Source organism: Stigmatopora nigra, chromosome 5 (assembly GCF_051989575.1).
Source record: "Stigmatopora nigra isolate UIUO_SnigA chromosome 5, RoL_Snig_1.1, whole genome shotgun sequence".
NCBI classification, from domain to species: Eukaryota; Metazoa; Chordata; class Actinopteri; order Syngnathiformes; family Syngnathidae; genus Stigmatopora; species Stigmatopora nigra.
Window position 1 is genome coordinate 10,778,543 of NC_135512.1, and position 121,896 is coordinate 10,900,438.

The 121,896-nt window shown below is 37.5% G+C and overlaps 9 protein-coding genes and 1 long non-coding RNA gene across 12 annotated transcripts in view; 3 read left to right on the forward strand and 7 right to left on the reverse strand.

Annotated features, from left to right (window-relative positions):
- Positions 1-15,940, reverse strand: part of kank3 (KN motif and ankyrin repeat domains 3) — a 21,231-nt gene extending 5,291 nt beyond the window's left edge. The window contains exons 1-9 of the mRNA XM_077717508.1: positions 15,798-15,940; positions 14,059-14,113; positions 4,501-4,557; positions 3,908-3,993; positions 1,225-3,009; positions 1,041-1,143; positions 689-934; positions 525-615; positions 1-132 (exon numbers count right to left, since the gene is read on the reverse strand). The exon at positions 1-132 is cut by the window's left edge and continues 88 nt beyond it. Coding sequence (XP_077573634.1) covers positions 1-132; positions 525-615; positions 689-934; positions 1,041-1,143; positions 1,225-3,009; positions 3,908-3,944 — 2,394 coding nt within the window. The 5' untranslated portion in view covers positions 3,945-3,993; positions 4,501-4,557; positions 14,059-14,113; positions 15,798-15,940. The remainder of the gene's footprint in view (positions 133-524; positions 616-688; positions 935-1,040; positions 1,144-1,224; positions 3,010-3,907; positions 3,994-4,500; positions 4,558-14,058; positions 14,114-15,797) is intronic.
- Positions 15,941-24,672: 8,732 nt separating this feature from the next.
- On the forward strand, positions 24,673-27,494 carry LOC144197188 (angiopoietin-related protein 4-like). The gene is made up of 7 exons (XM_077717839.1): positions 24,673-25,114; positions 25,205-25,315; positions 25,399-25,486; positions 25,851-25,964; positions 26,046-26,141; positions 26,232-26,513; positions 26,595-27,494. The coding sequence occupies exons 1-7, from the start codon at positions 24,719-24,721 to the stop codon at positions 26,765-26,767; spliced, it is 1,260 nt and encodes a 419-aa protein (XP_077573965.1). The 5' UTR covers positions 24,673-24,718; the 3' UTR covers positions 26,768-27,494.
- A 607-nt stretch (positions 27,495-28,101) lies between these two features.
- Positions 28,102-37,941, reverse strand: LOC144196644 (dipeptidyl peptidase 9-like). Its single transcript, XM_077717002.1, has 22 exons — positions 37,371-37,941; positions 36,698-36,810; positions 36,467-36,557; positions 35,912-36,153; positions 35,104-35,216; positions 34,599-34,766; positions 33,908-34,076; positions 33,724-33,834; positions 33,536-33,664; positions 32,784-32,845; positions 32,600-32,700; positions 32,335-32,512; positions 32,106-32,265; positions 31,950-32,021; positions 31,178-31,338; positions 30,866-31,001; positions 30,444-30,589; positions 29,627-29,773; positions 29,356-29,508; positions 29,152-29,294; positions 28,541-28,652; positions 28,102-28,263 (listed from the first exon to the last, which is right to left on the reverse strand). Exons 2-22 carry the CDS (start codon positions 36,741-36,743, stop codon positions 28,171-28,173), a joined length of 2,733 nt encoding a protein of 910 aa, XP_077573128.1. The 5' UTR covers positions 36,744-36,810; positions 37,371-37,941; the 3' UTR covers positions 28,102-28,170.
- A 39-nt stretch (positions 37,942-37,980) lies between these two features.
- dazap1 (DAZ associated protein 1) lies at positions 37,981-53,326 on the reverse strand. Of its 2 annotated transcripts, none has more exons than XM_077717732.1 (12): positions 53,153-53,326; positions 51,689-51,729; positions 50,236-50,402; positions 49,816-49,881; positions 48,453-48,557; positions 48,231-48,279; positions 44,249-44,331; positions 40,849-40,996; positions 40,667-40,699; positions 40,151-40,300; positions 39,440-39,604; positions 37,981-38,192 (listed from the first exon to the last, which is right to left on the reverse strand). In XM_077717732.1, the coding sequence occupies exons 1-12, from the start codon at positions 53,182-53,184 to the stop codon at positions 38,026-38,028; spliced, it is 1,206 nt and encodes a 401-aa protein (XP_077573858.1). In that variant the 5' UTR covers positions 53,185-53,326; the 3' UTR covers positions 37,981-38,025. The 2 variants fall into 2 exon arrangements, with proteins under 2 accessions (XP_077573858.1, XP_077573857.1); XM_077717731.1 differs by having other exon boundaries at positions 48,453-48,560; positions 53,153-53,325.
- Positions 53,327-57,315: 3,989 nt separating this feature from the next.
- gamt (guanidinoacetate N-methyltransferase) lies at positions 57,316-60,778 on the forward strand. The gene is made up of 7 exons (XM_077717134.1): positions 57,316-57,449; positions 57,575-57,941; positions 59,107-59,252; positions 59,369-59,432; positions 59,505-59,572; positions 59,801-59,911; positions 60,540-60,778. The coding sequence occupies exons 2-7, from the start codon at positions 57,755-57,757 to the stop codon at positions 60,678-60,680; spliced, it is 717 nt and encodes a 238-aa protein (XP_077573260.1). The 5' UTR covers positions 57,316-57,449; positions 57,575-57,754; the 3' UTR covers positions 60,681-60,778.
- An 822-nt stretch (positions 60,779-61,600) lies between these two features.
- On the reverse strand, positions 61,601-64,832 carry ndufs7 (NADH:ubiquinone oxidoreductase core subunit S7). Its single transcript, XM_077717138.1, has 8 exons — positions 64,750-64,832; positions 64,430-64,466; positions 63,871-63,942; positions 63,454-63,574; positions 63,036-63,215; positions 62,602-62,648; positions 62,339-62,427; positions 61,601-61,834 (listed from the first exon to the last, which is right to left on the reverse strand). The coding sequence occupies exons 1-8, from the start codon at positions 64,763-64,765 to the stop codon at positions 61,737-61,739; spliced, it is 660 nt and encodes a 219-aa protein (XP_077573264.1). The 5' UTR covers positions 64,766-64,832; the 3' UTR covers positions 61,601-61,736.
- Positions 64,833-65,259: 427 nt separating this feature from the next.
- Positions 65,260-71,661, reverse strand: LOC144196920 (uncharacterized). Its single transcript, XM_077717430.1, has 5 exons — positions 71,382-71,661; positions 69,814-70,097; positions 68,603-69,148; positions 67,354-67,567; positions 65,260-66,278 (listed from the first exon to the last, which is right to left on the reverse strand). The coding sequence occupies exons 2-5, from the start codon at positions 70,073-70,075 to the stop codon at positions 66,080-66,082; spliced, it is 1,221 nt and encodes a 406-aa protein (XP_077573556.1). The 5' UTR covers positions 70,076-70,097; positions 71,382-71,661; the 3' UTR covers positions 65,260-66,079.
- Positions 71,662-72,557: 896 nt separating this feature from the next.
- On the reverse strand, positions 72,558-76,600 carry ctdspl3 (CTD (carboxy-terminal domain, RNA polymerase II, polypeptide A) small phosphatase like 3). Its single transcript, XM_077717128.1, has 11 exons — positions 76,278-76,600; positions 75,592-75,682; positions 75,369-75,509; positions 75,153-75,261; positions 74,779-74,890; positions 74,554-74,640; positions 74,333-74,395; positions 73,556-73,635; positions 73,335-73,461; positions 73,160-73,255; positions 72,558-72,970 (listed from the first exon to the last, which is right to left on the reverse strand). The coding sequence occupies exons 1-11, from the start codon at positions 76,413-76,415 to the stop codon at positions 72,905-72,907; spliced, it is 1,110 nt and encodes a 369-aa protein (XP_077573254.1). The 5' UTR covers positions 76,416-76,600; the 3' UTR covers positions 72,558-72,904.
- An 81-nt stretch (positions 76,601-76,681) lies between these two features.
- LOC144196723 (uncharacterized) lies at positions 76,682-79,050 on the forward strand. Its single transcript, XR_013326371.1, has 3 exons — positions 76,682-77,018; positions 77,656-77,712; positions 78,966-79,050. It is a non-coding gene; the product is annotated as an uncharacterized LOC144196723 (long non-coding RNA).
- Positions 79,051-79,772: 722 nt separating this feature from the next.
- arid3a (AT-rich interactive domain 3A) lies at positions 79,773-121,206 on the reverse strand. Of its 2 annotated transcripts, none has more exons than XM_077717352.1 (13): positions 120,811-121,206; positions 107,377-108,043; positions 106,497-106,776; positions 93,535-93,607; positions 92,246-92,429; positions 90,949-91,196; positions 89,750-90,034; positions 88,518-88,607; positions 81,485-87,413; positions 81,192-81,292; positions 80,481-80,571; positions 79,972-80,395; positions 79,773-79,902 (listed from the first exon to the last, which is right to left on the reverse strand). In XM_077717352.1, the coding sequence occupies exons 2-9, from the start codon at positions 107,712-107,714 to the stop codon at positions 87,271-87,273; spliced, it is 1,641 nt and encodes a 546-aa protein (XP_077573478.1). In that variant the 5' UTR covers positions 107,715-108,043; positions 120,811-121,206; the 3' UTR covers positions 79,773-79,902; positions 79,972-80,395; positions 80,481-80,571; positions 81,192-81,292; positions 81,485-87,270. The 2 variants fall into 2 exon arrangements, with proteins under 2 accessions (XP_077573478.1, XP_077573477.1); XM_077717351.1 differs by having other exon boundaries at positions 89,750-90,037; positions 120,811-121,204.
- Between the last annotated feature and the right edge of the window lie 690 nt (positions 121,207-121,896).

Here is a 121,896-nt window from a genome sequence, read left to right on the forward strand (position 1 = left end):
GACCACGTGCTCCAACAGCAACGCAGACACCTCAGAGAAGGCCATCAGGTAGTCGGACACCCGTGGAGGCTGAGCCGTTTTGGCGCTGGAAACGCGGAACCACTCGAGCTGGACTAAGTGAGTGCTGGTAAGCTACAAGTACATTTGTAAACACAACTTCCATCAGGATGTTATTTCACAGTGTGGAATGTTTTTTCTTCCATCCAACCAAACCGGTTGTTTGGTAGGATGGAAGAAAAGAGAACTGGGTGTGAAGAAAGTTCTTCAGTGTTACTGCCTAGCTCATTTCCATGGGTGGATTTATTATCAAAAAATTATGGGATGCAAAGAGAAGCCCTCAATTTTAGCATCTCCTCAGTTAATTTCCCCTTCTTCAAAAATGTAATGAAATAATTAAAATTATTCCTACTACAGCACCTCAGATTGTCTCAATTCTATCAATACAAAAAATCAGTAAAGACAGAAAGATATTACATTTTTCAGGTTGTTCATGTAAATGTTTTAGGAAGCATGCAGGGACGCACCACATCCTTACTCTTCACTGATTGGATGCCATCATTGAGGTGATTCTTGAGAATGAGGCAAGCTTCGCGCATTTTGGAGCTCAGTTCAAACCTGCAACGAAAAGAGAATTTTTGAATTTGGAAGCTCTATGTGCGATGCATGAATCCAGATAGAAACAACATACTTCTCTTTGACACCATCAGATGAAACATTTTCTGCTCTCAGAATTTCCTCATCAGTGTCGCTGTCATCTATGTTGATATTTCTTTCCTCCTCTGATGTCTCTTCCTCCAGGTCCACCTCATCATCTTCCGTGCTGTCCAAGCAGTCACCCTCTCCGCTTTCTTCGGAGGAGCTTTCCTCTTCTTCCTTTTCCTCCTCCTCCTCTTCTTCATCTTCTTCTTCATCATCACTGGACGTTGATTCGTACCTAATGAATGAAAATATCATACAATCGCTTAAGTTACATTTTTCATTCTTTACATAATGGTATCAGATAGAAATGTATTAAGTCCGCCTGAAACTGGGATACCCACCCGCCATTTAAAATGCCAACAAACTGCAGGCTCTTCTTGCCTGTTGTGCGATTTTCACCTGCGCCATTGCCATCCTTCCTCTTCATAATGGATTTCAGCATACCTGTTGGAATTGACATCAATATTAAAGTTTTCAACTTATTTAGATGTAAGAGCAAAATTATTCTAATAATGTTAAAGTTACCTGTCTTTACGTTGTTTGGTGTTGTTGTTTCTTCTTGGTCTTCATCTTTCTCCTCTGAAATACTCACTGATTCCTCTGGAAAGATCTTATAATCATTCACTGTCAACTGTCTCTTCTTTAACACAGTTACTTTCTGTTCCTCAGTCTTTTTGTCATCCATATTTTCGTATTGGCAACCAATAGTGGCCATTACGACAATTTCTGGTTCTTCTGCTGTTGCAATAGAATCCGTTTGGGTATTTTGCTCAATCGTGTCCATTTGAAAACGGTTACCTACACATACATCCATCACAGCTGGAGAGCACAAAACAGCAACATCCTTTAGTGTAGCGGATGTAGTCTGGATCTGGGCTTGCTTAGAATCAGGCTTGGCAAGAATTCCTTTGTCAAACGTGACTTTCAAAGTCATCTCCTCAATCTGTGCTCGAAGACTTCCAAGATCTTTGTCTGCCTTGCTCAACTGGCCCTCTAAACTCATAATGGAGTCTTGCTGGAATTTAATGGTGCCCTGTAATGTGTCCATTTCACGCTGTGCCTCAGATGTCAGGCCTAGCAGTGACTCCATAACCCCAACTCCAGCCTCCTCTGTCTCTGGTCTTACCTGTGTCCCTTCTTCAAGGAGCACAGGGTTTTCCGTTCCCGTCCCCCTCTCACAAACGTTGAGCTCGGTACCCACAGCTACATCTTCCACACTGTGGTTATAGTAGACAACAATTGAGTCCATGGGCTGATCATCTCCCACAGCGACTGATTTCTTGTCAACAGACAGCTTGCCTGGAACCTTAACTACAAGCTTTGATGAAAGTTCAGCAGCACGTTCGTCTTTCCCCTCAAACTTCTCAGCGAGCTTTTTCAGTTCCTCAGATTTTCTGTGGCTTTGGTGACCTGGAGAGGCTGGGGAACTTGATTGATTCTGAACGCTAGGACTGTTTTGGGAGGTCTCTGTAGTCTGGGTAGAAGACTCTACTGATCGACTCTGGGCCGCAGACATCACATCCATGGTTGCTTTCTTCTCCTGAAGCGCTAACAACAACATATCTTTTTCAGCACGAAGCTCCGCCACCTCTTTTTCAAGAGCAGGGACACCTTTTACACGTTCTTCCATCTCCTTCAGTTGTTTCAAGGCTGTTGCCATCTGCTCTCGAACGGTCTGCAGTTGGCTTGGAGGAACTGGAGTCACCGTGGCGCCGGTGGCAGGAGTATTGAGTCCAGAGGTTTGAGGACTAGCTTTAGTCCAGCTGCTCTGCAACGGCTGAGTCGATGCGGAGCTGGACAACTGCTTGGGGGGATCTGCAAGCTGGAATCGCCCGCCATTGTGGCGGCTTTGTTCCTGCTGTAGTCGCCGACTTGTTTCCAGAAGAGTTCGCTCAACTCTAGGGTTGCGTTGTGGTGGAGGGGGTGGTACTTTGGCACCGGCAGACAGTGGGGGAACACTGAGGATAGTCACAGGGGAAAGAGAAAGCACTTCACAGGGTGCAGAGCCAAGGCGGTTTCTTGGCGGCGGTAGGGGTGGCACCCTGCCATCCTCACTACCAGGAGAGGCAAGAGACTCTGTGGATGTCCAACCACTTGTGCGACCCCCGGCACATCTTTGTGAGATTTTAAGGCCTCGTCCAGAACGGCGAGATGCCACCGCTGCCCTGCGGATGTTATGCCCACTTTCTATCTCTTCCACATATTTGAGGAAATCCAGGTCAAGCTGGAAACCATATGGCGTTTGGACAGAGTAAGATGCCGTCTGGTCAACTGCCTCCTGACTAGAATAGAGAAATGGAGAGCCTAAATCTGTAAGGAAGAGAGCACATGACTGAAAAAAAATACCAGACACTTATATACAAAATTGACAGTTAAACAAATTGCAGGGCACAAGGAGAGGGTTATGCTCGCACTCACACCTAAGGGCAATTTACAGTGTCCAATCAGCTTACCATTGCATGTCTTTGGAATGTGGGAGGAAACCGGGGTACCCCACTCGGCCACCAAGCGCAGTATCAAATGTATGTATCTCTGCTACGTACACACGCAATAAGCATAAAGTACAACAAAGCCTCCAAGTAATAATGTTGAGGCAATTCATTTCATTGTGCATTTATGTTTACCTTTTCAGGCAACAACTTTGTAGAACAATTCCCAATATAAAAGTGTGCCCATTTCACAATGTGTCCATTGTGTCCTCATCTAATTCTTTATGCAACATTCACACCATTTTACATCATTCTTCTCATTGACTCAACTATTTACCCTCCTCATCTCACATGACTGTTGTTAAACTTCACACATACAATTCACCCCTGTCTGATTTGATAAGAGGCAGCAAATTACAGAGTATATGTGGAAGCTGCATTCCTTTCCTTGTCAGCCCAAGCTGTGGGTAGTTGAAAACCACACATAGACATATAGAAGTGTATACCACATTTTCTCAACAGCTCAAATTAAGTCAACAAATTTACCCCACAATGTGATCCCCAAAATTGGGTATCAAAACCAATATCGCTAAGGAAAACGGCATTAGTTACTTGATGTTCCTTCTCTGTGTCTTTGTACTAATCCATTAATCTATGTTCCCAATTGCATGGTTTTCACTCAAGAAACCATTGTTCATATTTATATAGTAAATATATATCATAAAGTATATTCTGACTGGAAAGGGTTTTTATTTCAACTTTTATTTCAAATTACTTACCAGGTAGCTTTGGATTGACTTGCACTGACTGAGTCATCTTTCAGGTGCAGGACCTTTCAGCACACACTGCCTCAATAAACGCCTGGCTAAAAAAAACATACAGCGACATGATCCACACATTTGTCATCATTGACAAGGAAGCAAAACTGATGTCATGTTCAAAGCACTCCCCTTACTTAGCTTGATTTATATAGGAAAAAAAGGCAGCCTCTTTTTACTGACTAAACAATCTTATGCGTCTTAACATTATCATGAGGAGAAAATGTTGACTCTTTTATCCACCTGTTTGCCTAAATAGAAACTTGAAAGAAAAATGAGACCAAAATGTAAAGCAAAGCCCATAAAGGTTTGTTTACATAAAGCTCCTTTGTCATACGTTGTGAGACTGCCTGACATTGTACTTTGTTAACTTAAATACCAGCAAATAACATTTCAACAGTATGACATCACTTAAGAGTCTGTCAATATAGTAACCTCTTGGTTTCTACTGTAGGCCGCAATTGTATTCAGAATATAGCAGATTCTTGCCATCGGCAAGTTTGCACATTGCAACTATCAAATCGTGAGTGAAATCTAGTCAGTTTTATACTTACCACGCTCAGACTAAATGTTGGATTCATGCAGCAAGATTCCAGTTTAGTTTCCTCTCCCTAGGAAAGAAGGCAAAGACATTCAGAAAGTTGAAGAACATTTCTGAAACAAAAATCCTAATCTTCTGTAACAAACATCCTCGTAAGGGATTACCGGGGCATATCCCATCTGAGAGAAGACGAGACTAGACCCTAGACTGGTTTCCAGTCAGCAATAGGATACCCAGAGAGACAAACGACCACAGGTACACAGAATTCATATCCCCATCAACCTCTACAGTCTACATCATGAGGCCACTACAAAAACAATATGTATGCGGTCATACGTTTTGAGACACATTGTCATCCGACAGAATGATGACATGTCTCGAAACCTTTGACCTAGGGTGTACATCCAGTCAGTCATTCACCCTGAAACACACACATACACCGAAACACAAAGATGTGTGTCCTCACAGCCTCAGGGAAATTCCTACAACATGCTGTTGAAACATGCCAGTCGTCCTTGTATCTGACTGACTAGAGATAACACGCACGCACACCTGTCGACTCACACCGTTTGCTGTCAAATTTAACAAAACCACAAAGCCCACAACAGGCAAGATAATTAGAAAGGGATTTCGGACAATTACCAACAGTGGACTCATTCATGAGCAATCCCGAGTGGGCAGGGAAAAGAAGAATACATGAAAGGCCTGGAAGTCTGTGCCGTGTCCTCTTATCAGCTACCGAGTGTTTGCAGTCACTGTGTTGGTCTGTTTCTCCTCTTAGTTCAGAGGGAAATGAACAAGACTCGCGTAAACAGATACAAGCACGCACACGTTTCTGGGGTGAAACATGTCGCCAGAGTTTTCTAGTCCAAGCAGACAGAATCAATTGATTGTTCTTTTCCACCATCCAACTATTGCTTTTGCTCAGTTTGCTTGTGCTTTTCCACAAATGTGACAAATATTGCAAAAGCTTAAATACCAAACCTGATTAAAGACTTCAATGTATTCTTGCTTCAGTAATGTGTGAAACTAGATCCAATTGAGGTGAGTGGTTAGTTTATTGGTGTCATGGGATCCTGAGACTCAACAAACAGACTTTTTGTACTTGAAGCAAAACTTCTTCCTAGGGGAGAAGGTAACAAAATACTCATTGAGAAGTGAGGGGGAGAATTGAAGTGAAGGGAGTATTCATATCATTTTAGCCTAATATTCTTCTATTATTTCTGCACTGCTCATCCTCACAAGGGTCATGGGACTTGCTGGAGCCAATCCCAGCCAACTATGGCCACCAGGCCCTGAATTGGTGGTCAGCCAATCACAGGGCACAAGGAGACGGAGAACCATTCACGCACTTAGCTGACATGTTTGCCAAGTGGCTTGATTTACAACAGCCGAAAAGCACCCTGGTACTGAAAACACGACTACTTAATCAGATATGATCTAGAACCACATATAAACAGGAAAAACACTTTTACTTAAAAAAAAGACACTCAGGTACACCAACCCACCCTTTTATTCCCCTACAGGAGACCTGCTATTGTCTCTTAGTAAGATTCAGGGTGGAAGTTGTGGAGGGTTTGGGAGGTGGAAGAGTGAACAGGAAGCCCATCAGGCTGTCCTGAAAGCTGCTTCCTGAAGGCAGCAGGGAAAGACTGCCGAAAAGACAAGCAAAAGAGTCAGTACTGAACAAATAGAGCCAGCATGGCCAAGACACACACACACACTGTTGTGAAAAAAAAGTCAAACAAAGCTCTTTGTCACGTACGGTATTTTAACTCCACTATGTTCATTCCACAGTACGTATACATGCTTACCTCTGTCCATTTCTAGTACGCATTTAAAGATGACAAAGAGATACTTCCTTTTCTGCATACATGCGATTTACTTGTGCGGTCCAACATTCAGGCTGACTTGAAACATCATGCAAGCTCTGCTTTTTCCTTCCAGATTGCCCAGCAAGCACAATTGAGCACATTGTGGCTGGACAAGGAAGCATTATGCCGCTTTGCTGGGGACACTCTCACAGTGTTTTGTGAAGAGTCGTTGTTTCCCCTCATAGCAGAAAGCCTGTTCTTTCTCTCACTACAGGTTCATAATGTCGCAGAGTCAATCTAATCAAGCTGAGCAGTGTTCAGTAAGGGTGTTTGGGCAATTTGACACAAGTCCTATTATCCTATAGGTGTTTCTCATGCAAAGCTCAGCAAACAGGTTGATTATACTGAAGAAATTAGAATAAAGGGAGCATGTTTTTCTTCTGTTTCTCTTGTTTTAATGAACTGTTAAGAAAAGTAATGGGTGGGGCAACCTTAACAACCTGTTTATCATTTGATAGTATCACAATATTCAACAACGCTCAAAAATACAAATAATTTTTGGAAGAAAACTAATTCAGTGACAGATTTAAATGTAAGTATAAATGACGACATAAAGATAAAGTTCTAGTTGCAGTACTGCGTGTGGGCAAAGCATTGTGGTTTTTGATTTAATCTTTTAAAACAAAAATGTATTACCACAGGAACCGAAGTTGACAAGACATGAATTATTCCCCAGGATAGCAACATTTTGTCTGTTATTTTAAAAACAATGGCATTTCCTGGCATTCTTTTTCATTTAAAACAAGCTCAAAGTTTGCATCTCAGTAGCAACATTGGCTAAAGATGTCCCCTTGCTTAAAGCCACTGATTCTCAGTGAAGGAAAAAAGACATTATAAAATCAGGTTTATCCCCATTTACAACATCAGTGATGTCACAGTGCATTGTGGAAGACACTGACCCGTGTCCCCCTACTTTATACTCACAGGCTTGATCTAAAATGTAATCTTTTTAACAGCTGAACGTGAAATACAAATACGCACACCTTGCTGGTGGTTGTTGTCTCTGATTTCCATTTTCCCTCCTCATCTTAGCTCTATGCATTTTTTAGTGAGCGTACATTAAAAGTCAAACATCTTTGTGTTGACTTGAGTATGTGCTTAACAGAGTTGTCTTCAGAAGACTTAAATCTTCTTCGCAACAGTAGCAGCTGTGACTTCCAGATGTTTTGCATCTTACATCTACGGAAACAAACCAGATGGGAGCAGTTTTTTTCTATTAAGAAACAACAGAGGTACAGTATGTTATTTCCGGAACTTCTGACAATTACAGCACTGCTCTCCATCTTTGATTAAGGGGCTGAAGTAATGACTAGCTAGATGTACAGTGACAAAAAGTATACTCTTTTGTCACATTTTTGTCAAAAAGTATACATTTTTGTCACTGGAGAGACTCAGTAAGAAAAAATAAATATATCAAGCAAAGGATGTGCAGTAAAAAAATAAATTAAATTAAAAAAAAATAAAACAAGGGATGCGCAGTAAAAAATAATAATAATTTTAAAAAAAATCAAGCAAGGGATGTGCTTTGTAATTTAGTTTCTCTGTTAATGTTTAACTGGAATTCTTTGTCACTCTAACGTCAGATAGTAAGAGATTTACTTTTATCTCTATTTGGTTGTCAAACACATCTTTCGCCTGTTTTATCCTGTCAAACAGTTTACAATCTGGAAGTGATTTCTCTCGAATGTGTTGACCCCCGACAGTTTTCTGCAAACATCAAGGTTTGTGTGCAGACTAAACAAAAGCAACTAGACAGAAAACAAAGAGAAATGTTACCTTTTCTCATTTTGTCGCAGAGACTTGGTAGAAACAGTAAGTTTTAAGTCAGTTTTACATGACGTTTCATTTACTTTATGAAAATATGGTGTGTGGGAGCGGTGGTTATAATAAAACATTTTACGGGGTCTTGCTTCAGATAAAACATGTTCAAGTTTCTTAAACATATATTTAAACATTGTATTGTAAATATTGTACCACGTTTGGGGAGCTGCTGGATTTATTTTATTTTGAAATGGTAGAGTAATGGGAAAAGATCAGATTAAATGATTTAGAAAAAAAAGTAATAATGTCACTATGAGTTGGCACTAGTTTTATTGCTGTAGCAGTGTCGACATCAACTTCAGCCTTCTGTAATGACTTCATAGGGCAGATACGCTTTTCCATAAACGAGAATTTTCCACGAGAAGCTAATGAATTGAAGAATTTCAAACTAAATCTTGTAAACTACACTCCTATTGCCCGTATGGACTTTTATTAAGGTTAATGTTTCATTGGGAATATTTTCAATGGGTGTTATCCCTACATTCCATATCTGCCAAATGACAAGCATTTCCCTCGAGAGCTTCTTCAAATCCAAAGTAGTAATTCCTCTTCCACCAAGAGTGTTTTTTTGTCTTCAATTGTGTTTACAATGATCTCCCTAACTGCAGTTCAAAACCAAACAGAAAACAATATGAAAAAGCAGACCAAAAACCAGCAGTATTGTTAAAAAAAAGAAGAAATATGTGTTTGTGGTATTGACCAAGTTCTAAAAACAGTCATGGTTTCATTCATTCTTCCAACAAGCAAAGTTTAGATTTGACCCTTTTTAGTGTCACAACCACAATCTTTTGTTCAGTGATATGTACTCCTCAAAAATCTTTTCCACTCAAAAATTACAACCGGTAAATGCGCCAGTCATGGTTTTTCATTCATTCTCTGAAGGAAGCGGTTTAGATTTGACCCTTTCTGGTGTCAAACCTGCAATCCTTTGGTGTACTGACAATGATATACTCCGCAAAAACCCTTTTGCCCTCAAAAATTACAACGAGCAGATGCGTAAAAAGTGCATAGGTCACTCAATGGTGAGTGTAAATCTTTAGTCAGACACTCAGTTAGACAGTGAGCAGTAGGCTTAATGTCTCATGCCCAAATTCTTGCCAGTACTTAAAAGAACAAGTATTTTTAGCATGTCACGGTCACAGCAGCAGACAAGTTTTATTGGAGCACCCAAAACAAACAAAACCATGAATAAAATATTGCTGTCATTAGAAGCCAAAAGAACAGCATCACCGAATGACTGAGCTGACTATAATTCACTCCTGTAAATAGTTACAATAGCTCCAACCCACACCTGAACTTGAGTCAAGAACTACTACACACATCAGTAAGTCTTGCATATCAACCAACATGATCCAGCAGTCCCTTCAACATGAGCGCTGCTGTTTATTTTCATACTCACCAATACACTTAACTGCACACAGTACTTGGAAAGCACACCTCAAAATAAATTACTGTTTCCCAAACATAAGAACATCACTTCCTTTTAACTATGCACTTTAAAACCATAGCAGTCCCAAGTTAGTTTTTAAGATATCGTTGTCACTATTAACAACGCAAGACCAAATTTGAGAATTTTAATGCTTATTTGACAAATGTATACTGTTTATGTAGTCGTCTAAAGTGCAGCAAGTCTAAAATGTGTCTGTATTTGCAATCAACGCACCTGGTTTGTGGAAAATTTTAAAGTAAAAATAAAATGAGAGCTTGTGGAAGGCAGTTGTTATTGTGTAGCCTTTGAAGTTGTGCACTGAACTTGACTTTGAGCTTAATGTAAACTAAATTCTGTTTTTTATAACTGTCTTATGGCTTGCATATAAATGAATTACTATCAAGCCAAGCAGACATTCTACAATTTCCCTTTGTATAAACCCTAAAAGATTAAATTGGTAAAATGAAGATCACAACCATGTAATAAAATCTAAGTAACCCTCTTATGACAATTTCAAATAGCAATAACAGATCCTTTGATGATATTTTTTTCCTCAAATAAAAGTTGTCTGGGTGGCAAACACGATTCTGTGTAAAAGAGAGAACTAAACCTGAGGCTATGAGGTTATTGAAAGTGGATTCCACAAAACTCCAGACCAATATAATTTACTCAAATTGTAACCGAATCGGGAATACCACACAAAGAGTACAACATTAACTGCATTTTCTTTGTGATGGTTGAGGAAAAACTATTAGCACATCTGAAATTGCTATTAAAATCGAATTCAAAACATGATCTGCTTGAACATTTAGTGACATCAGACTGAACATTCGTGAATAATGGGGCGTAATCTACATATTTAGACCACCACATCATCTACTGCTGCTCCAGTTCAACAGTTGCATTATTATGCCTCACCAGTTCATCCCACCTGGGCGGATACTCCTATACCATATGTACTGTGCTCTTGCTGTAGCCATTGTTTTAAGAAAAACTTGTAATTCTTTTATATTTAATTTAACTTCATCTGCCAAATAAAAAAAAATACTTTCTCGGCATATTAAGAAAAAATGTCTAATTTAAAACATGGGATGGTTTAAAAAGGGAGAAGGAAAAGAAGGAAAGGGGAGCAAAGACTCATAAACTGGTAAAACTGCTTTCCAAACGGCATATCAGAGTGGCAGCAAAAAAAATGAATTATAAAAATTATCAGTCTCTTCCTTAGACTCATTAAAAGACATTTAAAAGTTCTCCTCATCTATGGCATTGAACATTTCTATTCTAATTCACAAATTCTCTACAAAATAACAGGCTAACTAAATAATATAGATAAGGAAACACAAACACTGCATTCCACATATTGGTATAATCTTGCAAAAGATTTGCAGGCATTCCAAGTTCTAAACAAGGTAAAAAAAATGTTGCTTACTTTGTGACAGCTTTGTACAGTACAGTTGATAACATTAACCCATAATAGAGCTAAAAATAGTAATGAGCTTAATTTCATCAGAAAATGCCATAAACACAGAGCTAAATTTAATAGCATTTGATTAAATGAACTTTGTCCACAAGAGGAATGTTCATGTGGCCTTGTGTTTGTCTTTGCAGAAGTAGAGTTCCTCTGGCCTCTTGACATGTCTGACTAAACTTACAGAACGTCTATTTGGGGCACCAAGCAGTAAGTTGAAGCTCAAGCCAAGGTACAGTTGCATAACCTGTAAAACGTTGTTACACTGTACAACTACAGCACGTTTCTCCTCAAGTCCTGTCCCAAATATAGCACAAAGTACAGTAATCCCTCGAATATCGCGGTTAATGTAAACCAAACATGGCCGCAACAATCGAAAAATCGTAAAGAAGGGTCATCCCTATTATAACTTTTTCCCCTTCAGTGCTGAGTCTTAGTAGCAAGAGTGGCTTCCGCTTACGAGTTTCAGCGTAGATTTTCAAAACTAGTGCCAAAATTAATGGAATAATAAATTGACAGCTTTATCGATTGTGCTAATCGATAGATCATTTTTGGACATTCAAATTAGTACAAATTGTTTGCAATTATTGATTTAAAATGAGGAAACACAGGAAAAGATCTACAATCTTCATTTGAATTTCATCATAAAACAGAAAGTTGGCACTCATCATGTACTTTCTTGGGCCACACAAAATAAGACTACATACATACAATGTCGCGGTGGGCCAGATTTGGCCCGCGGGCCGCCACTTTGACACATGTGTATTAAAATATATTTGTGGCATAATTAGTGTAAAGTGTTTTACCTTTCCTAAAATGTGTCTCCTGCATGAAGGACCACACACAGAGACATATTCATGTATTTAATTTGTTCTATTAAATAAAACATGCAGACTTTGAATATCAAAATAAAAGGAAACTTGCAAGCACAGCAAGAACATGCAAATTCCACACAAAAAAAGACAATCCAAAAACCTCAGAAATGTGAAGTACTTGGCCAGCATCCATAAGAGATTTTGTTTATACTGACAGCTTAAACAGTATAGCTCATAGTCATGTTATTTCCTCACGCCAACTGACTGCAAGTTCAAGGATTACAGATAAAAGACTGACAACAGAAGATTACCCACTTGAGGAGGCAAAAACTTCAAAAAGAAAACAAGAAATTTAATTTCCTCTGTATAAATATCACTCAGTAAACTCACATTAACTCATCAAGCCACACATGACTTCTAAGTATGGCATTATGGTGCCTCAATCTCACATTGTTTGTACTGATGGCCTGATAAAACCAGCACACAATTGTGAGGTCACCAAAACGGACAGACTTCAATGGTGTTTTTTCTTTCATTTAGAGTCACACCCGCTCCACCTCATACTGTGTAAACAATCAATCAATCAACATAAATAATGATGACATTGTACCATGGAATACTCAGAAAATATAGTTTGAATATACTTTTCTGAGGGACGCATTATCGGCTGTCGCAGCAGGTGATGTTACATATGAACAACCAGTTATATGTTGAAAAAAAATCATACACATATATATGAATATAAATAAATAAATAAATAAATACATATGTATATATATATATTCCAAAATGCTACTTTCTATGATTGTTTTCAAGTGCGATAGTTATTCACTTACGTTTTTTAATGTTAAATAATATAGGCGGTAAAGAGTGATACACAGACAAACTCAACTTTTAAAATGTTTTTATAGTATCCAATTTTATAGGCTTTTACAGTAGATTGTAGCACCTTGACTTTATTTCCTCAATAACCACGCTCGTAACTCATTTTAGTCATAAATCATATTATTTATGTGCTTAGCTATCTATCCTCTTAACTAGAAAGAACCCTTTTATTTTGAATTTGAACCACGCTCGTAACTCATTTTAGTCATAAATCATATTATTTATGTGCTTAGCTATCTATCCTCTTAACTAGAAAGAACCCTTTTATTTTGAAGAAAAATTTATTTTTGAGAAATTCATTATCGTTATCTTTTTATATATATATGTATATATATATATATATATATATATATATATATATATATATATATATATATATATATATATATATATATATATATATATATATATATATATATATATATATGTATATATATATATATATATATATATATATATATATATATATACATATACATATATATATATATATATATATATATATATATATATATATATATATATATATATATATATATATATATATATATATATATGTATATGTATATGTATATATATATATATATATATATATATATATATATATGTATGTATGTATGTATGTATGTATGTATGTATGTATGTATGTATGTATGTATGTATGTATGTATGTATGTATGTATGTATGTATGTATGTATGTATGTATGTATGTATGTATGTATGTATGTATGTATGTATGTATGTATGTATGTATGTATGTATGTATGTATGTATGTATGTATGTATGTATGTATGTATGTATGTATGTATGTATGTATGTATGTATGTATGTATGTATGTATGTATGTATGTATGTATGTATGTATGTATGTATGTATGTATGTATGTATGTATGTATGTATGTATGTATGTATGTATGTATGTATGTATGTATGTATGTATGTATGTATGTATGTATGTATGTATGTATGTATGTATGTATGTATGTATGTATGTATGTATGTATGTATGTATGTATGTATGTATGTATGTATATATATATATATATATATATATATATATATATATATATATATATATATATATATATATATATATATATATATATATATATATTTATATATATATATATATATATATATACATATATATATAAAAAGATAACGATAATGAATTTCTCAGCAGAAATCGACACACTGTTTTAATTTTGCATTAGTTGAAGGAACAAGGATGTCCCAATCACACAAATTTCTTTATTCCGATTCCAGTTCAAGTCACCTGATTTTGAAGATCTGACGATACCAAGTCCCGATTGGAAATCCTTGGAAATGTTCTAAGGGAGGAAAAAGCACATGCAAATGTCTTTTTTTCCACAATTTGAACAAGACTATCTTAAACTTATATTTATAGAAAATGTTTCTAAGAAGAGCAGTAGATTAAATGGAAATGAGAAAAAAAAACAAATTCCCTTTCTATATTGCAAACAAAATACAGGATTTTCTTGACATGAACAAACTAGTAATAGTTGTTTAAATTGAACTATTTTGGTAGTTTGTTACATGAGTGTAAATTGCTTATAATCATCTACTCATTCACACCATTGACAGTGAGAGACATCAAATTCAGTTCACATGTGATGGCAGAAAGTGAGTTATCATATTTCCCTGCCATTGACGGTGACAGGCGTCTAATTCAATGATTTTACCTGAGTTCACCAGCTCTTCCAGTCAAAATTTATTGGATGTAAGTGAGATAGTAATTATAAATAAATGCATACATTTTGAATAGACTTTTAACATCGCTATAAGAAATGGCAAATAACAAGGTATAGAAGTTTGTCAGACTTTAGGTAAAAGAGTAGTTATGCTGAACATAAAAGTATAAACTTATAAGACTATAAGGAATAAAATATTGCTATAGCAATACTATCAAATCCCTATTAAGCATCATAAAACAGGATTTGAGCTATTGAATGATAACAGTAATGAATTTCTCAGCACAAATCAACACTCCTTACATTTCCTGCTATTCTCTACCAAATAAATGCACATAAAATTGTTGAATTTTGTGAATGTTGTAGGATTGTAGTCTTTAACTATTTATACGCTGGACAAATTTGGATTGTTTGGCCCATAGGGCGAAAAAGGAAGAAAAACTACTTTGTGTATACATGTGCATCCTGATAACTTTGCCCTTGAGCTTGGCACTGAATCGGAATGTTGTGTTTAATTCCATGTCAACATTTTTGCAAGAATAACAGCATGTGTGGGAAACATTTTTATAATTAATCTTCCAAAATGGGGGGAAAATGTTGATGCTTTGAGAATATATTAGCTGTTATTGGTTGAAATTTGGGGGCGAGGTAAACAAAACAATTATGTGCTCTCTTTGGAAAAGATGATGTTCGGGCAGTAAAATGCTCTCAGTTGTTTGATTGTTAACATTAAAACATTGGCTTTTTTTTCAAACTCAAGGAAAATTGTGTTTAGTATATTTCTAAGGTGGGCTGGTAGTGGAGTGGTTAACGCGTCTGCCTCACAGTAGAGGACCTGGGTTCAAATCCAGGGCGGTCCACCTGTGTGAAGTTTGCGTATTCTCACCGGGCCTGCGTGGGTTTTCTCCGGGTCCTCCGGCTTCCTCCCACATTCCAAAGAGATGCGTGGTAGGCTGATTGGACACTCTAAATTGCCCTTTGCTACGAGTGTGAGCGTGAATGGTAATTTGTCTCCTTGTGCCCTGCGATTGGATGGCCACCAATTCAGGGTCTCCCCTGCCTCTGGCCCAAAGTCAGCTGGGATATGCTCCAGCACCCCCCGCGACCCTAGTGAGGATATAGCGGATCAGAACATGTGAGGAGTCTATTGATAATTCACCATAACACGTACAATAAATCAACTTCTAAATCCGGCATGGAGCGTACAAAGCAACAACAGTCAAGCAATGAATCAACTTGGCGTATCGATTTGTTTGTTTGTTTTTTGTTTGTTGATTTGTGTGTGGGTGTGTATGTGGTTTACCTTCTGACTTGTCTTCGGGGCCGTGTCTTCACACTGGATCTGCTCATGCTTCTCGTGAGAGGAAAGCGAGGAATGTTTTGGGAGGGGAAAAGAAAGAAAATTCACAGCCCCCTTAAAAAGTTCAGCACAAGTGACGATTGAAAGGAGAAGGGGCTGCGTTTCCGTTTTGGACTGTCAAAATAAAAAACACAGTGGTCTGATAAAAACTTTTTATTTAAAAAATAATTATAACGAAAGAAAGATAGACAGAAAAATAAGACCAGGTTGCCCTTTTTGAGGGTTCATCCTATTCATATTGATTTTTATTTTTGTGAGTTCAAAGGATTGTGATTCACAAACTACTGAATGCTTAGTTTATTTATCTGCATATGTAGGAATAGAACTATAATAACATGTTTTCATTATCATTTCAAAGGGATTCATGGAAAAAATTGTTGTGATCTTGTATTTGCTATCATATTATGTTGAAAACTTAAAGTACATACATAAACTATCAAGACTAGACTAAAACACATGTACATACTGCATAAAGAGACTTAATCAGGATCATACACTTTTATTGAAGAGTTCAGAGTTTATAGTGACCAAAAATGAATACAATTAAGTTCATGAGGGCATCATGCTTATTCAAAAGTTTAATTAATGTGAGTTAAAGCAGTTAACAGGCGCAAAAGCACTGATTTGAGGGTCAATAGTCACTATTAACTGTCAGGGTAGGCAAATGCCCCAGACTCTTTCTGCCCTCCAGTGGAATTTAATTTCACTGCAAGTGAATTTTTTTAATAACTTTTTTAATCCAATAATTTCATCATTAAAACACCAGAATGCTCATATTTTACGTTCAAATGTATAGGGTGTGCAGCTACAACAGTTATATTATAGCCATCTTTATTTTTATTTATTAACCATTCCATCTTTTATTTATTTACATTTGACTGGAAACAGGACTACCCAGATAAATGTATTTTATCTTACATTTTATTTTAATTTAAGAGGCACGTACCCCTCAATCCAAGCAAGCTGTGATTATTCTATAAATGCAAATGATTGAACCATATAACATATTTCAAAACAACATTTTTTTTAATTTAGGGTCAGACTGAAATATTTGTGAATTTTCTTCTATTTGGGATCATAATTTTATTTCAATAGCTCAATTGTGATGTTCAGTTGTATTTGTGAAATTTCTACAGTAGAGGGAGCTGCTGCTTTTTTATTTTTTTGACCTTTAAAACCCTTTATGCTGCAATTATTCGATTATAATAATATTTTAACCAATATGCACACTCACACCCATACCTAGGGGCAATTTAGAGTGTCCAATCAGTCTACCATGCATGTTTTTGGAATGTGGGTAGAAACCGGAGTACCGGGAGGGAACCCACGCAGACCCGGGGGAGAACATGCACAGTAAATTCAATCCGATTTGGATTTCAAACCGGTGGGTTAAATGGAAGTGTTGGGATCTCCTCTGGCCTTTAAGAGGAACAATAGCGATTTTGGCAGGGTCGCTGCGACCTATCAGAAGGAAGAGGAACTGAGACATTATTTAGTAACTATCACACCCTCAAAACAACAGTGTAATCCCTCAAGAAATCCTCTGACCTGTAGAGCAACAATGTAGAGTTTGGCAGGGTCACGGTGACCTAGTAGAAGCTAGAAGGCATCTGACACATTAATTAGTAACTATACCATCGTCAAAACAACAATGTAATCTCATAAGAGAATATATAAAACATGCATAACAAAAATGGTTGACATAGTACTTTATTTGTTGCTTTTGTCAATTATATTAACTGTTCAAGTTAATAATTTATCATCAATTAATGCACTTTAATTACTATGTCCATGATGCATATCTGAACTGTAAAAGCAAAAAATAAAAGCGGTAATCGTGACACACAAGTGCAGACAATTTTAAGAACTTGAGCTAAGATGGTGCAGAGTACAAAATGATTACAACTTGTGTGTATATCTTAACAATAGAAGTAAAACAATGATATACTCATCAATGGTTTGTCAGTACTACAACATGTAAAGTGCTTTTTAACATCCAACACAAATACATCATGTTCATCATATCCTTGTCCACACTGTTTACCAAAAATATTTACATTACACTTACTTTGAATGGTTTGTTGACACATCTTGGGTCCACTTCAAGTTGTCCTCAAGCCACTTAAATACTGACTATGTCCTTTTTGTAGTTGTTTTGCTGATTGGTCAATAATAGACCATAAAAGACATGAGTTTCATTATTCTGCTAGATTTATTTATGCAATGTTTGAGTTGGTAAAACTTTACAAATGCATTTACTGTAATTGACGTTAAAAACTGAGGCCTACCATGAAAAAAGGGAAGAAAAAAATGACCTGGCTAGCAAAAACCTCAATTTTTTTACTATATCAGTCTTATGGTTGCACCTGCAATGTTTGCATGGAACGATTTTTAATGGGTCGCACAGATGGAGGAAGTTTTCATCACCTTCCTTTTTTTCGGTCAAAATGACCTCCCGCCCAGATGTTGGAACTGCCATTGGCCCTAAGTATCCAAAACACACAAACAGTTACGGCCAGCCAAATTCAATTGCTGTTCTAAGGTCGCTGGCCTAGAGTTACTTTTGTTTTGTTTACTATCCGATTGGTAAAATATAGTTCTGTAAAGTTCCCACATATTATTATTATTTTTATTTTTTACCAATTCTCTCTCTTCCAACTTGGAAATGATGCCAAATTTCATGCAATTATTTTGATTTTGTCTCCGAATATTTACAGTTGTGGCAAAAAATGGCAAAAAAAAACCATTAGAATCTCAAAAAGTCTCATAATTTTTATCCGATTCACATACTATGTGTATGTCCGTCTGTGTATCCGCCGCGTCTAATTTTATAGATCTATTAAAGACATTTAAGTACTATTAAACCACTCCATATTTGTTACTTTGTCAATATATGGTGAACTAGAAAAAAAATAAACATGTTCTTCCAATCCAATTTCCTGTGTTTGGTGTTTTTTCAGAGGGTTGGAACAAATTAATTTGTTTTTAGTTAATTTCAATGGGAAAAGTTTGCTCGAGTTATGAGAAGCTCGACATACAAGCTCAGTCCCTGAACGGATTAAGATCATATGTTGAGGGACCACTGTAATTTGTTTTTTTTTGTGGTAATTCATCTGTCAATTATCACTTTTTGAGTGTAGTCAAAACTAAACATACAAAAGATTCCTGGAATTTTAAGATGTGGATTAATGAACTGTTTGTGTTTCCAATCAGCAATGAGAGGTTGATGACAGAGTAATTGACTCCTTCAATTGGTTGTTTTCATTCAAACTGTTTTCGAGTTGTGCAAACTGCACCGTCTGACCTTCCACGTTTGAGGCCAAAACACAAGCAAGTTCTTTATCAGAACAATAAAACGGTTCCCACCCACCCGAGCGACACCACTGCTGTGCTAATAGGCGGCGAATAGCACAATGGCAACTGTAAACTCGTGCGTGCATCAAAGTCCATGAAAGCTGCCAGAAAAACATGTTTCAACCTTCCTTTGATTTTTTTTAGGAGTCCCACTGGTAAACAAGGAAGAGGTTATGAATACCTTTGTATTGGTTTCAAAGTCTTTCTTCAATTAAAATAAAAAGGTTTACGTGCAACTAGAAGGTAAAACTTTAAATCGTTGGATAAAAAACAAACACAAATCACATTAAAATATTATTTTGCATGTAGCTTTAGTTTGTACTGTGATGATGTTTTTTACCTTTTTTTATAAATGAATTTTATATATAGAAATATGGAAATAATGGCTTTGTTATCTAATTACTAGATGTTTGGTGAATGATCTGGTGAGGTTTATTGTCGAGATATTCTCAGAAGTGTTTTGATCAATAGCAGTTTTTGGTTATTACTATTTACTTTTTCACGTGTACTACAAGTACAGTAAAAAATAAGTACAGTAAAAGTGTGTGCATCAGGGCTAGAGTCGTTATTAGAAAGTCAAAGATTTTTCCAAAGTACATTATTGATGATGCTGAAAATGAATGCCAAAATAGCCCAAAAAGATCTAAGTATGATACCAAGGATGATCCTTAAAAAGTTGACGTCGACGTGTATTGTTCATTTAACCAGAAGTGGTTGACTTATTTTTTAAAATGCCACAAATATGCAACTAATAGTCAGAGATCAACATGTCTCTTCACATCCCTTGGCTTGGTGCTTTCTAGGTAAAAGGTGAAAGAAATTGTGTGAGGGAAGGATTGGGCCTGTCTCACAGCTGAGGTCGTGGCTTAAACAGTGCGTCAATGAATGAGGAGGAGGAGGGCGAGGGGCGTCCATGTCTTTAGCTAAAGAACAAGAAGAACTCTGATTTGAAATGCACACGCATTCCACTTATTACTTGGTGTATCATCTATGCATGCTGTTTACGGAATTGGACTTTGCAGGATTCCTACAGTAAAATAAAACAGAAAGTTCAAAATATATTGACTTATACTGAATACTGTAATAAATGTGAAGTTTTTATATATATCTATATATGTATATATATATATATATATATATATATATATATATATATATATATATATATATATATATATATATATATATATATATATATATATATATATATATATATATATATATATATATATATATATATATATATATATATATATATATATATATATATATATATATATATATATATATATATATATATACAACATATGAGTATTTAAGAATATCAGAATACGGCTTAATATGATATGATGATAAGAGAAATAAGAATATCTTCAAGTATTTGGATGCAGGTTAAAGGACAGACAAAAATAGAACTTATCAAAGGTCACCAAAAGCACACAAATATATAGAGTATATATCAGAATAGTTGATCGGGCCTTGTTGTTAAACAAATAGAGATGTGACTGCTAATGATAAAACATACAATTTTGCCATCCAAACCGCCAAAGCAACAATATAACATGTCATTTGTCGTGGAAAACAGATGTGCGAAATGATATAACATGCCATTTGTGATGCATTTGGTATGAAAGTCATCTCAACGTAAGTCAAGATACAACTTGCCAACTTATTAGTAGGTGAAAGGTCTTATTTACGTGGCATCGTATCTGGGTTTCTCCGTTTTTTTTAATTCAGTTTCCGATTCAGTTTAAAAAAAATACGTACTAGCGGAAAGTACGGGATTTGAGAATCAATGTATTTTGGCGATAAATTATGAGAATGATCAGAAATGGATTTCAACATCTACACAATGCTAAACTATGAAGCTGTCATTTGATGGGAGTTTTAATGAAGGCAGTGTGAATACATATTTGTACAGTGATTTGTAAAATCCTAACCGTACACAACAACAACAAACATGTGGTGTCATGCAGAAACCTTAGGAAGACAGCATTGTTTTCTGGGTTAAAGTGCATACTGGAGAATGGGACTGTAAAAAAAAAAAGAACAAGCTGGGACACAAGGATACAGACTCAGTGGGTGGAAACTGGGTAAAAGGTCGTTACGATGTAAGTGAATGAATGAAGACGACTCCAGCATTGGAGTGCAAATAGCAGCTGTTTTGGGTTCCAAGAGGAAATCAACTCCTCATGGTAACAACATAAAAATATACAGGGTGGATTTTCCGGCCTATAAGTCACACTTTTTTGCTACTTATGTATGTTTTATATCTCTTGCTCTGACCCCGGCAGCCTGTTATGATTTATTTTTTAGGTTATACTAGTTATCAGAAAAACTGTTATGTTAACACAGTCCTATTTAGCCCTTTGACTTCATTTTACCTTTGTTATCGTAATGTTTGTTCTTGGTTTCCGATAAAATAAAAAATGTGTTCCCAAAATTGCGATTAATATTCCAGTGTGACTTAAATATATATTTTCCTATTCATTGTGTATTTTTTTTTGTCTGGTGCGAATTATAGTTCGAAAAATACGGCACTTATTTCTGAGGTGGTGGGGGCAAAAAATATGTATGTATATATAGCTCTTTCCGAATTCAGTAACAAGTTAATACTGGGCATCTAATTCTTGATGCCATTTAATTAAGGTCTGAATTTGGATGGGTAACTACTTTCATTGATTAAAGAAATTGTATTTTTGAACACTGGGAGGTAATGGGGTCCACTTATGGATTTCTGTAGGACGCGACTAGTTAAAACTTAACTAAAACTAAATAATTAAAAATTCATAAGAAGTTGCTTAATTCCATTATACGCAACTTTTAGTGGTTTGCCCGCATGTTTACGATTGTACAAAGTTGTTTTTTCCCATGGTTATTAAACCATGACTGTGGTAACATTTTGGAGGCATCTTGTATTAAAGTGCATTATATTGTCCTTGGCTGAGATCTGTGTTCCAGGGGCTGCATTTCATAGAGTCTGATGCAATAGACTAGGCACGTGACGACAGGCTCACCTTTCACACACTAACCCACTGGTGTCTCAAATCCCATTCTACCCAGTGGAAGGCAACTCGTGTAAAGTGCACGTGCAGAGAGGATGTTGCTGTTGTTGTCAGAGATGGAGCATGTAGCATTGAAGGGGGGTTTAAAAAAAAGACATTTTGTCACATGTTAAAATGTTTGGCAGTCTGATGCACAATTGTAAGGTAAATAGGAAATTGTGCTATTTTAAAAGGGGGCGAGCGTGTTAATTTGAGACTAAAATTGCATGTATAATTGCATGTATTCCTCTTAGACGAACGATGTCTCATTATATGGATTCCATACTTGGAAGGAACTATTTCCGGATGTAATAGAAAGCTTAGAAATTCACAATGTAAGATCACCTGAAAGTAATTTTTAAAATAGAAATCAGGTAGCAATTGATATTGGGTAAAAAATGGGCTGGGGTGTTTGCTTAATTAGTCCATATAATATTGTATTGCATATGACTCAGATTAATTGAAGAATATGATGTGGTGATATTATATAAGGAATGACATTATATAATGAAGCATATGGTCATCAAATGATCTTGTGAATACTAGAATAAACTAGAATAATAAACTGCCTGCCCTGGAACTTCTGCCATTTAAAGCAACTGGTGTTCCCCCAACAGAAAACATTGTTCTAGGGAGGATTAACCTCATGTGCAAATGGAACACTGTGGTCTATTGCCGGAGCATCCCGCTGATCAGCTACTGGTGATGTTCTCTGCCGCACGTCCGCTGAGCGAGAGAATACGTGCAGTAGAAAAACGTGCTTTTGACGAGCTCTGAGGGCTGGCGTGTTCTTTACATCGCACAGATTTTTTCACTGGATCAAAGGACATTTGAAGAAAAAAAAACAGACCTCAACATTTTCCAAAATGTTTTAAAGTGTAGGTTTTAATTTAAAAATGTTCGCATCGATAATCAACTCATCTAGAATTAACTTATGTATTTTATAATGATGAACACTCTTCATTAAATATGTCAGTTTTAATGAGGCTTTGTGTAATATATAAAATAGCAAATTTTAGAACTTTAGTTTGGCTGGGCCTGCCTACTCAAGTGCAACTTTTATGTTAACAGATGCCAAATTTTTTATTATATTTTATTGCATTTATCAAAGGGTTGTTAGTAAATAGAACGCTTGCCACATTTCATCATCTTTAAAAATTGACGACAATCTGCAATTTGGTATTTTAACGAGAAACATGAAGTGGGAACGAACATTTACTTTTGGGGGGGGGCACAAAGAATAATGTGGTGTAATGGCTCAAGCCATTCAAAATTGAAAAAAGATTTATTGACAACGCTGACAAAATCAAGAAACATCTTTGGCCATATTGCTTTGTAGCAATCACCATGTTGTTGAAAACAAACAAACAAAAAGAACTAAATACATTACCCAGAGGGTAACCTTGTGGCTATTCTAGATGTGTTTGTTTCATTGACTGAAGTGCACGTAACCCACGTGACTTGTGTCTGTGTGTGCGTGTTTTCCGTGCGTGCCATTGTTGAGAATTTGGATTGTCAGGAGTGAAGTTGTAAAAAGCCCTGCAGGGTGAACTTTCCCCTACTTCTCACAAAGTTCGCTCCGGCATTCCTGATTCACGCTGGAAAAAGAGCAACTCCTGGCCTTATAAACAATAATTTACTAGCTGGGATTGCTTAATATTGGCTGTATATGAGATGAGGATTGCATTATGTTCCGTGATTTTAATAGGAATCTGGAAAATGACATGAAGCATTCAAGGACATGACTCCATCATTGTAATTATACCCATGATTAATGATGACAAGCATTATGGTAAAGAGATTTATCATAAATGGATGTACTATAGGTATTATTTTATAATTTGTTAGGAGAAATGAAGGTCAAGTTGTAACTATAACTCATTGCCCACCTTTGATGGGGACAGGCGTCCAATAAACTGGTCAGCCTCTCCCAGTTTAAATGGAATGGACATCTATCATCATCAAGGATAGTGAATGAGTTTTTCAAAATTGCGTTTAATGTTTGTTTACCTGCCTTATCATTTTTATGTTTGTTTGAGATCTGTCTCGGTCATAAGACAGCCAATAAGTTAAGTTTAATATTTAATTTTGTTAAGTTCCGTCAAAAACTAAACAAATACATCATCTTAAAATAAAAAAACACAATAATGACACATATTGACAAAGATGCTTCCGTGACAGCAAACTAATGATAACACATTAAGTACTACAATATTCGAAGGAAACAATAAACCTTATAATATTCAATGATGTCAGCCAGAAATGTCAGGCTTTCATTGCATCATTTTAACTAGTGGTGTTCTCTAAAAGTGTTTCCACGCCTTCAACCGTACTCTACGCCCCCTTCCAAAGCTTTCCGTCCAATCATCACAGTCCTCATCTGCAGCACACAGCTATAAAAACGGTCCAATTTGGTCTACGGCACACAACAACAAGATCAGCAATCCGAACAAAAAAGAACCAAAGATGAAGACGCTTCAGATAGTCGTCCTCGCCCCCGCGCTGCTCCTGAACCTGACAGCGGGTTTTGCCGTTAACCGAGGGGACCAGATTGCCTCTTGGGATGAGGTCAACGTGGTGGCCCACGGCCTGCTGCAGCTGGGTCAGGGTCTCAAAGAGCACGTCGACAAAACCAAAGCTCAGATGAGAGATGTCAACGGCCGACTGAAAGCCTTCAACGCCACCATCGCCGCACTGGAGAAGAAACAGCGCGAGCAAGATGAAGCCCTGAAGGCCAGAAGGGAAGAAGAGTCCGATGACATCCATTCCCGCATCAACACGCTCCAGGAGAAAGTAGACGAAGTGCTTACAGGGACACCCCGAGTTGAGTCCAGGGACAATTCAACAATGTCATTCATCCAGGTGAGCAGAAAAAAGAAAAAAAAGCAGAAGGCCTCCGCTCGGAGCCCAAAAGAAATCATGCTCATGTTGAAAGTTTCTTCTCATTTCCAGAGAGTCATGTCAGCGCAGAATAGACGCATTGACCAGCTGTCGGACAAGATCAGGCAGCAACAAGACAAACTTGACAAGCAGAGTTTATACCTGCAGATGCTACAGAACAAAGTGAGTGTCTGCAAATGCCCGGTGCTGAAACACAACGGGGCGCTCTCGTTCATTTCCGCTGACGGACTGTATCATAATTCCAGGTTGCGCATCGGGCAGTAAAATTCCTCAGGCGCAGGGATGAGGAGATGATACTGAGGGGAGACGCGGCGTCCACTGATGACAAAACAGGTAATTGCTACCAGGCTGAAAAAGTCTATTTACTACCATACAAACCAATTTCGGCATACTTTACTTCGCCCTATGCAATCGGACAAAAACAACCTAACTTTGAACTTTGACAGTTGTGGTTAAAGGTTGTCATGACCAGCGGTTTTAAAGCACCACCTTTTTAAAAGAAAAGTAAACCTTTGCTCCTAAAAGTACAAAGTCTGATTTGTTGGAAGGTCTGTTTGCAGACGGTCCAAAGTTCGGGAAAATCAGGGCCTTCCGCTCAACAGTCTTATCTTTCTTTCTACTTAGCACCAAATTTGGAGAAAATAGTAACAGCTGAAGAGTTTTGCAACCAACTGACGTGTCTGTTGTGTTTGTTCAGGTTTGGCTCGAGACTGCCACGATCTGTTTGTTCAAGGACAACGAGAAAGTGGCATCTACACAATCCATGCACAGAACTTGCCGCCATTCCAGGTCTATTGTGATATGAACTTAGGTGAGTCCAAAACCAGAAATCTCTCTTGATCTTGATTGCTAACTTTCAACCTGAGAACTCAAATTGTCTTAATCTTCACAGAAGGTGGATGGACTGTCATCCAGAGAAGAACTGACGGCTCCCAAAACTTTAATCAGAATTGGGAAGGCTACAAAAAAGGCTTTGGCAGTCTGAATGGTAAGACCACACCCAACAAGTATATGTGAAATCATTCACACATGACCGAACACCATTAAGAGAAATACTAACTGTTTCCTTCCCCCTCAGGTGAATTTTGGCTCGGCTTAGAGAACATTCACATCATTTCCACACAAGGCCAGTACCTGCTGCAGGTTGAGGTCACCGATTGGGCAGGACAAACTCAATCAACACGCTATCGTGTAAATCTTGATGGTGAGGAGAAAAACTACGCTCTCCACATCGTGGAGGATTCTTCTTCAGGAGTGGAAGGGGAAAGCTTTCTGTTAGGAACCTCAGGTCTTCCATTTTCCACTGCCGACCGAGACAATGATCTAAATGCGGACGTCAACTGTTCTGAGGTTCACTCAGGTAAGATTTTCAGTTAACATGTTGACTCCACATACGATAGATTGACAGCCTGAATTTCTAACTGTGTATTATGTATTATAGGAGGCTGGTGGTTCAACAGCTGCGGCTCCTCAAATCTGAACGGAAAATACCCCAAAAGGTCCAACCCGCTGAGGTGGCAACCCAAGAAGATGTTTTGGACCAATTCAAAGGGACAAAGACAATCTTTGAGAAAAACTCTTATGAAGCTTGCCCCCATTTCAATAAACCAATAGTAGTCTTACGTAAAATGCAGCAAGGGACAAAAGAAAGCTGGAAAACAACTAAAGACTGAACCTAAGAAAGAAAAAAAAAAGCACATTTCTCTTTTTTTTTGTTATTGCACTGAATCATTTCTATGCTATGCTGTAAGATTCCTCTTTGTCACATTGACAGTTGTATTCCCTTTGTAAGGGCTTAAAAAACACAAACGTATAAGCTATTTGTTTTTCTATCCAATATTCTTTGTTTCACATATATTTCAAAGGATTGAATAAAAATCATGCTTTTTTTCTAAAGCTTTGTGTATTATATAGTTGTACTAAAATATTATACCCTGTTCTGATCACTGGTCTATCACAAGTACGCAAAGAGAAGTATTAATACTTCAATTAGCCTCTACACAAGGAGTGGTCTTGTTCCTTATAAATGCTCTTTATCTGTCAATTTTTTCTTGCTTATCTTGTTCAGACAGCAACACAGAGAGTGAAGACAGACTGTATGCAAAGAGTTCTGTCATGGTGCCTTGCACTCTTTTTTTTCCTTGTGCAAATGTTTGATTTGCTTGTAATGCTTTATTGCTGTACAAACATCTCTCTGTGGATAGTGTTAAGAGTGTTATTTTTGTAAGATTATAACACATGGGGATTTTCTATAGAAATGCATAAATGTCTACACTGTAAGGGAGCTATGTTAACTTCATTTGTGGAACTTTGCCAAATAAATTTGAAAAGAAAAACATGGCGGCTGGGAGTAGAGTTTGGCATTTGTTCACTGCATAGCAAAACGTTGAAGTGCATCCTTATATTAGGGTCGTTTGACGGAGTTCTCAGTGAAATGTTTTTTTTATATATATTTTAGTTTAACCTTACATGTGTAAGTAATAAGGTGATGTGACTGGATAGGCTTGAAAAATGTCATTTATCTTTATATGAGTTTATATTTGAAGATTCCCACTGTTTCAAGACACTCCCAGTCATTCAAATGTATTTGCTTTCAGCTAAAATACGAGCAAAAAAAACTTTTTAATAACTGAGAAATAAGGAATAAAACAAAACAGAAAAAAATATGTTGTATCTTTTATCATATTGGTTTACCACCACAATGAAAAATAAATAGTAAGTTCACCATTTGCAAATCAATTACATTTTACGAAATGTTACTGCACTTAAAGTAAGAAAGGACCAAACCAAGTTTCTTTTTGTAAAATAATGTGTGTTCGAAAAGAGGAACATATCAGTTTTTTTTATCAAATCAATAAATAGCATGAAATTCCTTAAAACTTCCCAGGAAAAATTGTTAAAGCCAGAGGAAAGCTGACTTTGATTTGCTATTTTTGCCCTTCATAAAAACAAGAAAATGCAATAGGAAAATAAAAACAGCACCTCGATCTGATGAATTAAACTCCACATCAGTGTTATCAGAGGTTCTCCTGGAGGAAGTGCAAAAGCGTAATTGCATAATGTTCTGCAGACTTTGAACACTTGATGTTATGGCGTTCGTTGGGATAAACCTAAAGACAAGGAACCATAATATTTAAACAAAAGCTGGATTGCAAAAGTCTTCACTTCTTACCCCGTCAAGACATTTTGGGACCGCATCGTTCACATAACTATCTTATCATGAAAAGAACAGCTAGAGTTAATCACTAATGCGTAGCTGTGTCTGTCACTGATGTTTTAAATACTATTTCACTCTGTAATGTTTGTTCAGTTAACAGAAGGAAATGAACACACATTCATTGATAATGATTCTTATAATGACAAACCTCATTGAGGAAATGCTTTTACCTGAAGGTTGTATGGTTTCCCTATGCGTATGAGTTGGGATACAAGAAAGTTGGTATGGAAAAAATGGACATTCTTGTCAAGAAATCCATGCAGGATCAGAAGTCTGTTTGGTCTGTGGGGTGTCACAGCGAAAGGGTTTGAGATTCTATGCAGTGGTCAATGTACATACACATAAACAATCTCTAGATATCCTAGTTAGTATAACGGTATAACCTCTAGAAATCCTATTTAATCTACAACAAAAAACATGGGTCTGTTTTAAATCATTTTGTTGGGAACTAGAAAACAACATATACTATAGGTTACTAAATGTGATTTAAAATTCGGATAATTGTGACTATTGAAAAATTATTTCATAAATGTGATGAAACCTATCATCAATGTTGTTTCTGACTAAAATCTTACCCTTCTTTACAAAAGAAATTATTTCATTAGCAAATTTGCAGATTTTTTTTAACAAATAATTTATAGTGCTGTTAAAAATTACTTTAAGCCAAGATGACAAAAGATGAGATGTAGAAGAAATCCAGTATTTTTGACATGTTTTGTACTACTATCCTAATTCGGCATTGTGAACCAAAGTTGCTGAATTTGGAAATGAAGAGACTTACTCATTAGGGAACTTGTTGACATTAAGTGCAACAGAGCAAGCGTCGTAACCTTCCTGGTTGTTTTCAGGGGTATCCAAGTACCGCTCAGTAAAAGCAGTGTCATAGGCCGTCCACAATGTCACTGGTGCCCCTGCAACAGCAACCTAGACAAACCAGATGCCTTTCAAGAATTTATGTTGAGTCTAAAACATCTATTTGTTTTACCTTGAAAATGTCAGGTCTGTGAATAAGAGCCATGAGAGAAACAAAGCCTCCGTATGACCAACCATGGATGGCAACGCGATTCAAGTCCACAAACTTGTATTGGTCTGCTATATAGTGCAAACCTTCCACTTGGTCTTCAACCTCCACTTGACCCTGTTAAACAAATACAGGGTATAGAATATAAAGGATGAACACCTGTAACAAATTCTACATAAAAGGAAGAAAATACAATTGAGAGGCTATGCCTTCTGATGAATTCACAATTAAATACCATATTTTTCTTCAAAGCTCCTTGAAACTTGAGTCCTCGCTGGCAGGAACCCCGACCGTCAATGACAAGCACAACGTAACCACGAGACGCCAACTTGGTCAGAAGGTGATATTTTATGCCTTGATATGAGTTATTCACCAACTGGACCTGATAAAGAATATATATAGTATATATAAATATATCCCTAAAGTAGGTCCTCAATACAAAATTGTTTTGTTCATCTAAAATTGTTTTATATACATATCTTAAGTGCATTTATTTTAAATTCCACTCCCAATTGTCAGTATATATATTTTTTTCCCTTTCAACAGAGTTGATGGTATCTAGCGTCCCCTAGTGACTAGCCTTCAATGCATTTAGAGCAGGGGTTGGGAACCTTTTTGACAGAGAGAGCCATAAACAATTCATATTTTCGAACGTTATTTCTTGAGAACCATTCTCAGAATTGAAAAGTAAAAATATATGAAAAGTGTGTTTTTTTTTCTTATTTCACCACCTTTAAAGTACAAAAAGTCGGAATTATTTTGAGAACATTGTTATGCTGTTGGTAATAAATCAGTCTCAATGATATTGCTCGCATGCAGTACAAAATTATGATTAAAGTGGTCGTAGAGGTAGTGTCAATTCCACAGTGTCGACATGACGCTCCTATTGGTGTGTTTGGGACTCAGCTCTCTCACCATTGATTTCCATATCTGACCTTACAGGTTAGTGGAGAGCCATATGCGCCTATGGAAAGAGCCACATATGGCTCCCGAGTCATAGGTTCCCTGATCTAGAGTAGTAATTGTTTACAGTTAGGGTGAGGATTCGAAACCTTGGGATTGCCGTTGGCAAAGACGACAGTGGGATGTTTCCTCCCTTGGACCAAACTGTGAGGTTTGTACAAGAGTCCATAAAGCTGAAAGCCAGACTTCCCCATGAAGCTAAAGATTTCAGGATGCGTGGGATCAGGTGAATAACCTGAAAGTGAATATATACATCTGATAATCCATTACGAAGAAGAATAAAAAGAACCAAAACAAAGACATGTTTTTTTTGTTATTCCTACAATTTTCCTAATTATTTCATAATATATGCTATCGTCATTCATTCATTTTTCGTAGCACTTATTCTCACAACCGTCACGGGGGTGCTGGAGTCTATCCCAGTCAAGTATGGGCACCAGGCGGGGGAGACCCTGAATTGGTGGCCAGCCAATCGCAGGGCGCAAGGAGACAGACAATCATTCACGCTCACCAGTAGGCTTCATCAGATTTCCCCAGAACTCCGGCTTTTTGCGCAGTGGGTCGCCATATGTGTTGTTCAGCTTGTAGATGCTCACACGAGGGATGCTGGTCAGGCTGCTGTAGCGGCTCACAAACATGTCAAATGTCTGCGCATATGAACAAACACAGGGGGTTTCAGCACATTGGAGATCTTCCAACACCATTGCACATTTGATCAAATAACTGGATCTGCATGTCTATACAGAAAACTGCCTCAGCAGCAAAGATATGCATTTGCTTGTTGTGTTGTATTGTGTTATTTGTTTGTGTTATGTATACGTACAGGGCTCACAGTGCAGCTGTGAGAAAAACCAGGTTTAGTAAGACGCATGATTCCTCCAGGTGAATCGTAGTTCACAACATACAAGTGATGTTCCAAGGGGGAGTCTTTTGTTCCGTGGAAGTACACCAGCTTTTCTGTCTCATCTATCCAAATATGAGGTCTGGAAAGCCGCTGCATCAAACACAACAAACCCAAGATTTGAAAATGGAAGGGAAATCTTCATTATGTTTGACTGTAAAAAAACATTTCTTGCAAAGATCTACACATTAAATATAAATCTTTTTCATATGATTTAGAGTACATTTTTGATATGCAAAAAACCAAAAAAAACTATTTGCAGGTATATGTTGGTCCAGTTAAACCACCCTAACGATTAAAGATTACAGTGCAGAGTACACTTTGGCTTCATAAACTTGTTATATTCAGCCTTTTTTTACTGGGATTGTCATTAATGATATAAAAAAAACTAAACAAAAACAAAAAAAACTGTTTTCAAGACCCCCCCCCCCCCCTTTGGAGAGTACAGTGAGTGAGAAACACATCTAAGAAAGCAATTTTCCATCCATTCTTGACTGACACGCATAAACACTAACCATTGTCATTATTATCAATACAACCTTTTTGATTGAGAAACCTAGTGATCCTATGAATCTGTTTTTCTGAATCTGTTATTTTGAGCAGGGTTATTTCTGTGTTTTTCTTGAATCCTTGACTCAACATACAGGTGCAAGAGAGACACAGTCAATTAAGTTAGGAGGAACAACCCTTACCGCATGATTGGTCAACACTTCCCATTTCCCACTCGTCAGTGCCACCTTCTGCTTGATTGGACATTTGAAATGATCTGCGGTTGATAGAAAATAGCACAAAAGGAAATATTAAATAAGGAATTTTAGGATTAGATACTGTCGACTTAGCACAACAGTACCTTGAGAGTATGTGTAACCACTGGCCCAACTGTAACAGCCACGCTCCAATAATGTTGTGATTTTGTAGAGATGGCAGAAACCTGTTTCAGACTCATTTGCAGTGATGAATGTAATCTCGTTGTCACTGCTTTGGCTGAATGGGTAGAAAATATTGTGGACCTATATGAAACAAATTGCAGTTCGTCATAAGTCCATATATGCATATGTAATAGGGGTCTGTGTACATACATTGATCCATATGTCGTTGAAAACTTGGTAAATGATGAGCGGGTGAGTTGTGTTCTCAACAGCCAGAAGACTCCTCAGTCTAGTAGTCACGTCCTGGTCCACGGGAATGAAGAGTGACAAAGGGAATAGGACCAATTGGAGATGCTGCTGCCGTCGGTTCATCAAAGCTGCCCATACACTATCAAGTGATAAAGAGTCATTATCTGAACTTCAGTAATCAAGGAATTTAATACAAAATAACAGTGCTTACTGGAACAGAACTTACTATCGACCATCTTTAGTCCATCCAGCTTGGGTGATGTATTCAACCATGGGGAACAAGCTTGTGAAGGGCAAAAGTAACTCTTTATCTTGTGTGCTGACAATCTAGAGGTGGGCAAATATGGAAGTGATTAAAAAAAATGATGCAAACAAAACCTGTGCACTCTTAAAAACAAGTGTAAACTTACATTGCCAAGACTATTTATCTTGATTTCAACTAATTTTAGAGTAACAGCTGGATTCTTGCGGCCTGAAAATAAGCATGGTTACATACCGGCATACTGTATCTTGTGACAGAATTAACCACAAATTAAGACTTGTTTAGGTCATAAGAATCAGTGTTTGTAATATCTATAATCTATGGATCAATTATGCCAAAATTAAAATCTCAAAATAATGAAGATTCATAGTGGGGTTCAAGAAAGTTATGTTTATTGAATTGATAATTTTAAGTTGTTATGTTATGTGTTTACATGCATGTGTTTGTATGTTTTTCTTACCTATGCACTTGTCCTTGAATAACAATAGAATTTTTTGTGTGTTATTCTTTTTAATGGTGTAATAAATGTGTTTCTGATATGTTTTCTCTTTCTATGTGTTTCTCTTAAATACTACATACTATATATATTTGTAAATCCTTGTAGATTTTAATGTGTTTAGTTGGTAGTATCAGGAACTTTGAACAGGATTAAAGCTTTTACATGTATAAATGTGTCTCAATTTATGAAAAATACATGTTAGAAAACCACTTCTGCAACCAATTCATTTTGTAAGTATATAGAAGTATACCACTGTACATGCAATGCACAAAATCTATTATAAAAAGTGGTAGTGCCCTCTTGTGAGGGAACATTAACTTACAGCTTCTTAAAACCAATGAATGGAAACACAATTTCTAATGGGATACAAGAAAATAAAGCCAAAAGTGACTAAGCAGTACCTGCACGTGGGTATCGGTAAACATCACTGGTACTTTCTTCCTGAGCTGGAGATGGCACGTGGATGATGTCAACTTCAGACTCATCCACTTCTTCATAGAAAATCATCAGTGTTTTTCCACCTTCTGATTCTAAAAATAAAAAGACCTGATTTGTAAACTACGGCAACGTTTTTAAAATGATTGCTCACCATTTTGTGCAGCTGGACACCACCAGTGTCCGGTGAAACGGTGGAATTCTTTTTGAGTGACAATAGGAGCAACACCAGCAGTTTTGCAATCCTCATTTGGTTTGCCAGTGCCTGAAATTATGTTGCTCAGTCATTCGGTTCACCAAAGAAAAGCTGATATCATGAGACTGTTTGATAGTTTCACCTTGATGGCTGAAGGTCAGTCTCTTTTCTTCACTTGTCTCAATGTTGGTAAGCCAAATGTCATTTTTGTGAACAAAACTGATCAAGTTCGATTCGGTGGGACAGATTTTGGCATCTGTGTGTGCCCCTGTACATTGAGTCCTAATCTCATGCGGGGTTATTGGAATTTGCTGCATGCAAAAAGAGAAACAGGTAAGTATCACTGTGTACACCCTTGTCTTAATCCTGGTTGTCATTGGCTGTACACACAATCCGGACGTCCAATCCATTTGACCAGCTAACTAAATGTATATTATTGTATATTGATAAGAATGATCAAATTATGACTATGTAGTATTAAGAACCATTGATAAAAGCTTTCAATTCAACTCAATATATCAAAAATGCAGTTTATCAAAAATGTATACAGTCTTGAAATACAATTTTCAAAAGCAAAATGAAAAAATACCATACAATTCAGTGTAGTGGCAAAGAGCTGGGATCGGTTGTTTACATATTAACCATAACATGTCATTACTGCACTTTTAATCAAATTATCAGGTGCTGTTAACTTATACTTTTTATACTTTCATTTACATGTTTCCGCGTGGCGGATAGGGTGGGACCATCTGCAGCCAGGTGGCCCGCAAGGCTTATAAAGAATTTGGTGGCTTTACATAGTGTTAAAAACATGTTAAAATTTTGTTACTCACTTTAAAATCATTGTCTGAGTTGTCATTGCAGTAGTATAGCTTTCTGTTGGCCTGGAAGAGAACCAGTCCTGTTGTTTGGTGACAGAGATAGGACGTGATGCCAGACACATCTAAGTACATCTTCTCTGACAGTAGCTCCTTCTTACGGGAAAAAATGTGAGACTTTGCCTAAAATCATAGAATCAGAGAAACATATTATATTGGGGCTATTTGAACATTTTTACAGATTATATTTTTTTCTGTTTGGTTCTGCTCCCCTGACTTGCTGCATCTCAGGCCATAGACAGACTTAACAAAACAATTGCCCACACTTGCCAATAAATCAAATCCCACTTTGTATTTGTCAGACCAAATCCAAGTTAATACCAAGGTAACTTAACAGGAATTGTGGTTCAGTGTTGAAGCAATGAAACCTGTTGAAACCTTGAAATATGAGGCCAATCTGTATTCAGTATCACTAAATCACTAACATTTACTATGTGTATCACAATACAAATATGCATACCTGAAAGGGATCGAGTAGATGCTTGCTTGGTAAAATGAGGAGTGGTTCTTTTTGTATGTTCCCGGGAATACCTGAGTAGAATAAATAATTTTCCCTATAGGGGTACTGCATACCTGAGGGCAAGGGGAAAAGGTGACTCAGAGATCATAAACTAGACTCTAGTTTAGAGGATACCTTTTGCATGTGTAATCAGTTGCTTAAAGTCAGGTGCTACTTATTTTACAAGAAACATCAATATGTATGGGAGTGAGAGGTAACAGGGGTAAAAATCCACTCCCCATTCATGCATTAGCTTACTGCAGAAAGTATACCAAACATATAATAATATTGCTAAGGGAATCAACAAACTGACAATTCTTATTGCCATGCGATCTACTGGTAGATCGCGATCTACGTATTGAACACCCCTGGTCAAGAGCATCGAAAACAACCCATTTCAAAGACTCAAAAATTTCCCCCAATGTCTGCTCCATGTCAAAATTGCATTAGCTTAATAGAGATCATATTTGGCTATTTTAGTGGGATACAGAGCAGTGAACCATCACAGCACAGTTCTAACACTATAATATATCGACAATATTTACCTGTGATTTTCTCATTTGGTTGGGTTTAGTCTGTTAACTGTGAATGAATCCCATTGCAGTCTACTTTTTTTGTGTGTGTCAAAAATTTTGACTAATTGTAATTGAACCACTTCACTTTTTTGTCTTATTGAAACATGTTTTCTCAACCCTGTTGAATGAAGACAGTCTACATCTATCATTTAAGCAATCACCTTAAATTACAGTTTTTGGTCTTTGCCTCTTACCTAGATAATAGAGCCGAGGAGAACGTGAACTGTCCTGAACAAATTGGAAGTCATGTGGCTCTTGTGGCATATTAATCAGGAAACCTGTCTTCTTGGGGGTGTCATGAATTATTTTTTGCAGACCAGCCCATGTGTGCTTTTGCACTCGAAAATTGTTAGAAATCACATCCTCCATCTCCACAACTTCTATGCTGTCCGAGAGCTCGTCAAATACCGGAATGGTTGACAACACCTCGTTAATGCTGTGGGCAGACATTCAGAAAACAATCAGAGCTGGATAAAAAAATAGATTTTCCAAGATACAGTGGGAGGTCCAAAAAAGGGCTACTACACACACAATTCCTTTAACCGTCCATACCCATGAAGTAAATTAAAAGCACAAAATGTTTTGTCATGTTTCAATCACAGCAACATTTTCCTGGGTTTTAGCCACCTTGTATTAGTGAATATTACATTTTATTTTTTAATATGAAGGGGTGGTTAAATTCTTCTAAAATTGTAGTTACACCAGAGAAAGTCATGCAAATAAGTGATCAATTGAAAAATTATCCAGACCTGCCCCGATTGCCTTCTTTTTTGTCTTCAGTTTTCAGCCTCTTCACAATATGCATGAACCGCTCAATGGCCCTGAACCAATTTTGATTCCCTAAAAAAACAGACAGGGCTAAAATCAAATAAAGTCAACAAGTTAAAATACAAAGCATGACCAACAACCAGCTCTAACTAAAACATTACACAGAAAATGTCTAAACTCATTTGCTATCAACAGGTTAAATTTTCCATTACTATATTGGTGGGTCCATTGTGAGAATTTGTCCGGGTCCTGCTTCATCGTGGAGCTGTGACTCTTCAGCCTTTGGCCCAAATGTCCAGCTAGATGATCATGCTTTGGAGTCTGCCTGTGTGTGAGATCAATTCTGCTACGTCTGTGACAGTACTTTGACAAATGTAACACACTCACTATACTTTTGACAAAGCACTGTATACTGCAAACTGCTCTGTTGCTTGGGGCTGCATGAATATACATGAAATATACAAATGCTCAACCAGCCTAGTGGTCAACCCATAAGACACAGGCAAAAATAAGTCTGCTTTGTCCACAGATAACAGAGAAATGCCCACAAAAAAAAGTGCATACACCCCAAATAACATCACGAGCGGCGATTTTTCTGGAACTAGGCCGGTAAATTATCATGACAAACCAATGCTCTCACCTTTAATGTAGCTGTAAAGGCAAATCTGGGTAATCTGGGCATAAGTAGAAATAATCAGAACCATATAAACATGTGTATGCTCACTGTCTTAACTGTTATTTTGATAATAATGTTCTGTAATATTTTTATGGTATTATATTGAGACTAACGTTAGAAAAATCTATTTTGTTCAATAATAATAAAAAATATAATTAAATAGAATATATTTTAAAAAATAAACAAATGAGGGCACCACACATGCTTACCACTTGTTTTAATTTGTCCTTTTTGCATAAGTGCAAAACGCACCCACAACAGCCACCTGAGGGAAGTCTACACCTTTAAATAAAAAAAAAAACAAGCAAAGTGTACATTTTAGTACAAAATTCCATTTTAAAAAATTGCACAGTTTGTGTATAATATATATCTATAATCTCAATTTCAAATAAACTTGAAAGGCTCCAAGTAAACAATACTGACCAAATAAAAACAATTTCCCCAGAATTTAAAGCTGGAGAAATGAGAAACCCTGTTTTCATTTGTGTCAACCATAAATATACATATTTATATGCAAGTTTCTTTCCATATATTCTATGTGCTAGTGTTTCAAGAGACAATCAAAATTATTGCAAAGTTGTTTCAGTTCTACTATAAAACATTGTCGAAGTATCGGACATAAAAGCCTCTTTCTCAAGAATTTTCCTTAAATTAGGTAAAGAAAAATATTTGTACAACTCTTTTGACAAAACTGGAAGACCTACTTTTGTGGAGGTTCCCATTTGAGAATGTGCATTCAAAACAATCCATCCAATGATTCAACACACACTTCCCTGACTCATCCCCACCCAAATGCCCCCCCCCCCCACCCCGAGATTATTTTTGTTGAGAATTTGACATAATATCCCTCTCCCAAAGTGACAGTCAACGTCGATACGGGTGGAAGCCTTGTACGTTGTGGTTCTGCCCTCTTCCAAATGTGCTGGCGACAGTCTGTGGGACAGTGGCGGCCTGCACTGGGCCATATGAGGGTGTCGTCTGATTAGGGTCTGCAAAGGTGTGGCTGAATGCAGTCAGGTCCTGAGCATAGGCTGTAGTGGATGAGAATATTTCCGGGTGATTAAGATTAATTTAATACTGACAAGTGCAGAGAGCCATTAAAAAAAAATCATACCTTTTGTATATTCTTACTATTATTGCCATAATCCTTAATGATTAATGAGCTTCAATTATTTATGCATATTCAAGGGGAGGAAAAAAATACTGAAAAGGGCATTAATCATCCTGGCTATTCAGTGTAACATTCCACTACTGGGACACTTGGTGGCACAGTCACATTGAAAAGAGGGCTAGACTCACCGACAGAAACCCCAGTAAACAAAGGACTAAGCAGCCTGTAAAGAAACTAAATCTTGCTGATTATATATGACAACATTTTCTAGGTCATAAACACAAATACATGAAACCAAACACTATGTAGTGAAAGTACAGTAAATTAATACAAGAGAAAAAAAAATACACTTTGACCGAGTGTACTGTAATTGTGTACATTTTACAGAATGCCTTATATATATATATATATATATATATATATATATATATATATATATATATATATATATATATATATATATATATATATATATATATATATATATATATATATATATATATATATATATATATATATATATATATATATATATATATATATATATATATATATATATATATATATATATATATATATATATATATATATATATATATATATATATATATATATATATATATATATATATATATATATATATATATATATAATTACTGATCAATATTAGTATTTAAAAAGAAATACACATAGGTGATACAAAACACAATGAGTAATGGGAAACTTGAGACAGAGTGAGGTAGGCAGGTCAGTGGAAAGACCATACGTATCGATTATCCAGCAAAGATTATGTAACTGAACTGCATAACATGAAACTTCTACCTTGGGTACTGTTGAAAGAAAATGTTTGAATAGACTATTGCTCTTTGCTAAATCCACAGTGTTTATGAAGAATCCTACTGTAGAGAAGGCTTTGTCACATTTTAGGGCTGCTTTGCTATATCTGAGAAAGGGTATTTTGACTTTGTGCAGGGTACAATGAAATCGCAACACTATCACCATATTACAAGGAGAAACATATCTATTATGGCTGACATAGCAGCAAATGATTGTACACATGCATTCCCAGCGAAAATAGATTTATCAACAGCTGTCAATAGCAAAAAAAATGGGTTTAAATAACTTAATTTGAGACTAAAAATATCCACAATGCTGTAGGTTTCTTACCATACTGGCTATATGGAAAGTCAGGCTGTCCAGTGGAAGTTTTGCTCAAGTCCTGAGTTGGTGTACTGGTGGGGGCAAAGCCCAGTGTTGCCGTTCCTGGAGTAGTAGGTGGAGGAGGAACTGTCTGAACATACTGTTCTGGTTGAGGAGTGCCAAAAGTGTAACCTGTTCCAAAAATAAAATGATATTCTTAATAACCTTTTTCTAATGATTTTGATTTGAGCATCAGTCCCCTCATTAATTGTCAATGGCAGCTTAGTGTGCATTGTCAAAACCAAACTTTCAAGTTCAGCACTGCTCTTGCATTGTGTTAATCTGGTTCTTTCCACTTTGTGACCTACCTTTGACAACTGTTGTCATTTACAAGACACGACTGAACTCTTGCAAAATGTGCCAGAGTGGACAACTGCTTCCATAAATTTCTAATTGCTCGGCAATCGGTTTTGCCAGCAGTCGAAACTTCAATCGCAACTGCTCGAAGAAACCACACAATCAAAAAAAAAAAACTCTTAAAACTCTAAAACAACTAAAAAGTAATTTCCTGGTAACCAGCAAGCTGTCGATCCACCAACCTAGACATAAATAGAATATGCACAGTGCTCATATAGTATACTTCAACCTCCATTCCACAAGTTGTTCTTCCTCTATTGTATATTGTTATTTCAAATACTCATCCAACTAAATGATGATAATGATGTTAGAATCACTCACCAAATTGAGGTCCTGTGCTGAAGCCCTGTGAAGTGTAGGCCTGAGGTGTAGCAAAGCTGCCTGCTGGGGTGGTAACTAGGAATGCACTAAAAGGTGAAGGAGGCTGGACGGGGGTTCCCCGACCAGCTGTTAACGTAGGTCCATAACCACCTGATCAATTAGAAAACAACATTTCAAAAGGCACGTTCCTTATTAAGTCCAACCAAGCAATTGTGCTGTCAGTTAACAATTACTGGCATAACAATAACACTGAGAATTACATATGTATATGTTATAGTATCCTTTCTAAGATGGTTCATCCATTGCAATGTGCCCAAAAAGTAACAGAACATTTAGCTTTATCCCGTTTTAATAGGAACTACCATTAATTTCTCAGAATTGCCAAAGAAGTAACTGCTTGTAAATTAAAAATGTACAATTACCAATGAGCCTGTGGTATTCACACATTTGAATTAATTAGTATACCATTATGTAGTAAAACTGTCCTTATGTAAAAGTCAGATGTTGCGGTCCTACCTATTGGTTGGCCAGTGGTGGAAACCCAAATGCCTTTAGGGAAAAAATATATTTAAGAAAAAGTGGTTTAGAAAAAGGAGAAAATTGTCATTTGAAAATCAAAATCCAGTTGAGCCTGTAAAGTGACACTCAAACTACAATGTTTTTAAAGAAAGTAGTTGTAACTCCACTAAGGTACTCACCTTGTGGCCCATATGGCTGCTGCCAACCCTGGACAGGTGCTGCTGGCCACCCATTGGTTGCACTCAAGATGCTTCTGGGTGCCCATTGGCCTGGGCCAAGCTGGCCAGGAGCTTTATTGTCTCGGGGTTCTGCCTTTTTTACTTCAACCTGGACAAAAGGACAAGGAGGGCACATTTGGTAATGCCTGCAAAGGGCCCATATTCTCCCCCACCTAGTCATATCCATCCTAATTGAAAATTTTAAGACTTTTATCACATTGTTTGTTGCCAATTTAAATGGTTTCACTTTAGGACGATAGCAAGGATTGAAGTCTTCAATCAATATTATTGTGTAACCAGGAGACAAGTAGTGCTATGTGTATCAGGTACTAGAAAATAAATGAAAAAAAGTGCCAATTTGATGTATCTTGGAATGAAAATGCCACATTGTGCAAAAACTGTGTAACTTAAAAAATGTCTAACATTTAAGAATAATGTACCTGAGAAACATAGATTATTTTACAATGAACTGCCTTCTATCAAAATGATTATACACTAGTATAAAGTTCCAACTTACCTTTTTCCATCTAATGCATATGAGGAATCTCAATTTATTCTCTTTAGAATACATTTAACTGGGGATGGATGTAGAGATATAATTGTATCTCAATTGCAACATAATAACAAAGTAAACATGCAGAAAGAATAAAATATACATTTGAAGTATAAAACTGAATCTTCATACTGTGTCAATAAAGTAAAAATATTCAAAAGGAAAATCGACGCCAATAAATGTTTTAATTTCTGAGTTGTACAAAAAAACAACCTGACTCTGCTGAGATTAAGATTTATTTAATGCCCTCGACATCTGATTGGTTGTTTGCTAGTCATTTTGTTCATTACATAGTGACATTATTTGAGTAATGTAAATTCATTCACTGTGTAGTCGTGAATACTTATGTATTACTCGATTGTACAGGGGTAAGGGGGTGAATTTACAACATAGCATGCTTGCTGATTGTCAAAGCTAGTAAATGTCTTTTATGGTTTCCCCTTCCTCCTTAAAATGAGAAACATTGTGGCATTCTTGTGGGACAAGAGTGCTTGTCTACCCATCAGAAATTGCTACTTTGCAGTTCTCTGAATGCATGTATACGTTATGTGTGTTACACCCTCCATTTTTTGCTCCCTTTGTCCAGAAACTCTCAAACATCAATGAGTGGAGCAATCATCACGATTTATCTGACAGGGTCCTATGGAACCACCAAAATACATCGCTGCAGAAAAGCAACGATTAAAAACGCATCAAAGTAGCTGCGATTACGGTCACAGGGGACACAGTGCTATTGAGGGGAATGTCATCAATCTCTTACATGTATTGAGTACTAATAGACGTTTTTGATAGGTGAATTGCAACTATCAAAATGTGCATCTCCATAAACAAGCAAGACATTTATTCAGTTACTAATGTTATTGTGTTAACATGATTACAACTATAACTCACTTAAATATAGGAAAACAGTGGCATCAATGAGTAGCAAAAAAATTGATATAGACACAGATCTATCTGAAAAAGCTTCAGTAGCAAACTCTGACAAGGGAGCAAAACCTGACAAAGCGCCAGTCCAACTTTCTGGAGGCAGTATGTCAGAATGATAGAGTTCCGACATCTTGTATTGGTCCCGGACTAGTTTACCGTTACCCATAGTGTGTAAAAATCTTAAGAACTCCGGCACACTATAGCTCGGGTACATCCGACAATCAAATTTTGAAAGTTTCTGTATAGCTAGCTATCAATATCACTCCAAAACCAACAATGAATCTTTTTCTCGTTTTGTACATTTGTGGAATTCTATAAAAGATGAAAAGGTCCATTCAAATCGGCATTTCACTTTCAACTCATAAAATATTCTGTCCCTTTCCACTCATTAACATTCATTATTTGTATATTATGTGTTTTGTTTTAAGAGCCTGTACAATAGATTCCGTGCCTTTAGCCACAGGCCATTTTTGAATTATAAAACCTGCATGACAAGACAGCAGCAACCAGTTAAACAGCTCAAGGAAACGGGCAAAGACTAAGGGGGACCAACCAGAAATAGACTGAGGGTTTGAGTTATTGGGGTCACCTTGCAGGAGGAAAATGAATCACAAATTCAACCCAGCTTTAAAGGTGTTGCTGGCAACCCCACCCTCTTTTCTTTTTTCTCTCTGTCGACCTAATTACGTGCATGTCTGGTAGTGGCCCCCGCTGCCGCCGGCAGCTACCACAGTGCTTTATCCCATGGGCATCACAGCTTCGTGTGATGGATACCATGACTTGAGCTAAGTCCCCAACAGCAGAATTGGGATTTGTACCTCAGTTTGATGTGCTCCATTTTCTAATTTTGGAATGCATACCTCCCAAACTCCCTCAAGTTCCAGTGGAAGGTAATGTCAAGTCAAGAACAATGGATTAAGTGGAGCCTTGATGCCAGCCTGGAAAATCAGGGCAAAGTCAAGAGGGTTGTCTAACTGGAGAATTTACTGGTTTGGCTATCAATTAGATTAGACTCAGCATGGATAGAATGAGAATGTGATGTTTTAATGAAGACAATGTGAGTGTCCACTGTGAGTTGGTCATTCATAATATATGTAAAAAGATTGAGTCAATTTAAAAGGAATCTGAGGATATAATAACTATTGTACTACTGCTTTACCCTAATCTTAACTACACATTTAAGATAGATTTGTTCATTAATTTATCAAAACTGAACACATTCTATTTGGCACCAATGTGACGTTAAATTGTATTTTATTTTTTACTGTCGGCTTTCTCGACAATGACTTCAAAGAAATGAACACATTTTATATTTGGGAGGTAAATGGACACAGTATGGAGATTCTTTGATTGAGGTCACTGTTTTATATATATATAAATATTTTTATATAAAAATAAGAGAATATGTTGACGTGATAGTGACCTGCCAACCAAATACCAACAAAATCCAAATAAACAGAAGTGATTGGACCAATCCTTTAGGTGAATTACTCATTAGAATTCAGTGAGTTGTGGATGAATTTGGTTGAATTTTTTTCAAAACAATCATGTATGCTCAAAAATACAAAAATGTAGATTTTGGGGGGTAAAATCAAATACTTTTGGGAATGAAATTGCTGGATAAACTTAGTAATTGCATCCTACAGGAGTGGTCACTTTTAAACAGAGCCTTGGGTGAAAAGATCTGAAATAAAAAAATATATATTGGCATTAATAAGGATATAGAGAAAATGCTTGTGTTGAGCATCAAACTAATCACTGTGTGTGTGTAAAAAGCCAAAGATGAGTCAAACATCCTACAGCTTATTGAAATGTTTTGTAAAGTCAATCGCCCAAGCCTCTGTTTTATCTGAAGGTTAAAATAAAACTACATCTACACACTTTTTTGCCCATGATGTCGTGAAAATGCATGTTGACAGCCTGGTCCACTGATTGTTCAGCCTCGAAAGTAATAAATCCAAAACCTAGCCAACGACCAAGAGTGAATCAAGGTAGCAGGAGGGGGAGGAGGGGTTGTGACAACACAAGATGAAGAACAGTATTGGGCTTCGGCAGAGTAAGGATGTGTCAAGATTGAGCAAGTGTTACTGGGGTTTGGATGATGTCGCACAAACCCAAAGCAACACAACCTCCAAGGCTCCTGTATACTATATAGCCTGGTGGTTTGGAGGAAACATTACTATGTGTCATTAGAATAATTCTTCACATAATGAATTATGAAAATAATCAGTGAATTCACAATGCTTTAGATTTTATACTAGCATAAGACAACACATACATATATTTGGTGCAGTTTCATCCAAACACCAACTTAAATTGTCCTAGTTATATGGCTTTGGAGCACATGTGTGGCAGCCATTGTTAAAGCATTACAAAGATGTGAAGAACATAAACTGTAGAATGACGAATGTTCTCTCCAAGCTTTAACAAATTAATAATATGACTTTTGAGTCAGGCAGGAAAAGCCGAAAATTGAACAATAAAACACTGCATATGGCAACACAAAGATCTTAGGCCATAATTGGTCTCCCCAAAAATGACATGTTTTCTTAGGTTTTTGTGGGGCATATACAAAGACAACCAGGAACATACAAAACTAAGTTAAGGAAATGCTAGAGAAACTTAACTTTATTTTAAACGCATTAGGGTCACCAATTACGCCAAATAAAAAGGGTGAGAGATATTTGAGAAATTGCTAAAATAGCTTTCAAAGTGCGACATTGATCTACTTTCAATTTGAATAAATTTCCACTATGGCAGAAGTAGGTTGAGTACACATCTCTACTAGGGGACCTAACCTAATCCAATTAACGTCCTAGGAGACATCAATTTTTAGAGACCTACAGCCAAGCATCCCCAAGATGTGTGACCTATTGATATTAATAGCATCTGTCAACGTCCTGTCCTAAATATGAATTTAGAACCATGCTATGAATATTTTAAAAAAAATAACACTTGGTAATGACGTTACACTAATAAATTGGACATTTTTTGTTGTAACATTATGAAATTTCCCAAATACGGAATGAATAAAGTTATCCAATTCTGTTACAAGAGTCAAATATACAGTATGTTTAAAGATATTTTCTATTTATATAACTGCTTTAAACAGAATGAAATAATATTTGTGTTTTTGCTCGCTATTTATTGATTAGATGCAGTAGCTAACATATCAGAATAGAAGACCCTCACCCCAGTTCACAAAGGACACGACTTTGTGTACACCCCAAAAACCAATTGAGCATTTGGGCAGTTTTAAAGATATTGGCCTGTACCTCTGTGGTACCAGTCAATGTACAGTAACCTAAAGGAGAAAAGACAAATCTTAAAAAGACACAGTTAATCACATTCAAACAATTCACAAGAAGAAGGGGGGACAGAGGAAAGAAAAATAGAGAGGGCTCACTTACAAACAATACTTGCATTCTAGATATGGGAAAACATACTATGCCATTTAAGGGAGCATTTTATCATTCATATGCAAAATCAAGGGGAAGGAAACTTATTGCAAGACTAGACATCTTATGATTTGAATGTTGTAAAGTTACGCTAATAGATTGTGCAATGATGTTAATTGTTACATTCCTCATATTAAATTCCAATGACAAACTATTCTGTGTTTTTCCCAACAGAGAGCAAACGGAATGAAGGAGGAGCAACATGGGACACATTGTGGGTCACTGGTCACAACATCGTTGCTATATAGGACAAATGTAGACAAAACAGATGTGACTAGAGCGCAGTGGGCAGAGACTGACACCAACATTGCCGGTGGCAGGTTGGATTCCCAGTTAGGCATTCTTACTAAAAGAGTCACTCGGATAATATTGGATTTACCAGTAATCATAAATATTTTACCTTGATTTCATTAATTACTACATTGAGCTTATCAAATAATAAAATATAGGCATTATTGAGGTGATGTCTGCTCATCACATGATATAAAACCAAAATTCATTAATTAGGTATTATTGGCATAATCATATAATTATTATAGTACGGGTTCACAATATTTGATTCGATATTGGTTATTGGCGTCACTGAGTTAGTAAGGTTGCTTGTTTGCATAGCAAATCAATACACCCTTATTCTTGTGGAATATACATTATCACCTTCATTATTAAGGACCCTGTGAAGGACATATTGCCCAGAACTCAAATTGTTGTCATTGCCTTTTGCACTGTAACCATCTGGCCGCCTTGTATGACTCATTTTTTTTTGTTGCTTTGCCTCCCAAAGCAGCTGGTAAGGACTTGTATGAATTTTGGGCATCTTTTTTTCCCCTAGAATTGATCTAAATTAGAAAATGAGTCACTGACTACTTAAGATATCTCCTAAATTGTCTCATTAGAGTGATCCAAACTCTGGAATGTTTTCTTTTATGTGAACTATATGTGGTTCTCATTACGATTTTCCTTTCAACACGTCAAAACAGAGTTGAAACAGTAAATCCTTCAGTGTTCAGAGATTGTAAAATAGTGTATAACACAGTTTAAAAAAAACAGTGATTGGCAAGTCATGTTTAAACTATATTTAATTGAATACTCTACAGAGATATTTTAATGTTCAAACTGCTAAACTTTTTTTGCAAAAAAATATAAATCAACTTGGAATTTTAGAACTAAAACAGCTTAATTGGTAGCAGGTGGATGCCATGATTTGCATACCTGTCAACTGGTACGTTCTCGCCGTAATTGGTACAACTGAAAGCCCATTTTTATATTGGTACGCTGTACACATGAAAATGGTACGCTAAACGGTGATTTTGAGAAAAAAAAATAAATTAAGGCACTTTCTAGCCATTTTTCACCATCCGCCATTGTTTCTTCCCGGAAACGCATGTCTGCCAAGTGATATATGTACCGGCGCCTCTGATTGGCTAAAAAAAAAAGATCATGATAAACATTTCGTTTTGTAACACTTTCACCATGTGATTTCCGTTTCCTGTTCCCTTGTTTATGTTTACTTTCATTTGATCAGCTGTTTCTGGCATTTTCTACTTGTTGTTCGTGATTTTTTACAAAAAAGTAAAGTGGTAAGATTTTCCATGTATTTATACATATATGTAAGGGCGAAAACAAAATTTGGTAAGATCACAAATGGTTCGAGGTTGACAGGTATGGATTTGCTATGAAAGAAGTTTCCCTGAATTGCTCAATCAAGCAAAAATGGGACATGGTTACCCTTTTTGTGAAAAAGTGCATGAGTAAATAGTCAAAAATGTTAAGTACAATGTTCCTAAATATACAATTGCAAATAATTTTGCAATTTTGTCATCTGCGGTGCACAATTTTCCCCAAAAGTTTCAGAGAATGTATACAAATTACTGCATGCAGTTAATTTGTTTGAACATCAAGTATCTTGTCTTTGCAGTGCATTCAATTGAATATAGAATAAACAATCAATGTATTTTATTTTTAAGGATTTAACGCAACATCCTAAATTCATTGGAATTGGAGTTGTATAAAGAAGTTTGTGATTATGATTTTTTGAGGAATATTGAGATGGTTTTTAATCAAAATGTTCAAATTCGCATTTTTTTGGCATGTGTAGAATAATTGAATAAAAAAATAGTAATCAAACAAATCGGTCCAAGAAAGGCATAAAATTATTTTGGAAATACATTTTAATGTCTTTTGAATTCAATGCCAAATTGTATACTTTCTGTTTTGTGTACATGATAACAACATGGGATGACTAGATTGGAGTGCAAGAAAACAAATCATGAGCTGCAGTGGTTAAAATGACTGTCAATTCGACAGCCAAATGGTTTTGTTTCTCTTTGGGCCAGAATAATTTGTCTTTAGATTTAATATGGCAAGGTATGAATGGAAGGAGGGTTGAAAACAAGATCAGCTTTTACCTCGGGGCCTCTGCTTCTCTGCATCATAGATCATTACCACCTCTGTGACCTTGAATTGGGGAAAAAAAGGAAACAGGACCATTTAGAAATGCAGACAACTAATCAAATTATATAATTTTTATGATATGTTGTTTTATTATAACTAAAGTATCAATCAGTGGGCTCAAATACTATTCCCGACATCAAACATGAATAGATGATGACATCATTAACAATACTCACCACTCCGAACCTATTGAAATAGTCCCTGAGTTCAGGCTCGCCACAGTTATGGGGGATTCCACCTACAAATATCTTCTTTGATTTATTGCTATCAGCTTTGCTGCCCTTCTGAAAGAAAACAAGGAGTGTATGGATTACAGTGCCTGTTAAAGGATCCCTCTGGGAAGGGCCGCTTAGCCGTCATCTATTCAGGCAGTGCAGAGGAAATTAGGTTCTCCTCTTGCCCTGGGGTATAATTCTTAACGTGTCATGTCAATGCAAACACTAGTCTGCACAGATCAGGGAACATGGTTTCCTCCACTCACTCCCTTCACAATCGCACTGCGCTGCACTCTAACTGTAAAGGCTGGAGGCGGCTTCTACAACAAAGAGTTTAATCAAATGCATCTATTGCTTAGCCAGTAAAACGGTGACGACCTCGAGGGCCTCGTTCACAATGGCCTCTGACATTCAAAGCCCGTGCTTGAAGACAGATACAGTATGTGACAAAAGACAATTAATTATCTGCTATTCAATGGGATAACATGTCAATGTTTCATGAATAGGGGAACAACTGAACATTTTTTTATGTCAATGATGACACAGCATTGCACTTATCTTCACTACTACAGGGGAGTTATAATATAATTGTAAATTCAGGTATATGAAGCTTTCCAATCGAGAAAATAATTTTCATGTTGCAGTCATAGGCCAGTTTCTTCTTTGAACTTAATGATAATGTTGGACTATTTCCGTCGCATACTACCAGTAGATAAAGGGGGAAACTTTTAACAAATATTGAACATGACTGAATTTGATTCTAATATCTAAAAGATTTGCTATCTAAGTGCACTGAAATATATTAATGCCGTATTTCAAATGTGACCAATTTTATTTAATTGACCTGAGTATTCAAAACAAACTGCAGTCTACCGCAAATTACAAATACAATCATAAAGTTAATGTAAAAAAAACATTATGATGCCAATCAATTCTAATCCCTGAGCTTCCGAGAGTCACATATGAAAGAAAGACATCTAAATTGCAAGTACATAGTACAAGTCCTATTTTTAGTTAGTTTCACTTCAAACCTCAACTGGGTGTGTCATGAATCGGTTGATTAGATGAATTCCAAGCACATATAAGGTGTTCTAGTATCTGATTATTTATTCAAGACCAAGTACGAGAATGAGCACAAATGCACCGGTGACCATTGACAAACAAATGCAATGGTCTGGACAAATTTTGTGAAATACATTTCAGCTGCAGAATGTGTGATTTACTATAATCAGTACTATGTAATATTCATTATGAGTCTTTCCGTATTCCAGACTAAATACCTAATATTGAAAAACAAGATGAAAAAAAAACAGATTTTCCTTACCCATCCTTCCTTAGTTCGAGATTTTTCAGGTTGCATTCCTCGAGGAGTACATGGCTTTGGGTCAATCTAAGAGCATAAAGAGTAAAGTTTTAACCATCAACAGAGCAGGTCAAAGGCCTTTCACATTTGTTTGAAAGGGCCTGCATTCAGAGTACATGAAAATAACGGTGTTTATACACAGTCAGAATTATAATGTGAACCGACAATTTGATTAATTTGACTTTGAACAGGTAAGTCTTGTAAGGCAAGCCAATATGTATATGTTTTCAGTATCATGTATACTCCAGAACACCCATAAGTATTCATACTTAGTCATTTAGCTACTGTGAATAATCAAATACAATTTAACTGGTTGCAACATACTTAATATTTCTTATTAGATGCACTCATTTTAGGAGTACTTTTGGATGTAATACTTACATTTCTGCCATCTAAATTATGTGGCTTTGTCTCCAGCACTGTCCGTACACAATTGGGGTCTTTGAATTTGACAAAACCAAAGCCTCGCGACTGATTAGTTGTTTTGTCCTTCATTATAACACAATCCACCACTTCCCCATATTGTGAAAAGTAGTTTCTCAGGGTTTCTGTGGGGATAAAAAAGATAAAAAGATGAAAATAATGATAAAGCACAACACCAAAACAATGCAAGCATGCAATGAGACATGAATCATCCCTGTTTCCCTCCTGCAGGAGCTGAAGATATAAATGTGTACGGCTGCTTTTTACATCATAAACAAAGTTCAGGGAACTACCTTGAGGAAAATTAGAAGTAAATTATTATTTATTTATTCATTCAATTAAGTATCGTCAATGCAAACAAAACAGAAGTACAACAAAATATGAAAAATGAGACGCTATGTATACAAAATTCCTAAAAGCCTGATCTATTAAAATTTCCCTTATCACCTAGCACAACAGACGCCACAGCCCTGAGATGCCAGCACACACCTATTCTGACTAAGTGAGCAAGTTTCAACAAATGAAGAGTCTGTAATTGCTCTTCTCTTTGCTTTGGAAGCCCTGGGGGATATGCTAAGGGAACAAGTCGAGTTCCACGGTGCCGTCCGAGTTTGTGATCTTTATCGTACAGTGCCGAAAAAGACACACACGTACATAAATATACAGTGGTCAAAAAAAGAAAGCACCAAGGAAAAGCTAGGCACAGACTAGACTAGACTAACTTCTCTCTAAGGATGTTGTGTAACAAGACCAAAGGAGCTAACCTTTACAAAATGACATGTAAATTAGCCCGAAACTAAACATTCGAATTTCTCTTATGCACATAAAAGTTCTGGTGTGACACGGACCAAAATTTTGTCTGCTTCTTTTTTCATTGATAATGAACAAAGCTTCTGCAATGCAACATTACTAACACAGCAGTCCGGTTTTGGATTGTATTAAACAAAACACTTTTTCAAAAAGCACCATTTTTTTCAACAAGCCATTCTTTCTTTTCAGTTTCCTAGAAAAATATTCCAATTCTCTCTATGTTTGCTTAACCTGCAAAAAAATAGATGCCAGAATCTCTTTCGTGTGCCACTTATCCACCTAATAGTGTAGTGGATCCCTCACCTGACTTGGTGTGGGCAGGCTTGGACTCAATTCCCACTGGTGGCAGTATGATTGTGAGTGCGAATGGTCATCTGTTTCTCTGCGGCTGACTGGCGACCAGTCTAAGGTGCCGTCTGCCTTTCCCCAAAAGTCAGCTGGGATAAGCTCCAGCAACCCCCGCAACCCTTACAAGGATGCGCAGTATGGAAGATGAATGAATGAAAGTGTGCCACTTTGTCCTGGAGACAAATTGCTATGTAATCACAAAGTGTTGCATACTATTGGCCCTTTAAAAGAGAATGACATTCATGACACATACCTTGTGTTGTGCTCCAGTCCAGCCCACCAACAAATAATTTTCTACAAAAAAGAGCACACAAAACACTATAAATGCCAAAGTAATGTCAGGAAAAACTGTGTAAATTTTCAAATACTTAAATGTATGTGGGTCAGGTGCACAGTGTAAAATACAGGTGTATTACACAGTCAATGTGACAAGAAAGGTCCACAAGTGTAGCGTGCGCAAGTGTAAAAAAAGTCACTTTTTGGTAGAATATTTAATAGCTAATAGTTAAATAGATCTCTCAAAACAGTAAGCCACAACAGGGGTAAATGGTACAGCTACATACAGTTAGGCAAACAATTGTAAACGGTCAACTGTGTGCGATAGTATAGCCACAAAACGGGTCGGGAATCTTTATGATGGAGAGCCATAAACAATTCATATTTTAAAATATTATTCCTTCAGAGTCAAACCCAGAATTCAGACGTCAAAATACATGAAAATGTCTGCCTTATTTAGTCATTTCACCTCTTTTAAAGTAAAAAAAACTTCATTCCTTTGAAAACATTTTTACACTGTTTCTAATCTATGCAAATCAATGAGAGCATGCAGGTAGAAGAATTTAATGGAAAATAATATGATTAAAACGGTGCTAGTGCTGGCATGACACTCCTATTGGTGTGTTTGGGACTCAGCTCTTCCCAGCAGTTTCCACATTTGACCTCACAGGTAACCAAAGAGCCATATACACCCATCAATGGAGCCACATGTGGCTTCCGAGCATTAAATTCCCTACTCCTGTTATAAAATGTGCATTACAGTCGGAGATAGAAGTTCAGTAAATGCACTGAAGTGCAGATGAGTGTACAATGTGTATGTGTGTCATATTACATTTCGAATAATAGTGTTCCTAGTACAGTTTATCCAAAAAGATATAGAAATGACACAGGCTGGAGCCGGCTGCATCCAGTCGGAGCGGTCCCAGTTAGAGAGATGCTGCCGGGGTTCAGAGCGCTTTCCGCGGATGCTGCAACTTCACGGACACCTCATCACGTAAGCTATATAGCGTCGAAAACACACTTGACGACCGTGGCATCCGTGGAGGACGACCGGGAAAAAAACGATGCGATGCCCGCTAAGTGTCCTCTTATGTCCAAGTCAGTCCGGCCGGTCATAATTGGTCTACGCTGGCAAACGTCAGCTAGGCTAGCCCCAAAGCAGAGAACCGGCATAAGTGGATACCGTGCCACTTTTGCACCTTGTCATAACAAACAATTTGACAAAAGCCAACGCCGAGGTGGAGCCTTTCCGCTTGGGTTGTCCCCCGCAAGACTTCCAGCGTAAAATGGCACTTTTTTTGCCTTTATTGGCGTGCGTTAGCGTTCTCGCTAACGTAGCTCGTTTGAGAACGCTAGCTGTCAAACGAGCCCGGTAGCAGAGTTCGAGACTTGGGCTCTCAGGTTCCCGTGTAATAACACTTCCGCGTGGGACGGATCTTACCCGATTTCATCGCCGACTAAATGGTTGTTCATTTCGGAGGATGCGGGCGGCGGGGCTGCGTGAGCAGTGGTCGGCTTCTCGCTTGAGTGCTGCCCCTCTCAAGACTGAGAGCGAAGGAAGGTCACTCCGCTTTTTGGTTCAAAACTGCTCTGCGCAATGACGACACTGCAGAATGCACCGCCTTTAAAGGAACACTCATCCACCACCACCGCAATTCCATCGCTTTACTGCTCTCCTAATGATTCGAAGGATACTAATAATCCAAATTCCCAAGAAATTCACTTTACGCATCTTGAGCCTCATCACTTACAATGAGCAAGATCGCTTATTCTCGAGTGTCAAACTGGCATTCAATGGCAAATTAACTTCTTAGTTACATTTTACGGTGATAGACGTCCAATCTGTTTGGACTGGGAGGTTTGGCAGCGATTATTCACTATGGTGAAAACAACACCCAGTGATTTACAGGCATACTGTCGGAATGAATAAGGGGAAATAATCCAAATTATTTTGGCACTGAAATAATGCCCATAGTTGGCTGGGATAGCCTCTAGCACCCCCGTTCCTACAAAATAAATGTTCAATACAACTGAACTCTATTTTCTAGGTGTAATTCGTTTATGTATCACTAGAGGGGGCCCACAAACCAATGGATTGGTGGCTATAATGTACATAGAATACATAGGACTCTGATCTCATTTTCTGAACCGCTTTATCCTCACTTTGGAATGTGGGAGGAAACTGGAGTACCCAAAGAAAACCCACACCGGGCCAGAGTGAACATGCAAACTCCACACAGGTGGACCGACCTGGATTTGTAACCAATCCTGAGGAAAGCTATTTGTCCCCCATTCTGGAAGGCTGCAAGTAATAGAATATAAACACACACAAAGAGGCCCTGCAGGAAAATGTCACTATTGATTGGAAGGGTCATAGGAGCAAACATTGTCATTTGTTAAAACGTATCTTTTGTGATTGGTGTTTGGGTCATTGTTAATTAGCAAATGGATTATTGGCACTTTTGCAAATATATCTTCATCTATCTATGTCAGGCCACCAAGGATAGGCAATTTGGGTATTGTGTTAGTCAAAATACAGATGTAATTATACAAACAAATATTGTGACAAGCACAAGAATTAAAGGGACAGCATTGATAAATTAATTCATTGGAATAGGGATCAAACCATACAAATCTGGATGCAAAAAAATGCAAAATTAGTTTAATGAAGTCTCAAAATGGGGAAAAATAAGATCCACAATGAGGTCTTAAATTCTGTAGATGTGTCTGCTGAAGTGTCCCTTTAAATGACCCCCAATTGTGTTAGAAAGATTAATAATCTATTTAAATCAGCTTTATGTTAAATTAAACCAGCACAGAATGACTCTAGTGTGTATAAGGAAATTCCGTTAAGGTGGTCTTTCTTTCATAAATGATACTTTTTTAGAGTTTTCCTTTTTTCTTTTGTAATTTGGTGGTTTGCCATAACATTTTTCTCAGGTAAAATAAGTCCCCTGGGCCAACAAAGGTTGTCCCTGATTTGCTGCCTCAATAAACTCAGCCACATTCTTTGGGGGTGCCCTTGAAGTCACAGTCACACTGGCAGAATTCCGAGGGGTGTCTTTATTTTCAGGAATTTGGAAGACTGAATAGGAAGAATCATTTACATTCGCTGCATGTTAGAAGACCGAGCAACCGTAAAATCAAAAATTCTCAGTTAAGACTAACTTTTTTACATGAGTAGCCATAGAGTACATTATTAATATATTATAATCAATGCTAACTTCATTTAGTTTTGACATTTTTTTACTCAATTAGCTGTGTATGTAAAGTCGAATGGTAAAAACTGCAATGGGGTTTTGCACCTACGTCAATAGAAAAGCATGATTTTGAGCTCTTCCATTATTATACAAAAGCTGTGTGGTAAGCGAGGTAGGTGGAAGTAAAACCTTGTCTGCATGAGGACCCTCAGTGAGGAGTAAACCCTACTCAGCCTTGCCTAATGTAATTGAAGTGCATGATAGGTAACGGTAGTAGAGGTCACGTTAAGAGGACGATATGATCTCTTTAGTCCATTATACTCCTATTGTGTTGCGCGTAATATTGCACAAGGGAAAGGCTTAAATGTTTATGTTAAATAGGACCTTCACTCATTTTGACATTCAGATTTTGTGGCGGTTTGAAAAGAAAAATCTAAGCAATACTTTTCCTTCTATGGTGGCTCATTTTGGTACATAAATCTAAACATTTATAGAGTTGTGTTTTTGTTCAGCAAGCTATATAATTATTTGTTACCGGATCAATACCTGCAATGTTTATGTTCTCAAATCAAGCCATGTTCATTATTTTTGCATACTGAGGGTTGGAATTCAAACAGTCTATCCTCAAAATATGTACATGATATAGATATATAATGTAGAGCAGTTCACTAATATCATCTATGTTCTTCTTCTTGAGACCCCAACCATAATTATGTTAATATGCACACTGTAAAGTATAAGAATTAACAGAGACATACATATTCATTACCATTCTGCTTCGCATAGTTAAATCATGCCAAAGTAGATCGCTAAGCCTCTGAAAGAGGTGAACGTTAAAAGTCATTGTTGGATGATATCAGATGATCAGATACAACTGAGATTTCAATGGTTCTTTTTTCAATGTGTCTGTGGCTTGCAAGACAAGGTCATTTTGGGAACGGGGGTGCGATTGGAAATACTATATTTGAACAATGTTATGGGCAAAAAATACAACGAGTTTCCCTATAACCCAATAATAAAACCTAATATCATAACATGATTTCACAACTTATCTATGCACGCAAAATTGGATCTTACACGCTTCATTCAACACCACACAGACAAACTTTGTCATTTTGAAGTCCATCAAATAGCGATGAAGAATAATGAACCAAGAGATATGTTGGAATTATTATAAGAGCATTTTCCATGCATTTACTAAACAGTGTTATCCTAGCCTCGGACATTTTCATCAGAAACATGATGATGCGCAAATCCTCCATGCTCATATGAACATGACAAAGACTATGTACCACACACACATCACGAAGACAACCGCATCACAGTCACGCATGTCACACTCACTTACAAAGCAAATGATATATGACATAATACGACGCAATTCCAAAAAGTGGTCTGGATCACTTGAACCTTTTCCAAATAAAAACAACTATCCAGCTTCTGTACCGCTTATCCTTAACGAGGGTGCTAGAGGCTAAGCCGGGTAACTATGGGCAAGAGGCTGGGTAAAATCTGACAAAGCATGACCACGTAAACACGCAGCTAAACAACTTGAAATTCTGAATTCAAAACAATTTAGCAGTTAATTATGCATGAATAATATTCATTTATTTCATTCCCACCTGTAATTAAAAAAAGAACAAAGTTGCTTTAACTACACTCAAAAAATTAATGAAATTAAAATAATGACAAGGTCAGCGGAGTGTAGGGAGATTGTCAAGGAGGGTGCAATGGTACTGCCACAATTTCAAAATAAAACAATACAGGATTTTAAAGGAAATATAGTGATGTTTTGGGGGATTTTGTAACTTGGATCTTATCTTCGTAGCTTGGAAGAGTAATTTGCAACTTGCATTTTTTTTGTAACAGATATTTCATATGTAGAAACATTCCTAAGTTGTAGTACTACTGTATAGACTGTATAAATCCCAGGAGAACACCCACTCAGGAACAAGTACTACATACAAACTCCAAACATGTGAAGAAAACCCGATCCCAGGATTGAACCCTAGATCTCAGAACTGCAGATATAATATCAGTATTATCTGACTCGACAACAGTAATTAATTGCAACTTTTTATGCAAATCTTCTTTGTTAAAACACACACTTTGCAAGAATCTGAGAACTAAAAACTTCTGTCTTCCATTCCACAAGAGTTCCTTGAAAATCAGTCAATGCAGTTCCCATGGGTCTTTAGCAGTTGTTGCCAGGCCCTAGTGCTTGAATATTAAATTAAAACGCACTAAACACCTAATCATATCCATTTGTTGTCTAAAGTAGTTCACAATCGTAAGTACTTGAAAATAGGGAGTGACCGTTTTAGTCATCGATTGGACAGAAGATTATGCATATGCAGTCGTATAGCAATTTGCACTGTTTTTCTCAAAATCTTCATTGTGTTCTAGGGAGAACCCAGTCAAGCACAAGGAACAAATGCAAACTCTTAAGAGGCTCACCAGTCGAAACTTCCACTGCCTTCATTGCAATAGTGAAGAGGATCTGCTCACCACATATGTAAACAAGTTCATATTGTATAGGTATGATCAGTTTTTTTTACACATGTTTAAAATGATCACTCAACTTTTCACTTAGTCCATAATGCATGAGGCATTTGTTTCACTTTTCTTTTTTTTTATTCACATTTGTAAAAATTATTCAACAGAGTGACACATCTTAAGGCGAGACAATCTCAGAACTGAGTGACCACAGCTCTTCGCTTGTGCCTTTGACCTCTGTGCCTTCGCGTCAGCATTCCAGAGCCAATATAAACCCGGGCTCTCTTGTCATTCGTCCCCATTCGGTGAGCAGGCACATTCAGGCCCAACCAGTTCCAAGGAACAGAATGAGCACCTCCGCTTCAGCCGATCAGCCTATTTTCACCAAGGGTGAGACCTGCAAATCTTCATGGCATGGTGCCAATGCCGGCTACAATGAAGCTGACACACACTTGGAGATTATGGGCAAGCCCGTGATGGAGCGCTGGGAGACCCCCTACATGCACTCCTTGGCAACAGTGGCAGCCTCCAAAGGTAAAAGTTGGGGAGTGAGGAAATGTTCCATTATCTGACAAGCATTGTTTGGCTCAAACTTTGGAGAATGCTTGTATTGTACTGCATGCAGTCTCTTCAAACTAAAGCACTCTTGTGGTGTTATTTGTCATTAATGTTTTTACTATCTTTTGAACTACTTGGCCAGTAATTATTTACTTTTTATCTTTTTTTTAGTCCCTAGATTTAGTCATGTAGTTTCATATGACATGACTTTAACGGTGCTTTTTTAGTTGAAATCAGTATGAATTGCTCATTAGTTAAGCCAGATTGCCTATGTTAGGAAGTAACTGTTTTAAAGGGTAGCATAAATATTTATTAGTATTTATATTGCACTTTTTATTCAGCAAAATGTATCTTGCAGTGCTTTACACAAACAAAGCAACGGACGCAGAGAGCTGAAATAAGAAATCACCTCCAACACATTTTCTTAAATATTAAATATTTGGAGAGCACTTACTAATACAGTGGTGTATAATATGGATGCAGTTGTTCTTTATGCTGACTTAACATAAGCGGGGGTCAGGGGTGGACAGAGAGAGCAGCTGTCATGGAATTTGGCCAAGTTGTCTGCAGGGGCAAGTTAGCTCAACTCATCCTTGCTTTTTGTGAAAATACACACAAATGAGGACAAGTGTCAGGGCTGCAATTTTTCCGGCATTGTTTTCAAAAAGTTGGATTGCTTCACTTGCATACGTACTTACCCGAAAAATGAAAATGGTTTGCATGACATGCATGTGAAGAATATTATTGCGAGAGTTGATTTACACAATGTATTTGTATAAGTTGAGTTTGTGTCACTTCCCAAAAAAAAATGCCATTTTAAGAGCAGTTTTACTGAAATCACCTCTACGACTGTAAATGAAGGCTAATAAATCACAAGGAACCCAGCAACAAATTTCAAGCCACTACTCTCGTCTATTTATATTCCTGAAACCCAATAAGCTTTCTAGCCATAACCTAATCACTCAGGTTCCTTTAACTGTAAGACATAAAAAAAAATTTTTAAATCAATGCAACAACCATTTCTGTTTCTCTAGCATTGGCTATTTTTTCATGTAAAAACAATGTTTCAATTAAAACCCCATCTGTGTGCTTATATTTATGATCTGACAGTATTTTCGGTGGGTGTTTTGGTTTTTTTCAGGCGGTCGGGTTTTGGAGATTGGTTTCGGCATGGCCATTGCTGCCACTAAAGTGGAGTCATTCCCCATTGAGGAACACTGGATCATCGAGTGCAATGATGGCGTCTTTGCCAGATTGGAGGAATGGGCCAAGTCTCAACCACATAAGGTTCATAGAACTCAACTCAAAAGGATTTTTAGAAGCTTGGTCTATAGGTTTACTCCTCTTGCCGTGACACGTAAAGATGTAACTGATTAACTTTTGGGGGGCGGGGCTTGATATAGGTTGTCCCACTCAAGGGTCTCTGGGAGGACGTCGTCCCTACTCTGCCAGACAACCACTTTGATGGTATGAAATCACAACTATTGCAGAGAAATTGTGGTAAACAGCCCATATAATTGCATTTTCTGTCACTTTTAGGTATTCTGTATGACACATACCCTCTGTCTGAGGAAACATGGCACACTCACCAATTTGACTTTATCAAGGTTGGTACCCCATTTAGGTATCAAATAACTGCATTATTTGGGGGCTTTGAATGTAGTAGTTGTGAGTGCAAAAAGATAACTTTGTTTAGCAAATGTGATTTATGGGCCTTGAATCATAAGCTATTTAATACGAGGCTATGTAGACAATCAGAATTGACACAATAAAAAGTTATTTTAACTTTATACATAACAATGTGTTTTAGCTAATTGCTCTTTTTACTTCTGTAGGGTCACGCTCACCGATTGCTTAAGCCTGGTGGAATCCTGACCTACTGCAACCTGACATCCTGGGGTGATTTGCTCAAGGGCAAATATGACAACATTGACACCATGTTTCAGGTCAATTTTTTTCCCATTAAATATAACTCGTAATGTACATAACCTGTTTTGGTGAGAAACACCAAACGCTTGCTCTAATTTTAAACATTTTTAACAAACTTTCATTGGGGTGGCAGGGTTAGGATTAGTTCAGGTGTCAAGGGTCAAATAAGTGACTGCTGTCTATTGACTGGTCAACTGAGAACGAAAAGATTAAATAAAAGAAAATACTACTGTAGACTCAAGAAATTTTGTGGCTTGCTGAGAGCTGTTATCCATAAGTGGATATACCATTTAAAATATCATAAAGATTAACATGCCACGTCTATCTTCGAAACACATGTCAGTAACTGTAAAGCAAAAGCAAGTCAAAGTTCACTTTTGATTGTGTATGTAAAGAACCTGACAGCCGACGAGCTGAGACCCTGACCATTACAATTGACTACTAAAAAGGGTAAACATTCACTCCTGATAACTGTCATGGTAATCTATCATTTGTTCTGGTCCTGTATGTCAGATTATCTATGATCCCTATGAAGGATTTAGGTGATCTGAGTTCAGAGCAAAGTTACGTAAAACTTGCTGCAATGAGTTCAAGGTTATTGATAAACGCAGTCGCAACGTACTGACAGCCTGTTAACCATTTCAGGATTCCCAGGTACCTCATCTGCTGGAAGCCGGCTTCAAGAAAGCAAAGATAAGCACTACCACCATGGACATTGTACCTCCCACTGAGTGCAAATACTACTCGTTCCATAAGATGATCACCCCCACCATTATCAAAGAGTAAAGTACAAAATACTGCTGTAACCTTTTTTTTTTTACACTCCACTGTGCCTTACCTGACCCTCCTTGACCCCTTTCAATAAAATAAGTCTATACCAGCTATTTCTTTGGTTCATTAGATTTTTCATTTTATGTGTGGAAAAACTGCAGTTTTAATACCACACAGTGATTACTTAATTAGGCAAATTAAACTTGCAGTTGACTCAATTCAAGCACCAGTCAACTAAAGGTAGTTAATGTTGGGACAATATAAGCCACATGAACATGGTAACATTATGAAATTTGTTATTAGATGGATAGAAAAGTTGAGTGGGAAATCTATGAGTATAGAAATGTGTGCAAAGCTTGGTACAAAATTAACCAGCAAATGTGGAACAAAACATGTACACCATGAGTGTAAAGCAAATGATTAAAATCAGTAGACAGACAGTTGCATAAAATCTTTAGCAAAAAGAATGAGGCCAAAAAGAAGAAAATATATTTTGGGGATTTCCTTTTCTGATTATATGGTAATCAGCAAATGAATATCATTAGCAAAAGCTGAGAATCTGACAAGGTGGCAGCAGCGTTTTAACTTTTTTTCCCAGAGCTGTATATCAATGGAATTTTATACTGGCGCATATTGACAAACCAAAGAACCATGCTAGACATAAGACATGAGACTTTGGTTTCTTTGCTGTGGAATCTGAAAGATTATCTTTTAAAAAAGCACCTTGTAGCACTGAAAACAAAAAGTGATGAGATGCAAGTTATGTTTTTGATTCCGCTCGATCTAACATTAAACTAAGTGCTATCTAGTGAGCGTGTAATATTGTAAAATTTGCATTTCGGTTCCCCTTCCTGCTCATTCCTCATTTGTTTTATAAACCAAAAGTAATCTGCAGACAGGAAAACCAAAATGAATGAACAAGTATCAATACTCTGTTTTGTTTTTTTAAATAACATTGACTTTATTGAGTTGATTTCTTGATGCTCTACAATAAGGAGTAATCCTCCAAATGAAAGCAGGAATACACTTATAACTCAGGTACTCACAAACACAGCTATACATATTGCCTTGTCACTTCCGATACCAAATTGCCAGCTTCTTCTCACGTTTGATCTTTTTCTGCAGCTGTAATGTTCCATAAAGGAGAGCCTCCGCAGTTGGGGGGCACCCTGTACAAAGCAGAAAAGAGGTCTGAGGAGGGGGTGGAAGCTAAATCAACATTTGAGTATAAAGAGCACTGTCCAAGGAGACCATGTCGTTTGAAAGGTACAAAACACAAATGTAAACGTGAAACAACTTGGGGGACTTTCTCTGTAATGATGCTACGTAAAAAAAGTTTAATTAATAAGTATAGCATTTTAACGGTGTTTAATGTTTTTATTCTACAATATATAGCAATAAGTAGCACCCCTCGTATCAAGTCAAAATCTGTCAGAATCTTTACAAATGTTTTTGGTGAAAATAAACAAAAGGTGTTGACACTTCCACTAGTGAGCAGCACCAAGACGCTGTGTCTTGCAATCCGCTGAAATAACTGCACAAATGAGTATACAGACGTGTAGTAACTCTCGGATGTAATGTGGAGCTTTTTTCCCACAAGTCCCATCTAAAATTATATTACTATATTGTTATTATATTGGATGTAAATGTTCTATGAAAAGTCAGTGGTATACCTGGAACATAAATGTCCACTGGCACAATTCGGTCACAGCCTCTGACGACAGCATAAGAGTAGTGATAGTAACCTCCTCCATTGGCACAGCTGCATGAACAAAATCATAACAACCATATATCAGGCCTTATTTTTAAATATATTCAATTGAAAGACAAAAAAAATGACATCATTGCTAATAACAGTAAAAAAAAATCATGATATAGTGAAGGCCAATAAAAAAAAGACTAGATTTCCATACTACGTTCTTCTGTTCGGACTTACCTTCCCATGGAAATGACGTATCTTGGCTCAGGCATCTGATCGTACACCTATGGGATAGAAGTATTTACTTATTTTAAGTTTTTCAACAAATACTTTATTATAAAATGGGAGGATTGGGCTGCACCGGTTTATTTTATGGTCAAAAGGACTATGTGGCATTATTTGATTCAGTAAAGTAAACCTGTTAATATGACAGTGGAAAGTTAATGCTAGCTACCACATTGCTGAACACATTGAGTGAGTAGAACTATCTTTTAAAAATGAGGACTATGCTATTAATATAGACGGAAAATTAGTATTACTGTTTTTGTTATTGACCATTACATAGATTGCCTGGGTACTATTGGAAGGAGGTTGGCTCATTGAAAAGGAGATCTTGGTGCAAAAAAAGTGTGAGCGCCCCTAGATTAGACCATAATATGCCGTGCCAATACCTTTCTCAGAGCTGGAGCCATTTTGTTTGTCAGCGTTCCGGCCACAATCATGACATCAGCCTGTCGGGGACTGGCTCTGAAAACCACACCGAAGCGGTCCATGTCGTAGCGAGGTGCCGCCATGTGCATCATTTCCACAGCACAGCACGCCAGACCAAAGGTCATAGGCCACAGAGAGCTCTGCAATGGAAGAAACAGCAGCTCTTAAGGGAGGTAATAGCGCAAAAAACTACAATTTCTAAATGATGAGTTCACAAAATCATACCATAGATTTCATTTTTGGTAAATTATAACAATAATTTCACTGTTATATTTGTCTGAATGGCTAAAATGTCACAATTAGTGTAATATTGATAATTATTATTGGAATTTAAGTGGAATTGCAACAATGGACAAAGCCAAAAGACTGTCGACTCACCCTGCGTGCCCAGTTAATTAGATCATCCAGTTTAGTGATGACATATTCCCCCTTACTGGTGGCTACAGCCGATGGCTTGGCAGCCGCCACAGCGGTGCTCCTCTCTCGGACGGGAAGGATGCTGTAAAAAGGGCACAATTATTATAACGATACCAAGCACATTAAGATGAATGCAAATCATAGGGTGATGTGACTATAAAGGTTCCGCTGAGAATTTGAATTGTGGTTTATAGCACCTGTTTACAGATTTTCTCATGTTAATTTGTGGCTATTGACATTATAACTAGTGTTAGACAAGATAAGACACAGTTTTAGCCGTCAAAATTGTTAGATGTAGAGTTTTAGCACTAGTCATATTGGGTAATCATATTGTAACAACAAAGTGGGCCACGATTAAACCAAATTTGAGGATCTTACCTTGTGACAGAGGCATTGCTTTGAGCCGTGCTGTGCAGACCCTTATGTTGACATAGGACTGATGAAATCGGTCTGCGGAACAGTCATCAAAATCATATTATAAACATTAGAATTTATTCCTATGTTCAGTCACAATCTGTACTGTCCATCTCGGTCCATCATTTTGTGCTCCCTGTTTTAAGAAGCTCTTAAACATCAAGGACTAGCGCACTAAACAAAAGTCAAAAGTTTAAAATGAATGCAAAGTAGCTGCGAATAATTGCACTGAGATATGGAGTTGCATATTATGGATTTAAGTTATGCAACGAGTATTGGGAGGGTTTTTGATAGGTAGAGAAACCATCGAAATGTGCTTCCCCATAAGTGGTATTCAATACATAACCTTAAACTAAACCAAAAAAGTATAATGGACGTAGCTATGAGAAAATTTGTGGTCGTAAAGATTGACAAAGATAACGAAAATTAATAGATGCGTCTATCAGAATAAGCTTCAATAGCAGAATAGCACAAGAACCTTTAAAACTGTTCCATGCAAACACGTTCAAATTGATCCACTTACCTTATGCAAAATCTGCCAGCCATGGCAAGGCGAGGCACTGCAATATAACAGTATAAAATTAAAATTTTCGATTTTTCCACTATTACAGTACCAAAGTCACAAAATGATTACACTTCATGTTAGCTAGTAGGCTAAAATACAGAGGAAGCAAGGTCAGTGTACGTATGCACTTAAAAGATCATTTTCCGGACGTTGATGCGGTCTAAACCCGGCGGCAAGTAATTTGGTGTACACACTCATATTGCCGATTTGCAAATTATTGCCAAAAAAGTTCCCTAAAATGAACAAAAGTGCGAAATTTCATCCAAAACATTACGTACCGACCAACGCCGCCATCTTTGAAATTGGGTTTACGTCACAGTATGAGTTAGTAGCGCGAGCATGCCACGAGGAGTCGCTGTTGTTGCATTATTTTTAATCTGAGTTCTGGCACAATTAATTGTATAGCTGCAGAATTTATATATGGGACAGCACTTTTTACATGGAGAAGTGATCACTTTTTCTAACCAAAATAGTCTTTGGAAAGTGATATATATCATCTCATTTTCTGAACCACTTTATTCTCAATAGGGTCGCTGGGGGTGCTGAAGCATTCAGGCCAGGGGACACCCTGAATTGGTGACCAGCCAATTTGCATAAAATGGGGAAAATACATTGTATCAAGAAAGAAAAGTGTCTTTTGATTATTTTTTTAATTATTATTTACATTTTTCCATAACCGAGAAGACATACAGATGACTGACAGCAGCAACAGGAAATCCAGGCAGCAAAAATTGAAGTTTCAATGTTGTACATGAGTTTTAATGTTGTGGATATGTTTGGTTCTGAATTGACCTTTTGCAAACTCCCTCTTAAACGGCTAACGAGCAATCATACCAATCGAGAGACTAATGTTTGAGCATGATCAGACACTATTGGTGGCCCCATTGATTTGGTGATTGTCAATTTTCACAAATCATTACACAAGACAAAAAGGATCATTAAGCTGCGGACATACAAAATGGTGAACCAATGGCGCTTAGGGAATATATAAATCAGACATGAGGTATGCCAGGAGTATTAATTATCAATGCCGCCCTTTGTCTATTCCCAAAACAAAAAAAATAGATTCCAATGAATTCAAAAGTCTGGACGTCCGGCGTCTTTCCAAGCTAAAAGTCTCCAAAATAAGCAAGCGTAAGACTTAGTTAAGGCCAGAGGCTAACTAAAAAGCTTTCTTGCCTAACTTGTATGTAAAAGCAAGAATAAGAAAGAGGATATCAAAATTGTAGTTACTGTTTTTGTAAATATAAATACCGCATTTACCGGACTATAAGTTGCACTTTTTTCATAGTTTCGTAGTTTGCGAAAGGCCAATTATTCACCAACTATGTGAAATTGCCAGCAACAACAACTGGAAGTTATTCTGCCTTCATATTTTTACATTTATGAACTCAAAAAATTGGTCAAGGGAAACATGAAGGAATTGGTGCATGATTCAAAGATGTCCAGCACCGCATTGGGCAAAGAGCTCTTTCTCAAAAGTCCAGTAGGAGGATTTAAATAAGTGAAGCTATCAGGAGTTATTGTGACAACTTCTGCAGCTTTCCTGCAAATCACAGGACTGACTTCATTTTGAAAAGACTTCCTCCTTTAAGAGTGCAGGCATCATCACTGGGAATTTGGGATTTCTGTGACCACCACTGTCTGGTTCGTCGGGGTCTCAAAGGCAAAAAGCGGCTCTTTCAGGTACATTCGGTACATCAGGAGAGCATTGTAGACCACCAGGGCGATGAGTGGGAAAACAGTCAGACCAGAACCGAAACCTCGCATGGAACTGCACATATTCAGACTGACCCAGTACACAAGCCTGTTTATAGGGAAACAAACACAAAGGCAGAAAATATATAAAGCAACATTGATACTTTATACCTAAAAACAGAACTACTACTGTCGTAGTAAGGATTTTAATGTGAAAGATGGTCAAGCTGCTACATTTTGGGCAAGTATAAGTCTGACTTAGGTTTTAGGGTTTGGCTTTAAATATGACATTGTAATTGTGGTTTTTTTTTAAGTAAAAAATAGACCAGCTTTAGAGTATAGCACACGCATGAGTAGCAGTGGTTGCGAAAAAAATGTATTAAGACACTCAGTCATAGGCATAATTAAATGTGTTATCATATTTAATGTGTCACCAACTTTATTTATGCGAGGCACTTTCTTTTAAACAAGCAAAATGTCATGGCTTTGTAACCAAGCAAAACAAAATAATGACTGTTTTGTGTAATGCAACGCAATTATTCTTCCTAAAATTCAGCTTTTTTTTTTGCATTTTCATATATTTGCACTTGCATTATTTGCTTTATTGTTTTTGTTGATTTGTGACACTTCCCTGTTTGCATTCGGCATCTGGTGTTTTTCATTCATCATCGACTTATGGGATTCTTCTGTTTGGACGATTTAGATTTGCAGTCTCATTTTCTATTTCATTTGAATTTTTATTCAAAGAGCGTGTTATTTCCCTCTCATTAAAATGTTGCCTTTTTTCCACCATTTTTGGTGACCTGACTGTTAATTATGACAAGTTGTTTTCTTAGTCAAAAGATTGTCATTCAACTAAAAAACTTTGAAACATTTGTCCACTGTGTGTTCTATTGTAAGGTAAAAATTAACATATAATGAATTTGATTTAAGGAATATGCATTAGGTCCCGATTGTATGCTTTAAAATTGGTCAAAAAATGATTTTGTGATCAGAATCACTTGGCCTTTTCCACACACACCATCCAAAGTAAAGGTTAGCAAGTTCCTGTAATATTTTAACATAAGGCACTATAATGTTGAATGAAACCTAAACATATTTCATGTTAAAATGACCAAATCTTTAAGTAATATTTTACAAACACAAAAATTGAAATTTGAGCTCTACACAGAGGTCAGGCTTACCTGCCCAGAATGAACATGACCACCATGAATGGTACCATCTTAAGTTCCTCTTCAGGAACCAAGACAGCCAATACGACAAGGTTGAGAGTGTAGAGGAACAACAGCTCCAGGGATGAAGTGACACACAGCTTCTGAATCACATGTCTTTTGGGAGTTGCATCCTGCAACCCGAATGAAGCGGTGCAGAAGCGACACACTGCACCGAGGATCATTGCTGGAGTGGGGGAGGATACATGGGAAAGATTTTAGCAGCAGTGGACAATTGGCTCTTTATCATTAAGCTCAAATGTATAGTTAAAACTTGCAGAAGCAGAATTTCGGTTTAGTCCATAAAATATGGAAAATTCATGCTCACCCTCATACCTAGAGGCAATTTAGAGAGTCCAATAACTATCATGCAGTACCCAGAGAAAACCCATGCAAGGCCAGGGAGAACATGCAAACTCCACACAGGGGGATGTGGCCTGGATTTGAACCCAGGACCCCAGAGCTGTGAGGCCGAATGCACAAATAACAATAGTAAACAAATAAATAAATAATAATAAGAAAAAGAGTATGAATACAAATAATGATAATATATATTTTATCAAATTTACAATGCTATAACTACTTTAGATTTGTGGAATTCCCTAGAGTGTTCAACCAGCCTACCACAACTGTTTATGGGATGTAGGAGGAAACCGGGGTACCCAGAGAAATCCCATGCAAGGCCGAGGAAGAACATTCAAACTCCAAACAAAAAAAGTCCTGATCTAGGATCAAACCCTCAATGTAAACTTGGTTCTTAAAGAGATTTCAATTCAACTCTCTGCTCATTTAGATTAGCCTATATTAGAATTTGGACAACTGTAGGTGTATTTCTCTTTCATTTTTAAAGAATTTAGTGATAGAAATTATAGTAAAATTCGCTCTGTAGTAAGAAATATATAGTTATAGTTTGGCAAATGCCAAGAAATAGTGGAAAAGTAAAGCCAAAAAATCTTACATCAACCTTAGAAATACTAATCTGCTGAATTGTCTTACTAGTAAGCACAATACTACTGTAAGAATAGCAAATAAATAGCTTGTCACAGACACGCGAGGCAAGGAAACGCTCCTCCCAGAGACACAAGCAGACGTCTGCTTTGTTGAGGTTGAAAGTGCACCAAAATGAAAAGGGACAAGCCACATTAAAACATTCCAAGACGAGGCGGTCAGACAAACTGAGTCCTCTCTAATCTTTAAGCTTAGCATTTTCAGCCATACGTACCGAGCAGAACGGGGACGGTGGCAACCGCGCAGCAGCAGAGGGTGAAGATGACCCGGCAGGCCTCGGAGGGGCAGTGGGGGAGATTAATGACCACATAAGTGTCGAGTGCTTTGAGAATCCCGAATGCGCAAAAGAATGAGGCCAGAATTAAGAGAAAGACGCAGACTCTTCCTCGCAGACAGCATTTTCCCAAGCAGCAACCGCGCTGACAAGGGGCAGACGCCTCGGGTGGGTTTTCCGTGGGGTCCAACGCGCCTTCCGGGCTCCACACTGAAAGTGCCACACTGTCCGGAGGTGCTTCAACCAGGAACTGAGCCTCATCTGCAGCGCTGTCAGATTGAGGGCATTCGGAACTCCAGTTTACTGTGTTTTTGCCATTGGGGGTGTCTCCACGAGACATGGTTGGACCGCCGAGGCAGTTTTCCGCTGGGGTGGCCAAATTGTGCTTTGTGGTGACCGAAGTGGAAAGAGAGATCGCGTGCACTCCAGATTTCACTTCTGCCTCGTAAAGGCCATTGTTGGACTGCTGGAGGCAGGGGCTTGAATCTGTTCAAACCAGATGGACATGTTATGACAATATCCAAAGGCAAACAGTGAAGTCAGTTCCCTATAGGACTCGCATCTATTCCCTTATTCCCATAGTAGACATGTAGATGAATGCGTAGAGAAGCTAAAAGAGCAAATGATCTGCCCTGCCACATCCCATCAATTCCCAAGATATTAACAAATTCTGAGAAGATGAACAAATTCTGAATACTCTAATTATTTCATAATTATCGCTTAAAAAATCAATAATAATAGTAATGAGCTGACTCTGGCCCAGAGACGGGGGACACCCTGAATTGGTGGCCAGCCAATCACAGGCTACAAGGAGACAAACAACCACTCACACTCACTCATACTGAGGGGCAATTTAGAGTGTCCAATCAGTCTACCATGCGTGTCTTTGGAATGTGGGGGGAAACTGGAGTACCCGGAGGAAACCCACGCAGGCCCAGAGAGAACATGCAAACTCCACATAGGTTAATATGACCTGGATTTGAACCCAGGTGCCTCCGCTGAGAGGCAATTCAGGGCCAGTTTAATTTGTCACCCTTATCCCACACTTTATTTTGTCTCCCATTGGTTGATTTAGCGGTTTAATTTTATTCTGTTAAGTAATGCATATATATGAAGAAATATGTATGTAGATGGCAGTTGGGGGGACTCACTCTTTGCCTCTTCAGCCAATGGTGGCCGCTCGAATGAGCCCCGCGACCCCGAGGATGAGCGCAGTTCCTCCACCGAAGACTCTGGGCTATCTGACACAGGCGCCATGCAGATCTGAGTATCCAGGTCCAAGAACGGGGAGAAGGACAGCCTGGATGGGTCGATGTCTTGAAGCTGGTTGATAATGTCACTGATGGATTCCTTCATGGTGTCCAGCTCTTTGGATTTCTGCCCGTCGTTGGCCTGAAGCCCCGACGTGTTCATCGTCACGTAGCTTAGCCCCTGTCTATCAAATACAACAGCACAAAAGCATTTAACCCTGTTTTTTTTTGGTTTTTTACAACACTCATTTAACCCATTGCTTATTTTTTTAGAAAAGTTATTGAGTACCATAACCAAAATATATTCTGATTTTATTTATTCTAATTTGAACATTATCTTGATGTATAATTTTATGAAAACGTATATCGGAACAGAAAAAAATACAATAATGATTAAGAGATCATATTAAATACACAAATTATTAACCCTGAGACATTTCCTATAAAGAGGTAAATGGAATTTTAACATGAAATTGAGATTAATGATACACAAAATGCACTCATCAAACTGTATGCAAATGGAAGAAATAAAAATAGTTTTATTTATATGTATTAATCCACTGCAAAACCAAAATGCCTTTCAACATCAACAAAAATTGAAGCTTGGGTTGCAGGTACATTGTGTTGCACTTACTACTTCCATGCCAGTTTTCTGATTTTATACATGTATTTCTATTGATATAAAAATATAATTCAAAATGCATTAATGATGAATAATGAAAAACTATGTCTAATACTACTAATAACCACTTTTTGTACCTGACTATACTTATTTATGTGACAATTTGTTCATGTTGACTACTACTTAGTTATCAAATCTCATTATACTTGTATAATGGCAATAAAGCCATTCAATTAGATTCATTTTAAATGAGCAAAATGGACTTGCTCTATACATTTTAAAGATAAAAATATTAACTTTTAGTCGTCACTGTTCCTAGATTAATTAAAAGACCTCTTCAATGCATTTTGTTGGTTATAAAACTGTAAACAAAAACCATTGGTTTTAATCTGAAACAAGAAATACTACGCGATTTTCTCTTTTTTTTTGCATTTGATCTTGTTTTAAATACTATTTTTTTTTCAACTAACACAATGAGCAAACCAAATGAGCTTGTGAGAGCGCCTGGATTTAGTGATTTAAAAAAATAATAATAATCATAAAAAAACGTTGACGTCACAACGACAAGAAGCACGCACGCGCTCTTTTTGATGATGATTTTAAAACCACATGAACGCTGGTTGTCTAACGTGGAAAATGCGCGTATACAAAAATGCGCTTTCCCCCGACTTTTACACTTTCAAATCAAGTTATTTCAACGTTTTCGCCCAAAATGAATCAAAAGCAAACAAAATGCGCCTACGAAAACTTAGATGGCTTTTGTTTAGTGCGCTTTAGTCGCAACAAATGGATAGAAACTCTGAAGATGAATAAGTCATTTGCATAGAAAACTTGGAGAAAAACTTACTTTTCCAGTCCTTTGCAGGCTTTTTTTGCTGGGTTTATGCCTGGGGTAGTTAGAAAAAGAAATGCTTTCTTCCCTCCCCCCTCTGCCTTTTCTTTTTGTCTTCCAGGATCCTGAAGTTCTGAATCAAATTTCAGGACGGCCAAAATACTAGGCTTTCCCTCCGCCCACAGCACCCTCCTTCCCCGGGTACCATGTCAAACACCATATGGAGCAAATAAAGCAGAGGAGATGCAGCAGAAGGAGGGCAAGCACTTAACTTCCACTTTGAGGCCAACTGGGAACTCCAACACAAACTTTCAAGAACACTTTCATATCTAGACTAATTGTGTTTGAATCACTTGCTTACACATTTAACTTTGCCATCATTTGAAACATTTCACACACGAAATGTGCCCCCCCCCCCCTTTAAAAGTATTATTTAATTATATGTAGGGAAGGGGTGGCGAACACGTGGCTCTCGAGGCGCATGCGGCTTTTTGCTTCTAATCATATTTTTGTATATACTGTAGGTCTTTGTCGGAGGGCTGAGTAGTTAGCGTGTCGGCCTAACAGTTCTGGGTTCAAATCCAAGTCAGTCCACCTTGTGTGGAGATTGCGTGGGTTTTCTTCGGGTACTCCAATTTCCTCAAACATTCCAAAAAACAAGCATGATTGGACACTAAATTGCCCCCAGTGTTTGTCTGATTGTGCCCTACGATTGCCTGGCCACCAATTCCCTCACCTGGTGGCCGTATTTGGCTGGGATTGGCTCCAGCACCCCCTGCGACCCTTGTGAGAATGAGCAATTTAGAAAATGAAATGAGATAAGTAAGAATATATTTTAAAAAAAGCTAAAACAAATGTCTGCATAGCTAGAGAGGATTTGTGGTTATTAACTGGTAATCAAATCTTTTCCATTAACAGCTGCTAAGTTAGTTTTTTCTTACTGAACGGGTTATTTTTACAAACTGGTCTTGAATTGGTTATGAGAGCACGAAGAGACAGCTGCGTCATAAGCCGAGAAATAATTAATGATTTGGTCGCATTAGAAGCGCAGAGGGGTGATGATGATGATGGTATGGGACACTTCAAACGAATGTGTCATTGTTGTTTGTTTAAGAGCATTGTCGTCAAATGCCTTAAATATTTGACACAATCACATGAAACATGGACAAAGAAAAGGCTTGACTATTTGGATAGTTTAATTGTATACATTCATTTATTGAAAACAAAGGAAATTAGGTCAAAAATCAATAAAATAAGGGTCATTATTTACAAACATTTTAAATCTCATCTCTCGGATTATTGCCATGTGGAATGACTCAAAGGAAATGCGGAGCAAAAACAATAAGCAGCATGTTTAAAATTTGGATGTGTCCTGCTTTAACAAGAACAGAGAGGGGAGACTTTAGGCATGTGGGTCCGCCACCACTCTGCGAGGTGCACGTGGCAACTGATTTCTGCTTTCAGCAGCAAAAAGTGCAAACAAATCTGTGGATCAAGAAAGGTAGTTGAAGAGGATGACTGAGTGGGGGTTGGTCACATCAGTCCTCTGACAGTAGTCGGTGGAAGTGATCCTTCCTCTTTTTCAGCACCTCTCGAAAATCCTCCTGAAAAAACATGAGATTATAGAACAGTGCAAGTGGGAAATCTGCTGCATCTGATAACCTTTTTTAATATATATATATATATTTTTTTAAATCAAACGGAACTGGAAAATATAGGTCGATTCCAGAATTTTAAAAACAACCCTAACAAAAGAAGTAGTGAACACGTGGAGGGGAAATGTAAACACAAACCGTGGCAGATAGTTTCTCCATGTAAGGAATGAGCTTTTGGAGTTCTCGGTCATCTGGCTCACCAGACCAGCTCTTGATGGGAAGCGTGTTCATCAACTGCAAAATTTAAAATGTCATCGTAAGATGGATCAAAATGAAACCAACCAAAAAGGCGGGTAATTCGTTTAATACTGACATTGTAGGGGTAGGTGTGGGGTGCGTTGTCCAGAACTACTGTCTTTCTAAGATCTCTTTTCAGTATACTAAGATCTTTAATGTAGTGTCCGAGGACACATGCACACTCATCCTGATAGAGACGATGTCTGAAAATACAATTGTTGGACAAACAGAGTGAGGTGCATGTTTTTTTAGAAGTGGCAATGTGAAAGGTGAAAGCAAAACGTTATGAAATCGCACCGAAAGATTTTCCTTCGAGGATCCAGGATGCCCAGAATCTTCTCAGCGTACTCTTTCTTTGCACAGGTGTAAATGAAGAGCTGCATTATAAATTCAGAAACATGAATGCAAGACAGTTAGTGGGAAGATTATGGTTTAATTTACAGCATGGAACGGAATTTCTGAAATGTATGCAGAAATGATGGACTACATTATTAATCAAGGTCATTCTCTGGGTTTACAATTAAAATTGTAAAATTACACAATACCACAAAAAATATTTCAAACGTTTTAGTTGAATTATTATTATTATTTTATTAAATTAATCGTCCAGATAAATGAGATTTTTTTTTATTGCTGGTTGACATCCCAAGATCACGACTGCCCTCTAGTGCTCAACTACTATGTCTTTGACCATCAAATTAAAATGATCATACCTATGCTTTTTCTTGGTCTGCAGTTAGTTACCAAATAAAAACGTTTTAAATTCAAATGTTTGAGTAAGTGAGGGGTCTATTTTAAGAGACTAAAAAGTAAACTATGACACTCCTGCAGACATTATCACTATTACATGATGCTATATTTCCCCCTTAACTCTTTGTAGCTTTGAATTATGTAATCGCAAAGAAAATCAGTAACTACACTTTAATAATAATCTCTTTCAGCGGATTCCGAAAAATAAATTTGCCATGATCGAATTGAGGACATCTCTACTCATGATGACGCAACACTTTTTACATAAGAAAATTCTGACTAGAACAAACATTGATTAATACAGCTTATGAAATAAAAACACACCTCATATGATTTTGCCACAGACTGCAGGAACTCCTTTAAATAAGGTCGTAGGATCATGTAAACCTGTTAATAACAGAAGAGAAAATATGTTTGTCACGAGTCAATACTACACAGTATACAATGAATGAGTCAAAATAGAATATAATTTGCCATCACAAGATTAAAAACATATCAACCATAGACTCTTTCATATCATTTTTTGGGTGTCAGTCTTAGTTCACCTTGTACTGTTGACCCTGAAAAGTTGTGAGGAAGGTGTATTCGGCATTGTCTATCATGTTCAGAGATCCAAACATCAATGTTTCCTCCTGAAAGCACAAGGATTAGAGATTGGATTGAATAATAATTCAACATGCAAGGCTGATCTGCACAATATAGATGCTAACTTTTGGTTTGCATGCTGTAAGATGACATTTAAGACAATCTAACAAAAAGATGGAACTCACCAAGTCTAACACAAGTGTCGCTTCTGGGGTGCTCCTGATTTTAGGAGGGATGTCGGGTAGTCTGGGTTGGGAATACTGCGACCGTGATGGCAAGTTCTTTATGAAAGTGAAACTGAGTAAAAGTGATAACAAAGACCATGAGTGGTGTCAAAGTGATAGTAAAACAATTAGGCAAAAGGGAAGGATGATATTTGGTATTAGGGATGGTATGACAGATAACCTTGAGCAGAAATACTGTACTATCATGGTAATTCAATTGACAGCTCTAAAATGTATTCACAATTTGACTCATTTACAGATTTTTATATGGAACGTAACTCCCATCCATTCGTTTCCATGGCACATATACAGTAGTATAAACTGACAGAACTTACGGACTGAAGACGTGGTTATCCTCCTCTCCCACCAGAGGGTCCATGGAGCCATAACTAAACACGCCTACTTCTGGGCTCACCAACAGAGTTTGTCCTTGACTTTCGTAATCTGTGAGTTGTTGTTGTTGTTGTTTTTAATGAAGACAAAATATTTTCTCTATTAACAACATTGACATCAATTGAGTGAAGGACTCAAATCAGAAGTTTATGACTTACTCTCTTTGAATGGAGTGACGAACCGAACAACTGGGCTGTAGATCCTTCCGGACGGTGAATTTTGAGGAGACACTGAGCCTATCTCAGATAGTATGTTTTCATGTCGCAAGACGGACTTGGTTGGAGACTTGAAGGTGGATTCTTGAAGAACAGAGTCAGCAAATTAGACACTGAATCCAAGCACCAAATTTCATGACAAACACGGATGGGTTTTGGATGTTACCTGCTGCTGCAGGCGTCGGTCTCTTCCTCAGCCGTGCACGAGAAAGCGGGCGCCTCGTCAATATGGGGACGTCTTCAACGGTCTCTTCAACCTACACAATAACATGTTTTGTTGGAAACTGACCTTTTTATTGGAGGTCTGCTCCTATCAACAACACTGAAACAGGAGCATTCACAGCCAGCCTTCCCAGTTTGAATGAATAGGACGTTTATTTAGTGTCAACATGCCCCGCTCACCAATTTAGATAAAATATCAGCGCCAAATACTTCTGATTTTTAACACGTGGACAATATTACTGTATCTAAAGGATGAATGTTGATATTGACCTATTTACTAGCTAGCATCAGTTGAACTGGCCCATTTAAAGCTGCCACAGTCTAGCCACTCTGCTCGTCTATTCAAACCATGAAGCCATGACGTGTTCATGCAAGTATACTGTATAAATTGACAAAACACGTAGATTTTTCGGTGGTTATTCGTAGTGCAAGAGGACTTTTAGCTAATAAAGCGGTTGACACAAAAAGACCACGTTGATATTATAGATCTTGCGACCACAACATTAGAATGCTAACCTAGCACAGTTGGCTAAGGCGATCAAGTTGTAACACGCCAAGTTGAAATAAGTTAAGTTTAGACCAAGTATGTTAACTGCTATAAAAACGTACTGATAAAAATCTATTTACTACCTTGTCTTGCAACTGGCTTTTTGAAACTGATAGACGAGTTCGTTTCGGTGTATCTGTAGTTTTGTTGCTGGCCAGCTGACGACTTTTCCTCGGCGTTACCGTGTAGGGGACCAAGGTTCTCTGTGAGCGTAGTCTCATTGTGTTATTTTCTTAAAAGTTAAGTTCTCAATCACGAAACTCTTTAAAGCTTTATAACTGTTAGACTTCCTGATCCGTATTTTGTTATGAGTCCATTGAGTGTTATTCGTTTCGACGAGTTTCTTTAGCTCCGCCTCACCGATCCTCCTTTCGTTTCGTATCGAACGCTTCTTTGTAGCCTTTGAAAATGATGGGTTGCGATTGGTTCAAATCTATTGACACGCTTGTTGGGCGGGGCTTACGAGAATGTGCCATTCCATAAGTGGTAAAACCGAATGAATGGATGAAAGAATCTAGATTTTGTATTTCCTGTGTGTTTGTGCAAGCGGTTCAGAAAATGAGATAAGGCACATACTGTTTATAGCATCAAGACCACAAAAATCACGACTATTCAACGTCATTTTCAAAACATGGAGAGTTGGGAGGACAAACCACCTAGTGCAGTGCGGTAAGCAAGCCGCCATCTTTTCCACATTCAATATGGCGGGATAGTATGGGCGTGGTTACGCAATTGTCACACAGCTGCTAAATTAGGCACACGCGCAATGCCTCGTCTTCTCCAACAGACCTTCCATGCCGACGGTCGACAACCACGCCAACAAGGTAGCGCTTCAAGCAATTTACTGGCCTTAGTGCACATTTATCACGCTACTGGGAGTTTTTTTTAATCAATTGAGCCAAAGGCGCCCAAATATCTGTTAGTTTCATGCCAGGTTGAACACACCGTCGACAATTTAAGTTTCGCCTCCTTGTTCCCACCAGCTGTGTCGTATGTGACTAGCTATCTTAGCTTTAGCGTGACGGCAATCGTTTTCCTCTCCAATATTGAGTCGTGTAAAAAGTTTTAATTCTTTTAATTCAATCAAACGAATTCAAGACATCAACGGGCTGGGTGAAGGCTCACTCAAAAATAGCATCCGGAGGCATTAATTGGTTTCTGGTGTGTTGTTCATTGCTAATGCTAAACAGCCGTTTCCAATTTGTAATTCTGTTTTCACCCAAAAAAATCATTTATTCCAAAAATGTTAACCCAACTTTATCCTAGCAGTAAACGTCAGCCTGTAGATTAATTCTCTTTTTCCGGAAAAGGGGAAAATAGCACAGTGCACTCACTATTTTATTTTCTTTCTATATCTTGATCATTTATTACATTTCTTGTAAGATTTCTCTGTCCTATAATATTTTTTTGGCAACTCCCAAATTTTTGTTTTAATCAAGTTTTCCCTGTTTTCACATTAAGATGCCCAGAACACGGACGCCCTGGAGGTTACAGGAGAGGAGACTGGGCCAGATCAAGGTAAAGCTAGCTTTAAAAAAAAGTCTGGACACAACTGACCTTAGCCTATCTATTGAATCTCCAGTCCGTTTATATAACTTTTTCCCTTTTTATTTTTTTTTGCTAGTTTTCTCTGTCTGTGCGCCTGAATTTGTTTTATTGCAATAGCTGGTTGACGTCCCAAGACCACGACTGCCCTCTAGTGCTCAACTGCTATGTTTTTTTTTACCATCAAATTAAAATGATCATACCTCTGTGGTCTGCAGTTAGTTAGCAAATAAAAACCAAGAGAGTTTTAAATCCAGTAATTGAGTAAGTGAGGGGGCTATTTTAAGAGACTATATATGATATGCTCTTATTTCAAAAGTGAGGAAAGATAAATGGAAATTTATTGTGATGTCTATGAATGAAATAAAAAAAATTAACGTGGAAAAAAATGATTTCTGCCTGTCACTGCTCGCTCGGGGCGTTGACATCTTACCTAGGGCCGCCATCTTGCTGAGGGTGCTGCCGTTTTATTTCTTGTTCAAAAGTGACAAGTATTGCAGCAATATGAACCGTTGTAAGAATTAAGATATTTTGACATTAGAAGCAATCTGGCTGCCACAACATCATAAACTTCTGGTAAGGAAATTGTAATTTCTGTCATTACAAAGCATCAGGTTCTCAAGATAGACTTATTTATTTTCAAATTGAATAATTTGATATTTTGGATTTACTAAGACAAGCTAATTGAAATTTTTACCCTAATAGTGTCCTTTTGTTTAATACATTATCTCAGAAATACCACATATGATGATTTTTTTCTTAAGATTTTCCCTTCAAAGTAACACATTTTTACTTCTGTTAAACCATGAATGTGGGGGTGAAAATTGTGAATCGGGGTGGCTTGTACACGAGAAATTGTAAAATTCAACAATTTTAAGGGTACGGCTTCTACACAAGTAAATACGCCAGTTGCCAAAAAACACCTAAGCCTATCTATTGAATCTCTTGTCCTATATATCAGGGATAGGGAACATATGGCTTGGTAGCCATATGTGGCTCTTTGCTAACCTGTGAGGCAAAATATGTATTTAAACCACTGGTGACTGAGTCAAGTCCCGAAAGCACCTATGGCGATCTCATTTTCATATTTTTACTCTTAAATTCTGAGCATGGCTTTCAAGGAGTAAAATATGATTTGCTTATGGCTCTCTGTGTCAAAAAGGTTTCCTGCCCCCTGCTATGCATGATAACGTTTGCTTTTTTGTGTGCATGTTTTCCCTGTTTAGCATCGACGTGCAGCTCTTTCTGCGTTCCTAGAAGACTTCCACCCGTGAGGTTACAGGAGAGGAGACTGGGCCAGACAGATCGAGGTAAAATTGTTCCAAAAAAGGAACTACTCACGCCTTTCTGTTGGATCTCTATATATGCTAACTTTTGCTTTTTTTTTTTGCATGCATCAGGCCCATGTCCAGACACTGGAGGACCAGGTGATCTTCCCAAGTTGCCCTCGCTGCATCATATGGTGTCTCTCTCTGGAGAATGTTGGCTGTCTTCTGAGAGGTAAGTTTATTGTAGAGTTAAAACATTTCATTGAATGCAAGTTGTGATTTATTTCTCCTCCCTTCTATTTAGGTAAAGTCCAGAGTTTTCTGGCTCATGTTGGGAAAGTGAGAGGTAAGAGCTTTTTTATTTTTTTTTCTTCATTTAAATTTGGCACAAAAAGAGATTTGAGCAGCATTTAACTTTTTTAAAACACTTGGAGAAAAAAAGACCCCAAGACCCTAATGGTCTTTTTTTTTTCCTTTTTTTTTCCTGTATTTACTAAGTGTTTTTTTTCATTTTTAATAAATTTTATTTTATTTACTAAGTGTTTTTCTTTTTTTATAAAAAAAAAATTTACTATGTTTTTAATACATTTTATAATTGTTATTTTTATTTCTGTCTTATTTTTTTCTACAGGTGGAGAAAAGACTGGGCATGCCAATAATGTGATGACAATTTCTAAGTGTGCAATATATTCCTGTTAATAAAAATTCTTCAATTAAAATGTTACTTGCATTTTTGCTAGATAAGTGTGAAGAATGAGAAATATATACATTTCAAAAATATTTATTTTCCACAAACACTTTCAAGATGGGTTTACATAAGTCTTCCAGCATTTAAAAATTGAGCTGAGTAGTTTTCTTTGGTAAAGGGTTAGCAAATCTTCCCTTTGGTGGCATTCTGGGGAAAAAAAGGTAATTTGGTTAAAAAAAAAAATTAAGTCAGATATTTCTATAAAAAAATACTCACCAGGGAGGTTTGTCTCCTTTTCCCAGACAGCAGGCTTTCATGCAACATTAAAGCAACAGGAAAATGAAAAATTAGATTTATTTCAGCAGCTCAGTTTGCCTTTTCAATGCTGCAAAGACTCAAAATAAGAGTCTATATAACAGGGATCCCCAACTCCAGTCCTCGAGGGACTCAAGCCAGTCTATTTCCCATGTCTTCCAACACAGCAAAATCAAATGATAGTAATCAGGCTCCTACTGATTAGTTTATCATTTGATTTAGAAGTGGTGGGAGAGAGAAAATATACTGGACAGGGAGCCTCAAGGACCAGAGATGGAGACCCCTGCTCTCTGACAACAGGTACCAGTGAGGGTGCATTGATGTCGAAGACTGGTTCACCATTTCACCCATTCTTTAGTGTTGATTTGGTAAGCTTGTGTGGAGCCTGAAGAGAAGAAAGATACAAAATGAGTAGGTTATGTACATATTACATGAAAATAATAAAATAACCCAAGTCACTTGGGTCCTACCTCATCCACAACTGCTGTTGACTTGGTCTTCAATTTTGTCAGCTTTCCCCTGCATTTTCACCTCTTCCAAAGTTTCCGTGGCTTTAAATCTCTACAAAACACCAAAGTGTGATAATGTAATTGCTTTTTACCAATTTTGATGCACACATGACCCACATTCATTTCCCTGGAATGGTACTTTTGAAGTCAATCATTTCAAATCCATTCCTTTTTAAAAATAAGTATTCCCAAAAAGTCATCATTGCAAGTTTTGCAACCGTTTTTTCTCTTCTTACACTGAGGAAAAATAGCTATTTTACCATATGTTTAAACTCGAGTCAAAAATGACTCCTGTGCCATTGTTGAATCAATGTCTCTTAGGTTTTGCCAAAACCACATTTAAAACTATAAATTAAAAGATCCAAACCCTCTGTTCTTCCTTTAAGAAAGTGAAGGGAAAATAAACCCAGGGTAAAGCTATACAAATATTCTACAAGTGTACGGTTTATTCCTTAAACCTCCACTGATTGCATTGTGGGTGCGAATTATCCACACAGGTTCCTACTATTAAAAGTCAACACCAGATCAGCTAACTAAAGTGTCTTTCTATTCAAAATTTGAATGCATCTCGATGAAGAAAAAAAATGCCAATTGAGCAAAGCATTGAACGCTGACATTTAACTATTGCACGGGGAAAGAATATAGAAACTAGTTTTTAAAAGAACGACTCACTTTGCTGACAAACAACTCGTAACGGCGTCGACAAGCTGCTCCTTTTTGTCCGTTTTGGCCACATTCTTGAGGTTTCCCAGCAGTCTGTGCTCGTTGAGGAACTGAAACACACAATGGAATGATTTCTGGTTAAACATAAAGAGTTATAGGTAACGCAATGCAGCCAAATTGTTTGCAAACATTTTGATGTCTCGATCCATGTGGTGCCACATCACGCCAACTAAGCGTGCCCCCGTCAAAAAGCACTCTTAAAATGAGAACTGGGGCTTCAGAATCCCCAAATGACAACTTACCGAATGCGCTGCATTGTCCGGTAAGAACTTTATCAGGTCCTTCTTCGATAAACCGTCACTTCTGAGCTACTATGCATTCCACTGATGGCTCAACCACCATTTTGAAGGTAGGCGGTGACCAGGTGAACTCTGACCTCGGTCATGCGCATTAAAAATAGACACACAAAAAAGACATTGTTTTCATAATACTAACGCGTGTTAGACTAATACACGTTATTTTGTAAATAATGTAATTTTTGTGTCTATTTTTTTTGGGGCATTTCACTTCTACACATTCAGCATTGCTACCTCTGAATCAACCCAACAGTCAATAACTATCAATCTTCTGCTTGATTCGCGAGCTGCATTAACGTCAACTCGATTTCATGTGGGTGGATCATTTTAGATATTTTTTAAAATATCGGACTGAAAGGCATGTTTCAAATTGATCTTGGTTGTAAAAAAAATCTACATGGGTGAGTCAGTGGGTAAGTGGTTAGTGCTTTGGCCTCACAGCTCTGGGGTCCTGGGTTCAAATCCAGGTAGGTCCACCTGAGAGGAAATACATTCTAAATTGCAATAATGAATGGATGTGGGTGTGCAGAGTTATCCGTCCACTTTCACTCTGCATTTGGCTGGTCACCGATCAGGATATCCACCACCTCGGACCCGCAGACAGCTGGGATTGGCTCCAGCACCCCATGCGACCCTAATACAGCAGTTCAGAAAATGAGTTGAGGTGAATAGTAAATGGTGGCACCAGAATACAACACACATATGCAGTGGTGACACTTAAGAAAGTTGATATTTTATTAATTTCAGATTCAAATTTAAAGTATTCACACAAACACAGAGTAAATAGGCAAGAATAACTCCTCACCATTCGAAACTGAGGGGAAAAAAGTGTTGCATTGCCTTCTCACTTCAGTTACTATAGGAAACATCCCATTCATTAAAATCATGTATGTATAGATAAAGAAAGGAATAAGCACACATCGAGTGAACGTACTGAAGACTACTTGCAGTGCTAACAGTGGAAATATAAAAGCAGTACTACTGTTGTGGGTTTCCCTGCTGTTGCATCAGCAGGCGAAATTAGGCCGTAACACGCCCATTTTGTTTACCCACTAAAATGGAAGTTGATACCCAACTGGGCTGAATGCATCCAACTGGAGGTAGAGGTAGATTTTCCTGAGAAGTTTTCAGAGACAAGACATATTGCCTCGTTTCCTGCAGTTCTGAAGTTAGCCAAAGACGTGAGCAGTACACGTACTTCCCTAAAATAGTCACATTATCATCAACACCAACATCACCTCTTCATTAATAAATCTGCTCTAAAAATGTCATCTGTGTGCTGGCTTGTGACAGCATCCAAAAAAAGCAAAAGAAATAGCAAACAACAACAACAACAACAAAAAGAAAGCACGATATAATTCATATAATAATTCATAGCCCCTAAAAAGCCTTTTTTTTTCAGAAATATCCTACTCCACGAAACTTAGTAATACGGGTTAATTCATCCAATTGTCACAGCAGAAGGCATCTTGTTATTTTGACGGCATCATCGTCTGCATTCCACGTTATTCAAGGTGGAAGCAGTGGTAATGTACCAAAAGCATTCCGTCCCATTAAAGTAGTGGCGAATGGTCCATGAGGGGATTGACAGCAGCAATATTTCAAGTTATGACAGTCTTTATGTCGGATATATATATATATATTTTTTTAACACAGCTCGTAGATTAAACAAAATTGAACAGACTACACAAAAGCGCTGTAGATGCACCAAAAAAACTGCATTCAATCCAAATAAACTGCATGAATAACAAAACAAAACAAAAAAAAAAAACAATTCTTTGCCCAGTTAAGACTTATTTTTCCAGAACTGTTCCATTATACGTATATGGAAGATCTTGCTTAACAAGCAAGAATGAAGTATGACAATTGAAGAATCTATTTAAATGCAGATTCATATTGAATATGCTGGTTTCAAAGTGTTTTTTTTACCCAAACACACACAAAGGGGGAGGAGCTGTTACTACAACCTTTCTTTGCATCATAAGGTCATGGCAACAAATCAAGAGAGAAGGTACCAATTGGCTGATATCTGATTTTTGATATCTGATATTTGATTAGTATAGCGCTAACTTTATCAATATGAGGATCATAGAGGATTTTTTTTCCAGCGTGTCATAGTCATTGAGGTAGAAAGATTTTGAAACAGTCATTGAAGGGATGTTCAAGAGTGTATGGAGGTATACAGTGTTGTTATAATTTGTCCTGATTGTCACCAGCATGCACAAAAACAAAAAAACACCAAAAAAAAAATCACGGCATGCCCATATTGTGATTGACTGTTTTGAGAGGAAGAGGCAACTATTCTAATGTAAATATCTCATAGAACTGCCCCAACAAACAGATCCATACGGGAGGGAATAAGGCAGATGGGGCAAAAAGTAAGCGAGACAAATGAAAAAAACAAGAAGCAATGTTGATCTTTTAGCTCGAAATTGAATGGATTTTTCCCCCTTTCCATTAAATTGATGCTTTTTTTTTTACAAGAGCGCTTTGATTTGATTGTCTGCTCTTTCCAGCATCTCTGAAATCTGCAACTTAAGACCAACCAACTAAAAAACATGTTCCAAATGTAATAGTATAAAGTACTTCTACATAATATACAGAACGCAGCACTACAGTTTAAGCAATGTAAGAAAATCCCAGCAGGTTAATCCATAGTTAGTTCCCATTTGAATATGTATGTTTGATTTAAAAAAACAAAAAAAAAAACACCTGACTGATGATTTTAGTAATGCTGTGTAAATGTGACAACTATACCGCCAAGTGCATCTGTACTAATGTCCACAGCTAGAAGGCACTATCTGTCCTTATTACTTCACTTTCACAGAATTTGCTCCTTAAACCGCATTTAGGATATTATGTCAAATCTTCACGAATACTATATCAACATCAAAAGACAGGAAAACAAATGTTTAGTCTTTCAATAACTCGGTATCAACCAGAATTGATGTTTTTAGGAAGCCTTAGTGCATAGAATTACACACCTTGAGTGAAAGTGAGGTTGCTAAAAATGAATATTTGTATTGACTGATACTGTTAAATGTAACAGCATTAAAATGCTGTTAAATGTACTGCCACTGATGCAAATATTGTCACCCACATTATTTTCAAAATAACTTTTTTTTTTTTTAAAGTTACCCCTAGAAAATAGACTCGGGAATACCTAATTTTTATTATTAGGGGAGTTGCATACCCCCCAAAAATCCTGTTACCAGGCAACACTTGGAATAACAGAAGTTTAGGGATGTGTTTAATCAGTTCTTGTCTTGTAGTAGCGGGTGGTAATTTATGAAATGTGACTCCTCAAAACACACTGTGACCTACTGTGACACCAACAAGCAGCTGCGCTTTATGTTACGCTTACTCACATCTGGTTTGGCAATGACTAAACTCAGCGGTCCTTTGTGGTGAAAAAAAAGGGGGGCAGTTTTCTCATTCTATGTTCTGAGCAAATGAGGATTATAGGAACACACAAAAGGAGGGAGGGGGGGACAAAACCTTTTTACAAAATTGTCCATTCAGAACAATGAAGTTGAATACTATGACAAGGGAAATGATTTTTATGTTTTAAAATGTGTGACTTTAAACGTAACAGTCTGAAAAATAGTCCAAATTTCATCCGTTTTGTTTTCCTAGGCTACACCTAATGCCAGTTGGCTTGAGTTTTCAAGGCATTGTACACTTTAGATTGGTCGTACGTGTAGAGAAAAAAATCATGTCGACATTCGGCAAAATATCATGACAAGAAAAATGCTCATTTGCAACTACCACATTTTTTTTTTTAGGATTAGATTTGGATATACAACCTCTGATGTGTTATGCGCATGTGCTAACCAGTCATCCATTGTGCTGCCTGGACGATTTAAGAGTCTGCAATTAGCCAAACATTTATGTTTTAGGAATGTGGAGTGCCCCGGAAAAAAACTTCGCAAGCACATGGAAAACATACAAACTACACACACACACACACACACACACACACTAAGCAGAGATTTAAAACAGAACCTCTCAGCTGCAAAACAGACATACAAATGAATGACTTGAACACTGTGCAGCCAGTATTATACTTTGTACTTATTCTAACGCTACTTTATACAAACAAGTTCTTTTTCCTCTCTCCACATTTCCACATGGTCCTCATAATTGTATAATTTTATACTCATAATACACATTTTTTAGTCTACTCTTGAGCACACCCATAGTACTCATGTGTAAATTCAATTTGTCATTTAAAAAAAAAGAGTAAAATTAGTAACTAATAAGCAGTGTGAGCAATGCAGTGCTCTCTTAGACATATTTGTGAAGCAGCTGGTGTTGAAAAAAAACAATCTCAAAGCGTAATAATAAATCTGCCTGCAATAGTATAAAGAGACAACCTGTCATCTCATATTGTATAAGGCCTCCATAAAAGAATATATAAGCCAAGAGAACTTAACTTCACTACCAATTTTCTGTCTGAATCAGTTTGTTTTGGTGAAGTGCTGTCATAGTTGAACATCGCCAGAGAGGTAATACAATTTCAACGATTGAATTGAATCTGAGGATAACCTGGTCCTCCAAACAGCAGGATAAGATAAGAAGCACTTAGATGAGAAGCACAAAAATCATGCTTAAAACACACACACACACACACACACAAAATACATATGCATCTGACACCTATAACAAAACCACGACAAAAAAGCACCAGATTTAACTTTAAACTCCACCAGGTCCTCTGATACACCGCTAACGCATCCTGACACTTGATTGTCCAAGCATCGTCATGACAACAATTGTTTAAGTGGACAGACAGGTCCTGAAAGGAAATCCATTTTCTTTATCTACCAATAAAAACATGCATCTGACCTCAAGACAATCACTTCACAAGGAAGAAAAAAAAAAGAGTAAGACCAGGAAGGAAAGGAAAAGAAACATTTTCCAAGAACGTAGACGTACGTGACGTATGTATGAACATAATGGAGATGCCATGTTGAAATGCAGAAAAAGCAGATTTGAGACAACTCTATAACCAACACAATGAAGTGGACAACATCACTTCACCCTGTCCAAGCAAATATATTAATAATGACCGATAAACCAACTGTGCAAAGAAGGTATTTATCTTGCACACAAGTAGGTCACAGTGGTGCAAATATCTGCACCCTGGAGAAAAGACATAATTTTAAAGATTATCTGGTGAAAAATAGGAGTTAATATGTAATCTGTTCTTTTGATAGAATTCTAAATATATAAATGATTTCCTGCAATGAGAGCTTTGAATGATAAAAAGAGTAGAAATAATAGAAAACGACAAAAGGCAGAAGAAAATCTCCCCCCTTAGAGGATTAAAAACATTACTGTCAGTCAGTAGCTGTGTTTGTGAGTGTAAACAGTGCATGACCCCTTCCTGGTGGTTATAACCATCTCTTTTGTTCTTGCATAAACTGTATATGTATGTAGAAATAAATAATTCACAGGTTGTACATACATTTTTTTGTTTAACATATACTGGCTCTCTGTTGGGATATGTTCCTCTAAAAATCACGGTGGCCAAGAACAAAAGAGGTGAGTCTACGACAGAACCTGAGAGTGTACTTCAAGTGATTGAGTTATTTTTTTTCTATCTTTTATGTATGCATCCTCTTTTTTTGGCATAGACTATATAGAAAATGAGGTTGGGTTTTTTTTTGGCTTTAGTAGCATGGTTGTAAAAAAATAATAGTAATAAATGGGGAAAGGCTGAGGATTTGTTAAGACACTGGGTTGCTGGATGTTGAGGTAGGTGTAGTCTGCTGTTGCAGATGATGAGGAGATACACGGCTGCCAACAGGCTTATTTGAGAGGGATGCACCTGCAGGGGCTGACCCAGCTCCTGCCTGAGCATAAAGGACACCTGGAAGAAAAAAAAAGACAAAAAATGAATTTTACACAAAACAACTTCTCTTTCAAAGACTAGATTTGTGACAGTAATTAAGTAATACACCATTTAAATAATACATTATTTTAATTAAAAGTATTAAGAAATAAACTGGAAAAAGAGGCATAAACTTGGACTGTTTTAGTCTCAAAGTGGCATTCAGGTCTAAACTGACTTGTTTTAGCTAAATAATATTTTTTTTACACAATTTTGCACCTGAACAAAAAAACTCCAAGTAAAAGCATCTCAGCCAACAATAATAAATACTTGCATAAAAGGCAGAAACTGAACGTAGTAGCCTGAATGAAGACTTACAGGTTCAGCAGCTGGAATAAGAGTGTGTGGAATTCCCTAAAAGAACACTTGTATGCATGGAAAATAGCAGTAAATAATACATGGGTAATAAAAAGCATAAATTAGTTGATCACACGTAAATTGGATGATGATGATCGATCAATCAATTGGAGTGTCGTTACTTTATACTAGTATATCTTGAAAATAAGTTTGGTAATGTTGACGTTTTGTTGTTTGTCTTGTTTGTGAGAAGATATGCGATTTGTCATTGTTAAACAACCAGACGACTGCATATGGTTTTGTTGACAAATAGTAAAACTACATAAGGAAATTATATGTCACATTCTTGACCCCTTGTTTCCCTTGTTGCAAAAATAGCCACCTTCCAGCTCAAAGTATCCTCAATGTTGTTGTTTTTTTTGTTACCATATATGCCTCACTAAATTGCAGCATGTATATATGTATATATATTTATAATTAATTAGGTTGTTGATTTTTTTTCAGGCCAGCTTTATGTATTTATTATTATTATTATTGTTATCCACTATTATTTTATATTTTAATGAACTCTCTCAACTTGTTACTGCATCAACTTGAAATGCATATTTTGGTAAACATAGCCTGATAAAGAGGATCTAACCATTTCAAATATAGGTTATAAAATCTTGTCTATAGTTATCTTTTAATAAAACTTAAATGGGAATACAGTTGCATTGAGAATTACTCATTTGAAATGAAAGGGAAAATAGCTGTGAAGTGAATGGGAGCTTTTACCACGCAACTTACCAGTGTATACGACTCCGTTGAGCTCGACTGACATGCTAATGCTGCTTGTGCCATTGGTTGCGAGATTCATGGCAGTGTCCTGCCTTCCATCTGAAACAAGACAACACAATAGGAAAAGCTCAATTAGCAAAAACAATGCAATCAGGCCAATGTTAAAATCTATTTGTTTGTCAGGGATCACAGTTGGAATAAATAGTGGGGTTCCAATCCTGCCTGTGTATGTTGTTTTAACCTTTAAAGAAGTTTTTAGTACATTGATAAATACAGAATTACATTTAGTATAATAGTCACCACCTCTAACCTGAAGTTTTGGGGCACACAATTATAAATATCCACTTAAATATAAATGAATAAGGACAATTCCAATAATTTGTCATTATTGTACATGGTAAAACTTGTCCTTTAACAGCTTATTTGTGCATTTTTTACTAATTCGACTTGTTCTAAGTGTGGTGTGGAAGATTGCCAGCTCCAAAACGTACTTTAGAATAATTAATATTGTTTTCTGAAAAACAGACCAACACAGTGGAAGACAAAGCTATTTGAATACATTTTAGGAGGAAAACTAAGAGACCAAACATACATTTGGGCTATAAGAATAACACAATTCAGTTAAATAGCAGTATTGATGAACAAAATCAACAGTCATACAGCTGCATCATTGACTCGCACTTGTCACTTCAGTTATAACTGTAAGTGTAGACGCATTCATCATTTGTCCAGACTGACAAGTAAAATCTGTACCCAGACATCTGCAGACATGAAACCAACGGTAACGGCAGGAAAGTGTTCTCTAGCAAAGATAGGGAATCCCCCCCCACCCCACCCCACACACACAACACACGTGGGGTTGTATGTTTGTGTGCACATTCGGTACTTCCATACACAAAACAGGTCAACATTTAGTCCCACTCCCTCATCTCCAGGTGTTGAGGTTTGTGGTAACATGTCTAGCATGTGTTTGAACACCAGACATGTATGTGGAACGCATGTCACAAAATTCTGAGGTAAAACGGCAAAATAACGACAACAAAAAAGATGTCAAGAGGTACTTTGGTGCATTTCATGTGTTGCACATTTACGTACACAGCTGTTAGTTTTTTCCTCATTTCATTTTCTCTTTCTATTATCAAGCCGGTGTTGACTGAATTCAACGATATCCTCAAATTTAATCCGTTATCTCAACCTACGCTAGATTTTTTCCACCTCATCACCCACACTGCCCCCATTACCTTGTTGATTGATACGGATGTTCATAGGGATCTGGGCTGTCATGGCCAGCAAGTTGTGTTGCAGTGCTCTCTGCAGAAGCCGATGATGCTCCTCCGCTGGCACTGCCATTTTCTTTTCCGGCGGTTCTCCCGCCTCCAATTTGTCCCTCAGCTGTTCCAAAGCTGCAACCTGAGCCGCCATAGCCGCCTGGGCCGCTGCCTGCACGGCAGCCACCGAGTGACCCGCTAGGGCTCCCACTGGCATGCGAGGTACACCAACTCCATGGTAAGCCTGACCGCCCTCTTCTTCTGGATGGAGGAAAACACATTTTCAAAAATATACTTCACACCACCAGGCTCCAAAATAAGTACATTTTCATTTTTAGCTTTTGAACGACTTGATCTCAATAAGATGACATGACAATAAACTACTTCATTTCTAAGTCTACTTTTCCCCCCTCAAATTAGATTGTAAGTATGAGCGGCCTGGTGGATGAGTGGTTGCCACGTCGGCCTCACAAATATGAGATCGGGGGTTCAATCCCAGGATTGGGCCTTACTTTGAAGTACTCTAATAAAAACTGGCACTCTTAAATGACAATCTGAAGAGTGCAACCAGAATGAACTGGTTTACAAAAAAATGGACAAAGCCAAACCACACTGGATTGAGTTCACATGGGCTCAAAATATAGACTAGTTCCTTTTGGTTCATAGAACTTGTTCAAGTACTATATTTTTAGTATGAATTTAAATAATTTTAAATTCTGACAAAATACAGATTCTCGACCGAGTTTCTGATTTAAATGTACATTCAGATACCTAATATAAAAAAACTAATATAGTTTAATATAAAACAATACAATTCTGAAGATTATGGTGAAAGCAATAGAGGTGAAAGGGGAGTAGTTAGGCTTTTTAACAGTTTATATGCAAACAAAAGTTTGTCAGACACTCGGTGTGTTTAAGGGCGCTCAACAAATCAACAGTGCAACATGGAGTGTACATGTTACCCAATTTTTTTACATTTCTTCCCTTATTTTTAAGTAATATGAACCTGAAGTTGTTTGACTTTGACTATCGGCAAAGTCCGGTCACGATGTGACCACTCTGATCTGAACGGGGCATTCCTTTACCGATGTGCGTCGGTATCTCCTTTCAAAAGTGTATACAGAGTTTCATCGTTCCCCCATTACCAAAAATAATTTGTGTCATGCTGTCACCTTTTTTAATCTTCTGGATGGGGGTGAGAGAGGCGCCGTTTGTGCCTATGCTCAAACCCATGCTGGGCGTGGAGAGCTTGGGTGAAGACAGCATGGTGGGGGTCCCATTGGGAGAGTATGTGAAGAGAGACCCGCCAAAGCTTTGTCGTCTGCCTTCTCGGCGGTTGCTGTCAATGGCGGCCTGAAGTTCGTTGGGGTTGCTCAGGCCTCTCTTGTCACATTCATATGGGTACAGGTACTTCATGTATCTGATAGAAAGCATAAATCAAATTCAGGTAATGAAACAAACATGAGCAAGAGATTTGTACACCATAAGAATAGACAAGATGGATGACTGGTTAGCACATCGGCCTCACAGTGGGGGACCTAGGTTCAAATCCAAGTCGGTCCACCTGTGTGGAGTTAGCATGTTCTATCTGGGCCTGCATGGGTTTTCTCTGGGTAAAGAGATGCAGAGGTAAGCTGATTAGACACTCTCTAAAATAAGAGTGTGAGCGTAAATGGTTGTTTGTTTCCTAGTGCCCTGTAATTGGCTGGCCACCAATTCAGGGTGTCACCTGCCTCTGGCGCGGAGTCAGCTGGGATAGGCTCCAGCACCCCCCATGGCCTTAGTGAGGACAAAGCGGTTCAGAAAATGAGATGAGATGAATAGACAACATCTAATAGACAGTAGTGTGCTACATGACAAAATTAAGTTTGCTCTGTAAAAATTTGAGTTATTCGTAAAATAATGTAAAAATAAAGCTAGGCTTTATAAAGTATTGAGATTTATTTTCTGACAAAATAACATTCAAATAAAACAGCACCTGCCGCAAACTTTTAAAAACTTACACCAACCATAAAAATATTCCTGAGTTGAGTCACCAGTTTCGTTCCTCCACCCAATCGGTATATTCATGACCTATTTATTTATGTCTAAAATGTCTTGTCCTGTGTTTGTATTCTCACCCTCTTGCTACTGTGAGAGTGAAATTTCCCGAATACGGGATGAATAAAGTTATCTAATCTAATCTAAAACATTTAAACGTGGTCATCAGCAAAGCTTTAACATCATAAGTAGCCATCCAAGTAGTAGGTGAGCTGGTACCTCAGCCCTTAATCGCAACTAACTTAACAAATGTTTTTTTGGTGTACGGTGCATTTCTCGTATTTTAGGCCTGTCATAGGACTGTTTAATTCTTTGCAAAAATATGCATGATGCAGTCAGAGACTTAACAGAGCCAGAGTATGTGGAGGGGAAGACCCATGAAATAGACATGGTATCCAATAGCTACATGAAGCGTGTGTGGTTACTAACTGTGTGCGAAGGGTGAAGGCTGCACTGGTGATTGAGGTAGGCAGATTGAGTCCCTTTGTGATCTCTCTCCAAAGTTTCTTGTTGATGACCTCCACTAAACCGCCCTTCTCAGTCACCAGTTTGTAGAGCATGTAGAGGTCCAGCACCTGCTTAGCCATGATGGGAATACGATTCACAGGGGTTCCTGCAACAAAACACCTTCTGTCAGCGATAAACTTCCACATTTATATTTACATTGTTCCTAGAAAATCATATTTTCATTCTAAATTGTACTTTTCCCATTCAATCATTTCCAACAGTTTATCCTTGTGAAGGTCGAAGGGTGCTGGAGCTTATCCCGGCTGACTTCGGGCAAAAGAGGGACTACACCTTTGACTGGTCGCCAGTTGTCAAGCACAAATGGAGACTATTCGGACTCAAAATCACACAAACATTGATGGTGATCAATCAATAAGGTGTCAGGTATTGATTTGTAGTTTGTCAATGAAAACCTTAATGACCTACAGAGGGCGCACTCAGCTTCTCACATTCAACTCAACAGACCCGCCCACCAAGTTATGACTCACATCATGTTGTGTTGGCATTTTTCCCTTAAATACTACACACATCTTTTGTCTTCCATCTTGTGTTGTTGATTTCTGATCTCAGTCTCACGAATCACCAAACTGTCACACTAATGTATTTGGTATTTTTGCTATTGTTTTTCTGTTCTGAACCACTGAGCATTTCTACTGTCAAACTGCTCAAATGTAATGTTTCACCCTCCTTTTTCAAACGTGGCTGTTAGGTCAGAATGTGTGTGTGTGCGTGTTTCATTATGTGAATGGAAACTGATCTGTGCCCAGGCTTTGATACAATATATGTCTTTATTGCAAGCACATCCTGGGAACCAGGCTATATGACCATCAAGTAATCATCTATGAATTGAATAAAGACCCCACCCAGCTGTGAGAAAGATGAGCACACAGATCTAGGTGGGCCTCATGTGAGGGATCACCCTCTCTGTATGCGGCCATAAAAAGCGCGAGTTTGAGTCTGACACTTCAGGCTAAATAATGTTGAGAGATCATAGTTCATTTTCCCCAAACAACTGCCTAACTACGTTCTTAAAATTGATCAGATTATTTTTCTTAAATTAACAAAATCTTAATCATGTAGTAATACATTGACTTTAAACTAACTTTACAAATGATTCGGATTATTTTATTAAATTATTGTAGCATTGGTCTTGTTTGACATATATATTACATTTCTCTGTAACATTTATGGTGGTTGTGTATACTGCTTACCTCTTTTCTGCATGAAGCTGAAAAGGTCATCCAGAAATTCTTTCCTTTTTGGGTCACCATCTAGTTCGTACAGCTATAAAAAAAAAAGAGGTGGAAGATGAAATGATGTTTCAAACATTCAGATTTGACAAAAGTAGAGAGCCACAACAACAACAACAACACACATTGTAAACAATTGTTTTAAAAAGTAAGAAAATATATATCTTTAAATGAATAAAAGAACATTTGGAAATACAACTACCAGCTCAAATGTACAGGAAAAAAAAACAAAACAAAAGAAAAAACATGCAAAGATTTGGGAAGAAAAAGTAGTGTTGGTTTTCCGAGCATAAAAATGATATCGTATCAGTAAGAAAGCTGAGGAACTCCAACCTCGGGTTGACCCTTCCATTGCATAATTAGGAGCGCAAACATCACAGGAAGACATTAACCTCGACATACATGACACAACTCACCCTTAAATCCCTGAGCTGAAATGATTATTGATTTTCCCGACAGAAAAAAAAAAAATCTTTCACCAACCACTCTTGTGAACAATTAATCATTTTAAAACAAAGAATTTAATGACCGGTATTTGCTCTTTTATTGCATTAAGCAATTGTATCTTAAAAAGAACACAATGAAACCAAACAACAATGTAATAATTGTTTTCCTCATTTTATCAAAACTGAAATTACTTGAAAAACAATGTATCACATACTGTTCATAATGGGCAGGAATACACAATCAGAGAACCAGGTGCATATTTAATTCATTTACTGTATCTTTTGAAATTCATGGCGCACTTCATTTAATTTACCAAACGGGCACTATTGCGCTACAACAGGTAGAAGTCCGTAACAAAGACATTATACTATTATACTATAATAAATTACTCAGGCTTGATACAAAAATAAAGCTAACTGGTCTCCATCAAAGTATATATATCCCTAACGTTAGTATACCGTACACTTACTTATTCAGCCTGTTGTTCTCGGTTTAATTTTAAATTTGCCTTTAAAATGACATGTTTTTGTTGGATTTTATTTTAAAAAATCCCCCAAAAATGCGACTTATACTCCAGTGCGACTTATATGTTTTTTCTTTCTTAATTATGCATTTTTTTGGTTGGTGCGACTTATACTCAGGTGTGACTTATAGTCCAGAAAATACGGTATCATTAGATTCATAGTCTGAAAAATATTCTACTAGAAAACTCTATAAAACAACAACAACTACGGTCAATTTTTATCAACTACCCCTAATTTACTTTTAGTCTTGTGACCAATAATTGCCGCATTACAGACACGAACGAGCAAGTTCTCCTCAACGGTGTGACTGACTAACATTGGCAAAATAAAGTTGTAGTTTGTCTAGGGTCTTGTTGTGATGTGATCGATGTCAACTTGTACAAACGGGAGCGCACTTGCTGTCGCTTTCTCGCCCAAAGCTGACACTGAGAGGAAATGAAAAGCTTGTACAGCTGAAGTTGTGTAGGATGTCACAGAAGTGGCCTCTAACCAGCAACAGACTGGCCCTCATTGTTCAGCCCTCATTAAAGACTTCAAGCTACTGCCATCAGATCTTATTATCTGTGTCTATGTGTGTGTGTGTGTATGAGGGGGGTTGCTAGAATGAATGCACCAAAATGAGATGGGGCGGGGGCTCCTACTAATGTACAGGGCTGCTGGAGACAAGGGGGGAGTTTTAATTACAGGATGCATGCATTTTGTGAAGTGCCGCACCATAAATCTTTGAAATGACCCCCTTTCTCCCATCCCCCACCACACAACTACTCTTTATTTGCACTCCATTGGTCCCTCTTTATATCACACAACAAATATTTCCCAAGCAACTAGTGACTATGGCAAATATTTTAGTCATAAAAAAAATCCATCATGTCTAAATTCCACACCATTATTCTAAAAGTATCACTCAATTGTTCGTTTATTTCTGTTGCTTTTTGATTAAGTTGGAGGAGTGAATTAGTAAAAACTGAACACTGTAGGTATGCCTTTGCAATCATGACTTATTGCTGCATCACGGAATTTGTGTCAAAATATGACGAGAATAAGAAAAGCGCTGACTTAATGAATCTGATACAAGGCCAATGATAATCCTTAATATTTTTAGATTTTCATTAAACTGTAAAAGATATTGTGAGCTCTCTATGTATGAGGTTTCCTTGCACAATGGGGAAATTGTCAGTTAGACTTTATTGTGTCAAATGTGCAGTTATCCCTTTGGCGATTTAGTATCCATTTTTAAGTCCTAGTTAGTACTCCCTGTTAACACTTATGTAGTAGACATACATGAATAATCCTTTGTGTCAGACTGGATGAGATAATAACAGCAAGTTGCGTCAATTAGAGGTTAAGAGATCTGAATGCAAGATGGGTTTGGCGCACCTCAACCACAGAATGCCTGATGAATCAAGTCAAATTCATGCCACTTCACAATTTGGATTGTCATTTTGCTGTCACTGGTTGAGAGTTAGCAAACAAGTCATGATTATGCGCTGACTGACACAATTTTTGGTTTGCCATGTAAAAGATACATACACATATATATGTATTTATACATATAGATATACATATACACACACCGTATCAACTATCAATATATATATATATATATATATATATATATATATATATATATATATATATATATATATATATATACACACACACACACACACGCATACACGTGTACACACTGTATGCATGATGGTAGCTCGTTTATCAAAAATGCAAAAGTGCACTGTATTTAAAAAAATTCTAATTCATCCGTCAAACAAAAAGAACCTCTATATATATATTTATTAAACAATTATTTCTAACGATCATTGGGCACAGTACGTAACCAAAAAGAACAACCTGCATTAAGACACTCTCTACTCTTATCTTTCCTAAACACCAAATTACTCATCTAAACCAGAAACCTCAACTCTACATCTGGTTTGGCTATCTGTTTATGACAACAAGTTTAGCTACCATGTTATCCCTTTTTCCATTTCTGTTCCAATTGTAAAGCTATGAGATTAAATCGTTTCATGCTTCATTCTCCCCGGTTCAGTGACTATGATACTGCTAATGCACATTATATCTCCCCTGCCACCACCTACACCCCCACACACATACCTTATCAGGCAGAACTGGGTGTGGTTGGTGTAGACTTACTTGTTGTTTATAGGTTTTCATGTTCCCAAAGTGTGAGCAGGGGTTTGGGCCCCTCCTGGATTAAAGCATTGGTATTCAGATAAACAGAATTAACAAAAACGACTATGAAGGCAGACTAACTGGTATTACTGGGAATCAGTACATGTCCCAGGAAGAAAAAAATGTAAGTAAAACATGAGCACATGCATTTTCACTTGAATGACAACACAAAAACGGAACATACAATTTGTATATTTTCCCTGGAAACATTTTTTCAATCAAATTGACAGTATTTATTACTTTACAACTACAGAATGACTATACTAATTTGGTATAAAACAGGTGGATCCCACCCTATCCATGTATGTAGGTCAGCAACTGCCCTTTTGCTGATAATTTATAAAGGAGGCCTCAAAGGTAGGGAGAAAAAAAAACATGGTTTATGGTAAAAAATAATCAGTAACTACAGAGCCGCCTGTTGCTGTAGATTTGCTTCAATCAACATGTTGTGGAAAGTAATACTGTTTGAGGAGGGGATTTATTTATTTCTAAAGGGTGGGGGGCTCAACTGTTAATACAAATGAGTGTTAGTAGTAAACCAGTGGAACACCAGTGTCACATAGCACATAATAAGGCCTTTGCAACTGAAAACCAGAACCTAGCAGAGACTGGAGTATCATTTATAACACCACAAGCTCCAAAGAAGGGTTCAGTGGTTTATTATTTATTTATTTTATCTTTTTAATGTGGTCCCATTAACAGACAGACTTGGCGGCTATATGGTTTGTTTCTCATAAGCCACATAACAGCCAGTTTACTACAGTATATTCTTGATTTAAAAAAAGAATAATAATAATGAACAAATTCTGCAGACACTATAATACCAAATTTTACTATTTGTTCATCAGTCTTTGGTAGTTTATTACCAATTGTTGATGAATATATGTTAAAACATGAAGATTCTTGACAGTAAAATGTCCTGTAATTCTTGAATTAATCTTATTTTTTGCCTCTCTAAAGGACCTGAGTATTCTCAAGATAAAGAAGTTAGTTGATGTTTTACAGTCATACTGTGCTTTACTTAGATTTCTCATGTGGATATGACTAAATACTGACTCGTCATTGTGAAACATCCATGCCATATTTGCGTCTAGTCACTGAGCGAGCGTTCTTGCAAAGAGTCATGTAATTAAATTACAAGATTGCTGGTAACAAGTAGTACATCGTGTGCGAATTACATGCAGTATGTGTGAAGAACATATTGGGGTTGTGACATAACATGAATTAGCATTTCAAAATGTTGTTGTCCGAGCGCATGCAGTACACTATTTGCTCATTCAATTCTGTATTTAAACTTCAAAAATAATAAACATTATTTAATCACAAACTGTGCTCATCTGGAATGAGTAGCATTGGATTGTGAAACACTCAATAGGTAAACTTGGTGCGTACATAAGTGACTCGTAAAGTTGGGGGAAGGGAAATTGTAGCTAAAAGAGGTCCTGAAAGGAAGTTGATTCAGCACTTGAACACATAATCAGCCATTTTCAAACTGTGGATTTTACCAAGTGAATTTAGAGATGCCTTTAATCTCCCCCAAAACCAATGCATGGGACTTTTCTTTGATTCAATAACACATGATATTTGACGCCCTAATAAGAAGCACAGTAAAACACCACTGTAAATGGTAAATATTTTTAATTCAATAAGAACCGAGTGTGGGAGTAGCAATGAACGACATACACGTGAGTGACTGGTTTATATTAAATCCTCTAAATTGATTGTGTTCATTTTAACAATGCTATACATATTCAATGAGGCGGATGGACTATTAGATCCATCTGAGAAGCAAAGAATAATTAATTATATAATCTGGAATTAATGTATTAACATTTTGCCAGTACGAATATAACTTGCTACACCGTACAAACAATTTCAAAAGTTTTCCAAATCCATTTTTACTTTTGGGTCTGCAGTCCCTTTAATTCCACTGTGTGCCATGATAGCAGTAATTCAGCAATACTGACATGACTCCTGTCAATTATATGACGACTTGAGTAACAATATGTCTAAAAAAATGAAATAAAAAAATGATTGTCTCAATTTTTTTGTCTGCTTGCATCTATGTGGATCTAAGAAATATTACCCTGAGATTATTAACCCATTAATCTGTACAGCTCGGCTCTTGAAGCAACCCCAACATCACACATGCACACACTTTTTTTTCAGATAACAATGTTGTTACTGGCCCTTTATGCTCTGACAGGAGAAATTTGGTGTATGAAGAAAAAGACATCATGAACATGTATTTTATGCTTGCATTCCACTACACTCCCATCAGATAGCATGTCTTGTACATTTGGATAAGAATCAGAAATAAACAAAGACCCGTTTTCCCAAGCCAGCAACAGACAGACCTTGTCTATATGCGGGGCATGTTTTTACCCGCACAATTTAAGACGAGAATCTCACTCATTGAGGCCAAAACTCGTGGAGAGTTACGCTGAGCAGATACCGTCAAACGTCAACACAACAGTATAATCTTGCTGTCAATTATCTATGAAGAGGCTTCCTAACATCAGTGCCTGAATGAATAAGGTATATCATCCTTAAATTAGGCTTCTTTGATAATGTTATTTATTCACAACCAGGAGAGAAGATGCTTAGCAGATGGTGAAAGATGGAACTGTCCATCACATGGAACCGATGCTAACAAGAAACTAACAAGAAGAGATTCATGCAGATACTTAATCTAACCCGTGAGGGGTAAATAACTGAGGTTTTAGTTACACTGTCACTCTGTGATAGATGAGCAGTGTGTTGAGTTTTAATGGTTGACAGCTGAGCACTTTAAAATATATCTGGACGACCCAGCCCAAATGCAGCTCTAATATCTGTGGGGCTCATCAAAGATTGGGATTTTGTGGCCGTCTTGCCTAGTCCACCACTAATCAAGAAGAGGGGACGGTGCATTAGGTTACTCCAATGCTTGCACACTAGCTAAAATCAAGGTCTCATGTACAGGTAATCATTTACCATATATTCCTTAACTAGAAATCAAGCATTTTTTAAAAAAGTTTGGTTGATGTTTGACCATGTCTCTCTAGATATTGTTAATGTCTGGGATAGGCTCCAGATATCCCGGCAACCCTCAAGAGGAATGGCGGCATGGAAAATGAATGAATGACTTTACACTTCAAAAAACCTAAACCACATGGTTTTGAAAGTTTGAGCGACGGAAATACAGAGAAATGGCGAAAAATGGATCCAAGCACAAGGCGAAAATGCTCAATTCACATAGGGTAAAAGGAACAGGACTTAAACCTACCTATAGCATCAAACCCATGATGTCTATGTGCTTAACACTTGCACCCTGTGCTGTTACTTTTAGGTTCCACATTGTCAGTGAAAAATCCATCTTAACAATAAAAGATTTACCATTTACATGCAGTATAGTCACAAACCAAGGGAGAAAAGGTTGTATTTTCATTGTTGGGCATCTGTTAAAAAAGAAGAGCTTTTCAGAAAGCACAATATCTATGGATCAAAACAACTAATAGGTTCCTTAGCGTTGGGTATGCTTTTCTTCCTGTTTGGATCTTTTCAACATGAATTCACTCATATGGAGAAGATGCCATCAATTTCCTGCTTTCTAATCCAGTGACATTTAGTACAAAGCGGCAATGCGACCTTGTGTGGCTAAGAATCTCAATGTCTGACCCAGAACTTAATTGATTCTTTCAAGACTTGGTGCTTTCATCTCACCACTGCCTTTTCAGTGATATCTGAAGGCAAGATTGCAATTTCAAACCTTTAGTTCAAATGAATGAATACATAGAGAACACGCAACTTCTGTCACGTCAACTCTGCATTCATTGAATAGGTTTGTATTGAGATACGTGGCCACAAGGCAACTACTCTTTTTGTTTAGGAAGAAAAGAAATGTGCCACACAATATGGTCCGAAAGACAATAGAGAGTGCGGGTTATTTATGAGTCGCACTGTTCCTCAAGAAATAGCCATTTCCTCATTTCTGATGAGAACTTTTGTAGTTACAACCAGAAGTGAGAATTGCTGGAAAATGTTCCAGAAAGTAAAGAAAAAGGCAAGGAACTCCAACTTATTGAAATTCATTTGCATCCTTATTCCAATCTCCTCCTTTTTGATCATTTGCCAGTTTTCAGTGGTGGGACACTTTCTGACAAGGTATACGTGGTTCGAATCCCACACCGTGCTTCTGTTACAGCGACATTGCAATCCGCATTCTACTTGTCATGGCTTCAAAGCTCAAGACCAACTGGCTGTCGTTTTGTTACTCTGAGCTACCCCTCTATTTCTTATACTGCACCCCCTCCAAATCTCCACCCTTACACCCTTTCACACTGAACAGGAAGAGTCTTACATGTCCTCCCGTGCGAGCACTGCCTTTGTTTTTCTACCTTTTGTTTTCACGACACCAACAATGCCCATTAAACCTCATTTCCCTTTAGTTAAATCCATATCACTGTTCAGGGATGGGAAAAGACAATTAAATGCCATCCGGCCTTTGCTGAAGCAACAAAAATGCAAACAAAAGATCATCTTTAAATTCCCAAAGTATTATAGTATTTGTTGTTATTTGCATTGTTATTGTTATGAATCCAAGTCATCAGATTTGTGGGTATGCCATCCGTTTTCAAATGTCCTCAAGAGAGGTGAAGACAATTTAGGGTGGTCAACTAACCAACCAAGATTACCGTTTGAGAATGTGGGAGGAAACTGGAACACCTGGAGGAAAAGTAACCCAGCCACTGGGAGAACATGCAAACTCCCCAACACAGAAATGCATGAGGTCTGGTTTAAACCCACGACCTCTTCGTAGTGATAATACTACGCTTGTCGCCAAAACCTAAACAAGGTGTTCAAATTAATTCACTCTAGACAGATCTAAACAATTCTTTGCTAATTTTAGTAAAACACAAAGCCAACAAGCACTTATTGGACAGCTGTGTCAGCAAAAAACGACAGGCAATCCCAATAAGTGTCGCTCCCACTTGGCTCTCATTCAAGCTATACTTCCTGTAGTCTTGGTCAACCCCATCCCCCTTCTTCACAACGCGTATGTGTGTGTGTGTGTGTGTGTGTGTGTGTGCGCACACAATTTAATGTTTAATGCCAAATGCCCTCCACTCACCCTGATCATGGTGAGTGCCATGAATTTTTAAAGACATCCCTTCTTTACTGTCCATCTGGGCTCCATCTGCCTTGCTGCTGGTGTTTAAGGCCCACACAAACCAACTTCAAAGGCGTTGCCTGGCCTCTGAACCTTTCTGGCCTGATGAGGATACTGCTTATTAAGAGGGCATGAACCATTGCTACACGAATCAAGCGACCTATCGTATGCTATAGTGTGCCGTGGTGTAGTGTAAGTGTATACATATAGTAAAGGAAGTAACATGGAGTATACTATATGGTATAGTAAGTAGTATGGGTTATATGGTTTTTGCCATTAGTATGGAGGCTATAGATTAGATTAGATTACATTAGATTAGATAACTTTATTCATCCTGTATTCAGGAAATTTCATTGTCACAGTAGCAAGAGGGTGAGAATACAGACAGAGGAAAATACATTTTAGACAAATAAATAGGTAACAAATAAGTTAATAAATAAGTGTGTTGCTGAAATACATATACATACATATATATATATATATATATATATATATATATATATAGATATATATATATATATATATATATATATATATATATATATATATATATATATATATATATATATATATATATATATATATATATATATATATATATATATATATATATATATATATATATATATATATATATATATATATATATATATATATATATATAAAAATATACATATATATATATACATACATATAGATCATATATATATATACATACATATAGATGTACATATACATAAATATACATATATATATGTATATGTGTACATACGGTTGGGTTTAAAGTATTAAAAAAAGGGTTCCCACTGGGCTTGTGTGGGTTTTCTCTGGGTACTCTGGTTTCCTCTCACATCACCAAAACATGCTGTGTAGGCTGGTTCAACACTCTAAATTCACCTACAAGCACTACACTAAATTCACCCCCATTCTATTTGCAACCATGTTGTAACAGCCGTGCATTTCAGTGGGAGGTCCTTTCTTTGTCTAGCCACGATCTCAAAATTAAACCGACATTAAAAGATTGATTGTCTAAATTGAAGTAATTTGACAAATAAAAATCAGACAGAAGCACTATAAAACTTCAGTGTTATAAAACTTCAACATAACACTGAACCTGCAAGTGCACATTTTGGCTAAGGCAGCATGGGGGGGGGGGGGGGGGGGGTTTGGGTGGTAATTGACACACCCTCCATTGCACGCATGTTGTCATAACAAGAATAGTCGCAGAGACTGAAGTAGGGAAATCTTAACACCCACTTTTTGCCGTTTACTTGAGAGTATCGAACATTTGATAATTCTCCCATGTTTATTTTTTTGGTGTGAAATATTTACATGCATTTAATTGTGTAAAGGACTCGGCACTACATTTCAGAGATCGGAGAATATATTTCATTTCCTTACTCTAAAAATGCTTTGAAAAAGTTAATGGCCAAAATGTTTTTTTTTTCTCTTTTTGTTTTAAAGATAACTATCTGGGACTAGCTTTTACCACCCCCATGGAATTCATAAACATAAGAATAGTCATGATGCTCACCTCTCCGTCTATTATAAATGTACTAGTAAATACAATAAAACTTGTCCCTGCTTTTTGGTGTGTTATTTTTCAATGTTCTTAAAATAAGTGGTGGATTGAACTGCAATTCTTGTTTTATGGTCCAATGGAATAAAATGAATAGACCTACATTCATTTAGTCCAACATTAATTGCCCTATTCCTTTTCTTTAACCTTAAAAACATCTTTTGAGACCATTTGTAATATGCATACATTTTAGAAAAATACGTCCCGTATACAAAAGTTTCATTTTTTTTTTCTGAAAGCACTCTAAACTGCCGTTGAATGATAGACGTAAATAAGGTTTCTACTGAGGATTTGAGGTTCCAATGGCTATATTATCACCCTGCCTCGGGCACATTCCAGCAGCCTCCACCCACCTGCCCAAAAATAAACTAAACAGCTTTAACTCTTTCCTCTCCACTCCGTGCCCCCAAAGTGCACAACCCAAACATTAAATCATGTACTGTAAGCAATGAGTACTATATTTAGGTTACGTGCTGCTTGGAATTTAAACAGCAAAGTGCTTTCAAAAGACCAATTTTACAATTTTTACAATAATAAGTATAACATTTAGAGCGTGGCCAAATGTTTTTTTCACTGCACTTGCATGTTTAATGAGGAAATTATGTATTATATATATAAAAAGTGGAGGGTCACATTGTAGAACACGTGTTTTGGATCAAATGTTCATATGAAGAAGAATTTTATCAATATAAAAGGTAATAAATAAAGGAATATTTATGTTGACATCGTAATGGTGAACTTTCTATGCATGGAAAATTTGCAAAGGATTTTTTTTCTGAAGAAATAACATTTGAGTAACTATTTAGCAAGACGACTGACTCCTAAAAATGTATGAATGAAAAATAGATTCCACAAAGATTTGCACGTTAACTACAGACCTGACATGATTAGAAGAAACCATAAAATATATAGGCAACCTAAGGACCAGCCCAAAGTATAGAGTAAGAGGTTAGAATGATCATGGGAAAAAAATGCCCAAACTAACTCAGGTAGGTCATTTTAAACTTTAGTCACACAGGCATGTCACATTCACACTGAAGTATTATCAACGGTCACATCTGCAGTTAGCACTAATCACAGGGCTAAACAAGTCTAGTGTGAATGTGACAGCAACACTGGAATCCCACTATCGCTAAGTGCGTGTTAGCTTTAGATTTGAATGAAGTTTTTTTTCTTTTTTAACCGTTGTTATACAAGATACCGTATTTTCTGCATCATAAGTCGCAGTTTTTTTTAAATAGTTTGGCTGGAGGTGCGACTTATACTCCAGTGCGTCATAGCGGTGAAATATTTCACACATTATTTTATCATTTCACATGTTATAATTAAACATATTGATAATTTCAACATTGGGTGGATTTTCTCAGGGATTGCTACAGCGTACCTGTAGAATCACCTGTAACTTATGAAACAACTGAGTGCATACCAAGTGACTTTCTTTAAAAATTGTATTAGGTAAATTATATTAAGCCATTGTTTGCCTCTTTTCTTATTTTATAATCATTTGTTGGTTCTTTGTTTTAGGTTTTAACAAATAAAATTCTCCCAAGAATAAGACTTATATTGTAGTGCAACTTATATATATATTTTTTTTTTTCATTGTGCATTTTTTTGGCTATGACAACTTATAGTCAGGTGCGACCTATAGTCTGAAAACTATGGTACACATGATGTATTTCTTCAGTCAGAGCAAAAAACTTGTCACCATGCAAGTTTTCAAATCAATCCTATCTTGTCAGCTAAACTGCTGGCTGTCTTGATACTCAACTGGTGGTGAGTTGAGCCACTGACTGACATGTAATGATAAAAACATACATAACCTGATGTACAGAAACCACCAACTGCAGGGCGAGTGTATTAATTCACCACATTCCCACAAAGTTGGAGGGAGTGGCGAGCTATTTAGAAAGCAAAGCATAGGTCTTAGGGGCGTTAAATTGCATAGACTATAATCACAAGACATACGTCTGAAATTACAGAATGTGTGGTTGGGTTTAAAAGTGAACACTTGTACAGTGGGAGTAATGAGTTGAAATGCATACTGCAAAAAACGCAGTACCGGGACACATTGATGTAGAGAAAATAGAGCTTGCTGGTGGTATAAAAGAGCTGTCAGAGACAGATATTTGATCTGTCAAACACATTTTATGATTTTACGCCACATGTACTCATGCAAGGAAAGTGTCAGTTAACTTCATGGGTAACTAACAATTTAGGTTTACACCGTGAAATTTGGAGTAACCTAAAATGTGTTTCATAAAACCACACCAGTAAATCAAAAGAAAAAGTGTTTGTCATTTTGTTATGACCATAGAATGCTCTTAAAAACAATCAGCAGATTCAGCTACAATTGATTGAAAAGATGCATTCAAAAGTGAAAATTTGAATTTCTAGAAGAAATAATGCAATGTGTGTATTGTGATTTTCTTGACTTAATGGTCTCTACGTTCTGCAAAGTTAATTTCACTGGTATAATTATATTCTGTATATGTACTTTTTGGCCAAATACACAAGCTTATTGAAGTTTTTTTGAGAGGTGGGATTTGGTGTCAAATGTAGAGTAGATTAGTAGTTCTACTAAAGTAGTAAATCTATGTGTATGTATGTGTAGGTATATTTATATGTATATACATGTATATATATTTCAGCAACACACTTATTTAGGTATGTATTTATTTATTCATATATTTCTTTATCAAGATGCCTATTTGATTAAATGTCAATAATTAAATCAGATGTCTGCCTGCAGTGTTTAATAATAATAACAAAAGTGTCATTATTAATGAACCTATCATTCATTACCTAATTATTTATGTCTAAAATGTATTTTTCTGTGTCTGTATTCTCACCCTCTTGCTTCTGTGTTAATGAAATATCCCAAATACTGGATGAATAAAGCTATCTAATCTAATCTACTTTTTGGTCGAATACACAATTTATTTAAAGTTTTTGTTTTGGGAGGTGAGATTTGGTGTCAAATGTAGAGTAGAGCATACATGCTTGTACATTAGTCATGAGTATACAATCCTACCTGTCTGAATTGCTCCTCATAGGTCCAATCCCCATGATCTTGCCCCAGATGGCTGTGAGTGGCGTGTGGAGGTAATATGGCAATGCGAGGTTCTTGGTCAACACTGGGCCGAGCCTTCAGCAGTTGGGAATGAGGGTGGAGCTGGCGGTGAGGAAGCAGAAGGATGCCTTTCCCAGGCACGACTGCACTGTGGCCAGTGGGCAGACCTTCCTCGGCCAGGTCCTCATCAAAGTCTTCTTCCATCTCGCCTTCAAAGTCCTCTTCGTCCCATTTTTGTTTGCTAAGAGAAGGTTGAAAAAGGAAATATTCAATGTTAAAAGGAAAGAAAGGTGGTCAATGTACAAGTGAAATGGATATTTTTGCTTAGTTTGCTTCATTAGAGTTGTGTTTGCATCAGTTATTTTAGAATAACCGCCATTTTTTAAAGAAGCTAATACCATATTTTTAAAATTCCACTGTATTTAAATGGATAAAAGTTGATTTGACATAAAACTAATTTGAGTCACTGGATTCCTTCATTCACCTCCATTGTAAACAATAGCTTTCAAATCTATTTCAACTGGAACAAGTGGCGTTGAATGTTCATGTTTTAATGCCAATGACGGTGATAGACATTCATTCCTCTTTTGACTCGATTAATTTGAAGAGTCAAAAGCAATTGGACATCTATCACCGTCAATTAGCTTATTAAAGGCACCCCTTTCCAACAAGAATAAAGTCAAATATTGAGTCCTAATGCCAATGACGGTGATAGACATTCATTCCTCTTTTGACTCGATTAATTTGAAGAGTCAAAAGCAATTGGACATCTATCACCGTCAATTAGCTTATTAAAGGCGCCCCTTTCCAACAAGAATAAAGTCAAATATTGAGTCCTTACATCTGCTCCTCCTCATCCGACCCCATCATATCTTTGTATTGTTCTTCCCCATCATTTTCATCGTCGTCACCCTCCTCTTCACTGCCGCTGCTGCGCTCTGACATGTGACTGTCCGACACCCTCTGCAACCCGGCTGCCGCCGCACGCATGGCTGCCAATGCCACCAGTTGGGCTTGCTCCGTCTCAGGAGCCTGGCTGCTTATAGAGTCGCCCACCGTTCCTCCGCCTTGGCGGACGTGGGAGTGCTGAATGGCTGCTTGCTGCTGAAGCTGTTGCTCCATCAATAACTTGGCCCTTTGCTGCCTGTGCAGGTTCTCCATCACGGCCTGCAGCTTCATCTCTGTAGGGTACGACACAGTGTTAAACTGACTTGCTTGCCCTCCCTCTCCAAATGAGGGAGTACCAGTTTTGGGGGGTGTATGGAGATGATGGCTGAGCTTTTTCTTTAGTGAAAGAAGTTAGAAGATAGCGTCAGTAGGGCACAGCAGATTGGAGAATACTATTGAAGCTGAAGGGGATGACAAAGTTGTTGTCCTTAAAGCGAATGAGGAGACGTCCAATTTGAGACCTTTCACTTGTCTTGACGTAAGAGCAATGATGGAAGTGGCTTTTGCCAGTGGAAGAACAATTAGGGATGTGAGACCTTGTGGACAGCGGCTACCAAAACCTGTGTGCAACACAGAAAAATGGTGTCAGGTGGATAACTTTATGTTAGTACTGTTAAAGCTAAAGTAGACGTAATAAAATTCATTTGGAAAACCAAAGCAATCAAAAAACAAATACAATGGCAATGACTGGAAGAATAAAATGTCAATTAAGAGTGGTGGAATCAAGAGCAACTAAACTAATCTTCAGTGGAATAAGTGGTTTGCATGTTTCTACGTGGGAGTTTGCGTGGGTTTTCTCCACATACTCCATTTTTCTCCCACATTCCAAAAACATGCATGTTAAGCGTGTTAAACACTCTAAATTGCCCCTAGGTATGAGTGTGGGCGTGAATGGTTGTCTGTCTCCTTCTGTTCTGTGATTGGCTGGCCACCGATTCAGGGTGTCCACTGCCTGGTGCCCATAGTTAGCTGGGATAGGCTCCAGCACCCCCTGCGACCCTTGTTAGGATAAGCGGTTTGGAAAAAGACTGAATGATTTTTAATTGTTGATAATATTCTCATCCAAGTACATGATATTATTTTGCCGTGTATTGTTACTTTCTTAAAGTGGAAGCTATATACCAACTTTGTTAAAAATATATCTTTGTAATAATTTTGCATTGCACACAAAAATAAACAATGCTGTATGACATTGGATAAAAACCTATCAAAGTCATATTTGGATTAAGTCCACCAAAATGACAGCTCAGCAATTATTTTGTTGACAGAAGATAAAAATCAGCAAAGTAAAGTCACTTGGTATTTTCCCTAATTCTTCTCACATGCAAACATAACCCACATGGGAGAAAAAAAATGGAATCAAAGAGTTGACAGCTTTATTGTTGTGACTCACACAAATCAACACAAGACAGAAACATTGCAAACTTGACAAAAGGAAGCAAACACTTTACTGGAGTATTTGCCTGGTTGGCTCGAACCCAAAATGAGACTCAGCCAAATAACAAATCTAATGTGGGTAAACACGTCGTGGTGTGACGCATCTGCTCTCAGTTTTGCAGAGCAGGTATTTCTAAACTACATGAGTCAATAAAGGCCCTGTTGCCAATTTGTCATTTCTGATTTGCTCACACAATTGCAGCTATTTCAATTTGAATTATTTTGTGGAGTTTGCGGGTTAAAAAATGAAGACAAACTGTTGCACAGGAAATGATGATACGGTAGTGATGTAACATTCATGACGACACTAGACAGCATTGGCACACTGGGCTACAAGTAACAATATAATCCAAAGATAGTATAAAGATATTGCAAAACAGTACATACTGTACATTTTATACTCAGTAAAGTATTGAGCAATGAATGCCAGGACAACCAGTCATTAAAAATTCCATGATTATGGTTTATGACTTATAGATTGATTGCACCACCACTGACAACAAATTGAATTCACATACTAGTAATTATGTGGTTAAACATGAACAAACCGGTTCAGTTGTTCATTTTATTGTCAACACATCTTTCATTTAAGCGAATGGAAATTATAGCTCTAAAATTCTGTTGGTCATATTAAAAAAAAGGCAAATTTTCATGTTTGAAGTGTAAATTTTTGAGTGTATAATTGCATTTTGGAGAAGTCTGGTAGTTAACATGACTCGACATTAGTTGCCATAAACGTCAATGTAACAATGCTAACCGTGCACTACGTTTAATATAGTATGTATAGTTTTTAATAATTTTTAATTTTGTATTTCCGAACGTTAGTTGGCCCAGTGGCCAAGTGGTTCGTGCATCGGCATCACAGTTCTGAGAAAGAGTGTGAGCGTGAATGGTTGTCCGTCTCTTTATGCCCTGCGATTGACTGGGATAAGCTCCAGCACCCCCTATGAACTCTTGTGAGGATAAGCAGTTCGGAAAATGAATTGATGCTCACACTCAAACCGAATTAAAATTTAGCATTTATCCAGCCTACCATGCATGTTGGGATACGAGAGGAAACTGGTGTACCCAGAGAAAACCCACAAGGGCTTGGAGAGAGCAGGCAAACCACCTGGGAATGTTACCGATGTCACTTTTATTTATGATGGGATTTATTGACTTATTACATATTGCGACAGGCTTATCTATATATCATAAGTTTAGTTTCCAACACATTCAAGTAGCTAGCTGCTTCAAAGAAATGCGTAACAGAACTAATCAATGTGACAGGGCTGAATTGTGGGAATCAAAAAAATAAGATACTCCCAAGGCTATGGAAGCGACAACTAATGGAGCAGATGATGCCATGTAGGCTATAGATATTGATTCAGTGCATTCTGACAACTTGGATGAATGCAGAATGCCTGGAGTTGTTACACAGCGACGTAGGCGGGCTACATTTGGTATGCACGGAGGAGCAAACATCAACACTGCACAATTGCACAAATACAGTACATAAACTGTGTAGAAGCAACTCTAAAAGCCTTTAATGTCCGCTAAATGAAATAAAAGTATTTTGTATGGACACTATATTACTTCTCCTCTCACATAGCATTATATAATGCATTTAAAAAGACTGAAATCAATAAACTACAGCTATACTTTGCATTATTGTTTCTTCCTGGATAGGAGGAAGCAGAAGTGGTCGCTTTTTTCATGCCACGATTCATCCTACAAGATAGATGGTGCAAATGACATTGCACTAACCACATGTATGCTTGCTCATCTTCCCCAAATTGAAGATGACAAAAGTTACCATTAAGATTGGATTTTAAAAAAAAGTTAATATGGCAGCTAAGAAAAAATATGTTTTATTTGCAAAAAAAAAAAAAAACATACCCAGGTTTGATCAGATGGCCTTTAGGTTTGAAACATCCCGAAAAATAGCGACATATGTGGGATATGTTTGGGAAAAAGACACACATTCTCAAAAACGCAACCCCCTGGCTAAAACCTTTATTGGCTCAAGTGGTGTCGACTAACAGCGGTAGTTAGTAGCTTCCTTTATGGAAGAAGGGAGGAGCTAAACGGATAAAGAAGTTGAAACGATGACAGCTAATGGGCTAATCCTCTTTTTTTTTTTTTTTTAACCCACATTCGAGTGGAAGATTGCAAGGTCTAAGCAAACAGAGCAGAGTGATAAGAAGTTGAGCTAAGGGTCTAACTCCAACTAGATAAAGAGACCTGCACAGCCTAAAAATGCATGCACACACACTGCATACTGTATTTTCACATTAAATATGAATAAAAATCTGATTTATAGATGCAACAACATACTTTCGCACTAATACATATTGAGAATATTATTCACACTTTTATGGACTATGATTCAGTTAGTGGTTTGATAACATGAAGGACAATATATATTTTCACGGATGTCTTGAGAAGTAAACGTGATTGTATGCAATGTATTTTTTTAAATAAACATTAAGATATTTTTTCTTATCATTTTCTTTCATTGTTTGTGTGTCTCACATCATTTTTAAAGGGTTTAGTTGGGATTTTTTTGAGGGTCGTTAAACAAATTTGAAGGAATTAACGAGAATTAAAATATAAAGTACTGCTGTACTTACAAAAAAATCCAAGTTACGAAACAAGTTCTGAAAGCAATTGATGTTGTAAGTATAGGTACGACTGGTAGGTTGTGTACATAAAGCCGTATTTATTTTATTCTAAGTAAGAGGTTTGAACTCTTCCCTTTGGCTAAAATAGCACTTAAACTAAGGACGGACATTTGTTTGCCCTCTGTGGCTGGACTGGTACAAATAAATATTTGCACACATGTATAAAAGACCTGGAGTATTTATGTCTTTGAATGCTGTGAGATCCAAAATGCATATAAAGCACTGTTAGAAGAGGTTAATTAAATTAGGGTTTAAGAAAGTTGACTATTTGAAGTCAACTCGGAGTGATCAAATTTGATTCAAAATCGTTTAAATGATGACTGTGCTCCTTTTGTTTTTGCTAGTTTCATATGAACATATTGTAGAAAACCATGTTTTTCCTTTCAATAAATAATCTTTTTGCCGAAACATGCAATTTTTTTTTATTTGTAATATTTGAAATACTTTTGTTTACTGGTTATATATTTAAATATAGAAATACATCCATTTATACCATAAAATAATTTAATTGAGTATTATTCATTATTCATTATTATTTAATTTCATGTCATTATAAAAAATAATGATATAATTATACAATTAAATTAATGATCTAATTAATAATTTCCGTACCACTTAACCTCACAATGTTTCCAAGGGTGCTTGAGCCTATCCCAGGCAACTGTGGGCAGTAGGCATTGATTTAATTAAAAGCTAAATTATTACTTTAAAATGAATAAGATATACACTCAAATTTATAAATTGAATGGGAACGGGGCAAGTTCTCCCAATCAAAATGGCGATGTCTAGAACCAACAAGAATAGTCAATAAGTAAGTAAATGAGTGCCATTTTTTTAAACAAAATCAAATAATATTCAAATATGGAAGGGGGGTTTTACTTGTAAGTAGCTTTTGTGCAAAAAGTGGAAAACAGTAGCCACTAATGACCATCTATTTAGAGTGACAAAAACAACATGGGGACCAGAAGTCGGTCAACGGTGCTGGTCTCGATTATGCATCACTCTCTCACATTCTTTGCAGAATTACCTCGCATGGCAATAACACAGGCTCCATTGAGCTCGGGTGCACCAACAACAAGATCATTGAAGAAGTGTTGCATAGGCTGGTCACGCACTTTCCGTTGACCTCTTCCAACGAGCCACGACCGCATAGTGAGCCAAATCTGATTAGCCTCAGCTATTTTATGAATTAAATGGGCATACAGCAAATATAATCCTGTGATCCACTTCCAAGCAGGGAGCGCATACGCCCATTATTTGACCTCGCAAGTATGGTGGGGTACTCGAAATGATTTTACTATACCCTAAATTGGTTGTCAGCCAATCACAGTTCATCCATTAAGTCGACTGACAACAATTTACAGCGCAAATCGGTAATTTTTTTAGTGTTAAATTAACTACTACAAGGTTAGTGCAAGCCAATACTCCACTAAACAATGGAGAATAAACCGTGAGCGTGATATACTTTAGTCACAGTATTAAAAAAGGATGTTGGAAAAGATCATGTGTGAGAAATGAATCAACCAATCAAATCAACATTGTGACGAATGACAATTGTGAATACAGTCGACGTTTAGCTTTACACAAATCCGTTGAGTACTTCTACTCAACAATGAAAATTGTTTTCCCTATTCATACTGCATATGCAATAATTATTTGGGGAAAAGCAAACATTGTAATCAGCCCTTGAGCCAAGAACATAACATTAAGCAAAAGCAGCGTCATCAGATAAACGAGAAACAAAATGTTTTGCTGATTCAGCTTAAATGTTCTCCTGTTTATGTTGACTGCTGCACTGGCAGATATTGACCGCGCCTTGGTGAGAATTTACCATTAGTTTGAAAAAGTCAGTGTAGCACACCGGGAGCATAGTATAAAACTAGAAAAAGTATCAAATATACTGGATGACAGCTCGAGGAAAGCAACGCTGTACACCTGGAGGCAGATAATGGCACAGCGGCTCAAATCAAACACTCTGTGTCTTTTTCTTTGGACAATAACGTGACACTCGAATGTATAAGGCCATTGTGTGTCTGTGTGTTGCTTGATGAAGCGCGCTCTGTTCATTGTTCTTCAATGGACGTCAACGTAGTTGTAGCCAGATTTGACGTATAGTAAACGTGTTGTGGGCTGGTAATCATTTTAATGGATAACTAGTTGGCATTTTCAAATGTTTTTTTATTACTGTGTAGTGTTTTATTCATTACCATCAATTATTTTAAATGGTATTTTTTTGGCCATGCTGTTGTTTTGTTTTATTTCTTTAAATGAGTGGGGAAGAAAGAAGCTCAATGAGAACATATACACAATTTAGTTGTTTTTTTTTAAATCCATGAATATGATTCATTTTAAATATTAAATAAATATTTGTTTGTTACACCAGGACAACCCAAACAATACTTATTGCAAAAAATAAGTTTTAAATTGCGGGCGAGTGTACTGCCACACGATTCTGTGGTTGTGGGTTCGATCCCAGGTAGGGTTCTTCACTGTGTGGAGTTTGCATGTTCTACCCGGGTTTACGTGGCTTTTCTCTGGGTACTCCGGTTTTCTCCCACGTCCCTAAACACGCAGGGTAAGCTGGTTGAACACTTTAAATTGTTCCAAGATATGATTGGTTGTCTAAATCTTGATACCCTGTGATTGGCTAGTCACCAATTTAGGATGTCCTCCTGCCCATAGTTAGTTGTAATAGGCTCCAGCACCCCCGTAACCCCTGTGAGGATAAGCGGGTCAGAAAATGAATGAATGGAAATTTTAAATTTAAGCTTGTATTTTTTTTAAAACCCAAAAATTGTCACTTTACCTATAAAGGAGTAACAGTTACTTAACTATTAGTAGTACTTACATTTATATATATAGGAAAAAGCTACTTTTGAATAGCTGTCCATTGTAGTGACCTCTAAAATAGCTGTCATTTTACACTCCAAATGAAAGCCATGTAAATTCCTCTTGTGTTCAAAATGCTGTTGCTATTAAAAAAGATTAAGGACATAGCCTGCATGTTGTAGCTCGCGGGAGTATGTCTACTTTGGGGGGAGGAAGGCAAATGGGGGCGGTTAACTTCATTTGGAATGCCATGAACACATCCCTAACTGGATTAACTTGTTGCGTTAATATGGCCATTGTTATGTCGTGATATGTCCTCTTTTTTTCCATTCTCTTTCATTGTCAAGCTATTTTGTTTTGGTAAAAGTGCGTATCTGACACCGATTTATGTTGTCAACATGGACACATCCAGAACAAAATGGCTTACTCGGGATCACACGCCTGGTTACACTGCTGTTTTTTTCTGCACAGAGACAAAATGATGTCATAAATGGAGTCCAACTACTTGTTGGTAAAAATGTGATTTGACACATTTGTTACATACTTTTATGACAGCATTCCTTCCATAGGATGATGGATATTATAGATACAAAAAAATAACTTGTTGACATACAAACTAATTAACCCACATAAAACCAGTATTGTATGCCTTGGTCCTACATATATAACATCCACTCGGTTTCAAACCATAGCCCTAACCCTCATAATTAACTCATCAAAGTATATATAACAGTCAGTATTGAAGCCAGAAATAGTCAGGGGTAGTAAACAAATGCCTAAGAGGAAGTAACAAAATTACCACTATTAGGATGATGACTACAAATTATAAATCCATGTAGGAAACTGAAGACAGTAAGAAAACTGACTGTGGCACATACCATTGGGGTCTCTAGAGCCTATCTTACCTATCTAAACCATGATTGGTCGAAATTCACACACAAACGAATAACCCACGCTGCCACTGAGTGTGATTCGATCTGACAGGATTTGCGGCAAAGTCTTGCATATTCATTTAATCTGAAAAATTTAAATTTTGCTGACGTGATGCATAGGCTCGCAACCAAGGGACACAATATACTGGCCAACATTTTGGCAAAAACTAGTCGAGGGATAGAACATGTCTTAAATTCAACAGAGGTGACCATATCTTCTGGACTATAAGATGCATTTTTTTGTAGTTTGATTGGGCTTGCGTCTTTTTTCCAATGTTTTTTCACTCTGACTACAAACAGCTTTTCATGTGTAATGTGTGTATTAATTATAAGGCTTTAGTTATTCAAAATTGGTAACTATGTTCCCAATGGGAAACTGTTTGTTCTTGGTTTATGGTGAAATGTGAGTTACCCTTCAGTGTGTCTTATTTAATTTTATACAATATCTTATAATCCTCCTGACTAACAATAGTTCAAATTTGTCCTCTGTAGAGTAAATATCTCCAAGCCAGTGCTTCCAATCGCATTCAGAGCTTTCCAATGATACCAAATTTCTTTTCTAGTATTCAAATAACTTCACATAGGTAGGGGAATTTCAAAATAAATGTGATTGGACAACCTTTTTTTCCTGGTATTCAGGAGACTATATATAGATTTTTCCCCCTTTAATTGTACATCATTTGGCTTGTGCGACTTTTAGACAAAATACATTATGCAGAGTGTATAAGCAAGTAATGTACAAAATGTCCATCACGTCTGCTCATATGACGCCAGTCTATAATAATTTTGTGTACAGGACCGGGAAATCTGCCAGAACTACAATGCTATGAAATACAAATGCCATTTTGACAGACACGTGAGCATATTGCTGGATGCTAAAGCAGGCTAGTATCTACGCAGACAAGTAACAGGATCGAACACTCCGGCTTGTGCGATCCCCGTGTCGGACATAGAGTGAAACGAGACCTCTTCCAAGTAGCTGGCTACCACAACAACAAAAATGTGGGGCATCCCAAGGCTGCACAGCCTTTCCTTTGGCTGCGTGATGCCTACGTCATGGTCAGGGTTTCCCCCATGGCTCTAGCCCAAGTGGTGAAGTAACTTATTCTTTTTGGCACCATAATGCCGTCTGTCCACATGCTGCACAAACCCTTCCAAAAAACTCGTGTTTTTCTTTTTTTTTGGCGCAAGAACAGTTGAAAAGGTGCCAAGCTGCTTCAATCTTCTTTAGGGCACATCCAAAAACAAAGCTAACTGACTTTGACTGAAATACAATCCAGTCTGACATATACACGGGGGTTAATTACTGGAACATTCAAGTAAGTTTTGGCCCACACCCTTAACAAATCTTGCAGGGATATTTGAATGTCGTGACAAGATGACAGTCTACGTAGGCTTGCCAAGGATAAGAGTGTGATAATAAGAGATCAAACAGGCGTCGGACCAGTTTGTCTAGTCCGCACATGTCTGCGAGTCATTTATTCACTGACGCTAACCAGTTTAGAGGCCAAATATGCCCCTAGCTCACTTCACAGAGCATGTTTGCGTATTACATTTACTGCTTTCTCAAACAGCCTTCAGTTGAGATTAGAAAATCTGTTATGACCACCGGTCTTTAGCTACTTAATGAATTGAATGGAATGCTTTTTCTGTCATTGTACAAGCAAAATGAGATTTAAACTTTCACCGCAAAGTGCACAAATAACGACAACAAACAAAGAGCCAATAAATCGATAAATAATCACTAAATAAGTGGTCACATATTAAGTAGTCAACTACAAGTAGTACTATGAGTACTGAAGTGCAGAAATAACAACAAGAAACAAACAAACAGATAAATAATCAATAAATAATCCTTTTCATTCATTGATTCATTTTCTGAAGATCTTTATGCTGATTATGTCAGGTTGCGGGGGGTGCTGGAGCCTATTCCAGCTGATTTCGGGCCAGAGGCGGGGAACACCCTGAGATTGATGGCCAGCCAATCACAATCACAGCGTACAAGGACATGGACATCCATTCACGCTGACACTCATACTTAGGGACAATTTAGATTGTCCAACCAGCCTAATATGCATATTTTTGGGAATGTGGGGGTAAATTAGAGTACCCAGAGAAAACCCACGAAGGCCCGGGGAGAACATGCAAACTCCACACAGGTGGACTGGCCTTAATGTGATTTAGATTTTCCAACCAGCCTAATGTGCATATTTTTGGAAATGTGGGAGTAAACCGGAGTACCCAAAGAAAACCCACGATGGCCCGGGGAGAACATGCAAACTCCACACAGGTGGACTGACCTTAATTTGAACACAAAACCCCAAAACAGTGAGGCCTGCACGCTAACCACTCACCCACCGGGCAACCATCAATAAATAATAACAATAACAATAAATAAATAAATGATAAGTAATAAATACTGCAAACAACAGTGAAGGGTTAACACGACGAATTGAGCGGGAGATAGATTCCAAATGTGCACACAATTCCAATTAAATGGAGGACTGATTCAAAAACATGCTGTGGAGTAAAAAAAAAGAAAAAAAAGTAAAAAGAGACCACGGGGAGCTGTTCACATGTTGAGGAAGAAAGCAACGTAAATACACTCCAGGGAAATAAGCAACTGAAACAACAAAAGTGTCCAGATAGACACACACACACACATTACAACTGTTACATTTATAGGAAAGCTACAAGAATTTGCTGGCGCCAGCAAACACATAGCATATGCCAGATTGGACGTGGCAGATTAGTGTGGCAACTTCATCGCAAGCCTATAAGGTGATTGGACACCACCGGTGGGGGTGAAGACATTTTTAGCAAAGCAAATTGTACACGTGTACGTTTAATGGTAAATGTTTAATAGAAACAGTAGCGGTGTACCGCTACTTCTTGATTTAACACTTGCAGGACATTTATGTACTACGTTTGTATGTTAAAATGTTAAGTTTCATCACGCTGAGGAAATGTCAAAAGCAGGTTCCTGTGGAATGAAATACAAACTTGCGCCAGTAACTAAAATGTTGCACCATAAGAAGAAATCCAGAAGGGGCTTTGTCCATTTTGTGTGGTGTCAGAGAACATATTGCACATTTACAAGGGTTGACAGGCACTATTGGTCAAGTACCAGAATGGAGATTAGTCAAGAACCCTTTAATGGTTTATACTTTTAAGACCTACATGAGAGCAGCTTCCTGCGGCCCCAACCACTCACACTGAGAAAGCATTACTCCACCCACAAACCAAATGCCAGGCAACATAAAAATGGCTCACGTTTAACAATGAGAAACAACTTTAAATGAAAACGCATTTTAGATTGATGCATAGTTATCGTTATGACACCCACACCCTTCATTTGAGCTGTCATTTTTATTAAAACGGGACTTTTGTGCAGCCTAGTCATGCAATTAAAAATTTTCCCGGCCTTCAAAATGTCCCTAAACGTCAAACAAATACGTAGTTTGCATATTTTTGATGCCACTAATGCTAATTAACTAATTTTGATTTGAATTTGTATTATTCTCACCCACTGATGTGTACTAGTAATAATAGGGGTGATCCTACTGTGAGGATTTTCGATTATCCGTTAAAAATCGTGGGATTAATGAAATTAACTTTTCCACCCATCTAAGCCACTATACTTCAAACTTTACACTTAAACAGAGTTGTGCACGTTCTGAAATTAAAAAAAAAGATGTATTGGGGTATTTATAGACCGAAATATAAAAAAAAAAGGCTATAAAAAGCTATTAACGTGCAACCTTTTTGTATCCATGACTGTAAACCTTCACCACACATATTTGCTTAAAGACCCACATTAAAAGAAACAGGTGTGCAATATACTAAATCAATTTCTGTCCATCAAGCAAAAATGTGAAGGGACAAAGTTGGACTAATTATAGACTTGACAGTTGCAAATGCCTGCTTGGAAATTTTCCTGGCTAAACTTTTAATCCAAGTCAACCTGTGACAAGAAATGCTAAGTAAAGAGTTGTAGTTTGTCACATGACTTTTATATCAGTCACTGGCGGGGGGCTGAGGTTGCACAATTTTATGGCACATGACATTTGCCAAGTCAGCAACTCTTAACTCTGTATAGGGTATTCATTTCTCTTAGTGGCTGCCATTGACAGTGCTAGACGTCCAATCCATTTTGACATCTGTCACCGTCAATGGCACTAAGACATCAGCATGCTCTTTCTATTTTCCACGGGCCGGCCAATGGGGTGATAGCAACTATTTATTATTATTATCATTATAATAATTACTGGGTGGCACGGTGGATAGAGGTGGTTAGCGTGTCGGCCTCACAGCTCTGGGGTCCTGGGTTCAAATCCAGGTCACATCCACCTGTGTGGAGTTTCCATGTTCTCCCTGGGCCTGTGTGGGTTTCCTCTGGGTTATCTGGTTTCCTCCCACGTTCCACAAACATGCATGGTAGGCTGATTGGACACTAAATTACCCCTAAATATGGGTGTACGGAGTCAGCTGGGATAGGTTCCAGCACCCCCGTGACCCTTGTGAGGATAAAACGGTTCAGAAAATGAGATGAGATTATTATAACAACTTTTCTCAATTCAAGTAGGAGCAAAATTGAAAACATTAACATTTATTACTCTGACGGACCGGCACCAGGTGACTCATGGACCAGTACCGGCCCACGGGCCGGTGGTTGAAGACCAGTGATGTAGACTACTACATTTATTTACAACCAAAGTTAATATTGTAGCCGATATAACCCAAAATGTGTAGTACATACATATATAGACTCCACCTTTCAGTCAAGTTTTTTTTTAACCCCCCCTCCCAAAAAAAGTCACTCTCCTAAAAAGGGTTAATTGGTGACTTTTAACTCGCGCCTGCCAGCTGCCAAGACCAAAAATGCATGAGAAAACACCCTCATTCACAGTATTACCAACGGAATCCGATACAATGAGCATTTTGTTTATCCGTTATCTAGCCTCCAACTTAGGGGATAATACAGTTAATAATCGGCTTGCTTAAACTGTTGGAGCCAAGCTGTGGTTATACACTGACAGGGCAGTTTTGTCATGAATGGGGGGGGGGGGGGGGAGAAGAGATCGGAAATGTTAGATGGTAATGCTTAACCATCTTTACTAAGCGTAAACAAGGCGAACGGATGATATAGTTTCATCCATGAAATGACACTTTCTTAGAAATTTCCAACAGGGAGACAGTTCGAGCCCGATTCTGTTATTCAAGCTCCATTTTGGGGTGACGAACTAGTGCCCCGCTCGGCGTAGGTGGAAATGTATTTGTCGAAGTGACATATGGCTCTGGATTCATCCGCCGCCGGGGCGATTGGTTATCGATCAGACGTTTGATAACGCATCGATGGAAAATGGACATTCGGCGAGCAAAACATTGATAAACAAAGACAGTTGCTCCAAAAACACACAGTAATAAATAGATTCGGCGACATTATAAATGAAAGACCAAACTTACCACTTGGACTTCCGCTGTTTTTTGACACTCTTTGGGACCGGAAGACGCATTCCTGATTTTCCCCGACTCCCCTAAATGCCGCACATGGGGAATAAAAAGCCCCTTAAACACAAAGAAGAGCAACGGCTCCCGTGTTTATCTCTTAAAAGTAAACAGCTTGCATGTGACTGCATGGTATCTACCACGACCTTCAGCTTTGGCGTGTAATTGTGTTTTCGGAGATTGTCGATGTGAGCGCCCGGATCGTGGACGCGCACCCACGTCGACACACGGAGGCGTGTGAGGGGGGGCGTGGGATGGTCTCGTTGGCCTGCACAACTCAGGCCATTGGTTGACAAACAGCAATCAAATGCAAATTCCTAACCTCTGAATCAGCAGGGGCCCACCCCCTCGGTCGGTCGTCACCCCCACCCCCTCGCTCGTTCTTCAATGCAGCGGTGGCAACTAAACGGGAAGGGTGGGTGGTTTGGGGGGAGTGTACTGGGGGGCGCTCCGGCATGTATACGCTCTCTGTGAGCAAAACAAATAAATGAAAAATTGTAGAAAATTCCAAAAGCTGCTAATGATGGAGCGGTTTAAGAGTGAGATTCGTTAATTCTTTCACTGCCAGTTGAAGTCACAGTATAGTACTACTATATTTTTGGGGGGGATGTAAGTCACTGTAGCCCAGGGTTATTTTTTATTATTTTTTTTATTGTTGTTGTTTTGAAGTCTGGTGGATGAGTGCTTAGCATATGGGTGGCCAAATCCGGTCCATCAAGAGCCCCGATCCGGGTTGTTTTCTATATCTCCATCCCTCCACCAATACACCTGAATCAAATAATCTGGATCAGTATCAAGCTTCTTTCTGGACAGTTTGCTGATGAGTTGATCATTTGATTCAGCTGTGGTAGAGTAGGGAGATATGGAAAACAGACTGGATCGGGGCTCTCGATGGACCGGATTTGGTCACCCATGGCTTAGTGCAAAAGCCTGACAGTTCTGAGGTCGAATCCAGGTCATTTCACCTGTTCTTCCAGGGCCTGCAAAATCAGTATATTTGTTCAAAAACTGGAACATTATGTTACACAGAATACATATAGAATA

Excerpts from the sequence above, each read along its gene's own strand:
- LOC144197188 (XM_077717839.1), top strand. The coding sequence starts at position 24,719 with ATGAAGACGCTTCAGATAGTCGTCCTCGCCCCCGCGCTGCTCCTGAAC. Across the intron at positions 25,316-25,398 it reads TGCAGATGCTACAGAACAAA|GTTGCGCATCGGGCAGTAAA; the intron begins GTGAGTGTCTGC and ends TCATAATTCCAG. Across the intron at positions 26,142-26,231 it reads AGGCTTTGGCAGTCTGAATG|GTGAATTTTGGCTCGGCTTA; the intron begins GTAAGACCACAC and ends CTTCCCCCTCAG.
- gamt (XM_077717134.1), top strand. The coding sequence starts at position 57,755 with ATGAGCACCTCCGCTTCAGCCGATCAGCCTATTTTCACCAAGGGTGAG. Across the intron at positions 57,942-59,106 it reads AACAGTGGCAGCCTCCAAAG|GCGGTCGGGTTTTGGAGATT; the intron begins GTAAAAGTTGGG and ends GGTTTTTTTCAG. Across the intron at positions 59,912-60,539 it reads ACATTGACACCATGTTTCAG|GATTCCCAGGTACCTCATCT; the intron begins GTCAATTTTTTT and ends TAACCATTTCAG.
- dazap1 (XM_077717731.1), bottom strand. The coding sequence starts at position 53,184 with ATGAACAACCATTTAGTCGGCGATGAAATCGG. Across the intron at positions 48,280-48,452 it reads ATTTCAATAGGTTCGGAGTG|GTCACAGAGGTGGTAATGAT; the intron begins GTGAGTATTGTT and ends CCCCAATTCAAG. Across the intron at positions 44,332-48,230 it reads AGAGAAGCAGAGGCCCCGAG|GTTTTGGATTTATTACTTTC; the intron begins GTAAAAGCTGAT and ends GTCGTTGGCTAG.
- LOC144196644 (XM_077717002.1), bottom strand. The coding sequence starts at position 36,743 with ATGAAGCAGGACCCGGACAAATTCTCACAATGGACCCACCAATATA. Across the intron at positions 32,701-32,783 it reads AGATAAATAGTCTTGGCAAT|ATTGTCAGCACACAAGATAA; the intron begins GTAAGTTTACAC and ends GCCCACCTCTAG. Across the intron at positions 31,339-31,949 it reads GGAAGTGTTGACCAATCATG|GACCTCATATTTGGATAGAT; the intron begins CGGTAAGGGTTG and ends AGCGGCTTTCCA.
- arid3a (XM_077717351.1), bottom strand. The coding sequence starts at position 107,714 with ATGAAGCTGCAGGCCGTGATGGAGAACCTGCACAGGCAGCAAAGGGCC. Across the intron at positions 88,608-89,749 it reads CATCCGTATCAATCAACAAG|ATGGAAGGCAGGACACTGCC; the intron begins GTAATGGGGGCA and ends GTCTTGTTTCAG. Across the intron at positions 87,414-88,517 it reads CAACGGAGTCGTATACACTG|GTGTCCTTTATGCTCAGGCA; the intron begins GTAAGTTGCGTG and ends TTTTTCTTCCAG.
- LOC144196920 (XM_077717430.1), bottom strand. The coding sequence starts at position 70,075 with ATGAACACGTCGGGGCTTCAGGCCAACGACGGGCAGAAATCCAAAGAG. Across the intron at positions 69,149-69,813 it reads ATTGGCTGAAGAGGCAAAGA|ATTCAAGCCCCTGCCTCCAG; the intron begins GTGAGTCCCCCC and ends TGGTTTGAACAG. Across the intron at positions 67,568-68,602 it reads CACCGTCCCCGTTCTGCTCG|CAATGATCCTCGGTGCAGTG; the intron begins GTACGTATGGCT and ends CCCCCACTCCAG.
- ctdspl3 (XM_077717128.1), bottom strand. The coding sequence starts at position 76,415 with ATGAGACTACGCTCACAGAGAACCTTGGTCCCCTACACGGTAACGCCG. Across the intron at positions 73,462-73,555 it reads CCTCGAAGGAAAATCTTTCG|ACATCGTCTCTATCAGGATG; the intron begins GTGCGATTTCAT and ends TTGTATTTTCAG. Across the intron at positions 72,971-73,159 it reads TGGAGAAACTATCTGCCACG|GAGGATTTTCGAGAGGTGCT; the intron begins GTTTGTGTTTAC and ends ATGTTTTTTCAG.
- ndufs7 (XM_077717138.1), bottom strand. Across the intron at positions 63,575-63,870 it reads AGCAATGCCTCTGTCACAAG|CATCCTTCCCGTCCGAGAGA; the intron begins GTAAGATCCTCA and ends CCCTTTTTACAG. Across the intron at positions 63,216-63,453 it reads TAATTAACTGGGCACGCAGG|AGCTCTCTGTGGCCTATGAC; the intron begins GTGAGTCGACAG and ends CTTCCATTGCAG.